The following is a 121,125-nucleotide window of genomic DNA, read 5'->3' as shown; positions in this document are numbered from 1 at the left end:
ATTTGCCACCAGCAGACACACTATAAGAGAAATATTAAAGAGTGTCCTTCAAGCAGGAGGAAAATTACCCATATGGAAGCCTGGAAATGCAGGAAGGAATGAAAAAAAAAAAAAGAGGCAAATATGTGAGTGAATTTAAGTGAAAATTAGCCATATGAAAAACAACAACAATAATAAAATCTTGTGAAAATATACAAACAACAATAAAAATTGATGGGTAAGTTTGGGGAGCTAGGAGGAATAAGTGATCATTAGGCAGAAAGGAAATAATCCTAGATAGAAGTTCAGAGATAAAGGAATGAAGAGCAATAGAAAGGGTAAATATGAGGACAATTCAAGTTAATATTGTCTAAAATAATTCTAATATGTTTTATAGAGTTCAAAAATATATATAATTAAAATATATGACAACAATAGTATCTGAGTTTTAGGGAGGGAAGGTGGACTTAAAGTGTCCTAAGGCTATAGCAATGTCTTAGAAATAATAAACATACTAATTTATATTGGACTTTAATAAGCTAAGGATGCATATTATAATTTTAATATAACCTCTAAAAGAATAGTAATACTATGTATAGCTACCAAGTTAATAGAATGTAAAACTATCAAGAAAACAATGATTTTTAAAAACAAATCAATCCCAAAGCAGGCAAGAAAGGTGAGAAGAAGGAACATGGGATAGGTGGAAAAAACATAGAAGGAAATTAGTAAGATGTTAGATTTATGCTTAAATATACCAGAAGTTGCAGTAAAGGAAGAAAAATCCTAGCTGCTTTATTTTTAGAAATTTGAATATGAAGTTGTGTACCCTCATTTTTCACATCCGCCCCACACTCCCTGGAGTGTCATGCATGTTATTTACTTAACCCATCCTTGCTGGTGGACATAAGGTTGTTTCTAGTCTCTCCCCTGAGCAACCTTCACCAAAGGATCCAGTCAGGTCTTTGAGATGAGTACCCAGAGGTCTGTGTCTAACCCAAAGGTAGCAGATTAAACACCGATGCACACCTACCAGATTGCACTTAAAAGGTGGGATACAAAAAAAAATGCTACGGTAGTTATTTTTTCAGTAACACTGGGGATTATCATTGGTCTTTATGTAAGTGATATATTTCATTTATTTAAACTAAAAAAATAAAAATAAAAATAAAGAGTTCAACATCCGCCAAGAAGAAAGGAGTCCAATAAACACTCCAGGCTCTCAAATATACTCTTAGAAGACATCACCCTAGGAAAGAGTGTGATATACAGGTAGGACAACTCCTGTAAAACCAGCCCACTACTTCAGATCCCCCATCCCTCCTGGGATCCAGGGGTGGAGCGCATGACCTAGAATAAACCAACTGGTGCACGTCTCCCATCCTCTCAATTACAATGATTGATTCTACGGTGTGCACAATGTCCCAGTAAGGCTAATCAAGGCCAGCAAGACTCAATTCTGGGACTTCTGTTTGAACTATCAGTTAAGCGTGCTTCTTTTCTCTCTCATGCTAGATTTGGTATGCTGATGAGCCTGAAGCTGCCAAGGCCTACCATACAGAACCTAAATAAAGAATGTAGCAAAAGTTGTGAAGAGACAGAAGAGAAACAGTAGAATCTAAGACCTGACATCATTTGTGTCCTGAAGCTGGATGGGTGTGAAGGCCAATTTCGCCACTAGATGTATTAAAAAATGACATACAGTAACAAGTGCAGCTGTTTCTCAAGGACTCCTGACTGCTGTTTCAGCAGACTCTCTGAATGTACTTTAGTGCTCAGTTAGGGATTTGGCAGAATTTATAGTCGAAATTTAGATCCCATCCTTTGGGTGAGTCTCCTGCTTTAGTGTACAACCTCTCCCCTACTGCCCAATCTCCAGTTTCTCTTCCAACAACACTGGACATAGTTTGCTACCACCTTAAGCCAATAAGACTGCAGTGTTTCACTCCTGGAGTTGAAGGGGTGAGGATACTGTCAGGCAAAAAATTCACAAACTAATAATTATTCCCAGTTGCTGAGTAAATTTTCTTGTGGTTTCTGCCTGCTTTTATTCTTTTTCAGATCTTTAAAAAGTTATTTTTTTTAAGAAAAGTTATTTTCATTATATTTTGCTTACTTTTCCTAGTTATTAACTGCAAGTAGGTCTCCATTGCCTCCTTACAAGGACATAGAGGTATTCTTATACATTACTTTGATACGTTAATTATAAGATTTTTCTAAGATATTTATGCTTTTTAAATTAGGTTATTTCAACCCACTTTGTAGACCATAACTTGTATAGAAAGACTTCCCCCCCTTTTTTTTCCTTGCTCATTTTTCTCTTTTGAAGTTGAAAGAAGGGTTGGCAGACATTTTCTTAAAAAACCTGACAGTAAATATTTTAGGCTTGTGGGCCATATGGTTACTGTTGTGACTACTCCACTCTTACATTGTATTGTGAAGCAGCCATAGATAATCTTTACTAATAAAAGAGTAATATGCTAATTAGACCAGGAGACCTTCCAGATGTTCTTCCAGACAAAGCCATAGTGGCGGGGCCGAGGCAGAGGTGGTTAGGGATGATCAGGTTGGCGGGGGTGGGGGGGGGTTAGTTGGGGGTGAGCAAGCCAGCAGGGGGGGCATTGGGGGTGGGAAAGATGGCAGGGGGGGCAGTTGGGGGCGAGCAGGTCAGCATGGGGGAAAGTTGGGGGCGATGAGGCCAGCATGGGGGGGCAATTTGGGGCGAGCAGGCCAACGGGGGGGCAGTTGGGGGCGAGCAGGCCAGCATGGGGGGCAGTTGGAGGCGAGCAGACCGGTGGGGGGCATAGTTGGGGGCGAGCAGGTCGGCTGGGGGGCAGTTGGGGGCAAGCAGGCTGGCAGGCAAAGTAGTTAGGGGCGATCAGGCAGGCAGGCAGGTGAGCGGTTAGGAGCCAGCGGTCCCGGATTGCAAGAGGGATGTCTGACTGCCAGTTTAGGCTCGATTCCACAGGGATCGGGCCTAAACCGGCAGTTGGACATCCCCCGAGGGGTCCCAGATTGGTGAGGGTGCAGGCCGGGCTGAGGGACACCCCCTCCCCATGCACGAATTTCGTGCACCAGACCACTAGTATGCAAATAAATGGGCATGAATGTGTTCCAATAAAACATTATTTACAAAAGCAAGTGCAGATCTGCCAACTGTATTTTGTCGATTCCCAAGATCCTATCTAAAAAAGAGTAATATGGAAATTGACCATCACCCTAACACACAAGATGGCTGCCCCCATGTGGTCAAAGATGGCTGCCCCCATGTGGACACAAGATGGCCGCCACAAGATGGCCAGCAGGGGAGGGCAGTTGGGAAGGACCAGGCCTGCAAGGGAGGGCAGTTGGGGGCGATCAAGCCTGCAGGGGAGGGCAGTTAGGGGCAATCAGGCCGGCAGGGGAGTGGTTATGGGGTGATCAGGCTGGCAGGCAGAAGCGGTTAGGGGCAATCAGGCAGGCAGGCAGGTGAGCGGTTGGGAGCCAGCAGTCCTGGATTGTGAGAGGGATTCCAGATTGGAGAGGGTGCAGGCTGGGCTGAGGGACACCCCCTTCCACCCTCCCTGCACGAATTTCATGCACCGGGCCTCTAGTATCTTAATAATTTCTCGTACCAGACGACTGAGCTCTTTGAAGGATTTTAGTCACTGTGATATATCAACCAGAGGAGGTCCTGATTATATACTGCTTTAAGAAATTAACATTTTCTCATGCCTCTATACATTTATTTCTCTAAATAGCTATCTGGTATAGTATTTCATAGTATGGATGATTATGTAATTACTAGAGGCCCAGTGCACGAAATTCATGCACGGGGGTGTGTGTCCGCAGCCCAACCTGCACCCTCTCCAATCTGGGACCCCTCGAGGGACGTCCGACTGCCTGTTTAGGCCCCATCCTGGTAGGATCGGGCCTAAATGGGCAGTCGGACATCCCTCTCACAATCCAGGACTGCTGGCTCCCAACTGCTCACCTGCCTGCCTTCCTGATTGCCTCTAACTGCTTCTGCCTGCCAGCCTGATCACCCCCTAACCACTCCCCTGCCAGCCTGATTGATGCCTAACTGCTCCCCTGCCAGCGTGTTTGCCCCTAACTTCCCTCCCCTGCAGGCCTGGCCACCCCTAACTGCCCTCCCCTGCAGGCCTGATCACCCCTAACTGCCCTCCCCTTCAGGCCTGGTCCCCCCAACTGCTATCCCCTGCAGGCCTGGTCCCTCCCAACTGCCCTCCCTGCTGGCCTGATCGCCCACAACTGCCCTCCCTTGCAGGCCTGGTCCTTCCCAACTGCCTTCCCCTGCTGGCCATCTTGTGGCGGCCATCTTGTGTCCACATGGGGGCAGCCATCTTTTGTGTTGGAGTGATGGTCAATTTGCATATTACCCTTTTATTAGATAGGATTCCCTGTTGATGGACATTTAGATCTTTTCCCATTAGTATGTATTAAAAATCAGGCAGTAATGAACCTTATTACTAGTTACTGGGTAACACATTCTTTTTTGCGGAAAAGTCAGGTAGCAGGTACGAACATTTAAAAATACACTTGGCCTGGCCGGCATCTCAGCGGTTGAGCCTCAATGTCTGTCTCAATCCCCAGTAGGGGGCGTGCAGGAGGCAGCCGACTAATGATTCTCATTATTGCTCTCTCTCTCTCCTTCTCCCCCTTCCTCTCTGAAAACAAAACACAAAACAACACACCCGCTTAAACAGCGCTTTTCTCCATCTTCCATCCTCCACCTTTTTGAGAGGAGGGTGTGGAGAGCGGGCGAATGCAATGTAGGCAGAATAGTAAAATGCCTCGCTCTGGTGTTGGTCAAGTAACTCCTCCTCTTGCACAGCAGTTTTTTCTCAAGAGTAATCGTACCGAACGTGCAGGAAGAAAGCTGGAAGCTCTCTGATGGTGGCGACAGGGAGAGGGTTGGAAATACTGGCTTCTGGGAAGAAGCGCCTGGACCGCGACTTCCAAGAGGACCAAGCTTTCCTGGGAAGCCCCCATACCCATCCATTTTGCCCTTTCTACGGTATTCTGAGGGGACAACTCCCCAGGTATTAAAAATGGCCGGGACACAGCAGGGCGAAACTGAGGGTACCGGTGTGGCAGGAGACGAGAAGTAAACAGTGGCGAGGCCCATGTAAAAACAGCATCCTCCGAGGACCGCCGCCACCAGGGCAGCGGCCCCGGCCACCGCGGAGGACTCGCTTTCCCAGCGGCCCCCGCGGCCGCAGGCGCCTACGCCTCCCGACCCTCGCCAGCAGGGGCGGGGCTAGGGCCGGAAGTCACGTGCCGTGACAGCCGCTTTGGGTGAGGCCGCCGTAGTCATCCCGGCTGCTGGGGACTGTGACTGAGGGAGCTGCTGCCGCGGGGATGGCGGTGGAGACTCTGTCCCCGGACTGGGAGTTCGACCGCGTTGACGACGGCTCGCAGAGTAAGAGAGCGGCGCGTGGACGCTCCCGCGCAGTCCTCAGCCCTGGCGGGCTCCTGCGGGAGGGCTCTGCGTCGTGGTTGCTGCGGAGCCCTCTGCTTGGGGGCACTTTCTGCCCCTTGGGGTGTGAGAGGAAGCGCTCTCGAGCGTTACTTTCGGGGTTGGGCGTGGGGGGGGTCCTAGCAATGGCAGGCCAGGCCGGCCCGGCCCGGGCTTGGGGGGTTCGGGCGGTGACGCTCCTGGGAAACCCGCGGTGCCCCGGGGGAGCGGCGTCCGCCGTCCGCAGCCCGAGGGCGGGTCCGGGGAGGCCCTGCACCCCCGGAGCGGAGCGGAGGCTGCGTCTGTCTCTGGACGCTCGGGGCTTTCGCCAGATCCTCTGAGCGTTCGCTTCTAGCAGAGGCTCAGGTCCCGGTTCCTGTTTCGGTTTCCTGTTTTTCTTTTTTCCCTCCGAAGCCAACTTTTTGGAAGTTTGAGTGTTTTTTCCTTTTTATTCTTATAATCATACAATATAGAGAAAAAGAGTTCTTCACCTGGAAAAGAAAAAAAACCCACCACCCACGTGAATGCCAATGTATCTTCTCCCAGGCCATGTCTTTACGTTCGATAAAAGTGATGTCCTGCAGTTTCCATTGCAGCTAGAAAGGTTTCACATGTTACAGCAAATCGGCTTCAAATTTTGCTTCAGATAATCGAATTGTCTGATTTAAGTTAGAAGTCCAGCAAAACACACACACACACACACACACACACACACACACACACACACACCCACTACATTCAAGTCCATGCTGCAAAATTTAGAAGCCAAACTGATGATTCTAGTGAAACTCTACTTGAGATTAATGCAAGTTGGAGAGGATTCTGTATTCGCTGGTATAAAGTGAACGGCACCTGCTCACGTATGAAGTTTTAAGGACAAAGATCCCCTACTGTGCCTTGGAATTAAATAATGAATTCTTACGTGTAAGGTGGAATCTTGACTTTCGTCCTCAAAGAATTGGAATAAAAATAGGTTATTGGGCTTGAAAAAATGGTTCACCTTAGAGTAGAGTGATCAGATTTATTCAGCAGACATTTTCTATGTCCCAGGCACGATGCTAGGTGTTAGGGATACAGAGATAAAAGGAAGAACGCAGTCTGTTCAAAGAGATAAGCGTGTAAGTGAGTTTTTGAAATTTCATTCTGAAGAATCACCATGTAGTTCTTCTCTCAGATCTTTTTAACTTTTACCGATTTTTACAACTATTCCTTATTTTACCAACAGGAAACTTAAATGTTATTACAGGTTTTCTGTTGCCTGCTACTATGTGAATTCCCAAGCCGACTAAAGGAGGAATTTATTGGCATGTTTTTGTAGGTTTGTCATTAAGAACTCATTTGCTGGTTGAATGCAGCTACGGTAATTTTCCATGTAACTGAGAATTAGACGTGTACTTGGGACTTTTGAGAACCTTATGCAGTTTTTAATTTAAGCTGTAGGGAAATGACTTCTCATCTCCGTGCCTGATTTTCATTAAGTTTTGGACTGTGAATCGTATCTAGACTAATTGTTTTTCAAAATTGCCTAGGTTAATGCTGTAATGAGGTAGGAACCTTAATTGAACTAAATTGATCCACCTGATTCAGTGCATTAGTTGCAAAATAAGGGAGGATGGGGAGCTACATCTTTATCCTTTATGAATCAGAAGATACTTTACCTTAAAGTTTGCTTTGCATTGCTAATTTGAGGAGGGAAAATTTTTACCTTTATTAGAATACAGAGATTGAATAAAGTTATTCACATTAAAAAAAAATGAGTTGGAATTGAATTTGTGCCTTTGTAATAAGTAATCAATTCTTATGTATAAGGTGGAATACCTTTATTGTTCAGTTTATTCCAATGATTCTTTAGAATCTGTTAGTGTGTAAATTCTGTAATATCAACCCAATATTCTATACTTACTGTTCTTTACTGGCTTTTCCAACTCTATTATGATAGTAAAATAAAATATCTCGGAGAATTTGGGACACTACAGAATAGTATGATGATGAAGCAGGTCTAAATGCATTTTAAAAACAATATATTGGTGTATTTTTAAACAATGTAGTGTGTATAGAATTAAGAATTATGCTTTTAAATTTTGCTCGAATGACAACACACATTTTTGCGCTTGATTCAGGTCATGAATTTTATTCACCCTCCCTCCCTCAATGTTGTTTATGACTAAAACATAGTCAGGACATTGAATTGTCTGAGGGATTATTTTATGTTTAAAAGCCCTAATTATAGAGTAAATAAAATAGTGACTTTTTCATAATACTTTCAAGTTAGGTTCAAAATGATATATATCTCTTTGCCCTGGCCGGTTTGGCTGAGTGGATAGAGCATCAGCCAGTGGACTGAACAGTTTCAGATTGGATTCTGGTCAAGGGCACATGCCCAGGTTGCGTGCCCAGTCCCCAGTAGGGGGCATGCACGAGGCAGCCAATCAATGTTTCTCATTGATGTTTCTCTCTCTTCCTCTCCATTCTTCTCTGAAATTAATAAAAAAAAATTTTTTTAAAGTGATATATATCTCTTTATATAGCAACATCTGCTTTTAAAATTATTTTATCTATCTGGAAAATATTGAAAGCTGAATTATTGTTTAGCTTTGAAACTTTATTTCTAAGAAGTTAAGATATTCCAAAATAATACATTTCACAATGCTTAGTATCTACTTTGCTGTGACTTTTGAGACTATTTGAAGTAAATGTCCTGTAATTTTGTGCTTCTCACATACTGTTTTAAAATTTAAATTTAGAAATTCATGCTGAAGTTCAGCTTAAGAATTATGGGAAATTTCTTGAGGAATATACGTCTCAATTGAGAAGAATTGAGGATGCACTGGATGATTCAATTGGAGATGTCTGGGATTTCAATCTTGATCCTATAGCATTAAAGGTTTGATTTTTTTAAAAAAATTTATGCATACATTTTTAGGACATGCTATATCTTGAAAACTTAATTGCTAAAAATGGAGCATATATTATTTAGGATCTAGAGAAGTAAAAGAAACATGGAGAAAAATTGTTAGTTTCCTTTTCTCTAAGCCATACAGGTATTTTTGTATGTGTGTTTTTAACCATTTGTACGCCATAAGTATCTATAGACGCAAGTGGCGGAACTTTTTAAATTCAAAATATCGTGGCAGTTAACTGGTTAAAGGGTGACACAAACTCAAAGCCTTTAGTGTCAAAATGACACGGACTCCAACTCTTTGAGCTAGCTTCTTTTTCTCTCATCAGTAAGAAAGTGAAGAGGGTTGTAATAGATTCAGATGAGGTTATTTTATGTACTAGTACAGTGAAATGCATAGATTTAAAATGTACTTTTCAATGAGTTTTGCCAAACACATATACCCAGGTAACTTATACCTAATCAAGATACAGAATAGTTTTATCATTTCCTAAAAATCTCTTCATGTTATTTAGGGAATCTTAATGTGGGAGTAATTTTTTAATGTATGAATAGGTCACTCCTGCTCTATTCCATTTCAAGGTAGTTATTTCTCGTTTTAGTTATTAAGTGGTAACTATAGGCTGTTACCACTTAATTAAAATTTATTGAGCATTTATTATGTGCTAGACACTGTTCTAAGACACATTGATTTTTTAAATAACAGGGTTGTTGAGATATAGTTCACATTATCATTCAATTCTTTAGTTTTTAGTGCATTCACAAAATTGTGCAACCAGCACTAGAGCCAATTTTCACCACCTCCAAAAGAAATCCCATACCCATTAGTAGTCACTGCCTGGTATGGTGCTATTACAGAGTATAGGGTCTAACACAAGATGAAATAGAATAGAGCTAGTCTTAATTTGTGTATTTAAGATTTCAGTGTTTTTTTTCAAATTAAAAAGAAATGTTCTTTTCCTTATTTATATAGCTTTTGCCTTATGAACAGTCTTCCCTTTTGGAACTTATAAAGACTGAAAACAAGGTACAGAATTCTAAACCTAAAAATCTTTTTTTTTTAAATGCTTTATTTATCTACTATAATTTACTTTTATAATTTTTAAATTTTTTTACTCATGAAACTAGGTCTTAAACAAAGTCATCACAGTTTATGCTGCACTTTGTTGTGAAATCAAGAAATTAAAATATGAGGTAATTATTTGTATTCGTAAGATGTTAAAAACATGTTTAAAAGCAAATATGTGCTTATATGTGTACATTGTGCCTGCATATTTATTGAATGTTGAATGAATTATTTACTTAAAGTAATAGTAGTAATAATGATGGAGTACTTACTATGTACCAAACACCATGTTAATCCTCTTAATAGTTACTAGTATAACAACCTGGGGAGGTATGTAAGGAATATATGGGGAAATTGAGGTTTAAAGAGGGTGTCACGTGCCTAACATTTTACTGATAGTAACACTTTGAGCATACCTTCAAAGTCTGTATTACATGACATATATAATTGCTTTCTAGATAGAACTGATTTTTTTTATTACTTTTTTAATATATATATTTTTATTGGTTTCAGAGAGGAAGGGAGAGAGAGATAGAAACATCATTGATGAGAGAGAATCATTGATCAGCTGCCTCCTTCACACCCCACACTGGGGATTGAGCCCTGCAACCCCTGGCATGTGCCCTGACTGGGAATTGAACCGTAACCTCCTGGTTCATAGGTTAACGCTCAACCACTGAGACATGCCAGCTCGGCTAGAGCTAATTTTTTAAAAAGGCTTTGAATTTTAAAAATATCTTGTGTTTCCTTGCCCCTGAGCAATCAAAACTCTGAAAGAAGTTGGTAAACTTCCATCTTTTTTTTCTCTACCTTTTTGATAATGTGTTTGCTTTCTGTTCTCCCATGAAATAATGGGAGGATGTGGTACAAAGTAAAGGCTAAAGAAATCCAGAAATAACTTTGACAATAAGTAATACTTTTGGTACTCCAAAGATAAATTGAGTGTATCTGAATTTTAAGCAGTTTTTGAGTGAAATTGTTTTTAAGTGATGTAGTCCTCTGCTTATTATAAATTGGATAACTAAGAGAGCCTAGTAATTTAAAAACAAAAGAGCAACTTGTAAAATTATTTTAATTTTTTTAAAACAGGCTGAAACTAAATTTTATAATGGTCTCTTGTTCTATGGAGAAGGAGGTGAGTTTTAAAATTTCACATTGTAGTGTTGTGATACTGAAATGAACAAAAAGTTAACAGACAATTCTAGGACTGCCATAAAGTATTAGTGTGAGAAAATAAGCATTCAGATGTTTTGTTGGTTTGTTTGGTGAACAGGTGATAAGAAAACCTGAGTGATGAAGCAGCAGCAAGTTCTCTAAAGTCTATTTGTTATTTTATAATAAATTACTAGAGGCCCATTGCACGAAATTCGTGCACTGGTAGGGTCCCTAGCGACTGCCGGCTGCTGGCTGGGTACTCCCTCCCCCGGGCTGCCTGCCGCTACCACTGCTGCTGCCGCTGGCCGGGGTCTCCCTCCCTTCCCCTGGCAGGCCCGCTCCCTGGTCGAACTCTCAGAAGAACTCTGGTAGAGGGGACAATTTGCCTACTATGCTTTTATTATATAGGATAAAGCACTGTAACTATATAAGAATTTTCCTTGAATTTATTAAATAGTGAAATAGATGGTTACTTTCAATTGTGTAATTAATGATTTTCTCATTTTTCTCTTCAATGTAAAAGTTCTGTTAATGCTATACAGATTAGAAGATGTACTAATGTATAAAAATCATAGTTTTAGTTCTGGGTGTTGATTGAGTTTATATATAAACAATTGAAATACAATTCTTCGTGTTGCCTTTTAAAGCCACAGATTCTAGCATGGTGGAAGGTGATTGCCAAATTCAAATGGGGAGATTTATTTCATTCTTACAGGTAATTGATTTTTACTTTTTATTGAGGTTTTTCTTTGAAAAGTTTGAGTGAATTACACATAATTAAAAAATTTATAAAACCTTCAAATGCTAAAAATTTGTACTGTGAGGGTAAGATACTTAGTTGGCATTGTATTGTAATTTAGGAGATTGTACCTTTTAAAATAATTTAAACTTTGTACCAGTAGGAAAAGATCATTTATGTCAGGAAAAGTTGTTAATGGAGATGATTAAGCTGTTACATGAGCAATGGCGAGGTGTTTAAAGCAACTGCACTTGATCTTCTAACCAAATGTTTCAGTTTAGATATTACTGCAAAGTTTTAGTTATTCTAGGGTCTTTTGGTTTAATTTTTTTCAAAAGAATGAAATAACTTACATTTCTTCTCCATTAAAGAGCAATGCTTTACAATCTGATAAAAGCAAAAATTGGAGCTGAGGTAAAAATACCCCAAATTCCACCTACGTTCTGATTGTTGGATACAAGATTTGATTATTTCATTGAATCAAAAATGCTAATATATTGTTCAGATCTTTTGTATCTTTACTACTTCTTTTGGTCTACTTGGCCTAATTTTGAGAGCATTTTGTTAAAATTATCCTGTATTATGGTATGGGTCAGTCAAGGTCCAGTCCAGAAAACAGTTCACACAAGATATGTCAAAAGAGGAGATTTAATGTCAACAATTGGTTACGTAAGAGTTGGAGGACTCAGTGATTGAGCATTAACCTATGAACGAAGAGGTTTGATTCCCGGTCATAGGTCGATGCTCAACCATTGAGCCACACCAGCTGGGCTAAATTGAATTTTTTAATCATCATATAGTGACCTTCTTAAACTATGATGATAGTTATTATGTATACAATAAGTAATTATGTAAGTATATATTATATATAGTAATTAGCTGAAATAATGCAAACAGTCTGTTTTGTCTGATATTAATACCACTGCCCCAGCTGTATGAGTTAACATTTTCTTGATTTATCTTTCTTTATTCAATCAAGCTTCAGTGTCATTATGTTTTAGGTGATTAAAACAATTATTTATTGATTTTAGAGAGAGAGGAAGGCAGAGAGAAAGAGAAACATTGATTTGTTCCGCTTATTTATACATAACATTCATTGTTGATTTTTGTATGGCCCTGACTGGGATTGAACCCACAATTCTTGGCTTATTGGGAAGATGCTCTAACCAGCTGAGCTCCCTGGCCAGCGCTAGTTGTGTTTCTTTAAAACTGCTTGTATCTGTCTGGATTTTTATTTTTTTAATCCAATCTGAAAATCTTGGTCTTTTAATTGGCGAATTTATTCTATTTCTATCTTATACAGTCTATTATATATCTGGACTTGTTTTTACCTTCTTATTTTGTGCTCCTTGTCTTGCATTTTCTGTTCTTTTCTCTGCTTTTATTAAACCTTTAGAAATTTATTAAGAAATGTAAAGTTAGACTGTTAAGTAAAATTGAAATGCGTTATTTTCATTTTAAAAAATGTTAGTTTTTGGATCTTACTGACAGCTGCATAAAATTCCATTTTTAAACATTCAACAAATGTTTTATGAGTGCAGCATATGTTACAAAACATTCTTGGTGCTGGGATACAGCAGTGCACAAAACCAACAAATTCCTGCCCTCATGGAGCATAACATTTACAACAGTCACAGGTTTAATCAGATTTTAAGGATGTTAGGATACAATCTGTTTCTATATAGGTTTAAAAGTTGAGAGGTTCTGAAAAACTTTTAGGAGGTGTGAGACATGGTAGATGCAAGTTAGTTATTTAATCACAAACATATTCCTGGGATAAATACTATTTCACTTGCTGTGTGCCAAGTCTGTTTGTAACTAGGGTTAAAGGTAAACATTTGAAGTTATGTCAGAGTGATTTCTGGAGACTCCTTTCCCTCATTTTCATACTTTCTAAAACTGGCAGCTTTTGTGCTTTTTCATTCATTCAGGTGTTCATTCATTTCTTCATTTGATAGGACATATATATATTAAGAAGCAGTTGAGGGTTAGCCACTGTGCTAGGCATTGGATATTCAAAGAAGGAATGAAACTGTCTTTGTGATTTAGGAATTACATGAGTAAAACATAAGACTTAAAATAGAAGTATGAAGGAAATGTGGGGTCAGACAGGTAGAAATGACCTTGGGATGTAAGAGATGAGTTAAAAATTGATTGCTTGATGGATACTTGAAGTTGGCTGCAGATTAACTGGAGTTCTTATTTGAAAACTATTTTGTTTTTAACATTGTTAGCCTAAAATTCAGTGAGAAATGGTGGCATTTAAAAAGCAACTTTGTAACATATACCCAACTTGTCATTTCAGGAACTGTCTTGTTTTGTTACGAGGTGCTATGAAGTGGTGATGAATGTAGTCCATCAGTTGGCTGTCCTCTATATCAATAACAAGTAATGGATTTTAGAAATATTTTTGCACTTATAATAGAGATATAGGAAATGGTTTTCTAAAACTAGCTAATTACCTGAATTAGTGTTTTGTTCACTCATTCATTCCTTCATCCACTTGGTCAGCATTCTTTGAACACTCATTTTAAATACTACTTGATGTGTGTAATAGAAAAATGGTAGGTTAATGAGACAGTTTCTATCATCGTGAATAAACCCATTATCTGTCTGAATGAGAATGTGGACAGAATAATCTTAAAGAAATTTGATTATGTTGAAAAAGGCAACATACCACATTTTTTCTTCTTACTCCTTTCCTCCCTCCTTTACATTGAAGGTTCCCTAACTTATTACAGAAACTTTGGGAGTGGGAATCTATATGAAAAAATTTAGTGAGTAATTCTAATGATCTTCCAAGTTTGGGGACTACTGCCCTAAATAAAGAAAAATGATTAAATTTTCATAGTCCTCACCGTTGTTATTATCATAAAATAATTATTTTGCATGATTAATAGTTTATACTTAAAATTTTCCACACTTACTATAGTCATTTGCTGCATAATGACATTTGGTTACCAATGGACCGCATATATGATGGTGGGTCTCATAAACTTATAAGGGAACTGAAAATTCCTATCACTAGTGACGTAGCTGTAAATGTTATTGCACAATGTATTACACAAATATTTACCATTGTGTTATAGTTGCCTATAGTATTCAGTACATAACATCTTAGGTTTGTAGCCTAGGGGTTGTAGAAGAACAATTTGTCACCTTAAATCAGTGGTTCCCAACCTTTTTTTGGCCATGCCCTGCCTAAGCATCTCTAAAATCCTGATGCCCTCCCTGGGACATATAATTCTTATTATTAAAAAAGTGAACTCCTATTCATGTGGAGGAAGCCTAAAAGGCCATTACCTTGGTCTAAACAAGCTTCCAAAGAACACGGCATCCATGCAAGAGAAAAATAAAAGAACGAAAGGACAGTTGAAGTACGGAGGAAGAAATTGTAAAAAAAAAATAATAAAAAAATGAAGTGATATGAAAAAATAGCAAAGTTTTAAAACATGTAATAGAGAACTGAAATGTATAAATATGTCACAATATATACTGATATACTGTATATGAGGCCCTTAGAACCACAAGAAATGCAAAAGATTCACTGTTAACTCATTCTTGAATTGCACCCCTTAAAAATCAAATTACCCCCCTGTGGGGCATGTGCCCCACATTGGGAACCACTGCCCTGAAGTATGTCTGTATGACATAAGGATTATTTTAGGCTCATTAATTTTAAAAAACAACAGACATGGGAGAAGCTCTCAAAACCAAGGAAAAGTTACTCTTTGGAAAAGGCATTTACATTTGTAAGGGAATCTCCATTTTTAAGAGTGTCTTGCTCCCTGTACTAAAATAAAACCTGTTTTTTTTTTGTTTTTTTGTTATTATTACAGGGATGTTTCAGCTAAGAACCCAGAGATAGAGGGAAAATTATTTTTTCTCCCCTACAGAGAAGTAGGCAATACCATATAGTCTTAAGTGTATAGTAGGCTATACCATCATCTAGGTTTGTGTAACTGCACTTGGTGATGTTTGCACAATGACGAAGTTGCCTAACGATGCCTTTCCCAGACTGTATCTCTGTGCTTAAGCACATGACTATTTAATTAAACCTTACAATAAACTTTGTTTAGGTATGTGACTAGGGATTCTCAGTTGTGAGAAGAGATAACTGAGGCCTAGAGGAATTACTTGCCAAGATTCCATTGCTATTTAGGTACTATTCTTTTGTTCCCTAATCCATTCATTGTTCTTACATACCATGCTACATCCTAACTCTCTTTTATAAACTGGAAGACAGTGTTAGCTGTTTTTCATTCTCATGTTTCCCCTCAGCCAGATATTTCTGTTCTGTCCTTTCATCGAAACTGTCATCATGGCACAGGGGAATGAGAGCGTAGCTTCCCCAATCCCTGCAGTACCTAGTGTGTACTCAGTACCTGGTTTGTAAGGCCCCACCATAGCCCTGCTCAAGAAAGATGAAATTTGATTGCATGTTTAATCTTAAGATAGTCTGTCTTGTGGAATATATGTGCTTTGATATACAAGCACTATTTTAAAAATAATTTTTAATTGACTTTTAGAGAGAGAGAGGAAGAGAGAGAGAGAAACATGTGAGAGTGCGACATCGACTGGGTGCCTCCTGCATGCCTCCTGCTGGGGATCGAGCCCACAACCCAGGCATGTGCTCTGACCAGGAATCTTAACTGGCAACTTTTTGGTGCATGGGATGATACTCTACCAAGTGAGCTATACCAGTCAGAGCTATAAGTACTACTTTAAATTCTTTATTGTTGAGTAAATTGTAGGAAGTAAAATTGAATTATTCTGGGACTTTTGATTTTGATATAATCCTTGTTGTATGCACTGTTTTTCAGTAGGGATAACAACTCAGAAATAAACCTGTCTGAAGAGAAGACTAGTTCCTCAGTGCCAGTTTGGGTAGGATAACAAGTTGGGAATTGGGAAATTCTAATAGTTTAGAAAGAAATGAATATCAGTTTTGTTATTTCTCTCTCTCCCTCTTAGGCTTGGTTTAAATGACTAAGATTATACATGGACCACATATTGTCATATCCCTACCCACTGAGTTGGGTAATAGCCCAGACTCTTTATGTATAAGTTAGTTCCTTCTTGGGAAAGTAGAAAAGGTAGTAATTTCTTGGCTCTCTTAAATTTTATGGACTAAAGTCTAAATAAAGATAAATTCATATTAAAATCCCACGAGCTCCTGCTGCTATATGTTTTCCTTAAAATAAAAATGAACTATGACAAAAAAGGATATATTTTTTAACTTCAGTGTTATTTTATTATAGGGTTGCACCCAAAATTATAGAGACAACTGGAGTTCATTTTCAGGTAAAAGTAATTTAACTTGATCTGTAAAACTAGTTTTTACTATATTTTACTTTGGAGTTTGTATGATCGGGGAGTACAAGTATAGCAAGACTCTTAAAGGATTATTTCTTGAATTTGTTCTCTTTCATTTGTGAAGCTGATGAGGCATCACTGACCCACCATCAGTGTAACTCCTGGTTTTTCCCAGTAGTAGCCCAGTGTAGATTCTTCAAGTTGAGTGGAGAGTGAAACAAATCTGTGATGCCACAATTACGGATGAGATATTGGGCAAAATGTTTATGTATTTAAAGCTAATTATTCCATCGGAGGATCAGTAGTTTCATCTGTAGCTTAGTAAAACTGGTTTACCCACTGCTTTAACTAATTTAATAATTAGCTAAAATGTGTTGAACTTTAAAAATCCACATGAACCTTAACTTCTAACTAGTGATTAAATGGTAATCATTAAAGGTCTTTTGACAGACTATGTATGAGCACTTGGGAGAGCTGCTAACAGTTTTGCTTACCCTGGATGAAATTATTGATAATCATATCACATTAAAAGACCACTGGACTATGTACAAAAGGTGAGCCAATTAAAATATTCTCTTTGTATTAGTAAAAGTAAACAAATATAAATAGTGCAGATCCTTTAAAAGACCTGAAGGTATATATTTAGAAGGATCTCAGGTCAGATGTTTTTATGAACATAGTAACCATTCTTTAATTTCAGATGGGTTTATTTGAGAGTATGATACACTTGTATAAAGCATTCTAAGTCTTCTTTTAACAAATATATTTTTATTGATTTTAGAGAGAGAGGAAAGGGAGAGGAGAGAGAAACATCAATTGGTTGCCTCTGGCATGTACCCTGACAGAGACCGAACCTGAAACCCAGGCATGTGCCTTGATGGGAAATCGAACTGGTGACCTTTCGGTGCATGGGATGATGCTCAACCAATTGAGCCACACCAGCCAGGCAGGCATCCTAAGTCTTTGACTACCTTAGGACTCATATTATTTTTCCCTTGGGTTCTATTTAAGTGACAGTTGTTTTTCCTGAGTTTGGTTTTATTTCATTGTATGCTCCCAAGATTTTTTTTTAAGTTAAGGCATTTTATTTTATTCCATCTATAAGTATTACTAAATGTCTGGTATCTAGAGAACACCAGATGTCTGAATTTAAGATGATATAAAAAAGCATGATTAAAAAATTAAATGTATTGGGATTTTTTTGGTTCAGATTTTCAAATGTATACAGCCAAAAAAGAAATACAAATATAAAATTTTGATTTCTGGAAAAAATTTTAATTTAAAAATTTATTAGGCAACTTATGGTCTTTCTTCTGATCTTCCACAAGGTTACTGAAATCTGTCCATCACAATCCTTCAAAATTTGGAATTCAGGAAGAAAAACTAAAGCCATTTGAAAAGTTCTTGCTGAAGCTAGAAGGGCAGTTACTTGATGGAATGATATTTCAGGTATGAGAGCTGAATTAGAGTAGAGTAAATGGGCTTATATTAGTTGACCTAGTTCAGAATTATAATAGGATTAGAGGCCCAGTGCACGGATTTGTGCACCGGTGGGGTCCCTCGGCCTGGCCTGTGGAGATCGGGCCGAAACCTGCTCTCCAACATTCCCCGAGGGGTCCCGGATTGCGAGAGGGTGCAGGCCAGGCCAAGGGACCCCACCAATGCATGATCGGGGCCTGATGCATGATTGGTGCCGGGAAGGGACCGAGGGAGGGCTCCAGGGCATGTTCGACTCATCTTGCCCAGTCCCAACTGGGCCGATTGGGGCCGTCTCACCCAATCCTGATAGGGGCTGGCCGGCTGGGAAAGACCGTGGGAGGGCTCTGTTTCACCCAGTCCCAGTCGGGGTCGATTGGGGCTGGGGAGGGACCGCGGGAGTGCTCCAGGGTGTGTCCGACCTGTTTTGCCCAGTCCTGATCGGCCGGACCCCAGCAGCAAGCTAACCTACTGGTCAGAGCGTCTGCCCCGTGGTGGTCACTGCGCGTCATAGTTACCAGTCGAATGTTCGCTTAGGCTTTTATATATATAGATACCTCTATAGCATACTGTTGAATAGATTTTTTTTAAAAAGTGCTTTGTCTTAAAACATTGTTAGTATACTAAAATGTAATTATTTCAGTATCTAATAGCAAACAGAATTAGTGTACTAGTTGTATTTGGAGTGAAGGTTGTTTCTTTCGTAAGTATGTAAAAGGATAAAGCTATTTAAGGATTAACATTTAAGCAGCTGTGTTAAGTATTGTGTTTGTTATTAACCTCTAGATTTAAGTTTGTAAGACTATTTTTTAAAAATCTGTTTAATTCTTCTGAGAATATGACTTGGGTCTGCACAGTCCAGGTAGCTTATAACCACATGTGACTATTTAAATTTAAATTAATAAAAAAATTCACTTCCTTTGCCACAGTGACATTTCAAGTGCTTAATAACTGCATGCAATTTAATCATTACACTGTATACCTTAAACATAAATATGTTATATGTCAATAATATTTCAACAGGCTGGGAGAAAAAATAGCCAGATGTAGTTTGTGGTTAGCCATCATATCAGATATAGAACATTTCCATCATCACAGAAAGTTCCATTGAGCAGCAATGGTTTGGATAGTATCTATCAGAAATTGCATTACATTCCATGTAATATCTACTTTAAGGTTACCTTTAATTTCTATTTTACATGATCACAATTTTAACAGATTCATCCCAACTCTTATTTATATCAGTTGAACTTTTAATCCATTAGATTCAGAAGGTAATTTTTTTTTAAAAAAATATGTTTTTATTGATTTTTTAGAAAGAGAGAAAGGGAGAGCGATAGAAACATTGATTGGCTGCTTCTGCACGCCCCTCCTTGGGATCAAGCCCACAACCAGGGCATGTGCCTTGATCAGGAATTGAACCAATGACCTCTTGGTGCATGGGTGATGCTCAGACATTGAGCCACACTCACCGGGCTAAATAGTTATTTTAACAGGACTTGATCTTATCAATATCTGTATTGGAAAGGGCCCAAGGTTGCATTGGAATGTCCTTCAACAAACGTTCAATTTCAATATTATTTTCCTCTTGTGGAAGTTCCTTTAAAATCATTACTTCCCAATAGGTATACAGGCCTTGGTGATATCAGAGATAGCTGTGTCCATCTGATATTGGCATCTTCTCATCCTCGAGGAGTTTGCAACATGAATGGACCTTGAGAACACCATGCTAAGTGAAATAAGTCAGTCGGAAAAAGCCAAGAACCACATGCTTTCACTCATATGTGGGAAACAAAACTGAAACTTGTGAACACAAACAGCACTGTGGTAGTTGCCAGAGGGAAGGGAGTGAGAGGAGAAGGGGGTCCTAATATATAGTGACAGGAGAAGGTTTGACTTTGGGTGGTGGGCACGTGGTGCAATATACAGATCTTATAATAGAGAAACCTACACCTGAAACCTGTATGTTCATGTTGACCAATGTCACTCCATTAAATTTAATTTAAAAAAATCCGCTACAGGAGTATGCCAGCAAACCTTACTCAGCTATTCTGTTTCACTGGTCTCAGAAACCAGAAGGTGTATTAATTGAAATAGGTCAGAATAGCTGGGGTCATATGTTCTAACAGTTCAATCAAATTCCTTTGCAAACCCATTGGGGTCAGGGAAACCTTTAGTTAAATTTCTTACTCCTGCTCTAGTCCAAGGAACATATACAATAGGTGGTTGCCCTCTGCCTGAGACAGGCTTTTTCCTGAAGAGAGCTGCTAGAATTGCTGGATTATCCTTGTCTTTTTTTTTTGTTTGTTTTTTCCAGATGAAAGATGAACCAAGCATTTTATTTAATTATAACAAGCACTCACTTATTCTACTACTTAAAAAAACAGTAAGGCCTATACTGAAAAGACTTCCTCTATAGTTTCCAGAGCATTCTTTTGTTCCCATCACATCATTTTCCACTCAATCCTGGAGCTGTTGACTTGAAATCACATTTGTCTTGTGCACTGCAGGAAGCTACAGGAGACTTCACCCATGTCACTGGATTTCTTGATCCCTTATATTTCCCATCATCCACTGCAACAATTAGTTCAACTTCGCAGGAACAAACATTTGAAAAACAGATCTTTGCGCAATAACCCAGCACCCTCCAGGGTTTTAAAAGTGAAGAATGTTACTTGTGCAAGTCAGAATCTGACACCAATTAAATGGTGACAGCTTTGCCTTAAACAAGAAAATGCTCTTCCATGGCTAGGAAGGGAGACAGCCACAGTGACAGGTCCAGAAGGCATTTTTTTGTCATTGATTCTTTTTCCAGGAGACATTTATTACATGCTGTAATAAATTGCTAGGAAAGTAATTGTAAACAGAAAAAACAAACTCTTATTGTTTTAAGATCAAAATTGATCTTTTTAAAAAATATATATATTTTGTTATTGATTTCAGAGAGGAAGGCAGAGGGAGAGAGAGACAGAAGCATCAATGATGAGAGAGAATCATTGGTTGGCTGCCTCCTGCACGTCCCCCACTGGGGATCAAGCCCGTAACCTAGGTATGTGCTCTGATTGGGAATAGAACCACGACCTCTTGGTTCATAGGTTGATGCCCAACTACTGAGCCATGCCGGCCCAGCAATAAACTCTACTTTAAAAAGTGCAAAGTAAATAATAAAACATGTTTTCCAGTGCTTCATCAGATACATCTTTTATACATCACTGAGTGTCTCTCTTTATATTGAATTATAGATTTTTGGTTCAGTTTTATTTCACATTAGAGGCCCAGTGCACCAAAATTGTACACTCGGGGGGAGGGGGAGGGGTCCCTCAGCCTGGCCTGTGCCCTTGCAGTCCGGGAGCCCTCGGGGGATGTCCCACTGACAGTTTAGACCCGGCAGTTGGACATCCTTAGCGCAAGCCGCGAGCCCAGCTTCTGGCTGAGCGGCACTCCCCTGTGGGAGCGCACTGACCACCAGGGGCAGCTCCTGCATTGAGCATCTGCCCCCTGGTGATCAGTGTGTGTCATAGCGACTGGTCGTCCCGCCACTCAGTCGATTTGCATATTATCCTTTTATTATATAGGATAACTAGTACTCAGTTATGTAAGTACAGGTGAATTTTCCATTCAAAAGGATTTAGATACTAGATTGAGGTAAAAACCTGAACTTCAGTGTTAGTAAAATTAAAATGATTAATGTAGGTGTTTATCACACACAGGGTATTTAATCTGTTTAATAACATTATTGAGAGTAAACTTTTTTTTAAATGCTTCCTCTCTAGGCCTGTATAGAGCAGCAGTTTGATTCTCTCAATGGAGGAGTATCTGTGTCAAAAAATAGCACTTTTGCAGAAGAATTTGCACATAGTATTCGTTCAATTTTTGCAAATGTTGAAGCCAGACTTGGTAATGTAAAGTGCATTTTTTGTTTTTTTGTTTATAAAGTTTGCATTTTCTTGAAAGTAGAATTTTAAATATAGTTGTTCTGTTTTTCTCTCATGTTATCATTTTATAAGGAGAGCCTTCTGAAATTGACCAGAGAGACAAGTATATTGGAATTTGTGGACTCTTTGTACTACATTTTCAAATTTTTCGAACTATTGATAAAAAGTTTTATAAGTCTTTATTGGACATTTGTAAGAAGGTAAGAACTTGGAACTTTTATTTTTTTCAATTTGAGTAGATTAAAAAGATTTTGGATAAAAGTGGATATTTTAAAATGTATTCTATTTCTGTTGACATATTTATTCATTTAAAATCTCCAAGCCTTCCAGAAATAACATAGTAAATGAAAATAACTTATAATTCCACTTAATATAAATACATATTAGTGGTTTTATTCCACATTTTCTTCTTACACATTAACTTACTATTACTATTTTTTTCTCTCTTTTACGTTTGCTATTTTAGTATTTTAGCTCTTTGTTTTATTAATTTTTAAATTTTATCTTTATTGTTGAAAGTATTACAGATGTCCCACTTCTCCCCTCCCCCCCCCAAAATTGGGCCCTTCTACCCTCTTTCTCTTCCTCTTGTTGCCACTCATTTTCATTATTGAATCAAAAATAAAAAATAAAATTTTCTGTATCTTTGTTATTTCCATGATGTGGCACCTGACTTAAAAACTGAAAATTTAGTTTATGTGAAGAATCAAGTAATATGTGACCATGAGAACCCAACCATCTTGCCTATTTATTTTTTTTCTAATATAGAGTGAAAGTGAAGATCATGAAGATTTCTATTTGTTTTTTTGCATATATTCATCTTAAAATCAAAGAGAGTGTGTGTATGTGTGTACATATGTGTGTTGTTTAATATTTAGGCAGGATAAAATTCTTGTCATGCTCTGTACCAGACATAGGAATGTCTTAACGCTGTACCATAGTAAGATAATTTGTTTCATAATATATTAGTGAGTATTTTTCATGGTTACTTTTCCTTAAAATAAATAATTATCTTTCATTGTGTATTGTAGAACTATTAAATAACTTGTGTAGCCTGCATTTAATGATTTGTTTCCCCTTATATTTACTATTTCAGGTACCAGCCATCACTTTAACTGCTAATATTATTTGGTTTCCTGATAATTTTTTGATCCAGAAAATACCAGCAGCTGCCAAACTTCTAGACAGAAAAAGTCTTCAAGCCATTAAAATACACAGAGATACTTTCCTACAGCAGAAAGCTCAATCACTTACCAAGTAGGTGTAATAAGTATCCATTATGGAAATATTTAGATATTTTATATTTTAAAATCTTATACTGATTCCAAATATATCTAAAGCATTTCAATTATAAAATCAAACATATTTAATCATTACCAGAGAAAAGGTTGGGAAGTTTCTAGGAGGTTTCTTTTCTAGGAGGTTTTTTTTTGTTTGTTTAGTTTGGTTTTAGGCTTAAACTCAGTTTAAGATTTAGGCAAATTATGCTTTTTGGAGTTATAAGTGTTTGTATATATGTATACATATACATGTGTACATATATATGTACATATATACATGTACACATACTTTTTATCAGCGTCATTAAATAGTTTTTGTTTAAAGTGCAGTCTAGAGTAGATGTCATTTGATGACATTAAAATATTCTATGTCCATGATTCAATGATGATTTTTGGAGGAGTTGACTTTAATTTGATATACTCCTTTTCTTTATTAAAGTAATGTCTGTACATATTTAAAAAGTTTAAAACTAAAGGTTTAAAGGGAAAAACAATTAGCCCCCTGTATCTTAGTCTTCCCTAAAAGAATGCTTTAAACTTTTAGTTTCTTGTGATAGTTACCTCTTATTTTGTAAATTTTCAATATACACAAAATAGAATATTATAAAGCACTCCAGTGTTCTCATCATCTAGCATCAGCGCTTAAATTTACTGCACATTCTTACTTGAGCACAAGTGCTAAAATCCCATGTTGACCTGGGCGGAGATTTTAAGTGAAGTGACACAGAATTCTGCCGCTGGCCCCTGTGCTGGACACAGCTTCTTTCTGTGACCTGTTTAAAGGATAATAGGGGCACTTACCCACTTCTTGTTGATCTTCACTTTCTGGTGAGCTTGACTATCGAGGAAAAATTGGGCCAGTGCTGTACAATGGGGAAAGGAGGAGTATATCAAATTTAGATCACCTAAAGCAGTGATGGCGAACCTATGACACGCGTATCAGCACTGACACACGTAGCCATTTCTGATGACACGCGGCCGCTGAGGCGGCCGCATGTCGAGGATGAAACATTTGCTGCTCCTGAGGATGAAACATTTGTGAAATAATGTTTTTTCTTCAAAGTGACACACTACCCGAGTTATGCTCAGTTTTTGGGCGAAGTTTGACACACCAAGTTCAAAAGGTTGCCCATCACTGACCTAAAGCATCTCTTAGTACTCCCATAATCTGTGATTAAGGCAGTGGAAAATGATAGAAACTCAATTCAGACAGGACTACTAATGGCAGAGACTTCAGATCTCTAATACAGTGTGAAACAGTTGAGAAGGGAAAAAGACCTAGTTTGGGATTTAGATTAAAGAGATGAATTCAGTAAGATGGGGAGACAGGGATCAACTTTAGTAGCAGTAATTAAAAAAAGATGTGAATGTTTTAGTTATCAGAGACTTAATATTTAACAGTTTGATGCAGTTGCTAAAAATGCCAGTACATACTTAGAATACATTAATAACTATACCCAGGTTATGGTAAGTAGTAGTTATAATATCTGGACCACGGGAATTGGTAGTTCCATCGAAATTCTTATTGATCAGATCATAGTTGGAGTTTGGTGGTGCCACATTTTCAGAGGGTCACATACTGCAGCATTCTTGGATGAAGCTGAACAGGATGTCAGAAGATCTGAGAACCATGCTCTTTGAAGACTCACTGAAGAGTCTCTATATGGTTTGGCCTTTAAAAGAGAAATCTGAGGAAGATGTGGTGGATGTCTTTAAGTATTCGAGTGGCACTCAGATTCAGGAGGGAACAGATTTGATCTCTGGCTTCAGAATGTTGAACTAGAACCAAAAGATGAAAATGCCATTAATAATAATTGCCAACATTGTCGAGCTCTTAACTATTTAGCAGGCATTATGCTAAAGGCTTTAAACAGTGTCTTATGTAAAACCTGTAATAATCTTCTTATGTGGAAAGTAATAAATGTTACAACTAATATTTATCCAGTACTTTTGATAAGCCAGCAACTATTCCAGGGATTTCATATGTATCATCTTCAGACATCAGAAAATGATATGAGGTAGATATGGTTGTTATTACCATTTTATAGATGAGAAAACTGAAGTACAGAAAGATTAAACTTGCCCAAATTTAAACAACTAGTAGGTGGCAGAACCTAGCAGTCCAGCTCTATAGCATAAGCTATTAACTAACTACTCCTCACTAGTACTATTTTTATCCCATTTTTCGATAGGAAAAATGAGGCTTAGAGACATGAACTTTGCCAGGTCACACAGCTAAGTACCTGTCAGAGAGGGCATGCAACCATATGCCGATCCTACTCTGGAGCCTCTGCAACAGGTAGTGTTGTGGAGGCTGCTCTGAGAGGTAATGTACACTTTCACTAGACCTACGTGGGCAGAGTATGATGACCATCAGTCCAAGGTGCTGTGGGAAGTGAGTCTGATAGGTGGGAGGTTGAGTAAGTTGACTTTCAAAGACTACCACATGATAAAGTTTTATGTTTCTAAATTCTTTGATTTTAAAGATACAGTCACTGAATTCCATGAAGCTGAAGGGGGCAGTGCTTTTTTCATTGTCCTTGCAATTCTGTCATAGAAACTCCACTCTAGTGAAACCCAGGACAGGGGAGATGTTGTGATCAGTATGAGCTTTGCCTAACATTTTAGAAAAAGTTGAAGGGGTAACCAAGCTGTCCCAGTCATGCTCCAGAGTTCATTATGTAAGTGAGGAAGAAGCAGTTGGGGACAGTTTTTTTTGCCCCTCACTATACAGTAGACGTCAGCTGGCCAAGTGCACCAGCCACTTCTTGACTGGGGTTCAAGGTTTGTAGGTTACTGCATTTTGCTTTTCTTTCACAACCATTTTGTCACTGGGAATACTGATGTTAGAGGATAGAGGTATTAACCTTCGCTTTAAACCCCATGTTGACTTGTAGGTATTGACACTGTTTAGTGCTTTATATTGGGGCAGGAAATTTATTTTTTTCCTATTTGTACTTTGAAATTAAGCTGATAGTCTGACAGGACCCTTGGCCTTTTTTGGACTCTCTTTGACAGTTAACTTTTTAAAACTTGAAGCAGTTTCATTTGTATATATTTACAGCAGACCAAGATTATCTGGTGTCTGGATGTAAGGGTGACAGACAAACCTTTGCTTTATCCTGCATATTCTGATCTAAAACTGAGTGAATACTCTTGACTGTGTTAGTCTTCTTCATAATGTTATGGACATGATTGCTGTCTGGGAGAGCTCCATAATCTAGGCCCCTTTCTTCTGTCCTTGTTCACAATCTTTCTGATCCCTTCTGTACATTGTATCTCTGCTGAGTCCTGATCATAGCCTCCTCCTCAGAAGTGGAGGTGTTGCCCTAGGACCCTGCTCTTTCTCTGTGTTCCAGACTTTTACACTGAATCACCCACAAGTCAAATAATACACGTTAGCATCATTCTAGGTGAAGCCAAGAGTACAGTATAGGTGTCTTTTGTCTAATGAAATCCTGTCTCAGCAGAAGTCATTTTTCTCAGATTTGGTGGTAAGGTTTCACCTCCTTAAAACACATTTATTATAAATTTTGGCATAATCCCTCTTCAGACTAACGGAATTTTTGAGATTATCAGATTGTTTGGCGGTATGGCTAGCCAACAACCTCTGTGGGATTCTCATCTTAATCAAGGGGGGTCTCTTCTGTCTCTTGCCTGAAGTACTATCCTTTAGCTAATTCTGATTGGCAGTAGTGGGACATTTCTCAACGATATCTAACTAGATGGTTTTTAAAAAGAGTTGGTAAAGTCAGATCTCACAAAGGGGAATTGTTCATATTTTGCACACTAACTTTTTAAAATTATATTTTAAAGTATAGTTTAAACAGCATGTGGGCTAAAAGTTCCTGTCTTGAATGATTTGAGATGCATTGGTAGAGTGCTTTAGTGCTTTAGTGTTTGTACTCAACCTGCATGTAATTATATTAAGTCTTTCCAGGATGGGAAAGCTTCCTAAATTTGGGATTGGATCTTGACTCGCATATTAGTTATATGATTTTGGGCATATAACTTCTGTGTGTCAGTTTTCTCTACTGTAAAATGGAGATCATAATGCCTACCTCATAAGGTTAATTTGAGGATTAAAGTAGTTAATTTGTGTGAGGTGCTTAGAACAGTGACTGGCGTATGGTAAGCATGCAATAAATATTGGCTTTTATAGTCAGACTAGAGGCCCGGTGGTCTCTTCAGCCCAGCCTGCACCCTCTCCAATCTGGGACCCCTTGGGGGATGTTTGGCCCTGAAACTGGCAGTCGGACATCCCTCTCACAGTCCGGGACTGTTGGCTCCTAACTGCTCGCCTGCCTGCCTGATTGCTCCTAACTGCCCCCCCCACCAGCCTGATCACCCCTAACTGCCTCTGCCTGCCAGCCTGATTGCCCCCAACTGACCCCCACTCCAGCCTGGTCACCCCTAACTGCCCCCCGCCAGCCTGGTCGTCCCTTAGTACCCCCCCTGCTGGCCTGGTTGCCCCCAACTGCCCCCCTCCGCTGGCCTGATCGCCCCACGCAGCCTGCTGGTCAGTTGTTTGGTCGTCCCTCACTAACCCCCCTGCCGGCCTGGTTGCCCCATGCAGCTTGCTGGTCAGTCGTTTGGTCGTCCCTCCCTAACCTCCCTGGTGGCCTGGTCGCCCCATGCAGCCTGCTGGTCAGTTGATTGGTTGTCCCTTGCCCCCCCTGCTGGCCTGGTCGCCCCACGCAGCCTGCTGGTCAGTCGTTTGGTCGTCCCTCGCTAACCCCCCTACCGGCCTGGTCGCCTCATGCAGCCTGCTGGTTGGTTGTTTGGTTGTCCCTCCCTAACCCCCCTGCCGGCCTGGTCGCCCCATGCAGCCTGCTGTTTGGTTGTTACTGTGAGGGCATCATGACCAATTTGCATATTACCCTTTTATTAGTATAGATTCTGACCATTTCCACTCCCATTCTGATTCAAGCTGCCATCCCCTTCTGCATTATCACAGTAGCATCCTAAGTGGTTTTCCTGCTTTTATCATCATTCCCTTTATAGTTTCCTTTCAACATATCAGCCAATGTGTATTGATCCTCTTCAAAGTTAAATCAAGTCACTCTGCTCAGATCCTCTAGTGAGTTTCCACTGAAGTTCTTAGTCTTTACAAGGCCTGCCCCACTCTCCACTTTTCCTGCTCCCCCAAGCCCCACCCCTGTACCTCTCTGATCTCCTTTTCTTTTCATTCAGGCTCTCTGTGCTCCACTGACTTCTTTGGTATTATTTGAACATGCCGGACACACTTCCTATTTTAACATGTTTTGCATTGGTTACTTCACTAGAATTTTCTTCTCTTACATATTTGCATGGATTACTCATTCATCTTCAAATCTTGCTTAAAATCACCTTTTCAGTGGACTTCCTTTGATCACTGTATTTAAAATTTTACCCACTATCCCAGTTCCTATTTCGTTTCCCGGCTGTATATTTTCTGTGGCACATATCATTTGACATTTTAGAGTGTTTAATTATTGATTTCTTTATTATACAATGCACCTTTTTAGAATGTAAGCTTCATGGGGGTAGGGATTTTTGCCTATTTTCTTTATTGCTGATTTTTGTTCTCAAGATAGGCTTATATAGGCATTCAATAAATATTTGTTGAATGAATGAATTATATCTATCTATATATACATATATATATGTATATATATATACATATATATATAGACATATATATATATATGTATACACACACACACACACACACACACACACACACACATACACATACATACACATCATATCTGTATTTTGAAAACCAGAAAGATGAAATGGCTGCTGTAAGGAAATATTACAACCAATATGAAGAAATGGAAGTAAATTTTATTTTCTGTGCTGAGTAACCCCAATATTTTCCTTTGTTAGAGATGTACAGTCTTACTACGTCTTTGTGAGCTCATGGATGATGAAAATGGAATCTATTTTATCTAAAGAGCAGAGAATGGATAAATTTGCTGAAGACCTCACCAGTAGATGTAATGTTTTTATACAGGTAGTTGCATCCTTTTACTTAGAATATTTTGCGTCTCATTTATTTGTTAATGTAACGCACAGAAGTTACACTTAAAAAAAATTGGAAAGGATAGGATACGTTTGTGTGTGTGTTTTTAGATTAGGTTACATTTGATCTGTTTAACTTATTTACTTTTTGTAATTTATTAATCTAGATTTTCTAATATATGCATTTCAATCTCTACATTTTCTTTAAAGTGTGACTTTTTTTGCTGTATATATGTTTCAATGTGTTGTGTTTACATTATCCTTTAGTTCAAAATATTTCAAAATTTTTATTGATTTTTTGTTTTGTTTTTTTGTTAATACTCACCTGAGGATATTTTTCCATTGATTTTTAGAGACAGTGGAAGGGAGGGGAGAGACAGAAAGAGAGACACATCAATTGGTTGCTTCCCACATGAGCCCCAACCAGGGCTGGGGATCAAGCCTGCAACCTAGGTACATTACCTTGTCTGGAATTGAACCTGGGATTCTTCAGTCTGTGGGCCAGCGCTCTATCTGCTGAGCCAAACCAGCTAGAGCTGTGATTTCTTTTTTTATCTGTGGCTTATTCGGAAAGAGATTTATTAATTTCTAAGTATATGAGGGTTTCCTATTTATCTTTATACTAGAGGCCTGGTGCATGAAATTCATGCATGGGGGGTGTCCCTCAGCCCAGCCTGCACCCTCTCCAATCTGGGACCCCTCGAGGGATGTCCAACTGCCCGTTTTGGCCCAATCCCGGGAAGATCGGGCCTAAACGGGCAGTCGGACATCCCTCTCACAATCCAGGACTGCTGGCTCCCAACTGCTCGCCTGCCTGCCTTCCTGATTGCCCCTAACTGCTTCTGCCTGCCAGCCTGATCACCCCCTAACCACTCCCCTGCCAGCCTGATTGATTCCTAACTGCCCCCCTGCCAGCCGGTTTGCCCCTAACTGCCCTCCCCTGCAGGCCTGGTCACCCCTAACTGCCCTCCCCTTCAGGCCTGATCCCCCCCCAACTGCTCTCCCCTGTAGGCCTGGGTCCCTCCCAACTGCCCTTCCCTGCTGGCCTGGTCGCCCCTAACTTCCCTCCTCTGCCGGCTTGGTCACCCCTAACTGCCCTCCCCTGCAGGCTTGATCACCCCCAGCTGCCCTCCCTTTCAGGCCTGGTCCCTCCCAACTGCCCTCCCCTGCTGGCCTGATCGCCCATAACTGCCCTCCCTTGCAGGCCTGGTCCCTTCCAACTGCCCTCCCCTGCTGGCCATCTTATGGTGGCCATCTTGTGTCCACATGGGGGCAGGATCTTTGACCACATGAGGGCAGCCATCTTGTGTGTTGGAGTGATGGTCAATCTGCATATTACTCTTTTATTAGATAGGATTGATTTTAGCAATACTAAAATAATTTCTGTATTTTGAAATTTGTTGAGATTTGCATTATGGCCCAGCCTTTGGTAGCTTTGGTAAACATTTCATGGACACTTGAAAAGAATGTGTAATGCATTTGTTGGTTATAGTGTTCTTTATATGTCAAGTAGGTCATGTTTGTTAATGATTTTGCTACATAGTCTATCAGTTATGCAGAGAATTGGGGTAGATTCTACCACTGATACTGTGGATTTATCCATTTATCCTTGTAGCTTTGTCAGTTTTTGTTGTATATAGTTTGATACTAAGTAAGTGCATAACATTAAGAATTGTTTTATCTTCTTTGTGAAGTAAATTATGAAATGTTCTTTTTTTCCTAGTTGTAGGTCTATTTTGTGTGATTATAACATACCTGTAACAGTTTTCTTTTAGTTAAAGTCTGCATAGTATGTCTTTTTTTGTTCTTTTACCTGCAACCTGTTTGGCTCCTGTTATTTAATGTGTGTCTTTTATAAGCAGCATACATTTTCCCCCAATCTGATCATCTTTATTTTTTCATTAAATTGTTTTCTGTATATATTATTACTGATGTATTTGAATTTAACACTATTACCTGACGAGTTGCTTTCTATTTGTCTTACTTCTTCTAAGTCTCTCTTCTTTTTTGCTGTCTTTTGAATTTGAATACTGTTTTTTTAATAGTTACTCTAGAGCAAGCATGTCAAACTCGCCGCTCGCGGGCCGCATGCCTCGTTTATTTGGCCTGTATTAGCCTTTGAGTTTGACGTGCTTGCTGTAGAGATTTTAAGATGCACGATTTACTCATTCAACTGCAATGAAAGCAGTAGTTTACCACTTTTCAGACAGTGTAAGGATTTTAAACTACTTTAATTCGCTTTATCATCCTCTCACTGTGCTGCTCTGTACATCGTTTCTCTGTGTATTTTAAACCTCACAAGGTATTATTGCTGCTGTTGCTCTTTTTTATAGTCAGTGTTCATTTAGATTTACCCCAATTTTTCCCCATTTTGTTGATTTTCTTCCTTCCTGCATCTCTTCATCCTTCTATTTATGGAATACCTGTTAGTATTTAATTTAAAATGACTTTCTGTTGATGAGTTAATCATAGTTTTTTGTCTAAATGTCTTAATTTTAAATTCATTTTTGAAGGTAGTTTTGCTACATATAGAATTTTAGATTGGTAGGAATTCCCCTTCTCCCCCCTCAGCTTTTAAAGGTACCATTTTATTGTCTTTTGGCTTCCTTTGGTTTTGTTGAGAAGTCAGCTGTCATTTTTGTTGCTTTGTTAATATATGTCATTCTTTAATTGCTTATAAGATTTACTTTTTGGTCTTTAGTAATATTACTTTAATGCGCCCTATGTGTGGGTTTTTTTGTGGGTGTTTGTGCTGCTCAGGATTTGTAGAGCTTCTGGAATTTGTGGGAAAATTTCAGCCATTAAATTTTCAAGTACTTTTCTTTCTTTTTTTTTTAATATATATTTTATTGATTTTTTACAGAGAGGAAGGGAGAGGGATAGATAGCTAGAAACATTGATGAGAGAGAAACATCGACCAGCTGCCTCCTGCACACCCCCTACTGGGGATTTGCCCGCAACCAAGGTACATGCCCCTGACCGAAATCGAACCTGGGACCCTTCAGTCCGCAGGCCGACGCTCTGTCCACTGAGCCAAACTGGTTTTGGCTCAAGTACTTTTCTGTTCTGTTCTCTCTTTGTTCTAATTTCCCCCCCAGCTATGTCTACTTTGCTGTTAAGCTCATCTATAGAGTTCTTAATTTTAATCATTTTACTTTTCAGTTTGTTTCTTTTTTGTGTACTTTCCAGTTCTTTTCTGAAATAATTTTGTTTTATTTCCTTCAATATAGTTGGCATAATTACTTTGAAGCTTTTATCTAATAATTTTATTATCTGGAAACAGTATTTCTATTAGCTGTTGTTTCTCTTGGTCTTGGATTTGTCATATCTTTGTATGCCTGGTTATTTTATAGTGTTACACATTATGTATGAAAAACTATAGATATAATTTGAGTATCTCGATATTGTTTTTATTCCTCCAGAGAGGAGTTACTAGTATCTTTCTAGTCTACTCTATCTTTCACATGTAGTCTAGGACATCTATTCACATAGGTCATCTCAATCCAGTCATGCATTGAGATGATTTGAAGTGGGACCTAAATCCTATGATGACTGTTTTTGTTTTTTTTTCTTCCCAGTTCACTGCTACCTTTTAGGGGTGGTTTTTCAAGATCCCAACCCAGAGTCTAGTGGTTTACTGGGACCCTCTCCTCTCCTCATGGGCCATGAACTCCTATTTTTATTCTCTTTCCCTTCCTGTGAGATGTTGAAAGTTATGTTTGGCTTTTGTCTTTATTTTCCTCTTTTGGAATGTGCAGAAGCCCCTAAGGCAGTGATTTTCAAGCTTTCTCATCTCATGGCACACATAAATTAATTACTAAAATTCTGTGGCATACCAAAAATAAACATATTGCCGATTCAACAAAAGAATAGGTATAATTTTTGATTTATTCACACTGGATGGCTATTGCTGTGTTGACTGTTGTCTTTTTTTTTATTTGACAATCCAAGGGAAAAGAGGTCAGTGCCCCTGACCAAATAGGTATTGCATGTTTTAAAAATTCTTGTGGCACACCAGTTGAAAATTACTGCTCTAAGGAAAAGCAGCCTCCATCGCCAAGCTCAGTTATCTCACTTTATTCTCCCAGATCTTGGTCTTACATTTCCTTATTTTCTTGATAGCTTTAATGCCTTCCAAGAAGTTTTTAAAATGTTTTTCCTGGATTTTCTAGTTGTCAATGGGAAAGTTGTTCCAAATTATTTATTCTGCTGTTAACAGAAACCAGACCCAAGACATCTCCCTCCCCATTTAGACTTTTAAAATACTATACATCCTTTATATATATATATATTAGAGGCCAGGTGCATGAATTCATGCATGGGTGGGGTCTGGCTGGCCCACCCTGATGGGGGCCCATCAGGCTGGGCCGGTGGGGGAAACGGAGGGACTCAGCAGTTGGCTGGCCGGCCCCGCCCCCAATCAGGGTGTTGGGGGCCGATCAGGGCCCGGATCAGGCTGGTTGGCTGCCACAGTGCGCATCATAGTCACTGGTCATTCTGGTCATTCTGCTGTTCTGGTTGCTGGGCTTTTATATTTATAGAATAGGTCCTTCACAAATTATTGACCATCTATCTGGGAGTGGTATGATATCAGCTCATTAATTCTCTATCCTCTTTACCCCCAAAAAAATAGCCCCCCCTTTTTCTCCCTGCCTTAGAATTATGCTTTTGCTGCTTCTTGTTTCTGCCTTTTAACCTTTCCCAGTGTTGCTCTAGGGCAGAGTCTGGTGTTATAGTGTTGTAGCTGACAAGGAAAGGTTATGGCTCTTTCCTGAATGAATCCCCAAGCTTTGGTCTTATTGCCAACTTTCTTAGGATGTTACCCTCTCATTTCTTAACTAGAGGCCCGGTGCACGAAATTCGTGCATGGGGGGGGGGTCCCCTCAGCCCAGCCTGCACCCTCTCCAATCTGGGACCCCTCGGGGAATATCCCACTGCCGGTTTAGGCCTGATGCCCGGGATCGGGCTGAAACCGGCAGTTGGACATCCCTCTCACAATTCTGGACTGCTGGCTTCTAATCGCTCACCTGACTGCCTGCCTGGTTGCCCCTAACTCCCCCCACTTTCCCCCCGCCGGCCTGATCACCCCTCACTGCCTCTGCGTGCCGGCCTGATCGCCCCTAACTGCCCCCCTCTGCCAGCCTGGTTGCCCTTAACCCTATCAGACCGCAAAGTACCGAAAATTAGGTACAGCGGTATAGTGGCAGATTCGGAAATTATCGAAAAATCGGTACAGCGGTCTGGTAGGGTTAACTTCCCCCTGCTGCTGGCCAGGATGCCCCCAACTAACCCCTCCCTGCCGGCCTGGTCGCTCCTAACTGGCTCCCCACCGGCCTGGTCACTCCTTACTGCCCCCTCTGCCAGCCTGGTTGCCCCCAATTGCCCCCCCTGCCGGCTTGGTCGCCCCCAACTGCCCCCTTCGCCAGCCTGGTCGCCCCAACTGCACCCCCCAGCCAGACTGGTTGCCCCACGCAGCCTGCTGTTCAGTCATTTGGTCGTCCCTCAGTAACCACCCCCTGCCGGCCTGGTTGCCCCATGCAGCCTGCTTGTTCAGTCATTTGGTTGTCCCTCACTAACCCCCCTGCTGGCCTGGTCGTAGGCAGCCATCTTGTGAGGGTTAATTTGCATATTGCTTCTTTATTATATGGTATTCTCTTAATTTAGCACATCCTTTTACCACATAGCTATTTATTGGTTCAGAGAAACCCCCACCCCACATTGAGAGTCACTCCTTTAGTGAGCCCCTGTTACTGATGGGAGAGTACTTGATCTCTCACATATGGTAGGGCAGGAGACAGAGGTTCAGAATCACTGGCATGTAGCTTCAGCCAAGCTCCTTAGACATGTCCACAGTAGTATAGTTTAGGTTCATCTCTGACCTGTAAGTGTATCTTTTTTGGTCCTTTATATCAAAGAGTCTCCATTATTATCTTTGTGTTTCTGTGTCCTTTTTGGGTCTAAATGTAAATAATATTTGTCCTGTTTTCTTATGCCCTACTGTTTCCCTAGATTTATAAGCACTTTTTTTTTTTTTTTTTAAGCCTCAAAAGACCCATGTGCTTCCTTCATGAATAGAAGGGTAGGCAAGAGTTTGTTCTTACTGGGCTGGGAGGAGAGAAAGTCCTGATTAGCACCAGCCTCGGCAGGGAACATGGTAGCAGGTGGATTGTGGGTATTGGCCCAGGTGAAAAGGAAAGGGCAGTGGTTTCAAACTGAGAAATACATTTATATTTCTTTATTGGCCAGAGAGCATTTTGAAATTCCTAGTTCTGTTGAGTCCTCAGCTCTTGTCTTAAGCTTCAGGCCGATAGGAGTCTTTATCTTCTTGTGTGGCAGATAAGGTACGGTGAAGCGGTACCTTCCTGACATTCTAATAATTTTTCTGAAGTTTTTTTAATGTAAGGATTCTTTTAACTGTGATTATACACTATAATTTCAACAGTACTAAACTTCTGGCATGTGATAGATTAAAAAATCTTTTAAGGGCTGCTTGAAACTTAACCACAATGTATAACATTGTGTGGGGAAGAGTATTTAGAAATCACATGAGTTGACTTTAAAATGAACTTTAGAAATACTAGTTACTGGTAAATTGATGAATGATTATTACATAGAGATTGAAATTGTGAAGAAATGAAATATTTTTGTGTGATTATAATCAATGTTTTATTTTATAGGGCTTCTTATATGCATATAGTATTAGTAATATTATTAAAACCACAATGAATCTCTACATGTCCATGCAAAAGCCAATGACCAAAACCTCAGTTAAGGCATTATGCAGGCTTGTTGAACTTCTCAAGGTAGGTTTTAGATTATTTTACCTTGCCATTATAATTTAGAAATGACCCCAGTCTTAAATTTGACATTCTGATTATATGAGAATAACAAGTTATGGGAAAGTGTACTTATCTCTCAGTTGGATAAAGGAACTAGTCACTGAAAGAAATTCATGATGAACATTCTGTGAATGGCCAATATATTGAAACTATATTAAAAGTTAACATGTAATGAGACAGAAAAGAAGGAAAATGAAAAGGTAGCCTAAGTATTAGTAAAGATTTACTTGTGGAAGTTTAAGCATGTTGTATGAGTTAAAAAAATGATACCCATGGAGCATTATCCATTATTTTGTGGTGTTCAAATGCACACGAGGATAGCCAAGATGTAGCTGTTTATTTTGTAATTTAGAGAAAGTGCTGTAATCTTGTGATTTAAATAGTTGTCTATTTATAGGAGTGGTCAAATAAATTAAGAACCAGAGTATACTTCTGGAAATATGGTAAAGTATTTCTTAGCTTACTCTATATAATTAAAAGTAAAAGCCCCTTTAAGCAGGAGAGTCTACATAACCTCTTTTAAAAATTGAAATTAAGAGACACTAGTAAATTTCTGCTAGTAATGCCTTTAGGTTAGCTTAGGAAATAGAGATTTTTTTGTTTTGAGATTTTTTGTTTTCAGATTTTTAGTTTTTTTCTCTAAGAAAATGTTATCAGCTATCTTTAATTTTTAAGAAATATAAATACAGAAGTATATATCAGCATAATTAAAAATAATAAGTACTAAAAAACTATCATCCCAATTAAGAAATAGAATATTATCTATATTTTCAAAGCCCCCTGTGTTGTCTCTCCCTGATTGCATCTTATCCTGTCCCCTCAGGAAACCATTGTCCTGAATTTTATGCTTATCATTCCCTTGTTTTTTTAGTTTATCACATAAGGATGAATCTATAATTCATTCATTGTTCAGTTATATATGTTTTTGAAGTTTATATTAATGGAATAATTCTTCATGTATTCTTTGACTTGCCTTTTAAAAAAAATTTTTTTTCTTTATTGATTAAGGTATTACATATGTGTCCTTATCCCCGTTTTGCCCCCCCCCCCCCCCCCGCCCCGCCCTACTCATGCCCTCACCCCCCTGGTGTCTGTGTCCATTGGTTAGGCTTATATGCATACATACAAGTCCTTTGGTTGATCTCTCCCCCTTACCCCCACCCTCCCCTACCTTCCCTCTGAGGTTTGACGGTCTGATCAATGCTAAGCCAGTCAGAGAAAGATAAATATCACATGATCTCACTCATTTGTGGTATATAGTGATGAACATAAACTGATGAACAAAAACAGATCCAGTGACTTGCCTTTTTTTTACTCAAAATTTTGTATTTGAACTTATCCATATTGAGATGAATAGCTGTAGTTCTGACCTTTCCATTGCTGTGTAGCTTTCCTGTGGATGAATTTTTGGGTTGCTGTCATTTTTGTATATGTTTTTTGGTTTACTTGTGCCAGAGTTTTTCTGAGGTATTATATAGGAGTGGATTGTGTTATGTACTTGGTCAACTTTTCAAGATGATGCCAAATTATTTTCCAAAGTAGTTATATCACTTTACATACCTCCCACAATATATTAGACTTTCCATTGTTCCCCAACTGACTAATATTGGTATTATAAGGCATATTTATTTTTGACAAATTAGTGTATATAAATGGTATTGATTATGATTTTAATGTTTTTTCTGATTATTAATGATAGTATCTTTTCAAAATTTAATAACTGTTTCTTTTGTGAAAAATCTGTTCATGTCTTTCGTTCAGTTTTATATTGAATTATATGTCTTTAAAAAATATTTCATGCACTTGGGGTCTTTAATATTCTAACTACTAATCCCTGTGTGTGGCAAATATTTTCTCATACTTTGGCTTGCCTTTTTATTTTCTTTATAGTGGTTTTTGATGAGCAGAAATTCTTAATTGTATTATACTTGAATTTACCAGTCTTACCCTTTATGGTAGTGCTTTTTGCATCTCATAAGTTCTTTACCTAGCCCAAGGTAATAAAAATATTCTGTAATTTTGCCTAAAAGTTTTAAGTTAATTTTTAAAATTACTTCTGGTCATTTTTAGGCCATAGAGCATATGTTCTACAGGAGAAGCATGGTTGTGGCTGATTCAGTTTCACATATAACACAGCACCTTCAACATCAGGCTCTTAATTCCATTTCTGTGGCCAAGGTATGAAAGTTGTTATATATTCAGCATAATTAGCTGTTTAGTTTATTCTTCTGTTGCTTTATATGTGTTTTCTGGTTCAGCCTGTTACTCCATTCCTTCAAACATAATATTCTTGTTTATTTATCTCCACAGTATTTTGTGATTTTTACTAGAGTGCTCAGGGTTATCTTCCTCTGAACTTGTAACGTAATAAATTAACACATTAAAAAATGATATTGTATGTAGTTTTAAATTATGATATATCTTTTTAAAAGAAAATATTTCCTTATTAAATTAATAATGGAAATCTTAAAGTATGTCTGATACCGATTTGCTGTCTCTAACAGTGCTAATCAATAATGTTACATAAGTAATAAGCACACAACAGTGTCAGAAGATGCTCAACAGGGAAAGTATTGTTGAAGCTCTCTTAAAGTGAATCATGGAAAAGATTATTGAGAAGATTTTCTTTTGAATCTTTTGTTATTGCCTCAGAAGTAAAGTTATTATGTCCTGTTTTCTCCTTTATCTTTAAGAAAAGAGTAATTTCTGACAAAAAATATAGCGAACAGCGTCTTGATGTGCTCTCTGCTTTAGTTTTGGCTGAAAACACTCTAAATGGACCAAGCACAAAGCAAAGACGCCTTATTGTTTCTTTGGCACTCAGTGTTGGCACACAATTGGTAAGTGTATTGCTATTAGTTATGTAATAAAAATGAGATCTGAGATTTCATAGTTTTCTTCTCATTGACCCTGTTTTTACTTTGACTGCAACTTCTCTGCCTTTTTTCCTCTTCCCTGGTAGAAAACATTTAAAGATGAAGAACTCTTTCCACTTCAAGTAGTCTTGAAAAAGCTGGATCTTATCAGTGAACTTAGAGAAAGGTAAGTAGGGATTTATAATGATGCTCAAAAGGTGGGGTTAATGACCTGGCCTGTGTAGCTCAGTTGGTTGAGTGTTGTCCTGTGCACCAAAAGGTTGCCAATTTGATTCCTGGTCAGGGCACATGCCTGGGGGCATGCTGGAGGCAGCAGATCGTTTCTCACTCACTTCTATGTTTCTCTCTCTCTTCCTCTCTCTCAAAAAATCTATATATATATATAAAAGGCTAATATGCTAAGTGTCCTTATCTCTGTCCAGGTAATGATGTCATGTAGCAATGCCTGGCTTCCTCTCCCTAGCAATGACTAGCCTCCTTGCAGTTTCTTCAGCCCAGGAATGCGACTTGCTTGATAGCCAGGTGCAAACACTTTACACTGTAACCAAACTTCTGTGAAGCATTTTCCTGAGCCTCATCTCCTTTGATCCTCAAAGAAGTCCTGGAGTAGGTAGATAGGAGACTCGGTAGAATCCTATTTTCTTTTCATTAGCTGGAAAATGGAGATTTAGAAAGCTTAGAAGCTTGACCCAATTGAAAAAAAGTAGGAAATGGTTGACCTTGAAAATAACTTCAGGTTTTCTCACTGTGCAGAATATGGTCAAATGCTGCTGCAATTAAATAGTTTACTCTTTGTTCTCCCTGCGTGATCTACAATAATAATCTGCTTCGTGTTGATATTTACTGCTGTGACAGTTACCTGAAAGAGAAGTTGGGGTGCTTCACTGGGCTGGAAAAAGTTTAGCTAAGTCAGAAAGCAGGTCTAATTAAGCAAATTTTTTCTGTATCTATAAAAGGCTAAGTTGACTCGCACATGCGCAATACATATAAAGCTCTCGCTAGCTCTAATCGCACCTGTGTGTTTTGATCTGTCATTGTCAGTCGTGAATTTGGTTGACACCTCTATTATAGAGAAAGGGCAAATAGCGATATTAAAATATTTCTTCTAATTTCCTTTCAATGTGCACAAATTCATGCACTGGGCTACTAGTCAATTATAAAAATCTTAAAAGAAAAAATGGTTGGGCTAATGGAGACATCAGTTGTCTTTTTAGCATATCAAGAGGAGAAATGTAACCCAGATAGATCATTAGTTCCTCTCTGCAATTTCTTGAGCACGACTAGAATTAGACTGTTACCAGGGATCATATTTCTTTAGCTTTGCTCCTATAGTAAGGGTATAGCTCCTGGAAGAACTCACAGGAGACCACATGTAGCTGTGAGAGCATTTGGAGGACCCTGATGCTCATTGTGATTGTTGTGATGGGTATCTATAGTGGACGTTTAAAATTGTTGCTTTTTCATAAGGCTTCATCTGTTTGTGAGAGGCTTAGAGATCCATGTCAAATAGTCTTCTGTAATTTTATTTTGAAATCTGAATTTGAATTACATTATTTTAGCCAGTCACTAAGATGAATTAGTTTTGGGAAGGCTTGTTTTGTAACTCCTGTGGCTTTATTTATTTATTTTTAACTAAAGAGTAAGGGAAAAGGAGTCTTCTGAATTTTAATTCCCAGCCAAATTAAGGTTAGAGCACAATTTCCATATAATGTTCATATTTACAACAATATTTTTATTCTAAGAAGCTGAAATTTTTGTAGTTAGTGGCATTTAACAGCCCATCCCTGGAAGTAACACCGGTGGTCTTGATCCGGCATCTAGAAGGGCTCTGGAATCTGGAGAAGGGGCTGTGCGTAAATTAAATAAGAGTCCAGAGATGAAACATAATTTTGAAAGGCATTTGGGGGGGCAGAGGAGCCTGGCTAAAGAAACCAAGTTCTCCTGGTCTCAGGAACCCTTGCTTTTTATTAACAAAATTTGTCCTAAGGCAAGGTGGGAAATATACACATCAAAGGCCAGGGTTAGGAACAGAATCCATTGTCAGATTGGGGAATAGCCTACGGCTGTTCAGGTGTTTGACCAGTAGGAGGCAATAACATGTAGATTAAGATGCTCTTAGCTGTCTGGCAGCAAGCAATCATCCTTTTCAGGTTTGGGGAAATGCCTTTAGCCATTCCCAACTGGTGATAACATATGTGACTCAGCCCTTGTTGAGTCCCCAAGTTCCATCAACCTTTCAATGAAACTCTTGCAATTATGACATGCTGGAACTGGCTTCCGGCAGGAAGAAATACTGAATCGGCTTCTTTATAAGATATTTAATGATCATTTTGTTGCCCCATAAGGTATGAACTAGTCAGTTGCAAAGATTATTGACATATTAACTATAACTAGTTTCTGTTTTTCTTTTGGTCACAGTTTTTAAAAAGGTTTTGCTGTTCAGTTTTGAGACAGGTAAAACGTGCATGTGATTCAAGTATTGTTAAGTGTAGACATATAAGATGACATTGAAAATGTATTTTAAAATCTTCTATTTAAAAGTTATATTGTTTTTCACATATTCTTTAAAGCTAAAGCATGTGTGCAGAATTCTGAAACTGCCAGGTATTAGAGTATTTTGTTACCTTTGTTCAATTTGAAACATTTTGTGGCTTTTCCATACTAATTTTGGGTTAAGTGATGTAGGGGACACAAAAATGAGTAAGGAGTTAGTTTTGGGGGAGTACTTCAATTTTGGTACCATTAATTACTCCTTTACATTGTAGAGTGCAAGCACAGTGCGACTGTTGTTTTTTATACTGGCATCGAGCTGTCTTCCCAATTTATTTAGATGACGTATATGAAAATGCCGTTGATGCAGCCAGATTACATGTAAGTAAAGGATAATATAAAGAATAAACCCATCACTTTTTAATCACTGTACAAACTATTCTAATTAGTTTTAAAATAGATCAGTTGATTTAATAAATCATTTTAAAATTGACTGTTAATGCTGTTTTATACATTGGTGTGCATATTCAATAGCATTTATACAGGCTATAGTTAAATTTCATATTAATACTTAGTAAATTAATTTTAATATATTTAACACTTCCCCTCATATTCCTAATCATTCTCATTTTCTTGATTTTAGTTTATGTCACAATTATTTAGACTTTTGTATTTCTGTATGGAAATAAATGTATTTGAATGCTCAAAATAGGAAAGAATAAGTGAATGTGAATTTTTTGTATATTTAAAATAGATACTTTAGAGACTAAAAGCTGACTCATTTAGGAAAGGAAGATAGTCATGTATAAAAAGAGAAAGCAATTAGCCTTCAGAGTGAGGTTTTGTCTTTCAAGATAGATAATTAACTTTTGTAATGTTTAGATTAGAGACCTGGCTTTTATAAATTCATGCACATTCTCATTTTCTTCTTAGTACATGTTCAGTGCTTTACGGGACTGTGTACCTGCTATGATGCATTCAAGACATTTGGAGTCCTATGAAATACTTCTGGATTGCTATGACAAGGAAATTATGGAAATTTTAAATGAGGTAACATCATATTTGAGATTGAAAAACTTAGAACATGTATTTGGGATGCAATGTTTGGAAAAACATTTTGGATTGAAGCAGGCTTTCACATATTTTAAATCATTTATAAATCACTTTCTAGAGCAAAGAAACCATTTTCAGTTATAGTATCACTGTTGTGCTCAATTGGTATTTATTTTCTAATTTTTTATATAGAGATCCAGAGTAGAAATTTGGAAAATTTTCTTTACTTTAGTAAATAGTATATTTATATTTAAATTTCTGTTTATTAGAAGAATGCAAATACAAAATTGGTTTGAATATTGAATGCTACTTTAAGACAACTTAACTGTCAGTATTTTATTAAATTTATTTGGAGAGCTACTGACTAAAAGGAGGACATTATATATTTGAAAGATTTATTTGTGTAGCAGAAATAATTCAAATGCAATATAGTCCATCCTCCCCTGTTTGAATGAAGTATTATAAACACCGTTATCTTTAAAATTAAAGTTCCATCTATTGATATTTTTATTTGGAAGGAGTAATTAAAAATGACTAAACTTCACAATATAAACCTTATTCAGGTTTGATAAAGTTATGGAAAATTTTCAGACTTTCTTTTATTAAATATTATTTAGAAAATAAAATATGACATGACAGTATTTAGAACTCCATAGTAGACCAGAAAAGATGATTAATTTCATTACTTTTAGCTCAATGAGTTTTGTGATTTTTAATGATTATTATAAGGAAGCTTTAAAAATATTTCTTCTCTTCCATTTTCTCAAGATTTTGTTGTTGCTTGTTCCCATAAATCTTATGCTTTATAGTATACATTCATGTTTCTTGTAATGAAGCCATTGGCATTAGCTTTTGATTTTCTTTCAAGGGTGTTAAAGTATTAATGAAAATAAAAGCTTAGAGTTTAACTGCTTCCTGGGCAGAAAAATCATTGGTTTAAAATGGAGAGCAAAGTAATTTTCACTTTCCCAATAAAAATAGTATTTTACCATAGAGTACTTGGATCCTTAAACCAGTTCGACAAATTTTTCAACATTGCACTGATTATAAAATGCTAATGGTTAAAGCATAGACAGAACAGTATAATTGAATTATTTTGAAAAATTAAGATATTGATTACTTTGTGAATAGCACTTGCTGGACAAGTTGTGCAAAGAAATAGAGAAGGATCTGCGACTTTCTGTGCATACTCATTTAAAGCTGGATGACCGAAACCCTTTCAAAGTCGGCATGAAAGACCTGGCCCTTTTTTTCTCTCTGAATCCAATTCGGTTTTTCAATCGTTTCATTGACATTCGAGGTGAGTGTTCTGCTTTCCTTCTGAAAGTCATATTCTATATCTTTTTTGCCCTCACCATAAAAGAACAAATAACAAAAATGAAACTTTGGTCTTATATCCTTTTTAGTATTAGTCCATTGTTTAATTCCTTTTTGTTTGTGTATTTTTATTTTCCTAGCATCTTATTTAGAAAAAGGAAATTTAATGTTCAAAGACAGGTTGTTTCCTTTTTAATTTCATTTCTCTTCCTTTTCTAACATTTCATGAATCTGAAATTTTTTGAAAAAAAAAATTTTTTTTTTTTTAGCTTATGTAACTCACTACCTAGATAAGACGTTCTACAATCTGACAACAGTAGCTCTTCATGACTGGGCCACTTACAGTGAAATGAGAAATTTAGCTACTCAGCGCTATGGATTGGTTATGACAGAGGCACATCTTCCTAGTCAGACTCTGGAACAGGTATGGTATAAAATGTTTCTAGCAGAGTCTGATTGTAGCATAACATTTCTTTAAGAAATCTTTTTTTAACTTTATTATTACATGTTTATTTTTTAAGAAAATATTTGCTTTATAAAATCTCATACTTAAGAATAAAAAATTAAGATGGTGCTAATTTGCTTTATGAGAGAAATTACCATAGGCTTCCTGTTTACACTTCACCTTTTGGTGAACATTTGAAATACAGGCATTCCTCGGAGATATGCAGGTTTGATTCTAGACCATTGCAATAAAAGTGAATATCCAGGAAAGCAAGTCACACACATTGTTTGGCTTCCTAATGCATATAAAAGTTATGTGTACACTATACTGTAATCTAAGTGCAATAGCATATGTCTTAAAAAAACAATGTACATACCTTAATTTAAAATACTTTTTGCTATAATATGCTATCATCTGAGCTTGTTGGAAAATGGCACTGGTAGACTTACTTGACCAAGCAGGTTGCCATAAACATTTAGTTTGTAAAAATGCAATATGTAGAAAGTGCAGTAAAGCGAAGCACAGTAAAGCGAGGTATGCCTGTGCATATAGGTTTTGATATAGCTTTCCAGAAACATACTGGGATATCCAGGTGATTTCTGCAGAATTATAAAAAGTTTAGTCAGGGACACACAACTGACTGTAAACCTAGATATAATATATGAACTTTAATATCTTAGGAAAAATGCTTAAATTTATCTATAATAATAAAAGTGTAATATGCAAATTGACCGAATGGCCAGACAGCAGAATGTCTGGACAAACACACTACGACATAACGCACTGGTGCCAGGCCAGCCAAGGCGGGTGTGATGTGATTGGTTGGGGGGCCCGCCATTGCCCCACAATTGCCCCACAAAGGGAGGCTTAGGCCACTGGCCAGCAGGGCAATTGATTGGGGGGGCTTTGCGATCGCTCTCAAGAGGGAGGCCCAGACCACCCTCTGCGGGGCGATCGATCGGGGGGCTCCTGGGAACTGGGGGTGTGTGGCGGCAAATGCGGGCAGCGCCAGGCCAAGGCGGGTGTGGGTGAGGGCGGGGGTCCGTGTGGCAGCCAGGGCTGCAAAGGCCTACCCTTGCACAAATTTCGTGCATTGGGCCTCTAGTACAATTATAAATGTATTTGTTCTTAAAATGAGTGCTCCGAAGCATTTAGCTTCACTGATTCAGTGAGCAAGTTTCAATATGGCAGTTATCTCATGAGTGCAAAGGTTTTCTTTCAGTTAATTAGCATGTATTTCTTTCTAAGATAATCCAGATAATATTTACCAAAAAACATTTATTCCAAAATTTAAGGATCATAATTTTTCCTTCATCCCACTACATATAGGAACCATTTCTGGAATTAGGTATGTCTTTTCATTCATTTATTTATGTTTAATATTTACTGAAAACATGCTGGCACTGAATTGTATTTAGGGATAAAAAAATAAATAGAAATAGTCTCAGCTAGAATCCTGGGTCTGGGCGAGGCCGTGTGCCCCTGGATCTGGGTGAGGCTGGGTCCCGGGTCCGGGTGAGGCCGTGGGCCCCTGGATCCGGGTGAGGCCACGCGACCCTGGGTCTGGGAGAGGCCACGGGCCCCTGGGTCCGGGGGAAGCTAGATCCCAGGTCCGGGTGAGGCCGTGTGCCCCTGGATCCGGGTGAGGCTGGGTCCCGGGCCCGGGTGAGGCTACGCGCCCCTGGGTCCGGGTGAAGCTGGATCCCGGGTCCGGGTGAGGCCGTGTGCCCCTGGATCCAGGTGAGGCTGGGTCCCGGGTCCGGGTGAGGCCGTGGGCCCCTGGTTCCGGGTGAGGCCACGCGACCCTGGGTCTGGGAGAGGCCACGGGCCCCTGGGTCCGGGTGAGGCCACGTGCCCCTGGGTCCGGGGGAAGCTAGATCCCGGGTCCGGGTGAGGCCGTGTGCCCCTGGATCCGGGTGAGGCTGGGTCCCGGGCCCGGGTGAGGCCACACGCCCCTGGGTTCAGGTGAAGCTGGATCCCGGGTCCGGGTGAGGCCACGTGCCCCTGGGTCTGGGAGAGGCGACGCGCCCCTGGGTCCGGGTGAGGCCACGCGCCCCTGGGTCTGTGTGATGCTAGATCCCGGGTCCGGGTGAGGCCGTGTGCCCCTGGATCCGGGTGAGGCCGTGTGCCCCTGGATCCGGGTGAGGCCACGCGACCCTGGGTCTAGGAGAGGCCACGCGCCCCTGGGTCTGGGTGAGGCCACGCGCCCCTGGGTCCGGGTGAAGCTGGATCCCGGGTCTGGGTGAGGCCGTGTGCCCCTGGATCCGGGTGAGGCTGGGTCCTGGGTCCGGGTGAAGCCATGCGCCCCTGGGTCCGGGTGAGGCCGCGCACCCCCTGGGTCTGGGTGAGGCCACATGCCCCTGGGTCCGGGTGAAGCCGTGCCCCTGGGTCCGGCCGAGACCAAACCAGAGGGAGTCGGACCTGCATTACCACCATTTGTCCACCATCCAGAGCTGAGGGGTCAGTGCCGACATGTACTCATAAGGAACTGGTGGACATTGATATTGGGTCTCAAAAGAACTGTTGGTCCAGAAAGAAACTCACTACAGACTGATTCATTTGCCTGTCAGCATAACTATTATTGCTCGTCTCACATTCAGTTCTTATAAGTATATCTCTAGTGACACATGATTTCGCTCATCTAGGGGAAATGATGAACAACATAGACTGATGAACAACAACAGAACCAGAAACAAGGAGGCATCGATCGGACTATCGGGCCTCAGAGGGAGGATAGGGGAGGGTGGGGGGAGGGGGGAGAGATCAACCAAAGGTCTTGTGTGCATGCATATGAGCCTAACCAATGGTTAAGTTCAACAGGGGGTTGGGGCATCCTTGGGGAGGGGTGTGGGATGAGAATGGGGGGATGAGGACAAATATGTGACACCTTAATCAATAAAGAAATTAAAAAAAAAAAAAAGAAATAGTCTCAGCTCATGTACTTACAGCCTAGTGGGAGAAGGAATGAGCAAACAAACAGAAAAAGAATGCATAAACACAGTTTTAACTTAAAACATGAGGAAAGCTATAATGAAAACTTTATCAAAGGGCTATTTTGAGCCCTACTTAGAAAGCCTGTAGAACAATTTATGAGATACCATCAGGTGTTAGAGTAGTAACTGAGACTGAAGGTTTCTTAATCATTCTTAATGAAGGGTTCATTAAAGGTGGTCTAGTGTAATTAAAGGAAGCATAAGGATTTGGAATTAGACTTTCTAAAATCCCTGGCTTCTGCCTCTTCCTAGCTATTTGACCTTGAAGAACTCCCTTGGCTTCATTTTATTCAGGTGTGGAATTTAGAAAAATACCTTATTTTTTTGAGAATTATATATAAAGAACCTTGTACAGTGCCTGAAAAGTAGTACGTATTTTATAAATATCACATGTCCTGACTACCTTTTAGGATCTGGCCATGAGTTTACTTTGTAAAAAATATAGAGGCGATCCCTGGGAAGATAGAAATATTCTCAAGAATGGTGGGGAAATTGTGAGTCATGGATCTTTGAATATTTAAACTTACCTGTTCCTGTGTGTACAAAAGGGATATGATAATAACCAGCCAGGTTTCTGCCAGGAGATAGTCCCGATTGTACATGTCAGAAGGCTCTTTTAACCTTTGGTCATACTTTTGCATAGTTGTTTTTTAAAATAATTAAAAAGTATTGGGGCCTTGGCTGGTGTGGCTCAGTTGGTTGGAGTGTTGTCCCATACACTGAAAGGTCGTGGGTTTGATTCCCAGTCCGGACATATACCCAGGTTGCGGGTTTGATCCCTGGTTGGGTGCGTACAAGAAGCTACTGATTAATTTTTCTCTCTCACATCCATGTTTCTCTCTCTCTCTTTCTCTCTCTCTCTCCTCTTAAAACAAAAAAAAACCTGGGTGAGGATTAAAATATCTATAATAATAAAAGCATAATATGTATATCAACCGAATGGCTGAACAGTGGAATGACTGTCCAGATGTCTTTCTGGATGTCCTTCTGGACGAAGCCAGGGCTGCGAAGGCCGAGGCAAGCCACTACGGCTGCGAGGGCCGAGCCCCTTGCACATGTTCCGTGCATCGGGCCTCTAGTATATACTATATATATATTGGGAAATGAATATAAATAGTAAGTCACTCTATTAATACAAGTGTTACTGATTATCTTAAATTAATAATAATAGAGCTCTGTGGATTGTTTTGCAGGGCCTGGATGTTTTAGAAATTATGAGAAACATTCATATATTTGTGTCTCGATACCTCTATAATCTCAACAATCAGGTGAGTGGGCCTTAGAATTTTTTTTTTTTTAATGTGTGTGGATATACAATAGGAAGGCTGAAGGGTCAAGAATTGATTCTCAATAGTGAAAAATTGGTAAAATAAAGCAAAAAATAATTGTTTAGAGATCATCTTGTTTATTCCTTTGCTTTGATTATATTATCTTCTTGAATAACTTTCCAATTAAATTTAATGAAATAGATTCTGAAAATTTTTTGATAACTGATCAGGGATTGCTATGTATTGTGTTGTTATTTAACATAAATTTGTTTCATTGCAGATTTTTATTGAACGAACAAGCAATAACAAACATTTGAACACTATTAATATTCGGCATATTGCTAATTCAATTCGAACACATGGCACGGGAATCATGAATACAACAGTAAGAATCTTTTTTGGGGGTTGGGTGGGTAATAGACCACTGTTTAATTTGTTATTTTGGAAAATAGTTTTTTCATAGAATATTCTGGTCAGTATACACTACTACCTATTTATATTATATGGAATTTTCATTTTTCTGGTTGGTATAATTAAAATATATGGCACTAAAATTGTGCTGGATGTGATAGAAGCTCTGTGACACAAAATGCACTTTACAGTATGTTACCATCTCAGGGTCATCATTATAAAAAGCAATAGAGATTTGAGAGCATCAGCATAAATTTATGTCTGTGTGGATTGTCTGATATTTTCTGAAAGTTGCTTTTGAAAGGGAATCATTGATAACAGTATCATTCATGCTGTTTTTTTTTGGGGGGGGGCGCTTACTAATTATTTGATATCCATAAGAATAGCAATTTACTCAAAGTATTTTGAATCTTAGAAATGGGCATCAGTCACTTGAGAAATCACTTGAACTTGTATGCTGTTTTTCCTTCTGTGGAAGAAGAGAAGTCTTTGAATTTGCCTGGTTTTCAGGGCATACTTATTTCTTCTTGAGGAAAAAAGAATGTGAATGCTTCAGTAGTAAAATGTTATAAACATATTTGGGAGTAAGGGAATAGAGAGAAGTTATGTAACTGGAAAATTATATAGGGACCTTTGTAGTATATAGTGGGGGAGCCATTGAAGTATTTGAGTTGGTAAGTGATAGAATTGGAGCTCTATGTTAGTGGTTTACCAGTATGGAAATGAGACAGAAAGCCAGAGTTTCAAATTTAAAATAAGGAAGTCATCCATGTAAAGGTCATGTCTGAATGTTTAAGGATAAATAAACTCTTTATCAAATACTCATTCATATAACAGATATAATTATGTGCATATTTTATATGTAAGGCACTGTGCTAGGCATTAGGGTGACAAAAGCAGACATTTCCTACTCTCCTAGTAATTACAGTCTGGCAGGGGGTATAGTTGTTAATTAATCACATTAATGAAAGTAAATTCATGGTGTCTGATAATGATGTAGTTACCAAAGAAGAATTAAGATTAGAGGCTGGCACAGTTACCCAGTGTTAAGAGTGAGGAAGATAAAGAAGAGACTATTTCTACTAAGACTGCTACTACTAATGCAATCAAGAAAAAAGGCAATTAAGCCACGAGAAGTTCTGAGAAAGCACCCATTTCTATGACAGGGTAAATGAAGACTCTTAAAAATGGCATACATATGCTAAAACAATTAGTATTTGAAGGTGGTAGGGATGGAATTTAGTACAGGACTTCCATCTGTAGGTCAGAATTAATTATGTTATTTTGACTTTAATCTCAGCTCAAATCTTAGTTTTTCAGGGTTTTTAGTTGAGACCTTTTGTTATTCATTCTCAAAGCACCTATACTTATCAGTTTAGAAATTACTGCAGTTGAGATTTAATAACTTCTTTAATGTATACTTGTTTAAAATGTCTGTCACTCCTGTTAGACTATAAACTTCGTGATGAGAACTGTGTCTTACATAACTTGCATGTAAGAAGTGCTCAGAATGATAAATAATTGAATATTTACTGTCTTCAGTATCATTCTAGATATGAATGTTAGTAATAAGTAATCTTATAGATGGAGAAACAGAAACTTCTGACTGGTTTATGACTTAAAAACAAGAGTGTTGAATCTGATATTGTGATTCTTTCTAAAGTTATTAGTTCTATTATGAAAGTATTTTCCATTTCTTTTCCTTTTGTAGTAAACATATTTAAGGGGAATTCATAGAAAGTTCTGTAAAGTTAGGGAATAAAAATTTTTATTTAAATATTTCAGGTCCAATGTAAATTAGACTTTATAAATATTAGACTTTATGATGTAAATAATTGTTATTCAGTAATATTGATTTAAAATGAATTTTTCCAATTTTATAGGTTAACTTCACGTACCAGTTTTTGAAAAAGAAGTTCTATATATTTAGCCAGTTTATGTATGATGAACATATCAAATCCAGATTGATTAAAGACATTCGATTTTTCAGGGAAATCAAGGACCAAAATGATCATAAGGTATTTTACATAATCTTTTTAAGGTAGTTCAGTTCAACTGTTGTGTGTATAGCAAATGGTTAACAAAAATGGAGTAATACTGTACATACTGTTTTACAGTGTGCTTATTACATATCAGTACATATAAATCCACCTCGTTCTTTTTAAGAGTTGATAGTAAAGATGTATATCGAAACTTATTTAACTTTCTCCCACTGATGAATATTTAGGGTGTTTTTTTTAAATCATTTTTCAGTGTTACAAACAGTGCTACAGGTAGCATCCTTATCTGTGTGTTCAGAGACTATTTCTGAAAGACATATTCCTTGAAGAGAAATTTTTAGGGCAAAGAATATGTGTATTGAAAATTTGGATACATACTGTACCAATTGACATCCCAACCTATCTATAGATATAAAAGGCCAGTATGCAAAGTGTCCCCATGGGAGTTCAACCGGAGACCGGGAGTTCTATCGCTCGCTATGACGTGCGCTGACCACCAGGGGGCGATGCAGAACAAAGGAAGGCCCTGGCTGGCAGCCGGCACCCAGGGAAGGGAGGCCCCAGCCGGCAGCTGGAAGGCCCCGATTAGCCCTGATCACCGGCCAGGCCTAGGGACCCTACCCGTGCATGAATTTTGTGCACCGGGCCTCTAGTAATTTATAAGAATGTTGTTTTCTCTTTATCCTCCAGGCTGAGTTTTCTCAAAGTGAGGTAAAGAATTGTAAGTGGTAACAGTACAGAGGCACATAGCCACTTGGATAGAGAACTAGTAGCCTTAGTTGGGTCATACATTTGATTTGCCACATCCAGAACTATTTTAATTACCCTTCTTAAACATCACTTAGTTCCAACTGTCTTATATACTAGTTGGTAGTTCTCTTCAATGTCAGAGCAGAAAAATACTGCTTTCTTATAAAATTATAGATTATAGTTATCAGATAATTATATGAACTTTCATTTTTATTGGAATAGAAATTACTAGTATTCAGACAAAGAAATAACCATGCTATTATTGTGTAAGAATTGTTTTCATTTGTTATTAATAAAAATGAGTCATTTCCTATATCTTCTAATCACCTAAGACTTGAAAAATAATTTCCTGTTGGTGATAGCTGCCAGAAATTTTAGCTTGGCCAATGTGTGTTATTTGGGAAGAGTGTGTTTTTATAAGTCCCTAATACCTATTCAGCCCACAGAAATGCAGTCACACATCTCTGAACAAATGTTTCTAGGAAGGAGTTGGTTTCCTTTATTTATCTGATAGAATAGTTGGATGTTGGGAGACTAATAATGGTGGTGAGAAACTTAAGTTTGATGACATTAATAATTATTCCCCTTAGTTTATGTAAAAAAATTATTTTATACTGACTTTGAACATTGGTAGTTTTTGTGCTATAAATTTTCTTATTAGACTTGAGTGATTTGCTAAGCACAATGGAAATAACAAAATTAGAGAGGAAAGTGGTATTGGCATGGTTGAATTGATAGGCATTTTATACTTTAGGGGTCTTTATTACTAAAGGTAGTCTTTAAATGATCTCTCTAGTATCCATTTGAAAGAGCAGAAAAATTCAATCGAGGCATCAGAAAACTTGGAATAACCCCAGAAGGGCAAAGCTACCTTGATCAGTTCAGGCAACTCATCAGCCAGATTGGTAAGTTATAATCACATTGTTGGGAAATAAAGTACAAATCCCAAGAAGCTATCGCATATATTAAATATTTCATACAAATAACTTAATATGTGAGTGAGCTTAGCTTTCTTTCAGTAAAGTAATTTTCTTATCAAAAGTTTTTCAAGCATGATTAGACTGTTGGTGCAGAAATAATTGATAGACTGACTCAATATGAGAGTGAAGAAATTATAGTAAAAACTTTTTTAATGTAGTCAGCATTTAGTTTATCAAATGAGTTACATTTATTTTTAAAGGATTTAATATAGATGTATATAAGTATGTATATTTATATTTTAAGTGTACAAATATGTAAGTTTCATTTTTATGGAACAAGAACTGAAATAAAATACAGCTGAATCTTTTGGTACTAAGGAGTGGACACCTTGTAATTGACTACTACATATAACTATATTCCTGATTGCTAGAGTTCAGAGTTATGTGTATAAATATCTGATTTCTTTTGTGTGCAATTTTTAAGGTAATGCTATGGGCTATGTACGAATGATAAGATCTGGTGGCCTTCATTGTAGCAGCAATGCCATTAGGTATGGATAAAACATCACTTTTGCCTTGTTTATTCCATTTAAAATTTTTATGTTACTTAAATCTATTCTAAAATTGTACAGAAGGTTTTTTCTTGTTGATGTAATTTGATATAAAAAATGGAATAAAACTATTAATTCTACTAGTTACAATATTTTTCTTCTTAAAATTTAAGATTACAGCAGACTTTTGAAAATCTTTATTTCTCTTAAAGTTATAGTTAACTTATTTTTTATAGTTAATCTATTTTATCAGTACAGTTTATGAATGGCTCTAAAGATTATGTGATTTTTAAGGATTAAAATTTGATTATCCTATATAATAAAAGCTTAATATGCTAAGTGCCCGATCATTCAGTCGGCCAGTCAACCAATCAAAGCATAATATGCTAATGATATGCTAAGGCCGCTCAACCGCTTGCTGTGATGTGCACTGACCATCAGGGGGCAGACCCTCCGACTGGTAGGTTAGCTTGCTGCTGGAGTCTGGCCAATGGGGACTGAGCGAGATGGACCAGACATGCCTGGAGCCCTCCCGTGGTCCCTCCCAGCTGGCCAACCTCCCGCGTCTCTCCCTGGCCTCGATCGTGCACTGGTGGGGTCCCTTGGCCTGGCCTGCACCCTCTCGCAATCCAGGACTCCTCAGGGGATCATGGAAAGCTGGTTTCGGCCCGATCCCGCAGGCCAGGCAGAGGGACCCCACTGGTGCACATATTCGTGCACCAGGCCTCTAGTTCATATATAAAATTCAACTTTGGAACTGAAGTGGTGATATTAGTAATATAACTGAAATGCAAAGTTCTTTTCAAATATGTAGTTGAAAAAAACATTTTTTTAAAAAAATATTTTTATTGATTTCAGAAAGGAAGGAAGAGGGAGAGAGAGATGGAAACATCCATAATGAAAGAGAATCATGAATCGGCTGCCTCCTGCAAGTCCCCCACTGGGGATCGAGCCCACAACTGGGCATGTGCCCTTGACCGGAATCGAACCTGGGACCTTTCAGTTCACAGGCTGACGCTCTATCCACTGAGCCAAACCGGCTAGGGCTGTAGTTGAAAAATTTAGATTTCCATAGTACTATTATATGTTTCAATTGTACCTATTTATCTTGCCTTCATAAAGTCTTTCCTAAATTCTTATGTAGATTTGTGCCTGATCTTGAAGATATTATAAATTTTGAAGAATTAGTAAAAGAAGAAGGTCTTGCAGAAGAAACAATAAAAGCGGCAAGGTAATCTCATTTTGGAATAATCTATATTTGGAGATTCATAAAGTATATGTTTATATAAAACTTAAGAAAGACTAGAGGTTAATATATAAACATGTTATTGTTTTTATTATATAAGTTATGGTCTCAGTTTATATAATGTTTGTTTTTAAGACTACAATATTCTGAGACCTTTCCAACTTTAATAAAAAGGGATCTTCTAGAACAGCGGTCACCAACCTTTCAGACCTCACGGACCTCCAGTGGTCTGCGGACCACTGGTTGGTGACCACTGCTCCAAAGGTTTCCTTAAACCAGTGGTCGCCAACCTTTCAGACCTCACAGACCATCAGTGGTCCACGGACCACTGGTTGGCTACCGCTGTTCTAGAACATACTATTTAATATAGTAGCCACTAGCTACACCCAGCTGTTGAACACCTGAAATGTAGCTAGTCCAAATGGAAATGTGCCAAAGTGTAAAGTATGAAGTAAATGCCAAATAGCTGGTTAATAAAATTAATTTCACCTGTTTCTTTTTACCTTTTTGTATTTTTATTTGCAACACTGTTCTAGAATACCAGTCCTTCATTTCATATAACATAGACTGGCACTGTCCAGTATGGTAGCTGTGAACACTTAGGACTTTTGAACACTTGAAGTAGGGCTAATGGGACTGGGGAACTGAATTTTAAATTCTATTTCATTTACATTTAAGTAGCTAATGGGCCCTGCTGGCGCTGGTGTGCCTCAGTGGTTGAGCTTCAACCTATGAACCAGCAGTTCACGTCAGGGCACAAGCCCGGTTGTAGGCTCCATCCCCAGTGGCGGCATGCAGGAGGCAGTTGATCAGTGATTCTCTCTCACCATCGGTGTTTCTCTCTCTCCCTCTCCCTTCCTCTCTGAACACAATAAAAATATATTAAAAAATAAATAAATAGCTAATGGCTGTCTTACTGGACTTTGCAGATCTATAGACTTGAGTCAGTAGTGATTTTGAAACATAATTTAAAACTTGAGAGATGGGAATGCAGAACTGAGAAATACTTTAGAAAACTAAACTTTGTTATTAATAACTAGAGGCCCGGTGCACGAGATTTGTGCACTGAGGGGGGGGGGTCCCTCAGCCCGGCCTGTGCCCTCTCACAGTCCGGGAGCCCTCGGGGGATGTCCAACTGATGGCTTAGGCCTGCTCCCCATGGAACCGGCAGTCGGACATCCTTAGCGCTGCTGTAGAGGTGGGAGAGGCTCCTGCCACCGCCACTGCACTTGCCAGCCATGAGCCCGGCTTCTGGCTGAGCGGTGCTCCCCCTGTGGGAGTGCACTGAATCACTAGGGGGCAGCTCCTGCGTTGAGCGTCTGCCCTCTGGTGGTCAGTGTGCATCATAGTGACCGATTTTTCCGCCGTTTGGTCAATTTGCATATTAGCCTTTTATTATATAGGATATACAGTATATACCCTTTTTGTATTTCCGAAAGGAAGGGAGAGGGAGAGGGAGAGAAAAAAACAAATGATTAGAGAGAACCATGGATTTGCTATTTGGTCGATTTACATATTAGCTTTTTATTATATAGCATTATAACAGTTTATTGAGTCAGGCATGAAAAGGCAAGGTGGAGACAATTTGAATTTCAGAAAGAATAATGATAGAAATATATTGTAATATATTGAATAAAATACATTAATACATTGAATAAAAAATAGAAACCATGAGTCATAGTGATAATAAAGGTTGGAGGAGCAGAGGGAAAGTTCCTTTTTACAGAAGAATGCTAACTAATAAAGAAGGGATGAGGAAATTTAGGGGGAAAAATCACTGTTTTGCCATCACTACTATAATACTTGAAAGCAGACAAAAATCATCAGTGAATTCTAAAATATTTTTGGAGAATAGAGTATTTCATAAAAAAATTATCCCATAAATTACTTATTAATAACAAAGAGGAAAAGTTTCTTTACAGTGGAGAGATTGCTATATTTCACCATCAAGTGATGATCAAACCTAGCATCACCAATAACAGGACATACTGACATTATGTGGCATCTTGCTGCAAATGTAATACTTGTAGCAAGTACCTATGTTATATTCTTGCCAGAAATGCTTATTCTGAATGTATTATGAGGAAACCATTGGAGACATCCAGAATGTTGGGCATTCTACCAAACACCTAGCCTTGACTCTTAAATAATATCACATGTCATGAAAGACAAAAAAGACAAGAAGACTATTCTAGGTCAGGAGACTAAAGAGACCTGATGACCAAATGCAGTGGATGATCTTTAATCATATCTTAGATAAGGAAAAAAATAGTGATAAAGGAAGGACATTTGAGGAATAATTGGGGAAATTTGAACATGTATTATATATTACTTTATTTTATTTTTGGGTATAATAATATAGCTTTGTAGGGAAATGTCTTGTTTTTTAATAGATTCATATGAAAGTGTTTATAGGCTAAGTGACATGAGGACTGCAATGTCTAAATATTTCATGATAAAAGAAAACAAATGTTGACAAAATGTTAAATGGTAAACTAGTGAAAGGTATACAGGTGCCCATTATACTGTATTTTAACTTTTTGATAGGCTTAACTTTTTTGTAAGTAAAAATAGAAAATATGCTGGAAAATTCATGTGTGCATTTTTATGAGAATAAGGTCCCAACACATGTTAAGATTTGCTCTGAAATACCCTGCTAGATAGCTTACTTCTCTGCCAAATTAAGCCAAGAGCAGATAATAAGCGATTTGAAATCACATGCCCTAAAATGACTAAAAGAGTTTGTGGCTTGTATATCGAAGAAGAAAATCAGACCATTTTCCCTCTTATTAAGTGATGTTATTCTTTTCAAAATTGACCTTTAAAAAATGTTTTGAAGCAGTTCATTGAGGGCAGAGTGGGATATTGTCTTTTAAGATCTCCAGATCTGTGCAAAGGAATGGATGACTAACATTAAGTGAAGGAAAGTTCATGGCAGGTGAAGTTAAGTATTGTGGGGTTATAATGATGAATCGATGATCTGAATGGGGAGTGAATCTTCCAGAATCATGAGGGGAACTGGAGTAGGTTTCAGAGTCCAAGATAAATTAATGTAGGGTAGTGGTTAAAAGGTTAGTAAAGATGCCTGCTTATAGGAGGAAGTAATTAGGTAGTTGGATATAGTTGGATTATGTGAGTCTCTGGACATTTCTACCTTCTAGTGCTGGGGGATAATTTGAAAGTGGTAGTAGCTATACATGAGGGATGCAGGAGAAAAAGCAGCTGATGTTTCTGAAGGTTGATTGGGATTCTAAGTTCTTGAAAAAGAACAAGATTTCAGTTGAGGTAAGGAATTGTAGAGAAGAAGCATTAGTGAAAGGATTTAAGATGAAGAGCATTCTATTGAAATGAAATGGAGTTCTACAGGGCTCCTTGTCGGAAGAAGAAGTACAAAACTCAAAGTATTTTAAGTGCAAGATGCCCTACATATTCTATTTTAGGGACTAAGTTTAATTAAATAATACTGATCAGCTTCTGTCAGTGAGAAAATGAATTCATTCTGAACTTTTAAGAAAATTTACTTAGAAATGTCTTAAAATGTTTTGTATTTTTGCATGCTCTTATTTAAGGTGATGAGATATGGATTTAAACAGTCACACCTTTTTTTGAGAAAGGAACCAAGTAAATAATTTTTTGCATTTTAGGCATTTGGATTCAGTCCTCAGTGATCACACAAGAAATTCTGCTGAAGGCACAGAGTATTTCAAAATGCTTGTAGATGTTTTTGCACCAGAATTTCGAAGGCCAAAGAATATACATCTCCGAAATTTCTATATCATTGTTCCCCCCCTGGTGAGTTATTTAAAATGAATTTTAAAAAGTATTAATAAGTAGATCTAATGTCTTTGCAGCAGAGAATGCACACAGACTGTATTACTATTGTCTTTCTAGTTGTAGATAAAACTAAATGTGATTTCAGTGAATGTGGCCTAGAATTTTTACTTACTAGCTTTGCAGATAGTTAAGATAGATTCTTATTTGTTAACTAGAGGCCTGGCGCATGGATTCGTGCACCGGCAGGGTCCTTCAGTCTGGCCTGTGGGAATCGGGCCAAAACCAGCTCTCCAACATCCCCTGAGGGGTCCCAGATTGTGAGAGGGCAGTTCTCGGGTGATTGCACCCTGGAATCGGGCTCCCTCCTCTCTGGTTCCGGGTGTGTCACCCGAGAACCGCAGCTGCCAAGTCACTGCATCTCAGCAGCTCATGCGTTGAGTGTCTGCCCCCTGGTGGTCAGTGCGCATCATAGCTACTGGTTGGCCGGTCGCTTAGGCTTTTATATATATAGATAACTGCTGGAGAAACCTAGTGTGATTTAAATTACTTGAGTGTATACCATTATATATATATCATTTTGGGGCTGAATTATATCACATAAGCATTTTAAGTGATTAATGTAGACTAACTTTAATCACATTATGTTACAGCATGAAGTTATTTCTAACACATCTCTTTAAAAAAAGTTTTAATTGATTTTAGAGAGAGGAAGGGAGAGGGAGAGAGGGATAGAAACATCAATGATGAGAATCATTGATCAGCTGCTTCTTGCATGTCCCCTACTGGGGTTTGAGCCTGCAACTGGGGCATGTGCCCTGACTGGGAATCGAACCAGGACCTCCTGGTTCATGGGTCCACGTTCAACTGCTGAGCCACACCGGCTGGGCTCTACCACATCTCTTAAAAGCATTATGTTAGAGGACAGCTTCTCGCTATTCAGTAGTAAATACTAACATCTAGACTAAATTTCTAGTGCTTCCTTATTATAGTATATAACAGCGGTTGCCAACCTTTTGAACCTCACGGACCACCAGTGGTCTGTGGATCACCAGTTGGTGAACCCTGGTGTATAATGTGTTCTGCTCTAATTCTATAGTTTCCATCTAAAGTAGCTCAAGTTACCCAAAATTGCATTATAAAAGGAATGGTTACAGTGGGGAAAACGGAGTTAAATTAGAGAACTATATTAGTGGTAAGAGTTATTTTTCCCTAAATTTTTCTATATAAAGCTGTTTTTAAAATGGATAGATCTGAAATCTAAATATCACTAAGCAGATGTACTAGCAGCTTTTGGTTAACTTTAAGAGTAATGACTTTTATATTGCTGCCTGAATTACACATATCTTCTTGCATGTTATAGCCATTGAAAGTAGCTGATGGCCTATTGACAGCTTTTTCTTCATGAATTTTCTGGGTTTTTTATACATTTATTATTAACTAGAGGCCCAGTGCATGATTGAATCATGCACGTGTAGGGTCCCCTATACGCTTTCGCTTTCGATCGCGGGGGAGCTGGGTGCCTGTCCGCTGGTGCCGGAGCAGACAGGCACCCAGCTCCCCCGCTTTTGATGGTCCGCGGCGGGACGTGAGCTCGTTGCCCCAGAGGCCCCTTCTGTGCCGCAGCACAGCCATGGCGCAGACGCTGAGCTCGCGCCGCCACTGGCGATGCTAGCTCAGTGTCCTGCCGGCCCAATCAGCTACCCCGGCCACCCCGAGTCCCGCCCCCTGCACCTCCCTCTGGCCCAATCGTGGACGTAGCGGAGTGATGGTAATTTACATATTACCATTTTATTAGGTAGGATGTTCTATCACAATAATCATATAGCAAAAATGTCCATATTTACCTGATAAGTGTTATCTTTCCAATTTAAGTTAGTGTCAAACTGGAGGAGCCTGTCTTAGTTATACTTTGATAACAGTGTAAATTACCTTAGGATGAGTTCAAACCATTATTTATTTAAAATTTGAAGGCAGTATACTCAAGCCGTAGTAAACAGTAATGGGGAATCATTGTGAGTCTGGGGAAGAGTGGAGTTTCCAGGGCAGCTGTCAGAATTCAGTTAGTGATGGAGAAAACCAGGTGGGTTAAGAGCACTTCCTGTGCTTGAGCTTATGATCCATTCCAGAAAAAAGACAAACATAAGTGAGATCGCTAAAATAACAGTTGATAAAGGTTTCACAAATATGTAGTTAATTGCCAAGTAAGTTTTTGTGGTTTTTTTTTTGCCGAGTAAGTTTTATAAGCAATAAAAGTGAAACTTGATTCTTTGTTTCCAGCCTAAGCTATTATAGTACTTATCACACTGTATCATAATTTTAAACAGGTCTCTCTATCCTTTTAGAGCTGTGCTACGATATGTAGGTATACATAAGTGGCTACTTAAACTAATTAAATTAATTAAAATTTCATCAAATAAAAAATCCAGTTCCTCAGTTTTATTAGCTACATTTCAAGTGCTCATTGGTTCTATGAGCTAGGGCCTTACTGTATTGGGCAATCCAAGATATATAGCATGTCTGCCATTGCTGAGAGTGCTGCTCGAGAGCGTGAACTTTTTGATGGTATTCATTTTGTAATCGTAATTACTTAATTAGTAAGCATAAGCAAATCTTTGTTGAATAAATGATAAGATCAGAGAGGGATTAGAGCTGAATTTTAGGGAAGCACTCTTTTGGGCATTCATTTACCCAAATGACTACTAATCCTTTTTACCCAAGAATATGATAATGGTATTTTGGAATGCATTGGGTGGGCAGAAGTAAGAACTGCCATGCTTATGAGCACTTACGCTTTGAAGTAAGGCAGGCCTAGTTTTCTGAACCCAACTTTCACTTAGAGTACAGCCAGTTACCGAACCTCTCAAGCCTCATAGTCCTCATGTGTAAAATCTGCATGATATTTTATGGTGACTAAAGGCACTGTGTTTGGGGAAGCAGTGATTGAGGGGGGGGAGGTCTCTTGGTTAAAGAACTTAGAAATACTTGCACAGATTGTGACCTCTCCAAGAGGCAAATATTTCAAATCAAAAGGACAGGAACCTAGAAGAGACGCTATTTATACTTTTTGAAATCTCTGTTTTGGTAACTAAGTTCTGAAGATATTTTAGCACAGTTGTTTCTCTAATATGTTGTCATATCTTTTTAGACCCTCAACTTTGTAGAGCATTCCATTAGTTGCAAGGAGAAATTGAATAAAAAAAATAAAATTGGAGCTGCTTTTACTGATGATGGTTTTGCCATGGGTAAGTTTAATGGAATTGTTTTCCTGTTGTTTTATGTTCTCCTATGATGGATTTTTAGAGAGATTTGCTAGAGAATAGATCTGTGTTCTCTTTGTAGATTTGTTTTTTCACGAGCAGTATTTACGGTTTATTTTTTTAGCTGCTTGATACTTGTTTTTCGTAATTTGTAACTATCATTCATGCTCCCTTAGTATTGCTAAGCACTTAGTGTAGTTGGACTAACAGTTAGGCTTTATTTACAGTTTTAGCATCTTGTGTTTAGTTTTCCTGGTTTCCCAGTAGCTTCCTTCATTGTCTAGTTAGCAGTGGAACTTTCCCATCCTTACAGCCATATGTTGTCTCCAGGTGATTTTCATGGCTATCTCATTTCTTTGTTCTTCTTGCTTGACCTGCTTTTCATTTTTTATACTTGCACATTTTTTTAAAGGAGGAATTAAGCCGCATTTCTAGAATTATTCACTTATGCTATAAAATGTAGTTTAAAAGAGAATTAATTTGAAATGGTTAGCTTAATATTGGTAGAGTAGAACACAACTTCTGTACTCATTATATTTTGCTTTGGTTTTGCTAATGGCTGCAGGTGTGGCTTACATTCTAAAGCTTTTGGATCAATACCGGGAATTTGACTCACTTCACTGGTTCCAGTCTGTTAGAGAGAAGTACCTGAAGGAGATAAGAGCAGTTGCTAAACAACAGAATGTGCAGTCAGCTAGTCAAGATGAAAAACTACTACAAACCATGAACCTCACCCAGAAGCGACTGGATGTCTATCTACAGGTTAGACAAGAGTAATAGTTAAACCTGCTTTGACCTTTTGATACCTGAAAAAAACATAAATCATATGAAAACCTCCATTATAGTAAGTGAGATGAATAGAGGTAATTAGAATATATTTTAAATATATTTTTATTGATTTCAGAGAGGAAGGGAGAGGGAAAGAGGGCTAGAAACATCAATGATGAGAGGGAATCACTGATCGGCTGCCTCCTGCACGCCCCCTACTGGGGGTCGAGCCCGAAACCCAGGCATGTGCCCTTGGCTGGAGTCGAACCTGGGACCATTCAGTCCACAGGCGGATGCTCTATCCACTGAGCCAAACCAGCTAGGGCAGAATATATTTTAAAATGAATGGTATTTGGAAGCCATTTGACTCAGATCTTAAAAGTGGATGGGTTATTTAGTTCAGTTTCTTGCTTATGATTTCTACTGGAGTTTTTTAGAAATAATAAAAAAGAGACATTAAATATGATTTGGATATTTTGCTTATAATAAGCATTTTCAGCTTTCATTTCAAAGTTTTTTTATTTACTTAGGAATTTGAGTTGCTCTATTTCTCACTGAGCAGTGCAAGAATTTTCTTCAGAGCTGACAAGACTGCGGCTGAAGAAAACCAAGAAAAGAAAGAGAAGGAAGGTCAGTGAGTGGCTTAAATTTGGAAAAACCAATAAATCTTTCCTTTATAGTAGACACTAATCCCCCATTTTATCTGGTCAGACTTCAGCTCCTTTTACCTTTTGAAAAATAACTCAGACTAGAAATGTCTTTTTAAAAAATAAAACCTACACGGGTCATTTGTGAAACTGAAAAGAAAGTGACATAGTAATGAATTTCATTCTGGAGTAACTCAATATTCAGTTTCATTCATCCTTAATTTAAATAAAATTAACAAGCTTATTGTTTATCTTTCACCCCTTCCCTATATCAGTGAGAAGGAACAATTTGGAGGGGAAACATTAAACGTTGCTAGAGTCAGAGTTGCTGATAACTAGACATTGAATGAGATGGGTGATTAGGAAGTTATAAAGTGGCAGGGGCCATTTAGTGACATAGGCACAGCTTCCTGCTCTCCACAGCCAGCCTTGGAGAGTCAGAGTGTAATACAGCCATAATAACCAATAGTCATATCAATGAGCTCGAGTCATGTAGGAAAGGATTCTGTCCATTGTGTTCTATGTAGGACAGTGGGAAAGTACTTATATATTTTAATTTTTTTCCTCTTTATTGAACTTATTGGGGTGATACTGGTTAACATATAATAGAGGTTTCATGTACAATTCCACAACACATGATTTGTACACTGTCTTGTGTTCACCACCCCAAGTCAAATCTCCTTTCATTACCATTTATCCCCCATACATTCCTTCACCTCCCTCAACCCCTTGTTGTTCATATCCATGAGTTTTTTTTTTCTCTCTTTCTCAATCTGTGTATTTTATTGTTTAAGAACATTGCTCAGTGTTTCATACTTAAGGACACTGTCCCCTCTTCCTCCCCGTGCCAACCACCATGATACATTTCTCTCAGATTTGAAATTTAGGAACAGTTGTCTTCTCTGAGGAATGGATGTTTCCTTTTTCTTTCATGGAAATTAAGTAATTTAGGTTTTCCTTTTCACTTGGAAGCTCAAAATTAGGTATAGTAAGTAACTGAGTTGAAAGTTTTCATGTTTGCTCTTTTTTACTTTTTATTTGTATTTCATAAATCAAATCAAAACATATTTAATCAAATAAGATGTTTTTATTAATCTTATTTTGTCAAATTTTACAATTATTTTTTTCACATTGAATAGAGGTGATTGAATTGGATAGACCACTCATACCAACCATCTTATTCCCATAAGTTAAATATTACTTATTTATAAGGAGCATATGCAGGCATTTTTGGAATCTAGACTGAGTAAATAATTGTGTGTTTGAAAAATCATTTCAGGCTGTTACCTGGAAGATAGTATTTATTAAATGAAAATATGTATATGTTATGTTTCGGTTCTAAGATAATGTTTAACAAAGCCATTTGGAAGAATTTAGTCAGCTTTTCATGGTGCCAGACCTTGTTCCAAGGTCTCCGTGTAACACCTTGCTTTGGACTTAAGGAACTCTGGGTTCTTTCTGGTTGATGTACATCTCTCATTTGCCTGTATTGTTCTATTTTAGTTAAAGTTTGCTCAGGGATGAAGTCATAGTTGCTGAATACATTAGTCACATAGTTTTTCACTGTTAAAGAAATATGTGCATGTGACATTTTACACAAAAAGCCAGGAATTTATCACAATCATAATAAATAATTGATTTTAAAAGTAAATTGTAACTAATGAAAAGTTATCTAGTCTGGACAGTATTATATATGAATTTGCAGCTATGTGTGTGTAACAGCCTACACTGTAATAACAGTTCATCCATGCATTGTGAACCCCCCCCGATGCTGTTGTCTCTCACAAATCTATACTCTAAGAAGCAGTCAAAACATGACAATTGCAATATTTAGCCTTTAAAAAAAAATTAAGGCAATCTAGATATAATTTGTGATATTAGAGAAATATTTGATAGATGCAACATTTTCTTAATTTGAAATTTAGCAATACAGCTCTTCTCAATTTTTATTTACTTAATTTTTTATGAACATAAATATGACCATTGTTATTTTCACTTACGCTTCCAGAAGAGATTAAAACAAGCAATGGAGACCTGTCTGACAGCACTGTGCCTGCAGATCGTGTTGTCAAATGATCCTGATGGTATGCGGTGCCCGTGACAGCATCGGAATGTGTCATTACTATTGCCAGTGACATGGATGTTAGTAAGCTAACGAAGTGTTTCCTGGGCCACGTCTCTGGGAAATATGTTGGGACTCTTTAAGGCAGTGCTCTAAAGAGGAGTCCATTCTTCTTCCAAAGGCTCAACTTTTCAAAGGTTGAGAATGAGATTTTTAAAGTTGGATTTTTGCCTGGACTTTAGGCCAGATGTGCCTAGGAAGTGGAGTTATAAAAGGGCCAACCCAGATTCCTAAACTGCCATCTCAGATCTCTTGTAATCTACATGAATGTTTAGAATTTATATTTGCATATTTGTCCAGTCATTGGAAATTCAATGCATATGCTATGTACAGCCAGTAAATACGTTTTAAACAAAAGGAAGTGAGCCTGAAATTTATGAAGCATACATATCAATATTTTAAAAGGACTGTATGAAGATGGATTTGATACTGGAGATGAGGCACAGTGTGTTATGTACCCTTTATGTACAGTATAAACTGATTTTATTGTTAATTTCATGGGATTCACAAGAGCTACTGATGTCTCGGTGAGACATTTTATACTAGTTTACATTGCTTTGAGAACATTTAACCTCTAACAGCCGCTTTAAATTTAAGATTTACTTCATACACAGGATGAAAATAATTCAGATAAAGCCATAGAGTTCTACTTGACGCTTCACTTTGTGTTGAAGACACTATGTATGATACCTGAGAAAAATGAATGATTGCTTGTTTTACATCCAAACTCAGGTTTCTTCTTCGTTAGGTTGAACTGAAATCTTGGTGATGGCTTGGGCAGACTTTTTCTTTAAATCAAGTATAATCTAAGACATCAGATTAAGCACTGTGCAGGCTTTAAAAAAATTACCACTGTGATAATAAAGTTTCTAATAAATCATTTACTGCTTTAAAAGGTATAGAAAGATTTTGAGTAAATTTAGCTCCCAGCAAGCTACTAGGTTTATTTTTGTAAAGCTTTATGTCAGTTAATAGTTAAATGGTTATTAACCATGGCCTATATAATCTTTTAATATAAAATGCATACATTTACAATGAAAACAAGGAAGTTTAAAACTTTACATGTAATACTAACGTCATTTTGGGAAATATTTGATTTTCCATTGCACTTACCTATGAAGCATTTCTTCAGGTAAATCCTGTAAGTAATTCTAATGTTGTTTGATTTCCAGCTTTTGGAACAGGTATACAATACCCTCTCTATATTCATGGTTACAGTCAGGGTCATTTTCCCAGCCCAAGATAAACGCTTTCACGTTAAAAGTCAGAAGAAACGAATAGGTAGGAAATATTTTTTTTAATTGTGTAAATGTGACTTACCGAATTATGGACAGTAAATGGACTAAAGGCATTTAATATTTGTAATTCATTCTAACTGTAGAAATGGCCCTAAAGCATGCTGCATAATTAATAATTTATATTTTCATTGTTGTAAATGTTTATATGAATGATCTTGCATTGGATTCTCCCAAATTTGTCATCATTTCGTAGCAAAGTATTGCTTTTCTGTTTTTTTCCCTCTAACTTCCCTAAAATCATCTCCTTTAAAAGGGATAGAATTTAAAAGGGATAGAAAATGTAATTACAAGAGAATCAGGTGTCTTTGTTCATTATCTCCACACATGTCAGTTATTTTATCGATCCTAGATAGAATTCACATGCTGACTGTATGGATACTGGCAGTTGAGAAGAAAGTGATAGGTTGTCAAAATAATGTCACTACAGTCTGGATAAATTATAGTAAGTGCACATAGTTGAAATAAAATCTCTGAAAAGATTACATATATTTAAATGTATTAAAGTGCTGAGTTAACAAGGCTTGAGTTTCATACTTAAGTTAATATACACATTTGGATGATGGTTTTCCTTGCTAACATATTAATGCTATTTTCATTTTTTTCAGACATACTGTAATTTAAAATTAGTGTGAGCATTTGTTGTAAATTCACAGAAAACTTAATGTTCAAAATCTCAGGAATTAAATGCTAACCATAACACTGTCAGTGCTAATTAAATTTTGTAAAAGATGGCAAGTTTGTTACTTGAGTGGGGCCTCCCCTTTCCTCAGTTCTAATAGAATACAATATGTATAATAAAACAATAAATATAATTTCAAAAATTTACTTCCCCTGGATGTTTATGTTCAAAATTATCTTAATAGGTATAATTTTTTAAAATATATTTTTATTGATTTCAGAGAGGAAGGGAGCGGGGAGAGATAGAAACATCAATGATGATAGAGAATCATTGATCAGCTACCTCATTCATGCTCCACACTGGGGATCAAGCCTGCAACCAGGGCACGTGTCCTGACTGGGAATTGACCCTTGACCTCCTGGTTCATAGGTTGACGCTTAACTACTGAGCCATGCCAGCCAGGCCAAAATTGAAAATATTTTTTTCCCCTCAAAATGTAATACCTTAAAACAGTATATAACATTAACCTTTTTAGAGTCCCTTTAATAAAGTATATGGACTCTATATTTTTTTTAAAAAGTACTTGCATGCACATAGGCAAGGAATTTGAAGTATGATTATTGTCGGCTCCTCTCCGTGCATCCCAAATGAAGACTTTTTTTTTCTTTCCTTTGTACCTTCTTGATCTTTCTGTTGCTTGTTCTTTTCATATAAAAAGAACCTACACGATTAACTTAAAATCCTAATCCTGGGGAGGGATCATTAGTTTGCAGTGTTTAATGTTAGAAATAACTGAGATGCCATTTGCAAACATGAGTCGAACTAAAACAATAATAATTGAGTGCCTTTTATTTTATTTTAATCCTCACCTGAGGATATATTTTCATTGATTTTTAAAGAAGGAGCAAGGAAGGGAGAGAAAAAAACAAACAAACATTGACGTGAGAGAGAAACATCAATTGGTTGCTTCCTGTACTTGCCCCGACCGGGAATCAAAGACTGGGGATCGAACCTGCAACCTTTTGGTGTACGGGACCATGTTCCAACCGTCTGAGCACCCAGCCAGGGCAATGAGTGCCTTTTAAATATTATGCTGGAGATGAGACACGAGCCTTTTAAATAGCAGCAGAAATTGTCCTCAGTGAAGTCTGATTGATGTAAGATTGTGAGAAAGATGAGATAATACCATCACATACATCCTCATGTTTCTCTCTTATGCCCGGCTGGCTAAGTGTTAAAAGGTAGACTTTAACCAGTTTTAATAATTTTAGTTCTTTTCCCAGCTAAAGTTGAAAAAGTTTTAGATTGACGGTATTCCATTTAAAGAAAGTTTTAATGCTACAGTAAAAAAAAAAAAAAAACTCACAAAGGTTTTTAGATGTTAGGAACAGTTTAACAGGTTGCCAAAGATTTCAGTTAAAAACAAAATCCAGAATAAGTGGGAAATCTGTAGAGATTAAGTGAAGTCATAGGACGACTCAGTAAACGAGAGATGGTGATGGCAAAGTTGAGTTTAGTTTATAGTAGTGTATAAAGTCTATATGGGCAAGTTTATAAACTTTTTCTTCTATTTTAATAGTTTGGCTCTTCACCACCTCCTTTACTTGATAGCTCCAGTTCCCATTAGTGAAGACATAGGAGAGTAGACGAAATTTATTTTTCCATCAGTATCAATCTGATGTCTTAATTCTGGGATCATCTTCAAGGATTATACATTCTAGAACACATTTATAAGGTCTGTGTGTAGTGAAACATTCTATAGCAATGCTCTCATCCTTAAATGAGGGAAAAACATTAAGCATTAATGAAGCATCTATATCAGATTTTAAAAACTCAATTTATGTAAATGAAACCAGAAACAGTTCACCCATTACTCTCCCTTCCCACTCTAACCAATCTGTATCTATGAGCTTTTATTTTTACTTATTTTAGATTCCACATGAGAGATTATACAGTATTTATTTTTCTCTGATTTATTTCACCTAGCATAATGCCCTCGAGGTCCATGTTGTTGGAAATGGCAAGACTTCATTTTCTTTTTTTTTTTTTTTAATGGCTGGAGACTATTCTATTGTAGAGGTATACCAGTTTGTCAATCCATTCATCCATCAATGGACACTTAGGTTGTTTCCACAACTTGGCTATTGTAAATAATGCTTCAGTGAACTTGGGGGTGCGGATGTTTTCGAGTTAGAATTTTTTTTTTTTTCAGATGAACACCCAGAAGTGGAATTGTTGCATTTTTGGTAGTTTTATATTTTTTTATTTTTTGAGGCACTCCATACGTTTTCCATAGTGGCTATACCAATTTACATTCCCTCCAGTAACACTTGTCTCCACATTCTCACCAATGCTTATTTTTTTTCTTCTGGATGATAGCTATTCTAACAGTTGTGAAATGTGGTTTTGATTTGCATTTCCCTGATGATTAATAATGTAGAGCATCTTTTCATGTATCTGTAGCCCATTTTTTAACCAGAATGTTCTGAGTTGTATGAATTCTTTATATGTTTTGGGTATTAGCGCCTTAATCAGATAAGATTTGCAAATATTTTCTCCCATTCAGTAGGTTGCCTTTTCATTTTGTTGATTTTCTTTGCTGTGCAAAATCTGTAGTCAGTCCCTCTTGTTTATTTTTGCTTTTGGTGTCAGATTTTAAAAATTCACCACCAAGACCTATGTCAAGGAGCTTACCCTGTTTTCCTTCTAGGAGTTTTATGATTTCAGATTTTATAGTCTTAACTGATTTTGACTTAATTTTTGTGTGTGGTGTAAGATAGTGGTCCAGTTTTCCCAAGATCATTTATTGAAAAAACTGTCCTTTCCCAATTGTATATTCTGAATACTAATTTTTTTGTGGGTCATGCTTGCTAAATATGCTCAGTTAATTTTTTGTTTTCATTCTCTCTGGTGTTTTTGTGATTAGTCTTACTGTACTGAATTTCAGTCTGCTTTTCTTATGATTTGCATGCTTTGTGGCTTAGTTAAGCCACTCATTCTTTAAAAAAAAATTTTTTTTTAAGCTTGATTTTAGTTTCCAGCATTGTTCATGACTTGAGATTCTTCCCCTCCCAACCGAACAGTTCTAAGCAAGAAAAAGAAATTCAGAGGACTGTGGGTCTTGCAGCCTGTTAGAGAACTTCTGACTTGACATAATTATGATATATAAGTTGTAAGGCATTGGTGTATAATTTCCTACTGACTTGGACCAGCTCACTATGTCTGTGATGGTGCACATTATAGAAGTGAATTCCTCAAATGGATCCTGTATAACATTAACTTAACTTGGGGTTGCAAAAATTGTTTTATTAACCCACCATTTTAAGAGCAACACCTGTTAAAAACTTGGCATTGAGATCCCATTACTCTACTCAGGTTGAATAGAGGTATTTTTTGATAGTCATCCTCTCTGCTGTGATTTCATTCTGCCCTAGTTTTTGCAAATTAACTGTTAAAGCTATATAACCAACTTTAGTTTTCTTCCAGGGATGTTCTAGAAAATAACCACAAAAAGCAAAAGAAACAGAATGATAGATTTTATTTGCTAGCATTTACTGCTAGGTTAATTTATTACAAAGACAATAACATTCTGTTGAACTTGGTTATAATTAAACACACTGTACCAATTCAAGATCATTATACTTATTTCATGGGTAGGAGGGAATGGTGGAGTGGGCTGGGATGCCAGAGTGGAAATAGGAACTTTAAACCAACTGTTCTTCAAGTGAGTTTTAAAATTAATTGGCCCCTTCCTTGAGGAGGGTCTGGCTCAGAAGAAACGGGACCTGGCAGAGCTGTTCATGGTGATCCACCACTAAAAACAGTATAACATCTAAAGGATCGTAAACTTGTGAATGCTGGTTCATTAAGGATCCACTGTAAAACTGAACATCTTTTGTGGGACTCATCTGCTAGTTTTTATTGCATGATGCCTGGAACAGTGACCAAAACTAGACCTGCACTGCTGCTAGTGCTCGAGCCTCAAAGTAGGGCTCGTCATCTAACTGCACAGGTTAATGCTCTTTAGGTCCAATTATGAGAAGCTTGATTATAAATACACAATTTTCAGAATGACAGGCACTTAAAGCTTATTAAGTAAAATACAAAAATAGAGTATATTAATAGGAAATATTTAGTGTTTAATTATAAATCTAGGCTTTTGCCATTTTTAAAAACGGATACTGGAAACTGAAAAAAGATGACATTCAAATACAGCGAACGATGCATTTTCTCATAACTTTCATTCTGAGCGCTGAGTAATAATCTAAGAAAAGGACTTACCACAAAGCACCTAAAATAACATTTGTAGATGGGTAGAAATGTTGTCAACCATTTCTTACTGTTTCCCTCCCAAGTCTCAGTACCAAGGCATCGAGAGTCCATTCCACAGCGATTGTCAGCGTTCTGAAATCAGTTCGTGGGCCTGTGTACCAGAGAAGTTGAAAACCCTTAAGGAGGTAGCTCTCCTTCTTGGGTGCTCTTCCCCCAAAGCGCAAGCGTTATGCTTCAGATTCTGCGCCTGCATTTTCACGTGGACTTCCATCATTGTCCTCTGGTTGATCGTTTAATAGTACATATTTTCCATCATTGGTTAGTGGTATGGACAGCATTAATTGAGCCAATGCTTCTGGATCCTGAAGTTATGGGAGTTTAAGAAGGAGAAAAGAAAACACTTAAAATGCACTTAACACCCCTTTGGCTTGGCTTGATGGTCTGTAGTCTTAGCTTTATTCCTTCTCACTTGCCTATGTGTGTGCCTTCAGGTAGGTTTCCTTGCTTCTCTGAAAAACTCAACTGCATTATTCCTAGAATCCAGTAGGCCTTGGTTCTCCTCTCAGCCAAAAATATCACCACCTAGCCAAGTCGTCTTAATCTTCCCAGAACGAGTCCAAAGAGGACTTCTCTCACAACATATCTTTGTTTTGTCTTTAAACTGTCTTTTCTCTCTTTTAATCTACACGAAGAGTTTGCAAACTGTGGCCATCAGGCTTGTTTCTGTAAACATTTTTTTGGAACACAGTCATGCCCATTCATTCCATACAATCTCTAGCAGTGTTTGTGTTGAACAGCAGAGTTGAGGTCACTGAGACAGACGGTAAGCCCAAAAGGTTTACTATCTGGCCCTTAACTGAAAAGGTCTAGACCATAAAATACTAACTTGCAGTGCTTGCCATTTCATGTACATCAGTTTCAGTCCTTGGTCCTTCTGCCCTCCCTGTAGACTAGAACCATAGCAATACGGTATTCACTAGCTACATTAGTATTTAAATTCAAATAAAATTTACAAGTCCAGTTCCTCAGTCACACTAGCCACATTCAATCTGCATATTTTCCATTGTTGCAGGAAGTTCTCCCGGACAGTAACTCTACAGAAGTGCCCACCCCCCCTCGGTGCTGGAACTGATCTGTCTTGCTCCCTGCTCTAATTCCAGGGTTTTTCTTGTTATAAATGGGGCTCTTAAAAACTTGGTGGGTGGATGAGACTGTAAGCTGCTGAAAGACAGGGAGGTCTGAATCTTCATTTCTGGTAAGTCTCTGGGTGATGTGTGTCCGTGCTGCCAGCCTGTGACGACTGAGGAGCAAGGCTTAAGAGCACATGATAGATGCTTAAGCTTGTGTCATCCTACTTTGAAAGACAGGAAATCTAGGCAACAGCAGCAAGCAATAAATAAGTAAAGCCAGAGCTACAGAAGTGATGGTTTTAAGAACTCCACATGTGTTGCCAATGCATGTGGAACTAGCTGATTAAGAATGTGGTTAGAATGCATAAAAAGGAAATCCCAAACTTGACCACACTGCCAAGTGAGCATCATTTCACATATGGAGAGACACCCTAACACGTACAGGTAGGTATCTTTCGAGTAGCTGCTAAACAAGCACTAAAGTGGACCTTACCTTTTGAACCTCATTGATTTCTTTTCCCAAATTAATAGCATAACATATCTGCAAAAGACAAGAAAAGTGGTGTTTGGCAAAGGTAGAAAAGGATAAAGAATTTTAGGGGGGGGGGGATGTGATTATAAAAGTACAATGAGGTCACTGTCTACTCATGTCAACATGTCTACTGTCCCTGGTCTCCTGTTGCCAATTTGTGCGTACAAAAAACATCCAGCCAGTGGGAACTGAAGTTACTCCAGCATTGGAAATTCTTAACAGGATGCTGTTCCCTTTGTCTTTTGACCACATTAGCCACTGCATGCTCACACACACAGTGGCAAACAGATACTTGCTGAAAGGATTGGTTAAATTTGATTAATTCAAAGCGAATGCAGTCACAAAGTTTTTCTTCTAAACAAGAGAACAATTTAGATGTACTTTCTTGATGTCTGCTTCCTTGGTTTGCTCTCTGAGACTAGATTTTCTCCATTGTAACTTCTGCTTTGAGGGGAACCGCTTTTAACAATTACTGGTAGCTCTACTAAACAATTATATCTCAGCATTCAAGTTCTTAACTATTCAGTCTATTTTGGTTAGTACATATTTTCCCCAGGGAAATTTTACTTCCAGGCAGTTTTGTTTCTGTGGGGCCTTCCTAGGAGGTATTATTATCTAAACTCCTCAATGGGGACTTGCAGAATAGTCAACTATCCAGGCAGTGGTGTAAAAAACGCCCTTTAAATATCTTTCTTTCATACTGAGATCTCATGGCATCTTAAGATGAAAAAAATAAGACCTTTTCGCCTTCTGAGTTGCTTTCAAAAACGTAAGTGCTCAGAGACTCTCCACCTGTGGATTCAGGCAAGCGGACCACAAAGCCAACCAGTCTCTTGTTTTCTTGATGAGCAGCGAACTGGGTGACACTGGTGAGCTCAAACTGGAAAAAACAACAGACTGAATATCACGCAACAAACTGGAACTAAACAACAGACAAAGTCGTCCTCCATGGAAAAAGTCATAAAAAAGTGCACTATTAGTGGCAGTCATTTAATTTGTGTTTAAGGTGGTTACAAGGATGAATAGAGGAAATCACTAAAATGGGCAAGTGTGGGGGTACTTACATTGGCTCTGGATACTTGAGTCTGAGGGTCTATTAACCTGAAATTTTAACAGATACATTATATCACAAATGTTGGATGAACTTAGAAGAGTTTGTGGGGCTGTCTCTGAACTTTCTTAATAGTGTTCTTGGATGCACTATAGTTTCTCAGTGTTTTTATATATATTTGCTCTCATTTTTTTGGTGGAGATTATAAGAACAATGAACCAATGCCTATAAAAGATCCATGCCATACTTGGAGAAAAGCTGTCAATAAATAGAAGTTTTATTCTTAAGAACCCAATTCTTACAAGGTTTATAACCAAGGAAAAGGCCTGATTTTTGCCAAGACCTAGTTAACTTCTTTGAAGCTAACGTTTATTGAGCAGTTTCTATGTGCCAGTTGCAGTTGTAAATGTTTCATATCCATTCCTCATGACAACACTAGGAGGTGTAGATACAGTTATTTTCATTTTACAGCTGAAGAAACCAAGGCACAGGGATTAAATAACTTGCCCAAGGTCATACAACTAGTAAATGCCAAAGCCAGAAGTAAGCCTAGACATTCTGGTTCTAATGCAGTGCTGTCCTATAGAAATAGAATGTAAACCTCATACATAAATTTTTCTAGCACCCATTTGTATTATTTAATAGATCTAAAATATTAATTATTAATGAGATATTTTATATTCTTTCTCGGGGGCAGGACGAGATCTTAGAGATTTGCTATGTCCTGTATTTATACTGACAACACATCTCAGTTCAGACTGGCTACCTGTGGCTGCAGTACTGGACAGTGCAGATCCTAAAGCCTCTGTTGTTAACCATGTCCTGACCGTCGTTTGCCATGTTCATGAAGACCTTATTGCCTGAGCCCCCAAACCAGGTAGTTAAATTACTTGGCTTCTTTATTTTCAGTCCAACAAATACTGAACAGATTTTCTTGTGGTGGGTTAGTTATCTCAGGCAGTTCTGTGTCCTATATTCATTGTTATTTATAAATAGTACTCTGAGAAATGATAAAAACAAACAACCCACCTTCCATTTTCAAGTTCAGAGATGTAGAGAGTAACTCTAGAATGATGGCAATCTTATAAACAATGGGATTCACTCACCACTAAATTCCTAGATTATCATTAAGGGAGCATCTTCTATCCAATACATCTTACAAAATCGAAATATACTAGTACACTTATTCCAGTCAAATGCTCTAGTTATGAGCTGCAGGTGGGGGAGCGTGCCTCCAGAGGGGACTGAGGAAGCTATAAGAAAGTCAAAGTGAAGCCGCAGGTACCTCAGCATCTGACTGGTGACCATCAGGTGGGATTCTGTCATACGGAAGATGTTATGAATAGCACGTGCTGCCAACACTTGTCTCATCGCCTCATAAATCACTTCGGTAGTGCCGTCTGTTTTAACTGCCATCGATCCCAAAAACCGAACTATAAACATCTGTTGCAAAAGAGAATCTGCAAGAGAGCATTTTCTGCTCAGGATCGCACTCATGTCCTGCCTGCTGACCTGCACCCAGCATCATGGCTGCTGGTCTGAGGGCAGCCGCCAGACCTCAGGACTGGTCGGCTTCCTATGGAGGCTTCCCACCCCAATCTCTGAGTACTCTGCTTTTACAAGCCCCACGCAAACGGCCGAAGCGCTGAGTCTTCTGTTGTCTACACTTTGTCTGTTTGGAGCTACTTCCTTAGACTAGAGAAGGCCTGCTTTTTCTCCATCTATGAAGTAGGACAGCGGTACCAGGTAAACAGCCTCCTGCACCAAACCTAGGTGAGTACACGAAGGTGGCAGTATATGCACCATGTCTTTTCTCTGAAAATAGGACTTTTCCCACTGGCCAACAGAAATCCTTTCCTTTGGCCTATGGATTAAGTCCTCTTATAAAAGAAAACTTATTTGAAGAAAATAAGACCTGACATTCGGTCTTACTCATTTATGATTGAAGGGCAGTGATATGTTCCACAATGAATGGAGATCCCAAACTAAGTTTGCTTATTTGAGCTCCTGAACTTCCAATACTGGCTTCCTGATGACAGCGTATCACCTGACAAAACTGAATGACGGCAAGTCCATGAAGACAGTTTAAAAGTTCTTTTTTTCTGTCAGAATAATTCATTTACCTGCCACTTTAAGTCTTTTTGCCTAGTTGCCCTCCCATTAGTATTCTAGCCCCTAAAAATAACGAGTTAAAAATGTCCTAGGAAAACATAACTGAAATGGTTACTCTCATATGAAGCGTTTTTACAAGTTTGAAAATTTTTGTTCACAAACTGAACTGCATTAAAAGTCAGCTAGACATAAGCAGAGAGAGGTTTGAAGCTTTTTTTTTTTTTTTTTTTTTTTTTGCCTAAAGGGTTGAGAAGTGCCAATGCTTAAGTCCTCCTTTTACATGTAAATAGTGGCACTTCATTCAGATGGTGTTCTCAGGCTCCAGGCCTGCTGCTGGGTCACACTGAGGTCTTGCCAGCTCTTCTAGCTACTCAGCTGCCTTGGCTGGGAGCTCAAGTCCTCTCTGTGGAGCATGAGGTTATGGTCAGCTCAACTGAGTATGTTCTGATGTACACCGGGATGTAAACCAAACAAGATATGAATTTAAACCAATGACATTCATGTGATCTTAAAATTCAATGAGTGATTTGTGTTTTTGGTTTTCTGAAATGCAGTAGCACATGTATGACTCACCCAGGCTGCATTTTAAGGCGATCATTTTATCTTCTGAATTTGTTTTTGTAATAATGTGACACCAAATTTAGTCTTGGCAACTTTCAGTGCAGGAGTGCAAAAGGTATGAATGTGGTTAGTGGTGCAACAGCTTCTCCTCGGTTGTTACCCAAGTCCTAATGAGTTCTCCGAGAACAATGAACATATTTCAAGTCCCCGCTCTCTAGAACATGATGTCACATCTGGCTTCAGTGGCCCTGGCGGTTGTGCAGAGGACAGAGTAAGCACACCAAACGCACCACGTACCTTCTGCCTCTGGAAATGCATCATCCTCAGTCTCACCAAAAGGGTTCATACGCCTGGGGGGGAGCCAGAGTCAGACGGTCACTACAGGTCAGCGAGAGGACACTTAGCACCAAGCTCTAAGGCAGAACGGCAAAGGTCTCTGGAGGGGCCAAATTTATGTTCATGTCTCCCAGAGGCCGCCCACAGCACATACCTGCTCCCTCTGTTCTGATCAAGGAATTCTGTAGCAGGAAGTACAATATCGAACTGAATGGGTGTTCCAGGCGCAATTAGTTCTTCAGCTTCAGGTACACTGACGGTCGCTTTGGGAACGGTGTTGTCATTTTTCACCTCTGAATTTTCCAGGTTCTGGCTGGAGTATAGGAGAAGAGAGGAGGGGAAAACAAATCCCTTTTAATCTTACGCCTTTACAATCCAATGAATACTGTTGAATGGTGATGGAGACTTCCGTCAGGCCTTCACACCATTCTACAAGTACTTCTCTGGAAAACATTCATTCCTTGGTTGAAATCCTTCAGATCTCCCCACTACCTACAGGTAGCTCTGCTGCAGAGCATTCTGCACTGTTATCCTGCTGATCACAGTACAACTGGGTTCCTGTTTGTATCTGTCTCCCTGGGAGACAGAGTTTTTTGAGGGCAGGGGTTATAGCTAAATAATATTTATTACTTGGTACATAGTAGTCAGAAATGTTAACGGAATGATTAATATTTCTTGGCCTAGCATTCAACCACAACCTGGCTCTCATTTCTGAGAGCCTCCTTCTCCACTCCCCCTCTATAGCTACACCCAGCATACCATATGCTCTTCCTCTGTCTCCATCCCTATTACGCTGCTCACCCAACCCTCTCGTACTTCAAACACCAGCTCAAATTCCGTCATTCATTAGACCTTTCAAGCCAGGCTGACGCGCTCCCTCTGCACTCCTGTGGTTCTCAGGAAGTCGCAGGGACAGCCTTGTGCCTCCGTGTGCCTCCTGAGCTACCCTGGTTCTGACTGCCACCCTGTTCTCAAAGCCTTCCGCTCTGCTCCACTGTGTTCTGGTTCCTTAGCTTTGCTGATGCTGCTAGAAAATGCGGGGCCCCTCCCGACCAGCAGCGCCCTCATGTGGGTCCTGTGCGCTCGGGCTGCAGCAGCGCGGTCCAGGGGAGGGCGGGACATCTGCAGGCAGGTCTGGATCCCGGCTCTGCCCTCACCTGTGCCGTGCACCCGGGACCCTTCCTGACCAGTTACTGCTTCTGCAGGACACCCCCCGGGGGCTTGTGAGGATGAAATGACTTGTGTCAAGTTCCTGATTTGGCTCCACAAAAGCTCGCTTTCCTTTGTCCGTTAGTTACCTGGGGCACGAGCTTTCTTGTTTTTTCCTAAAACTTGTAATGGGAGTCACTGCTTGGAGAGCCGTCTCATTCAGCTTGATGGCGACTGCCTAAAAATCCACAGGAAGACAGGCTCAGTCCCAGGAGGCAGACGCTCACCTTCCAGGCTGATTAAAGGGTGAGGTGCAGGGAAAGCGCTGTTGATTACCTCGGGGTTGTCAGTCAGGTAGATCTGCCTGGAGATGTTGTTGATCGCACAGATCCACTGTGGAGGACATTAAAAGACCTGCTGAATCCCGAGTCCCCCACTACAGTGAGAAGGAAGTGAAACAAACAGAATCTTTACCTCTTCATTCTCCTTTCTGCTTTCTGCCTGGAGGATTATTCCCCTGAAATAAAGTGCATCCAAGTAAGTGCTTCCCAGATCACAGTGACTGACGATTATTCCACCAAACAACTCCACTGGGGCCCCGAGGGGGAAGGGCAGGAAGGCAGCAAAATGGGAAGGAGAGAGAAGGGGGTCTGGGTCTGGCTCTGTCATCTGCACAAACAAACGCTTCCCTTCCCTGGGCCTTGGCTTTCTGGTCTATAAACGGAGCAGGCTGGGCTCAGACCCCGGGCCCAAGCCTGTGGTTCTCACAGTGCGGCCCCTCCTTCCCAGCCACCCCTCCCAGCCACCCCTCCCAGCCACACCCAAAGAGGGAACAGCAGCCCCTTCCCTCCTCCCCAAGAACGGAGAAGGCTGCGTGAGGAGGGCTGGAATACAGACAAGTACTACCGACAGCCTTTGCGGGGGTTAACTCTGAAGGGCTCCACATCTAGTTCCTTTGTCCCCATCTCATCTGTGGGAGACGGGGAACAGGGATCTCATCCCTATTTCACACTGAGAAACCGAGGCCCAGAGGACTCAGTGACTGTTTAGGAGCACGACTAGAAACCAAACGGCATCTTCACTCCCAGCTCATTTCCTGCACTTTACTTCCCGCAGGGAGGAAGGAAAATGCTCTGCCAGGATGGGGGAGGAGCTGGTCAACAATGCCCCCCCCCCCCCCCCCCCCCATGCCCGAGTTCAGATAAAGTCTCAACTCGCAACCCCAGCAGAGCCAATGCCAGCAGGGCGGCTGTGACAGGGACGGGCCACCCTCCCCCAGGCAGGGGAACCCGGAGCACCGCCCGCCTCCAACTCCTAGAGCCCTGCTCTACGTGAGAGGGCTCCCCTGGGATGGGATCCACCGTGAAAGGCTGCCATCGGGAAAGTAGGACCCCAGGGCCGGTGATGTATGGGGCCAGCATGCTGAGGAGGGACCCTCCCGCAGCTGAACGTCCTGTTCCCATGTTTCAGCTGGAAACCCTGACTCCTCAGGCAGGTCTTCCTGACTCTCCTCCCCATCCCTGCCCCGCACCAGTGCACACACACATGCTTGTCTAGGAGCGGGGAGGCGGAGCCACAGCCTCCTGTGAGAAGAGAGCCTGTGCCCTCGAACAGCCACCTTTATCACTCTTACACGTAGGTCACCTCTTAGCTAAGCACAGACGAATCCTCGCCGGTACTACTCCTGTAAGGCAGGTCGGATCCCATATGGGTCACGTGCTTAGAGAACACAAAACCGCCCTCCCAAAGGCCACACGGCCCAGAACAGCCGCTCCCAGGGAGGAGTGAGCCAGGAGGCCCTGGGCCGGGGTGGGGTCACTACACTGCTTCTCCGCCCACGTGGAACCCACGTGACATACGATTTCCCATTGGGGGTGGTGATCTGGAAGCAGTAGCGCCGGTCTTCACAATCCACCGCCATCACGGAGCAGTTGTCCAGGTCCTGGATCAAGCCGCCGGCCACGGCTCCCCGGGGCTGGCACATGAGGTTCCCGCCTTGGGTGAAGAAGTAAAGCCGCTCCCAGGAGGTGGTGACCAGTCCTGTTTTACTGCAAGGATTGTGTGAGAGCCCATTAGTATTAGGAAACATGCGCGGCACCTCAAAGTTCTGCTGTCCTTTGTGGGGATCAGTGACATTTTATAAACAATGGGTTCCTTTAGAGCAAAACTGCTTGGAAATAATTCAAGTGCAAAGAGCAGCAGAGATGTGCAACTGAGCTTGGAGGATCTGGGAGGTTATGGGCCAGCTCACACGGGGATGCCAGTCCCAGGGCCGACTCCAGGAAGTGGGCGGTGCGCCTGCTCCTCAGCCAGATGAACAGAATTAGTCCGTCACCATTAGGAACTGACCCTGGAAGGACACTTCTCTAAGACACGGAGCTGCACTGCCCAATAGCCACTTAGTCACCAGGGTCACCTCTGGTATAAGAACCTTGGGGGCTTTTACCAGATTGTTTTGTTCCAACCGGATGTTATTCTGGTTTTGTGGGCTGTTTACAAGAGGAAAATCCGGTTCCTGGCAAAGAACACCAGGACCCTGTGGAGTTTTCTATCACTGGGCCTGTGACCAAGAAGCTTCCACACCTTTGAGGGCTCTTCCCAGTAAGAAAACCGCTCACAGCTCCTCTGCGCACCCTCCGATGCGGGGAGATCAAATACACGACCTGGTTCAGTATTTACTGAGCAGCGATTATGTGTGAGGCACTAGGTTCCCTGCCCCAATAATTACTTGAGTTAATTTCCAAAGAGGGTCATAGCTAACATCTGAGTGCTTGCTGCCTGCTAAGAAATACCTCATTCAACCCTTGCAGCAACTTTATGGTACAGGTGCACTATCAGTTCTATTTTATGGATGAGGCAACCGAGTCCCCACCAACCCACCAATGGCCATGATGACCAGGAGCAGGGGTGGCCTGTGGTGTCTAGGAGTCCACAAGCTGGGCTCTTACTCATACGACTATTCCTAGGTCCCAGGCAGGAGGGGTGCTGTAGTGGGAGTTCCCCCCAACCTCCCCCACCCCACTCTCTGATGAGGCACTCAGCTCTTTAGCCACTCCACGGGGCGGGCCACGGCATCCTCACCTCCTAAGGTTAAGGTAGCCGGCCTTCTGGATGAGGTTCCTGTTGATCTGTGGTGCAGCCACATCGAAGTCTGGCGTGTAAACAGCTTCGTCCACAGAAAGTAGCTCTTGCTGGGACACCCTCATCTTCTCTGCTTCGGCTTCCAGTTCCACCTGAATGCTTAAGACAGAAGGTGTCCGTCCGGTCAGCCGCCCAGCACTGGCCTGCCCAGCACGGGCCTGCCCAGTGGATGGCAGAGCCGCAGCTCTCCACCCGCCTCTTGGCCTGGAAGCTGGAGCTTGGACACTCCAGGATGCATTACTCTGTGTTCACATGACCGCTGTTTTAAAACAGAACACAGGTCCCACTGGACAACGCCTGAACCCAGCTAACCAGTTCCTCTGCTGACAAAGGTGTCATGCGCAGAACTGCTGATACAAACTTCAGGAGCAAAGCTTCAATGAGCCCATTCTTAGGGGCGGCATGTGCAGGCGGCCTGTGAAAGGGCCAGAAAGGCGAGGACAGCAGTCATTCCTGCTCCCTTTGGTTTAGGCAAGAGCCGGGAGATGGCCGCTGGAGAGGGGAAATGACCAGGAGTGGTACCAAGGTGCACCAGCAATGCCAGGGCACCTTTTCAGATAGACAGCCCCACGCCTGCCGCACCCGGTGGTGACGGGCTGGGCTGTAAAGGCCTGAACACCATCTGCCAACAGGGCCCATCCATCCGAGAAAGCAAACGTCAGAGGCGTGTCCCTCTTCACCGTGTTAAAGGAGGCAAGACAGAATTACAGATGTTAAAATAGAGGGGACCTTGGGGGCCAGCTGCCTAGTGTTCCACAAAGTGAGTTCCTCAGGATTTTCTCTCAAAGGGTCTGCAGGGAAGTAAGTTTGGGCTTGCACACTCAGACTCCGCTGTAGGAGAGCCCATGCCCGCCGTCTGTACCGTGTTGAACGCAGCTGGATGCAGGCCGCCATCCAGGTGAGGGCTGGCTACTCTGACATTGAATGAAATGACAGGAGTCCATAGCTGGTGGCCTCGGGCCGGGCCAGCTGGCGAACAGACCTCATTAGCTACACCTGCTTGTCACTGCCACGGCTAGGAGAATGGAGCGGTACAAGAGAAGGCAGGTGGGAGGGAGCCAAAGCTTTACAAAAACACCTCGTTTCTTACACTTTTGTGGGTGATAAAACTGAGGACCCGATGAAAGGTAAGAATTTTCTCCCCAGAGAAATACTCATGTGCACCCACAAGACAGACATATTTCTATCCCCAGAAATCATGGAAAGTACTCAGGAGCCATATGTCTGATTTCTTAATGAAATAAGCCCAGTGCCGGAGGTGCCCGGAGCCTCCCCTGAGCTCACCATCAGGGACGCTGACAACAGGGGGCAAAGGGAGTCAGAGTGGCCACAGCATCATTAAGGGTGGCAGGGCGGTCTGGAGAGATGACGCATTTTTTAAAAAAATAAGCAACTGTCAGACTGAACTCCAGGTTGTTAAATTAATTCAAAAAGGCTTACTGCCTTGTTTATCATACATTAGTGTGATGATCAGAAGTTCCTAAAAAGTTGCAGCACTTCTGGCTGCTAACCCGTTAGCTCTCCAAGAAGAAAACAAGCACGCTTTCCACAGCAAGTCTAAACCGGACTGAGGCTCCTAACACATGAAACTTGATGGTTACAGAAGATCCGAAGAACTTTGACTTGATAGAAAAGTTCCCCTGTGGATCCTTTCATCTTTTATTGATTTATAACCTGTAAATGTAGTGGATAGGACTCTGGGCTCCACATATGCTGGGAAATGCAGAAATCATTACTTTTTAACCACACTGTTCACAAATGTCGACAGCTAAGAAGGCGCTGTTCCTGGGAGTTCAGGGAGTGGACAGCAGCTGCAGGGGACCCTCTGCAGCCAGCAACCCGCACCCGCACCCCCACCCCCACCCCCACCCCCACCCTCACCGGAGAGGCTGATTTGGCAGAAAGCAAAAGCACCAAGGCCCCACCGGAGTGCAGCATTACCTCTGAACCATGTCCGACACGGAGGATAAGAAGTTGTCCATACTTTGGGAAAACATCGCTGCTCCCTTCTTAAAAAAGTTAATCTGAAAGATACAATTACGATATTCTGAAAATCGTTCAGGAAAGTGGACGGCTGAGTTCCTGGACTGTGAGACTGATGGCGGAGGCAGCTGACCCTGGCTGGCCGGCTCCTCGCCCGCAGCACTGGCGGCATCTCCATGAGCCCCCACCCCACCAGCTGAGAGTTACTCCCAAACCCCCGGGTGCATGTGGAGAAAGGGGATGGAGAAATCTGCTAGTCTGTGAAAATTCTGTAAAGCTCAGGAGTCATGTAAGTTAAACACTTGGCATATACCAGGTGTGTCAGTAATTACTACTGATAATTAATTTCAATATTGTCAGCCTTTTTCCTGTGTGAGTTCTAGATAGTGGGTTTCTAGGACAAGGATTAGGTCGTCTTCACCTTTGCATCTGTAGGGGCCACATCGGTGTGTGACACGCACAGCACCAACAAGAGACAGACACGCAGCAGGAGGGTCTCCGAGAGGCGAGGGTCGCCATCTGACTGACCCCCTCCCTGAGCCACGGGCAGCTCTGCACACAGGCTGCACGGTGACATGGCTGAATTCCAGAGGGAAAGCTGGGCTGCAGGTGCTTCCAACCCTGACATCCGCTGAAGGGGGACGTGTGTGTAAAGGAAGCAGGCGGCCCTGGCATAGTGCTCCCCATGCCTACGGTGGGTGCTCTCTCTGCCCAGGGAAGACCTGAGGACCCAGTCTGAAAATGAAACTGCCGCTGCTGGCTTTTTGGGAACCAACAGAAGGAATTCTTTACTTCTGTGATTCCTAGGTATTCACTTCCCAGAAGGTTGGGGTCCCCTGACAAGCCCTGAAGGGCAGGGGTACGGGAACGAGAAGAGGACGACCTCTGTGCCTGACTGACATGGGCAACCATCCCGCCCGAAAAGCTCGAGCTTCCGTCTCTTTCTAAGGCTGGGCCTTTAAAAATCTGAATTTGGTATAAGCCACTCCATTTTGCACCCGATTGCAGAGAAGTAATGGTAGCAAACCTCTGTCATGAAAGAGAGAAAACACTCAGCTTGGACATGGGTATCCTCTCAGGTTACAGGGCTGGTCTGTCTGATCTGGAAGCAGCCCCTGCCTGGGTGGTGGGCACAGCACTGACCTCTCACCTCAGGGAGACTAGCAGGAGTCATCGGTACGGCCCTGAGGCCTGGGGAAGTACATACACACCTGTCCTTAGTTCTTACAGCACAGAAGCAGCTGATGATCGGATTACCCTAATGCAAAGTAACCCCAACAGGGAGAGGTTCTGGCCCCGTGATCTTTGAATCGTACAGAGATGAGCATTCTGAATCCTTGAAATGTTAAATATCAAAGTCCGCTGAAGGAGCATTATGCATTTCTAAGGGCACAACTTCATGCTGGCTTCCCCTCACCTTCCCCTCCCTGAACTCCCCACACCCGTCCATGTCTGAGCCCCTCCACTAGCCTCTCAGCTCCTAGGGCAGGGCTCACGTATTCCCTCAAAAATCTGAAGAATGGGTGGAAGGCAGGGATGAGATACTGGCTTCCACAGCCACGTCACATACTGCTTACCCTGTAAATACTACATTAGAGTTCATGTGTGTGCCCTCATAAACCTGGACAGGCTGACAACGCCTCTATTGGTTTGCAGGAGGGAGGACTAGTCATGACTTAATTGAAAACCTGTTTGACGAGGGCCACGGAAGGCAGAAATGGAGTCAAACAACCTCCACTATGGTGGGTGGTGGTGAGAAGTCTGATTCAGAGGAAAGTCATCCAAAGACCAAAGTTCACACGCCTTCGGGAGCAGTGGGAAGTACAATGGTCAAAAAACCAGCAGCCAACAAAGGTGATGCTCAACGAACACTGACTTAAAAGGGCTGCTTCGGAATCATCCAAAGAGGGGGTCAGACAACAACCTGGCCTAAGAGAAAGAACTACCATTTCACCAGGATTAAAGTCTGCAGGGTGAGGGGCTATTTGGTCTTGTGTCTTAAAATCTGGATACTTTTCATATGAAAAATGAAATGTGCCATCCTCAGTCCCCAACACCAGTGTGCTCCGTTCTGCCTTCCCAGGCATGGGCTGCATTCATGTTGCTGTGCCCACAGTCCCTCTCCCCCCCGCCGCCGGCCCCCCCCCTCCGCCCCCACGGCCAGCAGCATTCGCTTCAAAGGTCCAGGCTGGGGGAAGTGGTGTACTTCTCGGCCATGAAGAGTGAAAGCAACCGGATAAAACCCATCCTTTAGCGCTTTTAGGGTCCCTCCTCTACCCAGGCTCCCAAGCCTGTCCCAGGCCTGCAGCGTACATCTTTCTAGACTAAGTTCCAGATACTCCCTGGCCCTGGGCCTCTAATGGGCAGGGATTACTGCTCCAAAGGCCAGACCTGTCAGTCCAGGATGACTTCTCCACGCCCTTTGTGCCCAGGTGCTAAGTAGAGAGCGGAGGGGTGCTGGCATTCTCTAACAAGTAGGATACCCACCAGGGCAGAGGTGCAATGTTTAATGGAAGGAGAGAGGGGGCAACAGAGAGGACACACATGTGGACACAGTGCCCATGTGAGGAAGCTGGCCCAACCCAAGGATTTGCTGAGGGCTGCAGCCCACAGCGGGGCAGTGCTAGATTTTGGTTTAGCCCAGCTTACTCAGATGATACAGAAAGATTACACTGTTCTATTAAATATTACCACTAAGGGCATAAGCTGACTTTAGTGTCTGCATTATTCAGCAAGGTAATAACCATATTAAGATGACAGACAACTGAATTTGGATGTTTAAAAATCTTCTCTGGTTCCTCCTTTCCCTGAATGAAAGTGATGTGCTTTTTAAAAATGTTTGTATTTTTAGCCCTAGCCAGTTTGGCTCAGTGGATAGAGGCGTGGGCCCATGGACTGAAGGGTCCCAGGTTTAATTCTGGTCAAGGGCACATACCTCGATTGCCGGCTTGATCCTGGCCCTGGTCAGGACGTGTGCAGGAGGCAACCAATTGATGCGTCTCACATCGATGTCTCTCTCTCTCTTCCCCTCCCTTCCACTCTCTCTAAAAATCAATGGAAAAATATCCTTGGGTGAGGATTAACATAAAAAATACAATATGTATTTTTTAAATGTATTATGAAAATAATAGGCGCTCACATGTAAGGTTTTTAAGTTGCTGACTTTTCCTTCTCAACATTTTGCTTCCTCACATCCCTTTCCGACCCTAGATCAGAGAAGGTTTCCAGATGCGTTTCTCACAAGCCGGAGTGAGTCTGGAGTCACCAATAAGTGGGGCGACCGCAGGGCAGGAATGGCGGGCGAGGCTGGTGCCACTTGCCTCACATTCCCACCACTCCTGTCCCTGCCAGGCTGGTGCCACAGGCAAGGCCCCATCTTGAACCTGGGACCTCCCTGCACACAAACACTCTACCGTGATTTCATGGGCAACGTTCCCCCAGGTCCTACGTGCCCAGGTGCTGGCATTTGCCACGTCTCACGAGAACAGCCCCGCCCAGGTGACTGTACCACTGAGCAGGGGCGGCCTGTGTGCCGGGCTCCACAGCCCGCACAGGAAGCTGCTTCTCAGACAGTCGGGCCCGGCCTGCTGTCATTTGGGTCAGAGACAAGGGCCGTGCCGGCGCCTGCCCACAGGAGGCACGGGACCAAGGCCATCGTTTCCTGCGTGTACAGCCCAAGCCCAGCTGATGGCCCAGCCCACCGGAAGCTCTCCAGGTGCCGCCCACCGGAAGCTCTCCAGGTGCCGGGCTTCTGAGAGCTCCTGGGAGGTTGTGCATGGGCTTCCTCCTCTGACGCTGCCTGTGTGTCCCCCGTGCTCCCTCCGCAGCGGGCGTAGGTCCTACGTCTCGGGGACGGGCTGCCTACCTGTCCGTGGGCGAAGCCCAGCATGGGCTCCATCATGGCCATGCGCTTCCTGTACTGCAGCGCGTTGAGGGCGCAGTAGTACTGAAGGGACGAAAGGTGCTGTTTCCGCCGGGCAGCCGCCACCTCCTTCACCACCTCAGTCTTCACCTGTCGGAGAGGTGAAAGGAGAACGTCACTTTGGCCGATGGACGTGGCAATTCCGTCAGAGCACGCAGCTCCAAACCGTGCTCATTTCTACATGAGAACCATTTTTGTAACCAAGAGAATGAAACATAGATAAGGTTCCAGCTCATGTTTTCAAATATCCAAAGTGACAGCATGTCCGTGTTGTGCGGCTGCCTGGGTGGAGCCGGTCCCTGCTGGTAGCACTCCAAGCGCCACACCCGTTAGGAAAACAACACGGCCAGGGCGCTGAAGGCCACACACGTTCTGGTCACCTGTGAGACTGCTCTAAGGAAATCATGTGGCAGAAATGAAAGGCACGTGCCTGAAAACATCCAGTATTACTTACAGTGGTGAGTTAAAGAATCAGAGCCAGCAAGTGCCCGAGTGTCTATGAGTCAATCACGTGAGGAGCCCCGCTTACGTTAAAATCATAGTGTGACTGTAATTTTACGATGGTCCCAAGTTGGTGTTTGAAAACTAATTTTCAAAGCTAGACTTGGGAAGTGAAAAATCTACTTTAGGAGATTTAGAATAAAAAATTTAAAAAATTTATGTATAGGAAAAAAGAGAAGAAATTCACCAAGACACCCTCAAGGCCACAAACTCACAACGGGAAGACACAAAAGGAGCTACGTAAAGGAGGTGAAGACGTGTACGGCAGTGTTCTTACCTTTTCATTCTCCTTCTTTTTAGGAAGCCTGCTATATTTTGCCATTGAGAGGTCATGCTCTAAAAGTAAAGAGACATGTTAGCACCCAGACGGGTTGAAAGGCAAGAACATTCATTCAGCATCTCCGCCCACAGACTCACTAAACCCGCACACGAGAATGGAGAGGTGCCTACCCGTGCTGGCGAGTCCGAAGAGATCCTTCAGAGTGCTTACTTCTGCCCAAGAGAAAAGAGACGTCTTAGAGCAAAGACAAACAAAACAAGCCGGTCCAGAGCTGCGTGCTCGCCCAAGGAAAGAAAGGTGTCCACGCGGACGGGAAGGCGCTGCCAGCACCTCAGGCCCTCGGCCCTCACGGGGCCCTGGCCCGGCGGGGACTCCTGCTCTCACTGGAGCTTGTGGCTTCAGCTGCACCCCACACCCAGGGACCCTGACTGCCCCCGGAGCAGGGAGCAGTTCTCCCAGGCAGCCTTGAGGATCTGTGAAGGAGAGGGCACTCGGAGACCAGGTGGAGGGCATGGTGGCAGGGACTATGCAGAGACCTGGAGTGTATGTGTAAGCCCCGCCTCTTCAGCCCCCACGTGTTCTCAGACATCTCTCCTCAGAATGCCCTCACTATACCAAACCCTGGAAATGGCCTGTCATTGCCATTTTAAAACCTGACAAAAGAACACAGGTGCTTGTTTTAACGAAAAAGACCTGAAGCAATCCAGTGTACTGTACTTTCAGCAAGCCAACACCAACAACTATTACCCCATGTGGGCGCTACCCGCTTCACATACAAAGATGGCTAAACAAAGTCCAAGACAAACCCCCCAAAAAGATCAATGAGAGCAATGAAAGTCCAAGGTTAAACACTTAAAAACACAGATATCTAAAAGAAAAAAGACGGACACCTAAACGAAAGTGATGCTTTACAGTTTTAACGCTCTCCATTTCTACTTTGTCAAAGCCAAGCATTTTCACATCATCTATATTGCTTTTCAATTTACTTCAAAACTGCCTCCAGCTTTTTAACTTCTCTTCATATTATTTCTTACTCTTCCTGATATCAGGATACTTTCTCTTCTTGCATTTTCCCTTCTTTCTCTCTCCTTTTTACTTCCTTTTGGAGCAGAGCTGTGATGTTTTTCCTTACCAATTTAAGTAGCTTTCTTAACATTTCTTGTGCTGCCCTCATCCAGATTGCGTCCTTGTATTGGTGAGCAAACGAGTAAGGCAGAAAAATGAAACACCACCATCTGGGGGGTGAGAGGGTGCCAGATTCTAAATTGGTTCCGATGCTAACTCCAGTATGACCTGCGCCAACACTTCCAATTTGTCCTGGTGTCATCAGAAAAGGACACTTAAACGTTTTTCATTGATACTCTCCTTAAAAAAAAAAAATCACCATCCTGGGTAAAAACTCCTAATCCACATGGTTAGCTCTCCTGGAGTCATGAGGCCACTGTCACCAAAGCCGTGGGCAGACGCTCTCAATTCCAGGTTTGCCTCCCAAAAAACGAAGCCAAAAGACAACCCAGGTCTTAGGGGATGATTACTTACTTTCCAGAACATTTCCTTTAACCAGTTAACTGCCATGACATTTTGAATTTAATTAAAAAAGGTCCACCGCTTGCGTCTATAGACGCTTGCGTCTATAGTGCAAATGGTTAAAAATGATATCCAAGCCTCCTCCCACCTTACATCCCTAAGAACAGTGTGCCTTTGCAAATGCTCCGGGCGGCGATACAAGCCTTGCTATCTCTGTGTACTCGGTAAACACGAATTCACCTCTGAGAGCCCAGCCAGGAGATCACCTTCTCCAGGAAGCCTTCCCTGGCACCCTGTCCCCAAAAGGGCAATGACGTCTTTCTGTTCCTCTTGCTATTCCTTGGACGTCTCTGTCCTGCTGCCCTCATCACATGATGTTACCATTGTCCGACTCCAAGTCTGTTTTATTAGCCTGTGACCTCCTTTAGCTGAGCCAAGAACACAGTGGGGATTCAATGCAAGTTAGTTCAATTGAACTACTCAACAAGATAGGGCATTTCTCAGTAATCCACGCATTTAAAGAAATTAATGCAGTATGAATTATTATTAAATGAACTAATATTTTAAAGGTAATGGGCACTGAATTCAGTTACTTTACCTGTGAGATCCTTTTCCCGAAATTGTACAATGGGTAGAACCATTGTGTCTGCCAACTGCTTAGCCAGCTCCGTATGGAGAACGTTGAGCTAAAAGAAAGAGAAATCTACTGAAGAAAATTAGATCCACTATTTTACTGAAACTGTCTTATTTCACCAAGGAATCGCGATGAACACTTCCGAGTGGTTAGAGAGCTCAGTTACACTTCTTTGGCAAAAAAATACCCTCTTACAGCAGTAAATGATGTTGGCCTAGAGGTATTAAACACTAACCGTGAGGTTCTAACTGACCGGTAAAGTTTGCTAAAGGAGTCTGAGCCGTAGTTATCGTTTGCTTACTGTGCAAACGCTGGTTGGGTGTTCTCAGGCTAAGCCACACCCCCTGGGGAGCAGGAGCGCTTTGATGTGCTTGCAGTGAACACAGCTCACTGGGTGGAGTGCTCAGCACAAGTCACCACCTCGCCAGGCCACTGTGAGCTCTCTCACTCGCAGAGGGCTGCAGTCACACTTGAAAGGCAGGCCTGCTGGGAGCCTTCTAACCCTGGGAGTACGCTCCGGCAAAGAAAGCTCCCTGCTGAAACAACTCAGCTGGACTCCAGGCCTCTGCTCTTTAGAAGAAAACCTTTCTAAGAATGAGACGACTGTATCCACATGTGACCCTCCACACCAGATAGTTCTAACAGCTCCTGATTCTTTCTCCCCTTCTATCTCAAGGCCTTGCTAAAGCCCGTCGCTGTCAGTGGTCAAGGAGAAATAAAAATGAACCCCATCAGCACCAGCATTTGGAGCATTTTCTGTAGGGCAGCTTTCCATGCTTTATACCATCTAGTTCTCAGTCTCACCTGCTCTGTGAGTTAGGTATTGTTTATTATCCCTGTTTTACAGACAGCAAGTAAGTGGCATGACTGGGATTTTAATCCCAGGCTATTAGGATCCAAACGCCATATTCTTCCCATTCCACTGTCTGAGATACCGAGTTACTTTTTTCATGCTCACAAAGCTGCAAAAAACTTCAAATGTTTTGCCACCCAGACATTAGCAATTAGAAACAAACACAGTGGAAGGGATTCTTCCCTGGGCCCCAGACTGCCAGAGATCACTGAGGGTGTCCCAGGATTCCTGCTGGGTGAATAGGGGGGATCACCCAGCAATCACTTTTTGGAGTAAACATGTGGCAGTTTCTGTCAGTAACATACGAGTCCCCTTCTACATAGAGGTCTCCCCAGCACTCTGGTCCTTCAGGGCTATTCCTGCAGAGGCTGCTTTGATACACTTAAAGACTTGCCCAAGGTCGACCATTTGCCAGGCAAGGAGCTACAGGCCGAGCTGGTAATGTTCTCCCCATCTGTCAATCAAGCCAAGGCGTGGCAGCTTTGTCCAGCTGGAAATACACGAAGACAGTCGCGCCTCTAAATTAGCCATCAGGATAGAATGTGTTAATGATTTCTCCTGAATAACTTAAATAAGAAATAAACTGTTTTTTACTAAGTTAATTGAATGAAAGTCAACAAGTGCACCTACTATGTGCCTGTCTCTGGGCTCAACATCTGATATACATCATTTGATTTAATCTTTGTAACATCGTAATTAAGTGGGCTTTCCCACAGATGAAGAAACCAAAACTCAGGGAGATACGTGGCATTCCAATGGTTATGCACTTCAGGAACGGCAAATTTCCTAGCGACTCAGTTTCTTCCTACTTTCCTCTTAAGGTTCAAAGGGTGTGTGTTGTCCACTTTTGCCTTGGAGCGTTGGAGAGGTATGGGACAACCATTTCTAAACACAGTGCCTTCAGTGAGGAGAGTGGACAGAGTGGGGACGACCTCTTGGCACTGCAGCAGCATCACAGAGAAAATGGGGCCCATCATCCTCCCTGCACGGCTGCTGTGAGGACAAAGCTGGCCCGTGAATAAAAACACTCAGAGCGGAGGGCCTGACACCCACTCAGCAATGGAATCCATAAAGACGACGACTTCCTGTCTCAGATGAACTCCAAGGAAGTGACGAAGAAACCTTGCTTTTGGGGAAATCACCAATGCCAAAAATCTCTGCATGCCACTACACGGAGATCTGCTTCCAGGACATGCTATTAAATATAAGCCGCACAAACTACGTTTATTTGGAGTTTTCTTTAACTTCGGAGTCAAATTACTTGTCTTGAAAATTTTTCAACCTGGTATAGGCCCAGGTAGAAAAATAACCTCCAAAGCGACTCCCCTCCCCCATGAGCTAACTGCTTGCACTTGCATCTCTGAAAACTCCTAAAGGTGCTGAACTTCCAGGACGCCATGATGCCTGCCACCAGACAGCACACTCCCAGGCCTCCATCCTTTGAGAGTGATTCACTCTCCGCTGAAATCATCATCATTTCTGCCCATGGAAATATGGTTGCGAGTAACTATCTTTATCTGGAAATCTTGGTTCTGACGACTACCCCCATGTCCTTAGCCACTCTCTTCCAGTCAAGAAAACATCTGGCTTCAGTGGGTGTAGTTTTTGCTTCTTTCCCTGGATTATTTATTCACTGTTAATTAACAAACATTCTTCTCCTCACTTTCCAAAAAAATTTACATTTTGCTCCTCTCTAATTATATTATCCATCTATTTTAACGCACATTTTAAAAAAAGTCACAGTAGTGGGATAGAGGATGAAGCTAAAAAAGAAGTGGTCAACTTGTTCTCTGGTGCATCCTCAGTGCCCAGAACAGCACCTGCTAAACAGCAGGTGGTCAATCATGGTTGTCAAATGAACAATGACTTGGACTGATTTGCTGAATGCATGAAAATGCTATCAGTACAATTTTACATGAATGTTAGTTTCTCGTTTTATAATCTGAAGACAGTGCTACTTTGTATCAATGATTCAACAGTTCAGTGGCATCTGCATATTCTTTTTTTGCTTATTCTTTATGATGATTTTCTATGACAAGTTTGCAAACTCTTTGAAAGATGAAACAGTTTAAATCTACCTAGTTTTGTGGAGGATTCTGCCCAGCACTAGTAGCATCTGAGCTTTTTTTTTTCAATCAGGATTTATGCACTTTTCCTACAATAATACCTGTTTCCACAAACCTTCCAAGAGGATTATACAATACAGATACCAGAAGAGTTGTATGAAACCCTTTGCAGTGAGTGGAGTCGTGCTCCCCCAAAAGAAATGTCCACCCCGAACATGTGAATATTTGAGAAAATGGTCTCTGCAGATGCAACAAAGGGTCCTGAAATGAGATCATCCTGGGTTATCCAGGTGGGCCCTAAATCCAATGACAGGTGTCCTTATGAGAAGAGAGGACACGGAAAAGAGAAAAAACATGGGGTGAGGTGGAGTCTGGGAAGGCCATGTGAAGGCAGGGTGAGGTGGGAGTGATGCTGCCACAAGCCAAGGACACCTGGAACCACCAAAAGCCAGAAGAGGAAGGACGGATCCTCCCCTAGAGCCTTCGGAGGGAGCGCGGCCCTCCAACACCTTGATTTCACACTTCTGGCTTCCAGAACTGTGAGAAAATAAATTTCTATTGTTTTAAGCCACCTACTTGTAATTTATTACAGCAGTCCTGAGAGGCTAATGCACCCTCCTTAGGAAACTAACTTCTTGGAAATCTGTCTTTTGGTCTATTGCTCATGTATATCAAAGCCCTTCCCCTCAAACTGGAAACATAGGATAGTATACAACCACTCTTATGAAACAAACCTTGGAATATCAACAAGTTGAGATAACATCTCAGATATTTACGTAGATATCTAAAGATGGAAAGTGGACCAAAGTAAAAGCTGAAAGAAAATTCAAAAATGAATAAAACAATTTTTTTTTTGCCATGTTGCTAACTTACCTCATCCACCACTTTGGAAAAGTAGTGAAGTGTAGAAATTACTTCTTCATCGCCTTTGCCAAGAGCAAAATTCTAAGACCGAAGAATAAGAGAGCCAGGTGTTATGGAATGCTTGGGAATTCAGCACCACAACATCACCCCACCAATATACCCTCCACACCAACTTCCTTTCTTCTCCCAAGAGCAGGCCATGCCAGAGCGTCTAGCACACAACTGCCCCTCCCAAACTATTCCTTCATTGGCCATCACCCTCTGTTCAGACATCATGGTATCTGTGCATTTATTTCCTGGAATTGTTAGTGTCAATTCATTTGTAGTCCCTCAGGTACCATGAACCCTCCCTCAAGGGCAGCTGATGACTCCTGCAGGCTACTGAGAAGGCATCATACAGACTCTAAGATAATCACCAGTGACAACTTATCAGGGGAAAGGAAAAGGCAAGAAAAAATGGAAATGGATTATGGAAAAAAAGAAGGGAAAGGGCGCAGGAGGATGGAAGGTCTCTTAAAAAAGCCTTTGGAGAATTTCTTCTAAAGAACTCCAGTTAAGAAAGTCCTGAGCACAACATCACATGCCATATAAGTATCAAGGTACCTGTTTCTCATATGCCAGTAGCTGCTTAGACAGCTGTTGAGTGGCCAGGCACATTTCATTCTGCGGGGAAGAGAAAAGCAAGTAAGACTTGTCCAATGTGTGTACAGTCACTGAAAAATGGCACCTCAGAGAATTCCTTTAAAATGTGTGTGTAAAATAATTATTTTGCTCAGAAATTATTTGTAAGATAAAAGGTTAAAGCTTGTGCCCCGCCCCCAACCATTTACAAATGATTGCTCCTGGTTATTGAGTCAATAAACAAATGTAAGGAACAATTATAACAGGGCCAACAAAGACATGGTCCCTGTGCTCCCACAGGCTTACTGGGAAAGCAGACATCCAAAAAATAGAAGCATAATGCGAACGGCAAAGGGAATACTGGATGCGTTAGAGCCGTGGTCGGCAAACTCATTAGTCAACAGAGCCAAATATCAACAGTACAACGATTGAAATTTCTTTTGAGAGCCACATTTTTTAAACTATATAGGTAGGTACATTGTTATTAACTTAATTAGGGTACTCCTAAGCTGGCCTTTGCTAAAAACTCGAGGGGCCAAAGAGCCGCATGTGGCTCGCGAGCCGCAGTTTGCCGACCGCTGCGTTAGGTGTTCTGACAGGAAGACCCGGAGGGTCTGTAAGGAAGAGATGTTTTAAGCAGACCCTGAAGAAAGACTGGGAGTGAGCCGTGGGGACAGCTTTCCAGGAGGGACTCTCCGGTGGGGAAAGCGCACAGCCTGTTGGAAGAGCTACAAAGGGGAGAGGAGGGGAGTAAGGGGTGCAGGGCATGGAGGCGGGACAAGGCTGGCAGGGCAGGCAGAGCCAGGGCACGCGGTGGCCCAGATTTAGACTTCCTTCTGAGTGCAATGGGGATTTCAGCAGCACCCGGACATGGTCTGATCCTACCAAACAGAGCGCTGGGTCCGTAATGATGGATGGTAACACAGAAGCACAGCTGCAAAGCCCGGGGAGGCCCATTCTGCGCCAGTTTTCACTGTCCATTTCCCTCTTCTCTTACTCAACCCTCTAATCTCTGGCTGCACAGCAGTTTTCTATAACTATCCCACCACTAATGCATCCAGCCTAGAAAACGTGTCTTATCTTTCCTAAGCTCAGTTAAAGCTTCTCTTTGGATTCACGGCTTATTCCTGACAGAAGGGCAGAGCCACCAGGTCCGATCTGGAGCAGATGCAGGCGGGGAGAGGCGTGGCTGGCCTGCCTCGGCGCTGGTTCTCCTGAGTTGGCTGTTCCATCAGGGGTAAGGCCTCGGTTCTGCAGAGACTTTTCTATTTTTCACGGTCCTCCTTTGCAAGACCCAGCAGAGCCGAATCCTCCTTTTTGGGACCCTCTTTACAGCCAACTGGCTAACCCTTTCCCTGACTTCCTTCAGCTGCTCCAAGGAACAGGCATTAATGGACCCTGAAATGTGGCCCTCTCCCCTTCCCCCCCAAAATAAAGCCAAGCAGATATAATGGAAGTTCCTGGCTTTGGCATCATACTGGGGAGCTACCCCTTTCAAAACCAGCCAGAGCTGGCAGCCAGGAGGAAGGCGAGTGACCGGTCCACAAGCACTGTGTCAGCATCCAGACAGGGATGTGCAGCAGGCCCCAGCACACAGCAGGCACTCAGCAAATGTTTGGTGAATGAATGAACAAGTTTAGAAGATTCATCTGAATTCTAAGTTTGAAACAATACCAGGAAATCATGGTGTCAGGGAGGAAAATACTTCCTAATCCTACAAGGAAACGTCACAAATGACTGGACAAGGATGAAGCAACAGCCAGAAGGCAGCCCACCTTCAGCAGTGTTGTTTGGAAGGTCAGAGTGCATGGGAACAAGGGTCTTAGCTCAGCCACTGGGCTAATTCTCAGCTACGTCAGAGGCTCTCTTACTCCTTTGAGTTAGTAGCAATGGGTTTAAAATGGATTTGTTCAAGTTACCTTGGCATCTGCCTGGGGCAGCACCATGCAGACTACACTTCATAGACCCACAGAATCACCCTAACAGCAGCAGCTAACATTTACAGGGCAATTAATTCATGCCGGATGCCACCCTGAGCGCATTCCAGGCCTTAACTCATAAGGCAGGTTCTAATTATTAACTCAGTTTTAAGATGAAGAAACAGGCACAGAGAGGTTAAGCCACTTGTCCAAGGTCACACAGCCAGTCAGCAGCTGGGCTGCGATGTGAATCCAAGTCTGGCTGATGCTTAAACAGTACTTTCTGAGATCCCAAGCCCTGTTAAGAGACAGGAGAGAAGATCTCTCCTTTAGACTAGAGTTGGCACACTTTTCCTGTAAAGGGACAGAGAGTAATTATTTTTGGCTTGTGAGATATATGGTCTCTGTCACAACTGCTCAACTCTGCTGTTGTAGCATGAAAGCAGCCAAAACGACACATAACTGAACGAGTGTAACTTCAATCCAAAAAAACTCTACTTACCAAAATAAAAAATAGTAATAAAAATAGGACAGGGTATTGCTGATCCTGCTTTGGACAGTCAATGTCTCAGAAGGCCCACCTCTCTGCCCCCGCTCCCTCAGGAGGCTCTCCTTTGAGCTACGACATCTCAGATTCAAGAATCATTTTATATTCTTCTAACTCATTCTTTTTTTTTTTTTTTTGGCGAAGTCTAAAATATTACTCCCTCATATCTGTATCCTTTAGAGACTGGCCAACAGAGATGATGCCACCCTCCCTGCCTTCAAAACAAGCAAGGGCCACAGGCTGCTTGAATTCTCCTCTTCTTTAGAGCTTTCTGGTAAGCGCTGCAAACGTAATGGAAAAACTGGCCAGGCAGCTGCCAGCATCAGACTGCACCCAGGCTACAGGAGAGCACGTGTGTGCCGCTCACACAACCCGCCGCAGCGTAGGCAAGTGGGGCACCACATACAACAGCTGCTCTCCACCGCCACTGGGTCCAGGGGACTCTGCCACGTCTCCCCTAGAAACCCCGTATGAAAAAGCTGTATATTTTCAGGTGTGTGACTTCAGGCAGCAAGACTCTGTTCTACCAGCACAATTTCACGGCAACAAGCCAGAAGCACCAAGTGGTCCGTCACGCATCCTGAAAAGAAACAATCCTTCCTGTACAGAGCACCTTACAAGACCAGCTGTAACCTGACTCACCTTAATGTTCTGTAGACAAAGGTTTATGAAATGTTTACCATCAGCAGCTAATTAATCCACACCCTGTCAGGTAAGCCCGCACAATTATCTCTGCAGCAAGACTTGCAAAACGAGCTTGAGTAAAGAGTAAATATTGGTAATCATGATAATAAAGATAGCTGCTAACATTTACTGAGTTCTTCCTAGCACATGGCATTGCTGTTAAATGTTTTTCATATATTATCACATTTAATTCTTAGAATGCATCTGTGAGGTAGAGAATGACTACCAGAAAGGACAGCTTTCTAAAATCACACAACTTGTAACTGGCAAAGACTTAAGTCAGACCTGGCAGACTCAAAACCCAAAGCCCAAGTTCTTAACACCATGCTATTCGAACCCAAACCCCCCACGACAGCTAGTTAGTACCCAGCGGGCAGGCCCCGCAGGGCCTGTGATAGGAACACAGATCCCACACTGTTCTAGCTGTAGTCCAGCAAAAGAGGTGCCTCTTGGATCCTGAATGGGTTTCTGAGAGTAAGATTCTTTCGATGCTCTGGAACAGCCATCTGGTTACCACCAATGCTACTTGATGCCTCCTAAGAATCCTTGAAAAAGGTGACCCGGTGAAGGGTTTACTGACAGGGTCTCCCATGTTAAACAGAACCTCCCAAGGCTGTCGCCAAGGCAGGAAGACCAGCGATTAGCAAACCCAAAAGGAAAACCGAGCTTTTGGCCAAGGAGTGTTAACCTTACAGTGGCACAGAGCGCTTCCCAACTGCAAATGCCACAGAAAGCCCCCCAAGCCGCTGCGGCCGCGCCCTCCATGCGGAGTGTGACGGAGAGGACGGGAGCCGGGGCAGAGGAAACCCACTAGAGTCAGCCACATGGAGGCATCTGCTTTGACTATTCCAACCATGTGGCCAGAAATGCTGCCCACAGCCAAGGGGCTGACAGTCCCATGTACCAGTACCAACTTCAGTGCTGGGGTCAGGGCTCACTAGCTCAGGAGACCTCGGGGTGGGAGGCACACGGGAGGAGTGAGGAATGCAGCAGGAATGGAGGTAGAAAGCTGATTTGGGGCAGGCCTTGATTCTGGAGGCAACAGGGAAGCTGTGAGGGAGTTGGGCCAGAGGATGACACGATCGGACATGAGCAGAAGAAAAAGCATGAGCGGCTGTGGCAGAAGGAAAACACCGGAGGGGACCATGGCACGAGGGTCAGGAGACCACGTGAAGAAGTCAGTGAGAGATACAAACGGTCTGAGCCCGAACCAGAAAGGGGAGAAGGTGGCAGAGCTCTGCGGGGTATTCCTGAGGCAAAAACAGCAGCATGTTCTAAGGGGGGAAGGAGGTGGGAGTCAAAGAACACTGGGCTCTAGTCTGGATGGATAACAGCGCCCTTAGCTAAGGAATTCAGTCCTTCATTCAACACCTGTGTGTCAAACATTCAGGAGGGCGAGGCGTGGTGCTGGGCCTGGGAGACAGAGAGAATCTGCTCCCTGGGAGCTCCGCAGAAGGACAAGGAAACCCCACGTGCTGTATTGTAAGTGCTCTGACCAACATGTACACAGGCACCTGGGCACACAGGTGCATTCTGGCCAGGAAGGGAGAAAAGTTAGAAAGGAAAGGTGTCAGGCTCATCTGGGACTTGAGGTCAGTCTTAAAAGCCAGGAAGACCATTTGGCAGGGGAGGGGGAGGGGGGGATGCCTGGCAGCAGGAAGGGCATAGCAAAGAAGAGCCAAAGGCGAGGCTGATGCTGTTCATGAACCTCTGCTGCGCCGTCCCAGGGAGCCACAGAAGCATCTGAAGCCAGGGAGGGAAGGGAGGTCTGGATGCAATAAACGTACTGCAGGGTGGTGGAGGGATGAAGGGGACACCTCCCTGAAGACAGGGAGACCATCTAGGAGAATGCTGCAATAGCCCAGGTGAGAATGTGCATCTATTCAGACACTACAGAGGTTTTTCACCTACTTAGCCAATAGCTGGAAACAGCAGATCTTTCTAAGTAACCTGTCTCTGCTTTGTTAATGCCTGAGAAATGCGTACAGCTCCCTTCATCCGAAAAACCTATAACGGAGTACTCCATTCCCACCATGTGCAAAGGCACATCTGACAGTGAAAAGATCAGATGTGAGTCCAGGACTGCCATAAAAGGCTGAAGACAGCTTACACTGTGACTTTATTCTAGCACTTAAGCCAAACAAAATTGAAAATCTCCCCAAACCAGCCACAATCAGCAAACCCGCTCACATAACTTTCCTCTAGTTTGCCTTGCCCTTCCTTCCTCTTCCTAAAACAGGTACGAAGGGCATTTGCTATATCAGAATACAGCAATTTACTACGTGGTCCGATTTAAAATATCGTTTATGAACATTTACCAGAAGCATAAACCTGGTTTTTAAAATATAATGAAAAACTACATTTTGCTAAGTACCTCTGTTTTTAAAAATAAAACTATATCAATCTAATTCAACAGATCTGGGTATAAAATATTTAAGGAACAAACCAAAAAAACATAACTTAGTGAAAAAATTTGAATGAAAACATTGAGAAATAATACTACATATATATAAATAAACCCATCGAAGAGGAGTCAGGAAAGTTTTCTTTTTTTAAATTAAAAACAAAACACCTAAGTCTTTAAACCTGAGAAACCAATGACCCCGACCCAGCTGATGGGAATGCCTGGCGCTGTGGCTGATTCTGGAAGCACTAACCAGCTGTTCCCGCCAGCCTCTGCGCAGGAAATGCCGAGGCAGGAGGAAGGGTTTCTGGCTGGGGAAGAACCCATGTGATGGTCATGTGGTGTGAATTAAAAGCCAGTTACAGCCTTTTGGAATGCAAAACCTACTTAACTTTGGCAAAACGTAGTTTTCTGGCTCAAAAGACAAAACGTGTAAGACAGCGCTTGAACATCTCCCAGCAAATGACTCTGACAGATATGCAAAGGCAGGGCAGAGACTCCCGGGAGGGGCGGAGACACACACAGTCCCTTATGTCTTGGTGTTCTTATACCTTACACAGAAAAATCTTTTCACGACAATATTTAAATTGCTGAACAGCAAACAAGTTCAGGTATAGCCCAGTGAACTTTTTTTTCTATTTTCTTCAATTCTGAATAATTAGGAAAAAACACGCATACAATAGAGCTTAAAAAATTGACAAAGTATGTGCCCAGTTTCTGCATGTCATACCAAAGAAACAAGCAACATTACAAATCAACACAATTCGTTGGTCATAAGAATTAGTTCCAATTAGTAAGCTATAGTTGCATAATACATTTTAGCTTGCAAATTTATGTCTCTGGCCTGACTTCTGGATGACTGACATCCCAGCCATCTCTCTCTCTCTCTCTCTCTCTCTCTCTCTCTCTCTCTCTCTCTCACACACACACACACACACACACACACACGCTCCTCTTCCTGTGTTTTCCCAACTATCCACACTGATGTTCAATTCAAAACCTGGGCATTACTCTTGATTCATCCTTTACCCACCCGACCCCTTCACATCCCATCAATCTCTGATCCGCGTACCAAATACCTCTGAAATTCATCCAATTCTTTCCGTTTCTACTGCCACTAACCTAGTTCAGGCTAGCATTCCCATGCTTAGTATTAAGGGTTTGGGCTCTGACTTCAGGCTGACTTGCTCGGCCATGTATTAATGGGATGGACTTGGACAAGTTACTCATCATCAGAATCCTTAATCCTCTTGACCTATATAAAATGAGGGTAAGAATAATACCCACCTCACAGAGTTGTTGGGGAATTTAAATGAAATGATCCATGTAAAAGTATTCAATAAGCCTCAACTCTCACAATCATCCTCCTTTTAGGTGCCCAACACAATTCCGCTGGGTCCCCTTCTCTCCTAGCACTAACACTCTGAGGTAAGTGCTCTGTCTCCCAGCCCAATTGTAAGCTCCTAATGGCAAGGACTGCGTCCACATATGACATGAATAAGTGATTAATAAAACAATGATGATAATAATGAATGATTATATAGAATATTAAGAGCTATCTATATATATAAAGGCCAAGCGACTGGAATGACGGAATGACCGGTCGCTATGATGCGCACTGCAGTGGCCAACTGGCCTGATCAGGGCCCCGATTGGTCCCCCCAAACCCTACCATGGCCCCTCCCCCCTGCCGGCCTGGCCCCGATAGGCCCCCATCGGGGCAGGCTGGCTAGACCACACCCATGCACGAATTCGTGCACCAGGCCTCTAGTATAATAATGACTATACACGAGTATTAATATATGTTGTTATTATGTACTGAATGTGGTATTTCTTTAGAGATCATCAATGAGGAAAAGAAACATTAACATGTACAGCTTTAAATCAGCAAAAAAAAAATCAATAATCAAAAGCGTCAGTTGGCATAACATTTTGATGTGTAACATAATGAATTTTATTTTTAAGTAACTCTCAAGTCTTCTCTTGAAAAGTAACATACATGGGCACTTCTTGATCTTAAAAAGATTCACTTTTGCTACTCAGCAATTTATTTTCCATGGTTTTGCAAGCCAGAGATAGCTGTTCCTCAAAACAAAGAAGCCACCAATAGTTTCAGAACTGTGACTCAAGTCTTTTCAGAGGAAGCGCTTGAAAAAACATCTCTGCCCGCCCGCACTGACATCTAAGACTGCCCATTTATGATACAGACAAAGGGCATGTTTCATAACACTGAACCCACTCATTCACAAGCAGGCAGAGGAGACTCAGGTTTCCCTTTGGGGTTGAATTTTTTAAAAAATTAAAAGAGTGATGTGGTCCCTTTCTACTAGTTACAGAGAAATCACCCTCTTTTTTTTTTTTCCAGCAATGAAAACAGATTGTCCTGTTTTTAAAGGTGGACAGAAGTGAGAAAAACAATTCTGATTTTATTTCAAAAATGTAAGTGGTGTTTCACTTCAAATTTCTCAACCTCCTGAGAGGAGTTCCAGATGAGGGCAGAGGGCCCCTATGCGGCCTCCCGGGTGAGGGGCAGTGGGGTACCTGGGCTCCGTAGACGCGCTGCATGGCCTGGAGCAGCTGGTTGGTATAATCCGTGAGGGTGCCAGCATCTTCTTCAAATACACTCAGTAGAGAGCGAGTCTGCAAGGAATGAAGAAAAGAGAACAACGTTATTTCTAAGTGGCAAAGCTACAAAGGAGGTGGAAAACACATACACAGAAATCCGGGGAGAAGGTGCATGTTCTCTGGCTTTATTCTTGTAGGTACTAATACAAGTTGGTTCCTAAAGCTTTAATTTAGGACTCCTTTTCTAATCCTTTCGACCACAGAACAGGGGCAAACAATACAATTTGAGTACTGGGGCCAGCAAAGGAGAGCTAGTTTTTAAAAGATTAAGACTCAGGGCTATTATCTGTCCTACCTCGGCACCAGTAAGTCCATCCAATTAAAAAACAAAGTGTTAAAAGGGCGGCCTCTCCCTTCGAGCCCATAAGTTGAACACCACGTCAGGCCTGTCTGTGCACCCCGGGCGTGGACACCAGCACTGCATCACCCAGTAGCTAACCATCTGTCCGGTTTCTGCTGTCGTGGACATCGTGCAAGAGTCTGTCACTCTTTCCCCTTACAGTACTACGGTCAATTTCCATGTCTCTCGTCATACATTATCCAACCAATTTTCAAACTCATGGCCAGGAAATTTTGTGCACCCTGGGTCCACCAGCGGCAGGTCTGGGCACAAAACTCAAACAGCAACTTAACAAGAATTCTAGTTCCGTTTCTTCGGGAAGACTAACTACTCTGTTCCGGGAGCGGGGGAACAATGCCATTAGGTGAAAGGTTATCTCCTATCTGACACACGCCGAGCAGCAAGGACCTAGTTATACATTGGATGGTGTCTGAAGAAGTACCAAGGCATCAGGTAAGAGACCATATCTATCAAGGGACTTCTGTTCATGTGCCCAGCAGAGGGGGATTTTAAAATACCACGTTAATAATCATGGGATCTCTATTTCAGAAAACAGACCTAGAACGGAGAGTAAGTTATGGAAATGCCTTTATGAGGTGATATCAAAGCACTTTACAAAGAACAACCCATTAAAGCTTATTATTTCCCTACAAATAAATTCCAAGTCCTTCTTTCTTCTTCTAACCTATCTCTGGTAAGAGAGCAATGACTGTCCTCAAAGCACCTCAATAAACTGGAGCAGAAACCTAGGCACTAGGAGAGTTTGTTGCACAAACTCTGGTGCCCTTCACAGCAGTGCACGCTTAGCCTGGCTTTGCCCCAGGTAATCACTGAGGCTAAAAATACCTGCTCTGAGACCACTGTACTCTCTCAGGACCAATCCTTATCCACAGGACCAGAACGCAATGAACAAGGAAAATGTAAGACCGGTTTTTAAAAAGCTCTCAATGAGATCAAACTATCACAGGGAGCAGATAGTGTGTAATTCGTCTGTTAAAACAGAGTTCTTCAAACTTTTTACAATTAAAATCCACAAAACACATTTTACCAAAGAATATCATTAGTATGCATACACACAGACTTTTTTTCTATTCCATTCTGTTCTGTTCCACTTGTAAATAAAAATCTCGTTGTGACCTACTGGATCTAATCATCCATTAATGGATGTCAACCAGCAGATAAAAAACATTGGTTTAGGATTCTTCATTCCATTTCTTTAAAGTATCCTTTTTATTTAGGGGGAAAAAACGATTGCTACAAGCCATTCTCAGAACCTACACTGGATGGTCTGTCACTCTCTATGCATTCATTTACACATGCAGCTCTGCCTTCATCCAGTACCTGGTGAAACACTGTGCTGGGAACCGAGACTCAAAGGTGATGAGAACCAACTCTACATTCTCCAGGAGCTTAGTCTGCTGGCGCCTCTCAAAGGATCTGGGATCTCCTTGGGACCCTATCAGTCCTGGATCCAAATTTGCAGAGTTAATGAGATAATGAGTGTACATAAAGCCCCTACCAGTGCCTGACACATAGCGATAGCAAATGATACTGATGATACAGAAGACAATGAATTTTCATTGCTTATTAATTTCTGGACACTAAAGGCTTTACATGTATGATTTCATTTTAACACTACAGCAACACTGTTATCTAGGCAGCTATCCATAAATGCCATCTAATAGCAGAGGACCTTTTCCGGGGCCAGTGCTGTAGGAGCCCACCAATGTTATGATTCTGGTATCTTCCTTTGCTATAACTAACGTGTCCAGGAGAATAGGGAGGAAAGAGGGGGATACAACTGGATTGGGGATATGTAAATTTTTTACTACAACTTATATCCATTTAGTTGAGTCCTATTTATTGTTTTCAATACTTTTAGGAATAAAATAGAATGGAAAATGAGAAGTCAGATGAAAAGAGAGGACTTCTGTAAATATCCTTCACAAAGAGAATTGAAAGAAAACTAGCTGCATGCGCCCGACCAGAGCCAGGGCCCAGGAGGAGCCTGCCACGGAGGGAAAGGAACATGAGATTAAAAATGGCGGCAGAGAAAGTGGATGTTGCACGGGCACGCTCCCGGGAACAAACTGGTATGACCACTAAAATACAGAAAACTTCCTGAAGAATCAACGGAAGACTCGCCGGAGAGAACCCTGACCCCTGAGGAGCGAAAGTGGAGACTGCACAGAGACTATACACTAAAAATTGTTTTTCTTGAAATATTAACGTTTATTGCATGTAATATTATATTTAAAATCGTTTTTCTTGAAAATAAAAAGTAAAAATAGGGGAAAAAAAGGATAGAAAACTAAAACTACCATTTCCTCTGTACCTATGTGCCAGACACTGTGCAGAGCACTAAATATTCGTTACTTCATTTAATACTTCCAACAACTTAAACGAAGTAGATGAGAACCAAACCCATTTTACAGATAATGAAACTGAAGCTCATTAAGGTTAGGAAACTTGCTCAACCTCCCAGGGCTGGGATGTAAACCCCGTGTGGCTGGCCCCAACGGCCAGGCTTCCTCCTCGGTGGGAGGCTGCCTCCGCCCCCAGCAGGTTCTATCCATGGCATGCCCTTGGGCCCACGTCTCACCATCCTGCCTGCAGGCAGGATACAGGCTGTCTGGCTGGCTTCTCTTTGGTGGGCTGCTGTCACGCTCTCACCTATGATAACTGCCAAGAACCGTATCACAAGCGTTGTTGTTTTTCTTTCTTTGTACATATTTACCATGACACCCATTAACCCTTTGCTCTCGCTTGCTTTTTTTCTCGATTCCTTTATTCTACTCGGGATTTAATTTTTTAAATACCCCAGATTTTACAAAGCGCGGCAGTAGGATAAAAAACTGGAGTTTCTTTTCACACAAACTTATTTATTTGGATTTTTTTATATTTCAAATTATTGATACATTCAAAGAGTATAAAAAGAGCTGCTACCGATGCTAACCGTGTCGAGTCACACTCGACATCCGAGTGCAAAAGGTTAAAACTGACAGGAAAATTCCAATCTTCCCTTTGTAATTTAACTAGGCCATGATCTCCCCTGGGGGGGGGGGGAATATATATATATATATATATATATATATATATATATATATATATATATATATCCCCAGCTATCTCAGACACTGTTTGGATATTAGGCAACATAGTAAAAAGTTAAGAAAATTCCTTGGCAAGCAGAATGGGGAAAACAGACAGATGGCGGATTTAAACTGGCCCCATCCAGCACCCTGACTCACCTGCCTCTTTCTCCTTTGCTGGACCACTCCCTTCAGCATTAAGCTCTCAGGACAATGAGGTTCTGATCAACATTAAATAACCTTAGGAGCAAAGCCTCACGTCTGTTGACCACAGAGACAGAGTTTTGGTCAAACTAGAGGTAACATCTAGGCCTCAGTTATGTTTGAGCTCCGGGCCCAGAAAAGAAGCAAAACTAGACAAAGCAACACCATGGCTGACGTTAGGACCAGATACAAGACTAGTGACCCCCTACCCTAGTGCCAACCAATCAGAGACCATGACCCTGAACAAAACCCACCTGGAAAGTTGATGAATATTTTATTGAGATCCTCCCATGAGACTTCTCCTAAAATTCCCCCTTTTGGAAAAGACATAAAAACCCTTAAGGCAAAGGACCAGTGCCCATGCCTCCCCCACCCGCCTCCTTTCCTCAGCAGGTATCTTTGCTTCCCTTCTCCTAAGCTCTAAGGGCCCTGATTTGCCTCTGTGACTTGTTTCCCAAGTCCACACAGCCCAGCTGGCTGACTGCTGCTGCCTCTGGGGCTTTCTTTCTAAAAGGTTAGTCAGCTTCTTGTGCTAGAGTTCTTGACCCTGAACTCTTTCTTTGCAGAACTCAAGAACTGAGGTCTAACACCACCACTAACAATATCATTTACCAGCTCCACTTCTGCTTAAACTTGTCTGTGGAACAACAGCTATGTTCTGAGGCATAAGGAAGGAATGAGACCAACCACCAGGCAAAGGGACACCAGTTGTTCAAAAATTCTACAAGAATATCAGGAAGATATTGGTGCACATCACTTATAGAGACACTAACAGCAATCATTTATGGAGTTATTACTATGACATGCAAGCATGAAGACACTTTACATATGCTATTTATTCTTCAGAAGAATTCCATTAAGTACCTATTTTTATTCTAACTTTAGAGATGTCAAAACACAAGAGAGGTTGAGTAACTTGCCTAAGGGCAACAGTGGCAGAATCAGGATCTGAAGTCCATTCTTTTTCTACTACCCTATACTCTCAAGAGGATGCCTGGCCAGAAACACAAAACCTAACACCCTACGGACACAGCCTCAGCTCCACATCATCCCTCTATCTTATAGGAACTGGGTGTTACCTAATAAAATAATCCTAGACTTTTTTTTTTAAACTAAAGAATAGCCATATAATTATATAATGGCATAACTTTAATAGCTCTGATTAGAAAATATATATATACTTAAATTATATATGCAAGTATTTTATCAGGTGAAAACAAAGTTCTTACACCTAACATTTGGCAGAGGGAGAGAACCGTCTCCATAGAACCGAGTCTACTGAAAGGAAAGATGTCTGTAAACAAAGAGAAGGGTCGGAGAGGGGGGGAACCCCTCCACCATGAAGACATAACCACCATGCTGTGTTCTGAGGCATCCTGCTTGACTAAAGACAGGCCTGGTTTGGTTAGAGAGGGCTAGTCCCAGCTGGACTACTCACTGCATAATCTCAGAACTAAGTCTTTTCCTCTCTGTGCTTCAGTTATGCCAACTGCAAAGGAAACAAACAAAAAGTTAAAACCAAACAGCAAGCAATAGTGCTTTTGTCTGCACCTTATCTCAGAAGTGGACTATTTACACCAAAGAGAATAAGCCCCTGAAGAGGTCTGAGCTGCATCAGCTCAAAGCTGCATTTGTGTTCCTATCAGGGCAGTGTGCACCCCGGCCTGGAACTGCTGCTTTCCTTATCTGTCTCGGGAACAGACTGTGAACGGGCGGAGGGCAGGCACACTCCTCTCATTAGTCACTGCTCCCCAGCATCTAGCAGCGCCTGGCGAGAGGCAGAGGCTCACTAGCAAACAGCAATGGAGACAAGTATCTCAATGCCTAAAACTCTCCATGCCATGTATCAGAAGTAACCAGAAATAATATGTGTATGCACATAAACCAGCCGTCTGAGACGTCGTGCGGTACGGAAAAAAGGAGGACTGGAGTAGATGTGGTTAAGGTCCGGCAACTGCTATTCATCTCTTCCTGGGTCACTAGGTTCAAATACAAAAGCTTTTGTGTTCATTTAATGAATCCCGTGCAACCAGGTTACTGGAGCAACCCGCATAACTGCTCAACATAAAACTAGAGGAAACAAACAATGGGTAACCGGTTTCTTAGGATCTTTTCCTTTTAGTGAAACAGCGTTTTAGGTCACTGATGACAGAAAAGCCAGGTGTTAGGGAGCTGGGCTAATCTGAACAATACAGGCATACTGCCTGGGTTCTGATCCTGACTCTGCCCCTTGATAGCGTAGACTCTTGAGCAAGTTATTTAACTTCTCTGCTCCTTGGTAATTTTAATAGGGCACTTACTTCAAAAGATTGTTGGGAGGATGAAGAGAATGAATACAAGTAAAGCTAAGTAAAGCATTATTTGGAACGGTGGTTGGCACATAAAATGCATGTGTGATATAGGTGTTTGCTATTGTTCTTATTCTTTACACATAAAACAAAGGAGCTGGATTAGATTCCTTCCAGTTTCAAGTCTATGAGTTTCCTTGGGAGTAAAGCGGCACCGGGCACATGCCCCATACACGTGTTAAATAAATATGCGTTGATGATTATCAAAGACCTTCTTGAAAGTTAGCATCCATTCAACAACCTCACCAAGAAACCTAGTGGGTGACACCCAAATCTCAGAAGCAATGACCAATTCCCTACATGACGAGGCACATTAAGCAGGAATGACAATGTCTCTAAGCCCCCTCTTCCACATACGAGCTCAGAGTTATAAACCGTGCAGATGCAATACAATGTTAAGCTTCTAAAGCCCCTTAAAGATCATCTGCTCCATGTCCCTCGTTCTGCAGATGAGAAAGCTGAGCCAGGATGGAGATAAGTGACTTGCTCAAATCACATGATAAGCTAGTGTTGGAGCCAGAATTAGGACCCAGGTCTCCTGTCTTGTTTGCCAGGCCTCTTCCAACTGACTCACAGCTGAGAAAATCCTGTAAACCACTCAGAAGTAGTGGTTTGTGAGAGACAAAAATTCAGGTAACACATTGGTGAGGGCAACAGTTAGTGCAACCCCTCGAAACTGGCTCAGCCATCGCCATGCTCAGTTAGGAAGGCAATACATCCTGGCACCTCCGTTTCTCCAGCTTCAAAGCATATGGAAATCCTTGTTCAAAATGTCAGACAATCTATGCTATTGTCTTCTATCCCACACAATATGTGAGGACGGACGAAATGACTTCTCCCAAGGGCTTTGGTCCCATCACATGCCAGACGTGTAGAGACTTCAAAGAGGCCTTTGCAAAGCCCACCAGACCAGCAGATGCAAATTAAAAAAGACAAAATCACAGCTTGCTTGCAATTCCTTACAAAGAAATGGGCACAAGGCAACCAAGCCCACACACAGCCCTTTTGATTACTTGTTCTGAACTGGAGAGATGCAGGGTGGCGGCAGGTAAGCCCAAAGGATTATCCCGGGACTACAATTCACTAAGAAGAAAAAGGAAAGGACCCAGAAAGAGAAGAGAAATTGTGCAAGGAAAAGAGGTTCATCTCAGAAGTTTTCAGGAGTCGGGACGCCTGGGAGCAGACTTATTGAAACAACCAGGGATGCAGAAGCAGGGGAGCAGACAGGAAGCTGGGGACATGTTAATGGGGAACAGGAGCTCCCTGGGTGAAGGTGCACTGAATCACGAACTAATGTCATTCTGCACTCATCTGCTAGGGCCTAGGCTAGGCGAACACACCCGCTTTCACCTGCAGAGCTCCAAGGACGGCCTGGCATCTCGAGGGCGCTAATCAAGTTCTCCTGCGAGAGAAATAGGGCTGCTATTGTTAATTTTCTCTTCACCAATGGGAAAGCAGTGCCCAAGGGAGGCCTGGCACCGCTGGGGGAGAGCCAGGCTCTGCCTCCCACTCTGGCCCTAAATCCACCAGGTCCCATGACATCGTTAAGAGCAGTAGAGATGATAATAACAGAGATGACTCCTCCCTGACAATGCATCAGGCACTGTCTTTAACAACTTTACAGGCATTTCCTGATTTACTTCTAACAAGTCTAAGAGGCGGGTGTAATTATTATCCCTATTTCACAGATGACAAAACTGAGGCACCAGGAGGTCAAGTTCTGTGCCCGCGGCACTCGGCTAGTGATTGGCGGAGCGCGAGTCCAGGCCGGGCGGCCTCCGTCTCAGCCGACTTTGGAAGGGGGTCAGGGCACAAAGGCTCGGGCCTCGGGGGGCTTGCCCCGGTCCTCCAGCTCAGCCAGGGGGACGCCCCCTCCAGGGACACCCGGGCTCAGGACGCAGGCCCGGGCCCGCCCCCCTCGCCCCCAAGGGGGCCCCTGAGCACTCGCAGCCTCCACCCCGGGGCGGCCGGAGGGGCCTCCTCGGCCTCAGCCCTCGGGCGCGGGGGGCCGGGCGGCGGGCGGGCGGTACCTGGGGGCTGTCCTGCAAAGCCTCCTCCAACAGCAGCTTGTCCACGGCGGGCATGGTGCCGCGCGGCGGGGCTGAGGGCCGGCAGGAAGGACGGGGGGCAGGAGGCGCGGCCGCCGAGGCTGCTCCCGGCTCCGGAGACCAGGCGGACGCTCTGTGCCCGCGACCGCCCCGCGCGCGCCACGCCTGCACAGTGGCCGCCGCCGCCTCCCGCCCGGCGGCCCTCCTCCCAGCCCTCCCCTCCCCTCCATGCCTCTCCCCGCTCCTCCCCTCCCGCGCCGAAAACAGGAAGTGTGGCGAGCGCCCGGCCGGACGCCGGAAGTGTGGCGGCCGCTTCCGCTGCGCCCGCGCCCTGCGGGAAGCCACAGACCCGCCGGCGGCCCCCGCGGCCTCTCGAGCTCCTGGGGCGCCGATCTCCGCGGTTAGGGGCCCCTTACACCGCCCGTCCGGGCACGGAGAGCCCGAGAAGGGGACCCCGAGGGCGGAGAGATAAGGTCTTACCTGCTTGTGGCTGCCCAGAAAGCCTCTGAATCGGAGGAGCTGGGAGCGAACAGATTTTGCTGCTGTGACTCGCCCCCCCCCCCCCTTTTTTTCTTTCTTATTTAACGGAAGGAAAACCCTCCGCTTGCACACTTTTTCTAGTTAAATCTCAGTGCCCCCGAAACAGCTCTGAGGACAGAAAGGCCACCTAGTTTTCAGGAAACTGGAGGACTAAGTCATTTGTGATAACCAGACGTAATCATGTTGGGGAAACCACAGCAACTTGATTTGAGCACTGTGATTAGGTCTCATCCTCGTGGCTCATGTGTTGTCATTTTGAAAATTTTCATCATCAAGTTTTTAGACTTGGCATGTTTAGATAGTCTAGTTCAGGGCTGTCATTTATAAATAAACTAGAGGCCCGATGCACGAAAATTCGTGCAAGAGTAGGCCTTCCTCCCCCCCCCCCCCCCCCCCCCCCCCCCAGCTCCCAGCTTTCCTCTGGCACCCGGGACCAAGCTGGCTTCATCAGGAAGGACGTCTGGAATGACGTCCAGTCTAATTAGCATATTACCCTTTTATTATTACAGATTTTTAAAAAGGGACCCAGAGAATGGAGTGATTTGGGCAGGGCCAAACAGTTAATGAAAGCTAGAAGGGAAGGAAGGGAGAGAGCCAGCCAGGAGGGAAGACTGGCCAATGGAACTTGACTTTCAACCAAAGCAAGGGTCTCAGAGTTTCTTCTTTAGGAGGCAGTAGGATTTGTCCAATAGGACACATGTCACCAAACTCAACAGGAAGACTATGATACAATTATACAAATTCTGTATTCTACAGAAACACCAAGGCATATTAAGGCACAATCCGATTTGCAAACACCTCTGAAAGTCTGATCACATGCTTCCTGATCACCTGAAAACCAAGGCCATTACATCCAGTGGGTTAGCCAGCACCAGTCTTTCCTGAGCAACTGCATGGCCTCCATGGGGAAATCACCCAGCATCCTATTCCCCACTATATTCTTTCTTCTTATTGAGTAGAACAATGTTCACATCATGTACCTTCCATTTCCTGTATTTTCTGTCAAGTACCATTAAAATAATTTCACCGCATACACTCCTAGCTTTCTCCTGACTGAAATCCTTTTCCACAAGGTCAAACTCAAAACTCTTACTTCCCCCCGTCCTGTCCCCAAAGACCACACTCTCCTCTGCACAGCCATCACCTGGATTGTCATCCGACATGTCTTACCCAGTGGCACTTTTTCTATGTGTAAGTCTTACTCCCTTTATAAACAATAAAGCCTCTGAGGAGCATAGTATGTCACATTATTTTTATTCTGAATACAGAAACACACGGTAATAAATACTACATGTGTGTTGCCCTAGCCGGTTTGGCTCAGTGGATAGAGCGTCAGCCTGCGGACTCAAAGGTCCCGGGTTCGATTCCGGTCAAGGGCATGTACCTTGGTTGCGGGCACATCCCCAGTAGGGGGTGTGCAAGAGGCAGCTGATCGATGTTTCTCTCTCATCGATGTTTCTAACTCTCTATCCCTCTCTCTTCCTCTCTGTAAAAAATCAATAATATATATGAAAAAAAAAAGAGTTAATACTACATGTGTGCTGTTTGTGACACGCGCACCTCTTCCAGCTCTCCCAGTTACTTAAGAGAAATTTCCCCCAATCTTCCAACTTGCTTTGTTCCTACCCTTCCATCCAGTTGGAAACAACAGTTATTAATTGCCTACCAGGTAAGCAATAGTGATCCTGATGCTGATGAGAACAGTACGATTGCACCAAGGGAAAGAAATGCAAACATTTTCACTTGAAAATAGATATAAAAAGGAGACTATGCCCTGGAAAGGTCTCAGAAGTCCCACTGGGAATCACATTTTTCATGGGCCACCTCATCTAGGAGTTCAAGTTACTTTCCATCAAACACCAGTATTCAAAGCTGTTTAAACCATGTTTTTACACAATAGTATTACTTTTTTACATTTTATTACTACATTATGGGCTAAACAGCCTTAGCGGGATTTCTTGGCACTTAAGTTTTACTTGTAACATTGTTTTTATGGGAAAATGCATCCCAAATTCAAAACAACTAAGTTACTAAAACTATCTCTGGGACTACAACACATTTTGGAAATTGTTCATTTAATTCATTCCATTCATTAACTCTTCCAATCATTCATAAATATAGACTGCTCTATGTTAAGCACTGTGTCTCCTACTTATTTTACTGCCTTTATTATGACTCCTTTGAATTCTGAAGCCAAACATCTTCCTTTTCAACAGATTATCTGTGGAAAACAATGTAGGAGAAACTTTTATATATAAGCATGATACTTATTTAAAAAGATATTTGAAAAATCTGCTCCCCACCCTCCTTGCCCCTGTCAGTGTGGATCAGTTGGTTGGAGCGTTGTCCCATATACTGAAAGGTTGCGGGTTCAAACCTAGTTGAGGCACATACGAAAAGGCAACTGATCAATGTTTCTCTTTCAAATAGATGTCTCTCTCTCTCCGCCCCTCCCCCCCGCCACGCCCTTCCCCTCTCTTTAAAACCAATAAGTTGCCCTAGCTGATTTGGCTCAGTGGACCGAAAGTTGGTCTGAGGACTGAGCATGGAGTCTTGTGGGACTGAGCAGGTCACATGTCCATGAAGCTGGTCCACTTTCTTACTTTCTAGAAGGTGAGTTCAAGCTACTTCAAATGAAATACCAGACCCTTTATGATGTGTGAGGCCTAGGCCTCATTTCTTTCCTTTCTCAATGTACTCTTCCATTTTCTTTGCCCCTCTGAATTTTTCCTCCTGCAAGGATGAACTTCTTGTCATCGTCTCTCACACCATTCTCTTTGTCTGAAATGTCTGAGATCCTCTGCTCATCTTTAAGTTTCAGCTCAAAGGCTGCCCCCTCTGTAAAGATGGCCTTGACTCCCCGGGGAGACCGAGAACCCCTTCTCCGATGTTGCCTGCAGTCCGGTGTAGCCTGTGTCACTGCATATTGCGTCGCCATTGTTCATGTGCCTACCTCCCCAACACTGTAAGCATTTTCAGGGGCAGGAACTATCCCTTTACTGTTTTACTATCATTTGCCAAGAATGTCTGGCAAATGATAGACCTTGCTCAGTAAAATCCTTGTGAATTGAATGAAAGAATGAAGCAATGCCTGGCATACAGTAGGCTTTCATTAATTAATTAATTCTCTAAAAAAAATACCTACTGAGTGCCTACTATATAATGGGCTCTGGGTCATGTCTTTCCTTCCTGAAACAAATACTTAGTGAGTGTCTCCCGCATGTCAAGGCTTATGTTAGGAGCTAGGAACTCATTAGGAACAAGACAGGCAGGGTCCTTTCCTTCTAAGACCTTCCACTCTCCTTGGCTCTCAGTAAATGTCACTTACTTCCTCCTCCTTTCCCTGTGCCTCCCAAGAGGTAACTGAATCAGTCATACATATTTTAAGACTTTCTCTGCTACCACCTTCTGCTCAGGATTCTCTTTCTCTGCGCCATTCTCAGGTACCAAGAGATGGATGTTTGATCTTGCCAGAGTCATTTTGTTTTGTTTTGTTTTTCAACCACTGCAGAGGTCAACATAGAATGAACACAAAACCAGCCCCTAGCCCCTGCTCCCGCTTGGGCCTTCTTATGAAATTATTCCAGAGATTATTGCACTGAGGCTCAAGAAAGTCACTAAATGCAGACTACTGTTTTCAATCTCTTCCCCCTCACCTAACTGTATCTCTCACAAATTTGAGGTTTATTCCCTTGTAGCACAGACCCTATCTGGTAATCAAAGTCTCAGTTGGAGCGTGGTTTGCTCCAGAGCTCAGCTCAGGCTAAGCAGAGAGAGAGCAGGCCGTTGTTTGCATGCTTGAGTTCTTGCTGACATAAGCCTCTTTCCACCCTCCCTTCTCTTATCCCTGACCTCCCTCGGCCTCATGTAATTTCTAAGTGTTCTTCGGTGGAGAAGAGTGTTATGAGGCTTCCTTTATAAAAGCACCCTTTACTCCTACAGAGCTGATTCTCTCCAACGTTCTCCCAGCTGAGATGAAATTCTTTATGCTTAATCATGGCTGAAAGAAGAAATATTTTGGAAAATCTGAGAAAAGTCACCTCAAAGACTATTCATGACTTAGAGAATGGAATTATGTTTTAGATGAAGAAGTTGCAAAAGGGTTATAGTCTGAACTGAATTGTGTGCCCCCACTAACTTCATATGTTGAAGCCCAAACCCTCAATGTGCTGGTATGTGGAGATGGGCTTTTGGGAGGTCATTGGGATTCGAGGTCTTGAGGATGGGAGCCTCAGGATGGGATTAGTGGCTTTATATAGAAGAAGAAGAAGAGAGGGAGATGATTCCCTCTCCACCATGTGAGGACACAGTGAGAAGGCAGCCACCTGCAGCCAGAAAGAAGGCCCTCAGCAGGAGCTGGATCAGCCCCCACTTTGATCTAGGATGTCCTAGCCTCCTGAGGTCCTAATTAACTTCCACATGCCTCTGTTAAGTGCTGGTCACTGTTGAATAATTTGGGTCCCCTGAAGATCCTACTGTTGAACAGTGTGGGACCATTCAGGGAATATTAGAGTCTAGATGGACCAGATCAACTGCCTCAGCCGTTCACTGCACTTTATTAATTTAAATGATGGCCCCATCTGACCTCTGACACATTGGAAGGGGCAGTGGGTTGCTGGATCCAATGACCACTTAAACTCATTCCCAATCCATGAATTAGGCTTTCATGGATTTCTAATTCCTGAATAAAGCACTATTATGGAGGACTCAGTTCTTCATCACAGCATTTTGGCTCACTCTGTTTCCCCGGAAGGTGTTGGAGGGGGTACCCAAGAGGATATGACCACTGGCTGACCTGAGAGCTGGACCCAGGCAAGCAGAGCCTCCTCACACCTCCACATCTTTAGAATATACACTCCCCCACCTTTCCCAGAGTGGGAGCTGTTTTAAGGACACAGCCTGAGAGAGCAAGGTGTTAAGACCATCTTGATGTACATGACAGAACACAGCGAAGGCCTCTATATAAACGTTAAGGTTCTGGCCGGTGAATGTGGAGATCTTCTCCTCTTGCTACCACCCAAGACAAGCTTGCCAGTAAGTTCCCTTGCTTGTTAAATTTCCCCCTGCCAATCTGGAGCAGTCTGCCTCTTTCTTTGGTTTTTCCTGGCACTCCATGCATGGGGGCCAGTGAAACCAAAGGGAGGTCGCTGAAGGTTTAAACAAGGCAGATGGGATTGTCCCTCTCTGGCTTAAAATTGTTCTATAGTAACTTTGCCTATAAAATACGATGTTTTAGAATACTTGGGATAGAATGATAATAATAATACCAATACCAGACAGTAACAGCTTCCATAAATGGAGGCCTAATATATGTCAGCTGTTAAGCTAGATGCCAAATATATATATATATATATATATATATATATATATATATATATATATATATATATATATACACACATATATATACACACACACACATATATATCCTATATAATAAAAGGCTAATATGCGAATTGTCCCCTCAGAAGTTTGGCTGACCAGGAGTTCGACAGACTGGGAGTTCGACTGCTTGCTATGATGTGCGCTGACCACCAGGGGGTGGCACAGAATGAAGGAAGGCCCTGGCCGGCAGCCGGCAGCTGGGGAAAGAAGGCCCCAATCGGCCCTGATTGCCGGCCAGGCCTAGGGACCCTACCCGTGCACAAGGCCTCTAATATATATATATATTATAGTACACACACACACACAAACACACACACACACACACACACACACCTATATTACAAAAGGCCTGTGGCCATAATGCTGTAACAACCAATGACTGGACGGGAACCATGGGGGACCGGGTGGGTGGCGGTGGTGTCCGGAGTGAAGCAGCCTGGGTCCTGGGTGGGTGCCTGGTGGTGGCTGGAGCGAAGCAGCCCAGGTCTCTGGTGCCTGGCGGTGGCTAGAGCGAAGCAGCCCCAGTTCCGGGTGCCAGAGGGAAGCCGGTGCCAGCCGCCGGGGAAGGAAGGCCTACTCTTGCACGAATCTTTGTGCATCGGGCCTCTAGTATATATATATTTGAGGTCTTACAACAATCAGGCGAGATATGTAGCATTGTTCCTGTCTTATGAGTTAGGAAGCGGAGGCTCACATAGCTAGTTTGGACACAGAACTGAGATTTGGATTCAGATCTGTCCGACTCCAATGCATATGCTTTGTTCACTGCACTGCACTGGCCTCTGTACCAAAAATGCGATTCCATACCTGGATCCTGCTTTCAGGGGTGCTATATAATTGAGTCAATGTTTGATGTTAGGAAAGTACCATCCTGCTGGCCGGGTGGAACTAGGTCGTGAAGCAGGACTCCTCTTGCAAAGATTCCTTTGATCTAGCATTTGAGGAACAGGGTGTGTTTCCCATATCGTTGAATTGTCATTTTGTTGTTAAGAGAAAACGTTTTTGAGCCGAGTCAGAAAATCTTGGAACAAAAGAGCCTTCATTCTTCTGTGTGTGTGTGTGTGTGTGTGTGTGTGTGTGTGTTTTAAACAGAATAGACTGGTCATAACTAATTCTATCTTTGGCGTGTCAAGGCCAGTTTTTATAAGCACGATTGTGATTGTCTAACATAGTGTCTCTCTTGGGGCCATTGCAGGCTACTTATAAGGAGCTTTTGCCTCTATATTAACTGGCATGATCTACTTTTGTGATTTTTGTTTGTTGTTTCTGTTTCTTCTGTCTTTCTCCTTCCTCTTAGGCAGTCAGCTATGACTTTTCCTAGATACCTCTCTATCCCCCCAATTTTCAATATATATACTATTATTCTTTGAAAACAATCTTGAGTTTATTGAATTAGGAAGCTTGTTTTTCAAAAAATTTCAATCAACCATAGTAGGGTGTGTGGCTGCCCCCAGACTCTCCGCAAGGGCAATGTGCATGGGTTTCTGATGGTGCTTATTTCTTACCATTGTTTCCTCTGCTTTATTCTGGGTTGGTGACTATGCTTTAGGACTCAGCCTGTGAGAGTTGGCCTTTGATCAAGATGGCATTACTTATGCCACAACAATGGATGCTTTTACTTCCAAGTAAGAGGGAGCCTTGCTCAAACTGGCTTAAACAATGAGGAAATGTGTCATCTCAAACAACACTAAGTCCAGAGATAGGGCAGGCTGCTGGGTTGCTTGATTTAATGGCTCAACAGTGCTATCAGGGACCCAGATCTTTCCATCTTGTGGTTCTGCCGTGAACATTAGAACAGCCATGGCAGCAATTGGGGCAACAACTGAGGGAAAGGAGAGAATCCGTGCTGCAAATGTAAAACGTAAGTCCTTCCCTTTAATATGATTGGCCAGTTTAAGCAACAAGCCCACCTTTGGACCAATAAGTGCTGTGATTGGTCTAGATCAGGGGTCAGCAAATATTTTCTGGAAAGAACCAGGTAATAAATACTTTAGTTTTGTGAGCCATACAGTCTCCATCACTCAACGCTGCGGTTGCACCACAGAAGCGGCCACAGGAAATGCTGGGTGTGGTTGTTTTCAAATACACATTATTTATAAAATAGGTGGTAGACCCATGGGCGGACCGCTGGTTGGCAAACTGCGGCTCGCGAGCCACATGCGGCTCTTTGGCCCCCTGAGTGTGGCTCTTCCACAATTTACCACAGCCTGGGAGAGTCTATTTTGAAGAAGTGGCGTTAGAAGAAGTTTAAGTTAAAAAAATGTGGCTCTCAAAAGAAATTTTAATCATTGTACTGTTGATATTTGGCTCTGTTGACTCATGAGTTTGCCCACCATTGCCCTAGACCAGTGATGGGCAACCTTTTGAGCTTGGTGTGTCAAACTTCGCCCAAAAACTGAGCATAACTCGGGTAGTGTGTCACTTTGAGGAAAAAACATTATTTCTCAAATGTTTCATCCTCGGCATGCGGCCGCCTCAGTAGCCGCGTGTCATCAGAAATGGCTACCCGTGTCAGTGCTGACACGCGTGTCATAGGTTCGCCATCACTGCCCTAGACTATCAAGAATCCACCCCTGAACCTGGTCATGAAACAACATCTCCAGTCGTGGGGTAGGAGTGGACATATGTGAAGAACTGGGAAATGAGTTATGTTAGGGAGGAAGGGGGCTGGACACTACTAGCAGACAATGGTTCTTTGCTTTGTTCTTTGGAGGACTGGAGTTTGAAACCACTACCTTTTCCACTACAGTGAAAAACAAAGAGAAGTACTATGCATGCTGCTCGACTATATGAATATAAATTTGATATAGCTTACCATTAAGCTGGTCACTTTAAGAACCACTCTCTTCTTTGCCTCTTCTTTCCTTACCCCTAAGGCTCTAGCCTTAGAGGGAAGCACATTTCCTGGAAGGTGACAGGCCCTCCTGAGCCTTGCACTCGCTCTTCCCTTTCTTAGGAACAAGATCTCTCCTCCTTGCCACCCCTTCTCTTGGATAAGTCCTAGTCATCCTCAAAACTCTGCTCCGTCATCTTCAAGACCTTCCGTGAGATGGATGCTTCTCATTTAGGGTCCACTCAGCCCTGTACATACCTCCATTAGGGCACGTGGCACCCTGCACTGTGAAGATCTGTTTACAGGTGGGTCTCCCCACCCCCGCCCCTGATTGCGCCATCCTGGGGGCTCTCATTCCACTGTGCGTCCCAATCCCTGCTAGCACAGCCCACGTGCCTCCATACTTATTTCATGAATGAATGAGTGTCAGTGCCTTGGGGAAATGAATGGAAATGAATTACTCTTTCAGGATGTTTGGGGTGTTATCATTGAGGTCAGAGTAGCAACATGTATAAATCTTGTTTTTTGTTTTTTTTTGTTTTTGTTTTCTTTTCTGAGTACCTTTCCTGTTAAATATAAATTTCAAGTGTTTGAGCCGCTGGTCTTTATATAGAAATCTGCTTTTCTGGTTGCCAAGTGCCGGTGTCATTATGTCTGACTATGGACTTCAGTGCCACAGTGTGACTGTGCAGTGAGACCCCACTCCATCCCATATTCACACCTCCCCCCGCCAACTTCCTCATGAAGACATGAGTCTCTCTGGCCTCTGGCTCATTATGGAGAGTTCGGCACAGCAGGGCCTCCCTCTTCGGTTTTCTCCGGCTCTCCCCCTAGGGGTACTCAATGGTCCTTGCCGATAGAATCCCATTCCTGGATAACTTGGCGTTTGCAGAATGGAGCTTAATGGATTTGCAAGTAAAGCTCTCTGGTGGGCAGACGAAGGGTCTCTCCTGCAGCCCCTCCTGCAGCAAGTACCCTGGAGTGGTTAATGCATGGGCTTAGAGGGAAGACACCTTGTCTTGGCTATTGGCTGGCTGTTTACTTAGCTTCTCTAATCGACAGCTACCTCACTGATAAGGTGGAGATAATAAAAGTGCCTACACCATAAGGTTTTTATGAGGGTTAAATAAAATAATGCATATAAAGTATAGCATAGTGTCTGGCATACAGCAAGCACCCAATAACAAAAGCTACTAATTGATGCCCAAAATGCGTGTGCTTGTGTGCATACATAATTGATGATATTGACACATTTAATTTTCCAGTCTGTAGATTCCAGGTATGACTCATCTAAACCTCTGGGGGAAGATTGTTGTTTTTTCTTTAATATGAGAAATTACAAAACACACCAACCAGGAATAGCAAAATGCAATACAGTATCAGGACTAGGCTTAGCTGTAACAGCCACTTCAACTAATCATGGTTAAACAACATAGAAGTTTCTCTTTTACATAAAAGTCCAGAATTTGTGGCCTAGGGTTGGTATGGTGGCTTTACTCTTTGAGGGCCTCATTTAATCAACAGATAAAAATTTACACATTTAAAGTGTATAACTTGATGATTTGCTATGTACATACATTGTGAAGTGATTACCACCGTCAAGTGAAAACATTCATCACCTTGCATAGTCATCTTTCTTTGCATGTCAGAACACATGAGATCTACTGG

The 121,125-nt window shown here is 41.6% G+C and overlaps 2 protein-coding genes across 4 annotated transcripts; one reads left to right on the top strand and one right to left on the bottom strand.

The window, feature by feature from the left end:
• The first annotated feature begins 5,267 nt into the window (after positions 1-5,267).
• On the top strand, positions 5,268-66,650 carry WASHC4 (WASH complex subunit 4). 2 transcript variants are annotated; one of them, XM_079774281.1, is made up of 33 exons: positions 5,268-5,401; positions 8,182-8,321; positions 9,310-9,363; positions 9,465-9,530; positions 10,492-10,537; positions 11,205-11,272; positions 13,602-13,684; positions 16,558-16,600; positions 17,063-17,166; positions 17,941-18,061; positions 21,862-21,985; positions 22,096-22,223; positions 23,120-23,280; positions 29,175-29,301; positions 35,987-36,112; positions 38,219-38,326; positions 38,842-38,988; positions 39,111-39,190; positions 41,790-41,895; positions 42,448-42,564; positions 43,699-43,867; positions 44,154-44,308; positions 48,516-48,590; positions 48,871-48,975; positions 50,885-51,019; positions 52,548-52,656; positions 53,156-53,222; positions 54,367-54,453; positions 58,113-58,260; positions 61,388-61,484; positions 62,065-62,261; positions 62,798-62,897; positions 64,923-66,650. In XM_079774281.1, exons 1-33 carry the CDS (start codon positions 5,341-5,343, stop codon positions 64,988-64,990), a joined length of 3,522 nt encoding a protein of 1,173 aa, XP_079630407.1. In that variant the 5' UTR covers positions 5,268-5,340; the 3' UTR covers positions 64,991-66,650. The 2 variants fall into 2 exon arrangements, with proteins under 2 accessions (XP_079630407.1, XP_079630408.1); XM_079774282.1 differs by lacking the exons at positions 5,268-5,401; positions 8,182-8,321; positions 9,310-9,363; ... (1 more) ...; positions 10,492-10,537; positions 11,205-11,272 and having other exon boundaries at positions 17,051-17,166.
• A 3,833-nt stretch (positions 66,651-70,483) lies between these two features.
• APPL2 (adaptor protein, phosphotyrosine interacting with PH domain and leucine zipper 2) lies at positions 70,484-110,898 on the bottom strand. Of its 2 annotated transcripts, none has more exons than XM_079774131.1 (21): positions 110,682-110,898; positions 102,584-102,682; positions 94,471-94,530; positions 93,877-93,948; positions 90,049-90,136; positions 88,094-88,135; positions 87,921-87,979; positions 87,086-87,232; positions 83,179-83,261; positions 81,178-81,336; positions 79,956-80,144; positions 78,571-78,613; positions 78,433-78,489; positions 78,246-78,334; positions 77,102-77,260; positions 76,909-76,961; positions 75,224-75,398; positions 73,952-73,988; positions 73,627-73,767; positions 72,849-72,896; positions 70,484-71,587 (listed from the first exon to the last, which is right to left on the bottom strand). In XM_079774131.1, exons 1-21 carry the CDS (start codon positions 110,733-110,735, stop codon positions 71,453-71,455), a joined length of 1,989 nt encoding a protein of 662 aa, XP_079630257.1. In that variant the 5' UTR covers positions 110,736-110,898; the 3' UTR covers positions 70,484-71,452. The 2 variants fall into 2 exon arrangements, with proteins under 2 accessions (XP_079630257.1, XP_079630256.1); XM_079774130.1 differs by having other exon boundaries at positions 70,484-71,376.
• Between the last annotated feature and the right edge of the window lie 10,227 nt (positions 110,899-121,125).

The sequence above is a fragment of the Cnephaeus nilssonii genome (assembly GCF_951640355.1).
Source record: "Cnephaeus nilssonii genome assembly, chromosome: 6".
NCBI lineage: Eukaryota > Metazoa > Chordata > Mammalia > Chiroptera > Vespertilionidae > Cnephaeus > Cnephaeus nilssonii.
This window is presented reverse-complemented; position numbering and strand designations above follow the sequence as displayed.

Coding starts and splice junctions, on each gene's coding strand:
- WASHC4 (XM_079774281.1), top strand. CDS start 5,341: ATGGCGGTGGAGACTCTGTCCCCGGACTGGGAGTTCGACCGCGTTGAC. Junction 41,896..42,447: donor TTGATGCAGCCAGATTACAT/GTAAGTAAAGGA, acceptor TTTTCTTCTTAG/TACATGTTCAGTGCTTTACG. Junction 62,898..64,922: donor AGAAAAGAAAGAGAAGGAAG/GTCAGTGAGTGG, acceptor TTACGCTTCCAG/AAGAGATTAAAACAAGCAAT.
- APPL2 (XM_079774131.1), bottom strand. CDS start 110,735: ATGCCCGCCGTGGACAAGCTGCTGTTGGAGGAGGCTTTGCAGGACAGC. Junction 88,136..90,048: donor TCGGGAAAAGGATCTCACAG/GTAAAGTAACTG, acceptor TCTCTTGGGCAG/AAGTAAGCACTCTGAAGGAT. Junction 77,261..78,245: donor CAAGAAAGCTCGTGCCCCAG/GTAACTAACGGA, acceptor CCTATACTCCAG/CCAGAACCTGGAAAATTCAG.